General features: G+C 56.5%; 2 protein-coding genes across 2 annotated transcripts; one reads left to right on the top strand and one right to left on the bottom strand.

Moving 5' to 3' along the window:
• Positions 1–7,956: 7,956 nt before the first annotated feature.
• MPRIP (myosin phosphatase Rho interacting protein) lies at positions 7,957–89,036 on the bottom strand. The gene is given in 24 exon segments (XM_059826526.1): positions 7,957–9,107; positions 13,140–13,225; positions 13,668–13,830; positions 14,500–14,586; positions 15,332–15,451; positions 15,591–15,750; positions 16,497–16,614; positions 17,220–17,367; positions 20,303–24,172; positions 27,208–27,324; positions 28,247–28,832; positions 33,264–33,373; positions 33,832–33,921; positions 34,149–34,217; positions 35,628–35,684; positions 38,310–38,426; positions 38,960–39,101; positions 44,811–45,327; positions 46,346–46,556; positions 51,123–51,207; positions 54,005–54,156; positions 76,211–76,276; positions 77,783–77,860; positions 88,917–89,036. Coding segments are annotated over 24 exon segments (7,341 nt in total). The 3' UTR covers positions 7,957–9,035.
• A 13,871-nt stretch (positions 89,037–102,907) lies between these two features.
• TNFRSF13B (TNF receptor superfamily member 13B) lies at positions 102,908–106,882 on the top strand. Its single transcript, XM_059826669.1, has 4 exons — positions 102,908–103,046; positions 104,144–104,260; positions 104,909–105,151; positions 106,608–106,882. Exons 1-4 carry the CDS (start codon positions 102,908–102,910, stop codon positions 106,880–106,882), a joined length of 774 nt encoding a protein of 257 aa, XP_059682652.1.
• The last annotated feature ends 1,129 nt before the right edge of the window (positions 106,883–108,011 follow it).

The raw sequence follows: 108,011 nt of genomic DNA on the forward strand, positions 1-108,011 counted from the left end.
GTTTGGTCACCGGCTTCAGAGTGGAGCGGTGGAAGGAAACCCCAGTTCACTCAGGTGGGGACACCATGTCCTGGTCTACTTCGGTGACTGTGGCCACCGGTGTTGGCAGCAGCAAGGTGGGAACAGCGAGTGAATAGCAAGAGGGAGGTAAAGGATCTCTGTCCCTACAGTTCAGGATGGAACAAGGTTGGGTCTAAACTTCAGAATTTCAAAACTCTAAATAGCATCTGTGTAAGAATTACTTTATCCTGAATATAAAGTGCCTCAGAATCTCTCGAAAGAAAGGTCGTAACAGTTTGTTACCAGTTTCGCTTGATACAGTAGTGCTGTGATTGGTACTATGAAATAAACCATTCTCACAGAAAAGCTCAACATCTGGTTTTTGCACTCCAGGTAGCCCTCATGGGTTGGTTGTTCCAAAGATCCAGATCATTAAAAATTCCTGTTGATCCTTAGGTGTTACTTAGGATACAGGGAATATCATCAACAGATTGCAGATTTGCTCTACTCTGAGAAAGTTTTGGCATGGGTCTGGGGGAAGAAATCTGCATCGCTGTTACCTGTGGTGTGGCAACTATGGAAGAAGCTGAGGAAGGTTATTCTCTAGTAAATCCTGTTCAGTAGCATTAGATTTACACTACTTTAAACATTAAAGCTACTATTAAAATGCTACCTGCTGCATTTTCTTTGTGAAGTGTGACTATAAAAGCAAACGGCTCGCTCGGTGTCAGGCTCTGGCCTCTGCTCCGTTCTTTCGGCAGTAGTGTCCCTGTTGAAAGAAACACTTCTACACAGCATGCAAAGGGTGGTGCAAAAATAGTTTATTATGATATAGTTAATGTAAAGTTAGGTAATTATATTTACAAAATAAAAATGATCAGCTACATCCATGGGAACCTAGCATGTCACACGAGATTTTGTAAGGAATAAATACTGTGTGAAAAAGTGACGCTTCTATTACAGTGTGCAGTTGACCGGGAACAGTGGCTCTTAAAAAAGCACTGAGATAAACTGGAGTGGAAGGGAGAAGGGAAGGAGAGAGGAACTCACGCATGCTGAGAAACAGGAGCCTCCAACACCCATTCCCCTTGGCAGAGGGAAAAAAACACGTGTGAGACATTATTTCCCGAACGAATCTGTGTGGCAAATGCCCCTTAAAAGATGCCGTTCTGCCCTATGGATGGGCAGGGCTTGAGGACAACTGTGCCTCCTCTCCCCACCGCCCCACTGTGAGTGTTCCTGGGTGTGAGCCGCAGGGATTTCCAGCAGCCATGAGGCTGCAGCGTCCCGGCGCTGCCCAGGTCTCGCCAACCCTGCTCCCCGCTGCCGCTTTGCTGCTCAGCCACATCACAGGTCGGAGGCGGAGGTCTGGCCACCGCGTCGCATCCTCACAGAAACTGGGAAATTACTCTTGCGTCCTCATTACTCACTATTCCTTTGGGTTGTTTCCAGAGTACAAGTGGTAGAGCGTGGTGTGTGCGTGGTTTTAATCCAGAACGAGTCCCCTTCGGTTACGGGTCAGTGGTCGGTTAAAGCTGTGCTCAGCCAGAACTAAGGCAAGCCTTCTGTTCTTGTTAGGACAACGGCGGAGGAAGACTGACCATTAGTACCTGAACGGCCAGTGCCACTTCAGATAGGTACCACCCACAGACTTGCAGAGCTTCCTTCTCTCTCCCCAAAGCTTCATCCTTTCATATAAATGATTCTTTAAAATCTCAAGTCACCCAGAACTCCAGGTCCCAGGAGGGTGGACACGGGTCAAAGACTGCGCATTCGTATCTGCCTCCTACTTACCGTAGTCTTTAGTATTTTACGACATACTTTGCTGTCTCTGGTTTAGAGCAACGAGTGAGTGTTCTTGCCAGTCCTACACACAGGCAGTGTGAAGACAGCACGAAGAAAGTGGTAATTGCACTCATTATTTGCAAAATCACGGCCAGCTGGCTTAGTTCAGTCGGTACCAACTTGTCTGCCTAGGTTTCTGCTAGTAAATCCCATACCCTCGGTTTCTTTTAGTAGTCTCAAACTGAGGCAGGGCGAACTGCCGGGGCTGACACCGGTGGTGTTTCCAGCCCGGTGCTCCCGGCTCCTGCAGCAGTATGTTGGATCCTCTTGTAAGAAGTGGTTTGTACTACAGGATCACCTAAGTTCAGCTCAGTAGTAACTACGTTGTACTGAAAGTTATGTTTAAAGTTACGTACTGTAAGTTACAGCGCACGTCCATGCCGCTGTAGGATGTGTGTCTGTACAGCGGGGTCTGTCGTTCTCTTGTAAAGTCCAAGAGCATCTTGAACGCGCTGCCCAGGCGAGTTACAGCATCACGCCGGTGCCTCCCAGACCCCGGGGCTCGCTGCGCTCACTGCAACAGCCCCACGCTGCTGCGCCAGGACAGCTGTGCGTGCTGTCACCGAGTAGTTGCCGCTGCTCTGTGTAACGACAGAGAACAGTTTGCACGTGCACGGTGTTAATGCCACTATTGAACACAAGATTACTGAGTTCTCCGAATGGAAAAAAACAAACCACCCAAGTTTATAGCACAGGAAGGTTACAGTTCTCAGACTGTACACAATCTTTGGACAGGTATCTTCGAAACTAAAGGTATAGGTCAGCAGAAAAGATTTGAAAAGATATTTATAACAGTCACGAAAACCAAACAAAACAGTTTATCAGGGCAGATGGGTGGGTTGGGCACGCTACACTCGGCGCTTCTCTCCCAACCTGCGCGTGGGACGTCTGTGTTAGCACAAGATTTAGAAATCAAAACCACATCTTAGTCACAAAAGAGAACCCTGCACTAATTTCTGAGTAATAAATATTTACATTGCGTGCTTTGAATACTATACAGGTTTTAAATTACTTTTTTAAAAGAGAATAACAAAGCTTTTTTCTAAAAAAAATGGATAAAATTACAGAGGAAAGGCAAGTTACACCGAGCGTGCATGTGCTTAAGTGTTCACAACAAACTCAGTACTGTATCCAAACTATGAAAAAAATGCAAAGGTCTAGTGGAAGTGCAATCACGTATAGAGCTGTACAAAAGTGACAGATTTTACAATGCTGGGGGCAGCGCTACCGATGCAGTCCAGTCCACCGCTGTTACAGGGAAAAAAAAGAGACTTTTCTGGTTTGCAAGTCCTCACACAATTCTAGTTTTGAAGCAGATGAACACAATTTGCTGCTTTTTTTATATGCCGGCGAAGAAAAGGTCACATTTAAAGAAGGATTCAGTCTGTTTCAGGAGAGACGGTGCAAATGGTAGGAAAATTTTACACAGGGAAAAAAGAAATTACTTGTAGCCAAACAGAAGGCGCCTGTGTCTGCAGCTTCGTTGACTTCCAGACCTCACATTTCAGTACCATCAATACCGTGGAATGGTGAGAAACGCGGCAGCTTGCGTTTCGCGTGTTAGGCAGTGTATCTACGGTGCCCCGGAGAGCGTCGGCAGCAGGACGCCTGCGAGGCCTCGCCCCGTTGCGCACAGCAGATGCCCAGACCACGCCAAAAGGCGAAGCCCACGGCCGGCGCCGTGCCGCGGTGCCGCGCTGGGCAGCGGGACGATGCGGGCGGGCTTTGAAAGCCGCCAGTGCAGGCGGGGAGCTCGCCCTCACCTCCCTGTACTTTTCCCCCCCTCTCCACAAACTTTCTAATTGAAATAGCCACTGATTTATCTTGAAAGATGGATGCAGCCTGGAGCAGGAACGTGCAATAGGATAGCTAAGGTCCATTGCTATCAGTAAAATCTTTCCAGCTGGCTTTTTTTTTTTTCCTGCCTTATTTTAAAGCACTGCTCTCTGCAGAAATATTTCAGTTTTCATCTGCTTATTGGTGCTGCGGGTTCTCTCTCTTTCTTTAATGTAAAGGCAGGTAATGTACTGCCTCTTGCTTTGGAGAGATGCTCAGACAGTTGCTAGACTGTGAGCAGAGCCGAGCGCGAAGCCTGGAGCACAGCCTGCCACAGCAGTTCAGAACAGCTATCTGCACACCACAGCATCTTCCCTCCTCTTCCTCCTCCTCCTTTTCTTTGCGACCCCCCCCGAACCCATCACTACTGCCATACGACATCGTATACAGCGTTCCCACCCGCTGAGGTGCTGCCCCAAAGGCTGCAGTTGATCCTGACGATGCCAAGAGGCCACTGCTCAGCCCTGAAGCACCTTCGCTTACAGCAGAGCCAGGTTCTCTTTTAATTTTCAAAGGAGCATAACCCCCGTGGAAGACGGCTGCTCCTACAAGCTACAGCATATGAGATCACCGCTATGTTCATGAAAGATCCCTTTGCTTATATATATATTTTTTTTTGCTTATATTTTAAACCCACGAAGTTCAGCAATAAGATTAATTGATTTGGCTTATTAAACATTGCTAAGAACATGACAATGGCAGCCAGGGCCACCCATCCCTCCGCACGCCGTGTTCCCTGCGGCTGGTCTCCTGCCATCCAACACTTTTTATTTCAGCTATACCTGTAGTTAGTACCAGGCTTGGGGTTTTTTGTTTGGTTTTTTTTCTTGTTTTGCTTTTCTCAGCTATTTGAAGGACCAGAGAAGTTGGCCAATATGTATTAAATAAAACTTCCCTGATAGCGAACCTCTGAGCAGCTGATCCCCCGGGTCTTATCCTGTTAGCAAACTTCAACGCCAATCCTTTCACTGCTGTTTCAGGGAGCCCGCAATGGGGGGGGGTGATGCGAGGACTGACATTTTCTGCACAATAAGGTAAAAAAAAACTAGAGGAAAGCGAGGAGAAGAAAATCCAGCTTCATTCCTGCTTGTGCTGGGTGCCCTGGCAGTGCCTCACCGGAGAGATGCAAAACACCCTGTGTGTTGCCTCGGGTGTAGAATTGACACAAGTGGTCCAGAAGTTATATATGATCCCTTGCTTAGTGTATGGGCACGGCTACAGGAAAGGAGCCAGAGCTGTGCAAGCGTTCCTGGGTGGCTTTTCCCTCCCCCCACTAAACATCAGTATATTTTTATATGTGTATAAATACGAATACTCCCCCCAGCCTCTCTTCACAGGGCAATTTAGGGCCAGAGCACAAGCAGAAAGCGCATCTCTGGACCTCCCCCGTCGTCAGTACCTGCGTGCTTTGCACAGCTCCCTGTGCCACTGTGTTTTTATCACACCTTCTTCTGCCTTCCTGCACTATTCACCACCAAAGTGCTGCCACCTTTGCCTTTCTGCCCATCCCCAACCCTTTTAAAAAAAATATCATATTAATGTATTTATTTACACATGCTGAGTCAAAAGCTGGGGATGATCCCCACCTGATTGCTCCACGTGTGCCTTCCACTTACCCAGCCATTCTCTACGTTAAGAAATAAGGCTCGAAGCAGGAGCACTGGCAAAGAAATCAAGTGCTCTTACTCACTAGACTCAATACGCAGTCCCAGGCAGGGCGCTAAGCTGCAAGAGAGGACTTCCTGGTGTGAGCAAGCATACAGCAGAAAACATCCCTCTGTGGAGAGCCTCAAGATGCTTACTGGAATGATCCTGTATCAGAAAGGGTCCGTCTTGTGTCCTCCACACCACCGATGTGCCAATGCAAATAGCAAGGTACGTAATTTCTAGTCCTCACGCTTAAAGTAAGTGCTCCTGAGCAAATGAAGTATGCAAAGAAAAAGCAGGAAAAGCAGGATGTGCTAGGGGACGTAAGAAAGGGCAGGGTCCACATGGCAAGAAGGAGACCAGCACATGTTCTGCTCAGTTGGCTAAAAAGGACAAAATCCCACCATATGTCTTGAGAGAAGAGGAGGAGGAGGAGGGCATCCTCCTGGAGCTAGTGACGTCTTGTAAGGGAAGAGCAATGACAATGACAAGACCAATGTACCGTCCTAATGCTGCATCCCAAGGCTTGTGCCAGGAGATCACAGCTGCCGGAGAGCAGAGCTCACCACGCACAGACCTAGAGCAGCCAGGGATGAAGTGTAAAGGTTATCCCTGCTGAGAGCTGAACAGATGACACTGGATGGGACGAAGCCAGGCACCTAGGCCAGGTGACCATCTCCTGACACGGTCAGAAAGGTGTATACAATACACAAAACACAGTGGATGGAGTCACCTTCCCACCCAAGTAACAGCCTGAATTTAGATGAACCTGGGCCACAGCACCGACATCTCTGCTGGTCCTGCAATCTGCTCCGCTTGGCAGGTGTTGGTGTCCCGGCTTTAGCTCAAAGACTGCCTTTAACTGCTCGGAGATGCCACTGAAGTGTCACGTTCCCAGCTGCTGTGAGCATGGGGACCTGAACACGCACCCTTCACCCAACTGTGAGGTTATACCAGAGACCCAGACCTCTCACTTCAGGCAAGTGCAAGATGCTAGCAGGGGGAGAGAGAGAAACCCCGCACACGACTAGTGACAAAGGACCCTCTTCTTCCCGAAGTGGACTTCCAAGCACAACACATGCGCACTTAACCTGGAGAAGGCTGAATTTGGGAAGAACTACAACCAGAGAGCTGCATCTGGATCTCCTCAGCTGGAAGGGAAGCAGGACCCCATGCCATGGCTATAAAAAGCCACTGCTAAGCATTACCAACATACATGGGTTTATCAACAACAGTCTGCGCTTTAGATGGCCATTAGCTAGCTCAGTGCGGTGAGAGCGGTTATTTCCACAGCCCCAGGACGGTGCTAAGGTGACCATTTCCACTTTGGAGCTCCCCAGTTTGGACTCCCATCATGCAAGCGAGAAGCTGATGGTGAGCAGCTTTGGGTGCTCAGGCCACGTCCCTCCACAGTGGGATGGGAGGAGGACTGAAGTGGCTGCTGACTGATGGGTGAAAGCGAACACCACGCAAGGAGCAGCACTGAGACTCCTGGGAGTGGCTGATGGCTGATCAGAGCGGTGGTCCAGGTTGGTCATGGCTGAGAAGGTTCCCAGGTCCTCCAATGCTCAGATTACGGAAAGCGCTACGGTGAGCTCAGATTAGGGCAAGTGGCTGCACATCAAAACATCTTAGAGGGCATGTGCCTGCTGATGAAGGAAAAGCCTTTGTATCCAAGTAGTTGAGCATCTTTCCTACCCTGCTTCTATCTCCAGGACTTCCATGTACGCCCGGGCAGAGATTACAGAGCACTGCATTGGGAGAGCATCCCTGTATGTGCTCTGCCCGCTGCACGGTGCTGGCATCTTGGCCGGGGACAAGTGGGGCACCTACGGGCAGGACCGGATGGCTGCCATGCGCTGCTGCAAGTGCACCGGGAAGTGTCAAGCCAAGCGCATGGCCATGGCAAGGCCACATAAGCTGGACGAGAACCTGATACATGCCGCGGTTAGATGACGCCATCTCCTGCTGAGGGTCTGGGGGCTGAAACAGAGACTTGCTGCTCCGAGTGGGAGGATGAGGAACTCTCCGGCACCCGCCGTGGTCCAACCTGGCAGGATTGGAGGTGGCTGTCACCAGCCCCGCAGTGCTCACCACTCCAGAGCTTCAGCGAGAGTTTTCTCCGAGGGCTGCGCTTGTACTGCCTGCCTAACAGACCCAAAATCAGCCATAAAAGCACAGAGCTGCCTGCTTCAACCATGTGTTAAGCACCCAAAAGACAAGAAGAAGCTCTGCTCCACGTGAAGGCTTTAACAGCCCAGCCCACTGTGCTGCGGGTTGCTCGGTGGCTAAATGGGGCTGGGAAGCCAATGTGCCAGAGCACTGCTTCAGCCCCGGTCCCGGCCAGGGCTATCGGTGAGGCAGGACCTGGGGTCTTTGCAAGTGGCTTCTTGAAATGCTCTCGTTAGCCCGGGATGAAGCCACCATGCCGGGGCAGCCCTGACGCTGCAAAGCAGCGTAGGCTTCTTCTAGGAAGACAGCCTCTGCTCGGCTGGTCGTGTGCTGCCTCTGGTGCTACCAGCTCCCTCGCCTCACTTTTAGTTTGCATCTGTTTATCGGCCTCACGGTGCTGAATTGTATGCTTTAAATACAAAAGCTATTAGGACTGAGAAGGTCTGAAGCACATACTGGTTTTGAGATTTTTATTTCAGGAAAAGATTAAAGAATTAAAATAGGAGCTGCCCTGCTGACAAGAAGAGTTGAATTCAAGAAGCTGATAAAAAAGGAGCATTATATGCATTGAGCACTGTGCATTTTCAGTCAATATTTGCTCTACTTTCTACTCTACTTTCCTTTGACTAGGAAAAGGGAGTTTCACATGCGCACAGACCCTGGGATACACGGGACTCAATGAGAGGAAGGGAGTAACAGCAAAAAAAGAGTGCTGGGCTTGATCTAACAAAGGCAAGAAAGTGATCTTACAGCTCGGCCCCCGAAACACCGACTCCGACCACCAGCGAGACGGGAGGCAAAGACACGCCGATGGGGCGGACTCGACGGTGCACGTGAGTATCTGCAGCTCCCTATCCATAACCACCTGGGCAGCCACCAAAGCTCGCCGGGCTTTGGTATCGCCTACATTCAGGATACGGCACAGTCACGGGGCAGGAGAATCATTTCTTGCATCCTTCTCCAGCGAGATGTCAGTGTTGTACCTCCAGGCTGCGTATGCCGGCACGGACTTGCGCTCCCCGACAGCTTCCCCCAGGCTTCCCCCCCTTGTAGGTGCAAGTAACGCAATCGAGATCAATGGTTAGATTAGGCTCCTGGCGTGCTCTGAGCACTGGGTCTCTTGACAGCAGTAAGAGCTAGGTATGGCTGATACCACCCAGGCCCTGCTTGCATACCAAAACGGTTGGTACGACAGAGCTAGCTTATTAACAGGCTACTGAGCCTTAATACTGACACTTAGTGTAATGGTTTACAGTAAAGGAAGGATTCTCCTACAAAGCGCCGAAAAGAGGGGAAAAAACCCCACCCCGATCCCTTCCTCTCCCTCTCAGAGTCTCTGGAGCGTCTCACAAGCAGGGAAAGGAGCTGGGGAGGCGAGGGGGCGGCGGGGGCCACCGCCACCGCGGCGCCGGGTCCCGTCGGGGGCATCAAGACGAACGACAGCAAGGACAGTCGTAAGGAACGAGAGACAAACGGTGCTGGTGCTGTGCTGCCTCAAGCTGGGAGGTGCGCGTGGTCAAGCGGAGCGGGGAGAACTAGTCTTTCTTCAAGTCCCTGGATTCAAAAAGCTTCAGGCGTTCTTGCACAGTCAGGCCTTCCTTCAGACTCTGGGAGAGACAAAAGACAGACAGCGTCGGACACGGGCGGGCGGGAGGCGGCGGCGGGCATCTGGCACACAGAAAGGGTGCGATGCTCAGGCAAAGGAGACGTGGGCAGCAGGAGAATGGCCTCCTTGGCGGAGAGATTAGTGGGACATGCTAAGAGAAAACACAGGGTTATGGAAGGCGGTTACTGGTGAATGGTGCCTAGAGAGAGGGTGAGATTGCAAATGAACCAGGCGACATACCAGAAGCAAATGAGAGGCACACCATGCTGCAAGCAGGATTAGCTCAACTTGGAAAATGACCCCCGGAGCCTGCGGTGCAGCAGTGGCTGGACAATTTCAGCGGAGCTCCGGCACTGTGGGAGCCCTGGGCAGGCCAGCTCGGATCTGCTAAGCTAAAGCACCGCGCTGCTGAGCAGGACCTGCATGCCGGTCCTCCCTGCCTGCCTGCGCCACTGCGGCACCGACTGAACGTCTGTCCGTCTGGGACCATCCTGGCTCCGGTCAATGCACAGGCTTTGCTCAAGCAGCCCTGGAAACTGCGTTTTTGTTGCCAGTGACAATCCCACCCTTTCTCTAACCCCAGTCTGGGGCTCTCCCAAGCCAAAGCTGCCTCTACTGCACAGGGTTAGACAGAGGACTCGCTAAATGCTTGCTTCAGGTCTAGCAGGATCTGATGGCTGATCCAATTCAGATGCAGCATCCAGATTTCAAGGCACGACACTCAGCTAGCCAACAGAAAAGCCCACCCTGCTAGCCCTTGGCATTTGGATTTGTGGTATCTCTCGCCTACACATGGGGACCCAGGAAAACAGCAATGTGAGGGGTAGAAACCCAGAAGCAAATTGCTTGCCCCTTGTACAGCAACTTTAACCTGAAACTAGCCCAACGAGATGCACAAACCTAAAGCCAGCCTTCCCTCCTTCCTGCAGCCCCAAAGCTGTGGCAGAAAAGCTTCAGGGGCGCAGAGCACCAGGGAGTTTCTCCCTGCCTGCTGCTGCTGAGGAGGCACAGACATCTCCCAGGCTCGCAGAGCAATGGCTCTGCCCCTCCGTGCTGTGAAGGCTCTCACTGCCGGGCTGCGCCTGCTCTGGGACGGGCAGCCCGCTGCCTGCGCGCACCCCGCAGGTAACCGCTGCCTGCAAGCCGATTCCTTGCAAGGAATTCACTCTGCAGCTGGAACATTATTTTACAGACCATGACGTGGCAGCTTCAAAAGGCACAGACCTGTACGCAAAGCCCTTTTATTAACAGGCAGCCATCTCCCCTTTTGCTTTTACTTCCCCGACCATGGTGCCAGAGCATAGCAGCAGGTTAGACTTTTGGGCTGGGTTTTCTTTAACGTGTGTTTATCAAGGCAGGACTCCATGATAAACTTGCCCTGAGGCTGTGCAGATTCCCATGGTTACTGTATTTTTTTAAATGTTTCTCCTCCCACAGGCCCACAAATACAGAACGGCTTTGGGAAGCAGCACGGAAATGAAAGCACTAAAACGGATTGGTTTGAGTTTACAAGTGCTGTATGCTTTCTTTTCAACAGGCAGCAGAGTCTCTTGGGATGCGAGTCTCTGAGCACACACCTCCTAAAGGAAGTTTACTTTGGACCTCTTTAAATAGGCAGCAACCCCTGCATTCCAGTTTGTACATCCGAGTTCTCATTAGATGGAAGGAGACAACAGAAACCATTAGACTGTTCTGCCTGATGGTACAAATTCCAGCCAATTCACCCCTTAGGCGGTCTCACAACCCATCTGAGTTGCTGATTAGGGCAGCCTGATGAAGGGAGACTAATGCAGGATGAAATCTGTGATAAAGGGATCCTCCAACAGACTTCCCGGGGCTCTCCAGCCACCCCTCTGCCACCGTGCTGGGGAGCTCCCCTCTTTTCTCTAATCTCCCTCTGCAGCTGCTCTAACCTCAGTCTTTACCACGGGCCAGTAAATTAACTATTGCTCCAGTTCCTCGAGATACTTGGGTCGTTAGGATGAGCCTCGTTTCTCATCAGCTCCCTCCTTTTGCTGGATGAGCTCGGAAGCCTCAGGCCAGCGTGTGGGATGGAGGCACAGTGCCAAGGGAGGGAGCAGCAGGGTGGACACCGGGGAGCTGAAGGAAGCCTGAAGAGCAGGAGGAGGAGGTTACTGGGCAAGGAGGACTCTTTTGCTCAGGCACAGAACAACCTAAAGAAGCAGCTATTAAGGGTAAAGGAAATTTAGGGCAGCCCAGGACATCCCCTCTGCAGCTGAGACAGCGGCCACCATTTTACATGCTACAGGACTTTGTGGGAAATGCATTTATAGGCATCACTGACCCACTCCTCTCTCTGGCTAACAGCAAAACGGCTATTTTTCCTACAAGACCTGGATATTGCTGAAGTTTAGTCTGAGGCATGCAGAGTCATTCAACCATGCACACTCAGTGTCCCACGCTCCCAACACAGCAAACAGGAAAACGTGCCCCACCATGTCCAAATCCTCTCCGTGATGGTTAGCTGTGTTGGCAAGGGTAGGAGGAGCAGAAAGATGAGAAAGCCATATTCCCCAGGGAAGAGCCAGAGAGACTGCATTTCACAGGGATCTTGGGTGCGCTGACTTCTCCCCTCCCATTCCCCCTCCCCCAGTAAAATAATTAGCCGTAAATAGACCAGTCAGTCATTAAGAGAAGAAGGGCTCTCGTTTGCCATGGAGGTGTGAGCAGTGCATGCAAAAGTGGGCTGCTCCAGTGGGCAGCTGCGTCGCTTGGTGGGTGCCGGTTTGTTTACCTACGTGGCAGGGAACCTGGACTCGGGTTCATTTCAGTTATCCCATGAGACCTGCTCAATAACGGACTGTTGAAGGAAAAAAGCAAAATAAAGAAAAAAAAAAAAACAAAACAAAAGAAGAAGCTCATAAATCCTAAATGCATTGGCATTCGCGCAGCCCCAGCCCCCCCGCCCCGGCAGCGGTGCGAGCAGGCAGCGCACCCAGGCAGAGCCCATGCTTGCTCTCCTCTCCTCCTTCCCCCACCAAGCAACACACATCGGGGACCACGAGATAAATGGTCTGAGTTGAAGTGGTGAAGGGAAACCCAACATCAGACCTGGCCCAGCAGGTCTGGGCTGCCCCTGAAATATGCAGAGATGCTCTCTGTATTTACTCGGTGCAGCACCCCAAGCTGATGACCTGCCGCTCACAGAGCTCGGGTGGTGACGTTTCCCCAGCACGAGCACCGGGCTAGAAGCCTTTTGCCTGCTCGGCTTCTCGCTGTGCCCAAGGTCCCAACCACTTCAAACATCAGCATGAGACACCAGGTATCCAGTGGTGAGAAGCAAAGCAGGTTTTGCCCGTGCTGATCTTCCTTCCAACTGACCTATGTTTAACGATGACTTCTGAGCGGCTTTATTTGCCCTTTTTATCCCTGTGGTCCCGCAGGAGCAGCCAGTGTGTAACGTGATGTAACTCTGGCTGTCCGCAGGCCAAGCAGGCGAGCTTGGCACAGCATCCCTGGGCTTTGGGACCAACAGCAAGTACAAAACAGCCAGAAAAACACAGGGCCATCTGCACCATGTTAACACGCAAGCAAAGCGTGTGTTAAATATGCCCAGGACCAAGGCATCGTTGTTCCATATAAAGACCAAAAATCATGCAGTGATGAACACTGTAAAACCTAAAATGATGTGCACATTTCCACCTATTGACACCACCTAAATTTCAACTGAAAATGGGGAGCAAATACTGGGAGAGTCCTCCTGTGAAAGACCAAAGAACAGGGTGAACGTCATCCTTTTTTTCAAGCGGGGAGCAGCTTCACACCTCGATCTCAGCAGGGGCAGGAGCGTGGCTGCCCTGTGAGCATGGCGGGAGGAGCGGACCCTGCCTGGCTGCACAGCCGGCCCTTTCGCAGTTGAAAGCTCGCTTTTCTCCCCAGTGCCATCCAGGCTAGAGCTAGTGACAGGGAAGTTCTCAGTTTTCTTCCCCTACCAGTTTCTTCCCACCTGGGACCCCCACCGGAGAGTAACACTGGGCATTTTCATCATATGGGAAGGGAGATCTGAGCTCACCTTTGACCTGATATTCCTTAGTTGCCGGCTAACACTGGATCTGTCTTTCTTCAAGAAATCAGGGTTGCTTTTTGATTTCATAATATCTGGGGAGAAGTAAAAGAAACAGTGTTAGCGTGGTGCCCGTGGGCTTCCTGCAAGGAGCAGGGCTGGGGCTCTTCTGCCCTCCCAGCCCAGGCAAGTGCCCCAATGAGCCCGACTCAAGCAGCGCTGCCGGAAGGGCAGAGGGGACTCTCGGGGGTCTCCGCTCCCCTGCACCACGTGTAGCATGAGCTTTCCCAATGCAAAATGCCAGAAGGCTTTCAAAGCCCATCTGTTTCCCATCCGTGGGGCTGGAAGGAGGAACTACCACAGGAGGGTCCCTGTCATCTCCAGTGAGACTGTCTGCAAGGTGCAGAGGTGGAAAGCAGCACAAAACGGCAAAAAAGCACCATTCAGACCCCTTATTGCACAAAGGCTCGTATGCCAGGATGCACGTGTTAGCTCGGGAAACCCACGACCGCTTAGAGCTGCTGGAGGAGGACTGACCATATCCCGATACAGTGGTGTTCACAGGGGATTTCTCTCCCTGAGCTTCTGTGGCTGCTTTCAGCTGCTCTTTCAACCTGCTGATATCACAGTCTGCCTTCGCCTTCACGATGCTCAGCTCCGTGTAGATGTCTTTGTACTTGTCACTGGCATATTTCTTATCCTGGCAAAGGAACAAGAACAACCCAATGGAGCCAAGGGGGTTGTGAATGCGCTGAAGAGGAGCTTGGCAAAGGCCAACAGAAGAAGAGCTGGCAGCGGGGAGAAATCCTTGGCCAGGGCAACGCACGCATTTCACACACAGTCTCAAAGCCGCGTCTAACAGCAGTATGGTACTTGAGATGGGCAGAAAGCTGTGAGCCCAGCAGCGAGCATACAGCGCTGCCCGTACACGCAGCCCCTTCCTTACAGGATTACTTGTTTGTGGGTTTTAATTTTAGCAAAGACATGGAATTCAAGCAGAATTCCCAGAAATGGCCTTGGCAAAGAGGCTGTCCGGAGCAAACCAGATCCGATGCTGGGAGGTTGGGCAGATGTCTTAATACTGATTACTTTTACTATTTCAAATCTGATTTGATGTGACAGGAAATAGGGAAAAACACTGAAGGGGATGTTTTCCGACAAGAAGGGAGAAGGGGTAAGTCCTGAGTTGATACAGTCATGGAGTGCTTTACTAATGACACCAAAATGGGTATTCACTTCCATTCAGGGGAAAAATTAAATGTTGTTTCAAATGTGGGGATAAGTGAGCTGAAATCTAAGCACACACACACGCACACAGGAGCAGAGCACAGCCCGTAAGAGGATTTGCAGAAATGTCCCTGGGCATTACCCTCAGTGCTGTCTGCAGCTCGTCTTTGAGGGAGCTGATCTCCTGCTTCAGGTACTGGATTTCTGATTCTTTGACCCGCAGCAGGACCTGTGGGAACAAAACCAGCGTGTGTTTGCACCCGAGCAGATGCAGCGCAATCCCCAGATGCTCGCCGGCTGTGCCCCATGACAACCGAGCCAGGGCTGGAGGCTCAGCCCTGTGCCAGCTCCACGCCAGCACTGCAAAGCTGCTGGTTCACCCGTCATCTGGTTCACGCAAGAAAGCTACTCCTGGCTCTAGTGGGATCTTGCCCAAACTTGCATTGCTGATGTGCTCCCTGCACACCCCTTGGTTTCTGTTAGTTCCCACTGCTTTGTGCAGCCTGGATCCCAAGGGACAATCAGGGGATGGAGAGGGAAGAACTGGTGTCTGGCTCGACGTGGTGAGAAGGGAAGATTAGGACTCCAAAAGCTCCTGGCCCCATTGCACCCCACAATGCACAGTGCTGACCAGCCGTGCAGACCCAATGCGTGGAAGGATGGATGGCTGTGGCACGCTCCCAGAATCACAGAATCACTAAGGTTGGAAAAGACCTGTAAGATCATCAAGTCCAACCATCAACCCAACCCCACCATGCCCATTAAACCATGTCCCGCAGTGCCACATCCACACATTCCTTGAACACCTCCAGTGATGGTGATTCCACCACCTCCCTGGGCAGCCTCTGCCAGTGCTTCACCACTCTCTCAGGAAATAATTTTTTCCTAATACCCAGCCTAAACCTCCCGGGGGGGTCCACAGGCACTTATGCCCACCAGTGCTGCTGCTTTGGCGCAGCAGCGGCAGAGCTCACCTCCAGCTCGTAGGCGTCCTTGCCCTGCGTGAGAGGCGATCCAGCAGCCTCTCCCCCACCCTCCCCGGTCAGCAGGGTCCGCAATCGCGTGATCTCCGCAGCCAGGCGGTTATTCAGCTCCTGGGAAGAGGAGGAGAGCCGTTGTGGGAAGGGGAGCATGGCCACGGCTCAGCACAGAGTCCACTGTGCTGCTCGTCGGGCCATTGGCCCATCACTCCCTGTCCGCACCGGCTGCCCCGGGCACGGCAGGGATCCTCACCTGGTTGTGGGCGTTGAGCTCCTGGTTCTCCCGCTGGCACTGGCGGAGGGCCTGCCTCTCAGCCTCCAGCGCCTGCGCCAGGTGGGCGTTCTCCAAACATTTCTGCGAATACTGCTCCGAAAGCACCTCCAGCTCCCGCTGCACCGACTGCAGCTCCTCCCTGGCAAAACACACGCTGGGTAGTGCCCTCCCCACACACACCCACACACCCACCCGTGCCCACTCTTCCTCCAGCGCCCTGGGACAACCCAACAGGGACCTAAGCACGGACGAGGAGGACTTGCATAATTCCTTTGGGAAAAAACTCAAGCCCAGAGTGAGCCAGCCCTTCCCTCTCCTGGCACAGCGGTGCTTGGGCACCAAAGGGAATGGGAGGGCTTTCCCTAGGAGGTTAAATAGAATGACTTCCTCAGGTTTCCAAAAACTGAGCTGAGATCTATCAAGTTTGCTCTGGGCACTCAGGACTGGGTGTATTTGCACACCTACAGATCTTACATAGATGCATTAAGGTTAATAAAGCTGCTTGGCTGTTTTGCTCAGCTCCCACGTGAGGACAGCCTTGCCACGAAAAGCTAAGTGCTTTCTCCTCGCCTGCTTAGATTTCGTTGAGCAACCCTCCCGCTGCAGCTGTGTGAAAAGCAGCACCACATCTGCACATCTGTTACTTCTGGTGACCACAAAGCAGCTGAATTTGGGTAGTGAGGGGATATTGACCTGGAGCCCAAAAGATTACGGGCAACCGGGTGCCTCCGATGGGCGCAGCTGCGTCGGGACCGAGGGAAGATGTCCCCGTGACGACAGGTCTGCCCCTAACTCATTGCTGAAATCAAAGGGAGAAACAGGTCTCCCACACGGGTGATCTCCCTGCGAGACACAGCGACAGGCAGAGGACAATGACGGTCTTACAGGTATTGCCTTCGGAGGGCCTCGATGTCGGCATTGACGCTGCTGATCTGGGAGCGCTGGGACTTCTCCAGCTCTCGCTCCAGCTCCTCCCGGTGCGCGTTCTTCATGGCTTCAATGGCTGCGTGGGACAGCACAGCGTTAGCACCCAGCACCACTCCACCCAAGGGCGGGTTTTTTTGAGTTTTTGTTTGTTTTTTAAAGGAACAAAAACTGAGTCATCCCAGTGAACCTCCCACTGCTTCGTGGCCCCTTCAGTCTGTGCCCCTGGCTGCAAAGCAGCAAAGGTGCTTCTGCAGATCCCACTTTTTAATAAAGTCCAAATGGATGTCCAATTCACATGTTGTTTCCTGGATTGTGGGACTCCTAATGCAGAGATCCTGGGCTTCGGCACTTTAGAACTCCCTGGGCCACTGAAGAATTAATTCAGTGTGGAACCGGCAATAAATTAACCACAGGAATGACTAACGCCTTTCTGAGATGGAACTGAAAATCGATCAGACCATGTTACAGCCGAGGAGAGGGGCACCAAGCCTAGAGAAGGACCGGGAGATCCAGGTCCTCCATCCAAAATGTATGTCCCACCAGCTTCTCCCCATCTCCCTGTGATCCCCACTCAGCCCTCATCCCACCCCACGCTCTGCTCCTCCACACCAGAGCCATCCCCATGTCCCCATCAACACGGAGCTGCCCCACCACGGGGGACCCCCTGACGTGTCCCCATACCTGAAATGGTGGCAGCCGTTTCTTCTGCCAGCAGGCGATCTTTCTCCTCCCGCAGCTTCTCCAGCTCCCGCTGGTGCTGCCGCTGCAGGTCCTCGATCTTCTTCTGGTGTGTCTCCTCCATGGCTGCAAAGCCCCTTTCACATGTTGCCTGCAGAAGGGACGAGGGGAAGGGGTTGGCCCGGGACCGTGGGGCTGGTGTCACAGCGGTGGTGAGCCCGCCAGGAGCCGCACACCAGAGGGTAGGTCGGCACCGAAGTTCCATCATGGGGATCTTCTCCCTCCCCAACCATGGAGGAGCCGGCCAAGGATGGACCTTGCGAGGTCAGAGCTTGTCCTGTCAGCTCGACCCCTGACAGCTCCGGTGAAAGGGAAGGGCAGGGTAGGTCTGGGGTCAGACCCGACTGGGGAATGCAAATACATGTAATAAATTAACAGAGCCCCTTCTGCTCTGTTTTGCAATGCTTGATTTTATGCGGCCACCTCTGGGGCAGAAAGCAGATGACTCTTGACAGCAACAGGACCTGAATTCCCAACCGAGTATCGCTTCATATGCTGCACGGGCAATTATTTGCTAATTGAATTACTAGGAGTGAACTTAGGCCAGGACATGGGAGCAGCACTCTGGGGATTCAGGAGTCACCGCCCGTGAGATCCTGAATCCCAGCCCGGTCCTGCCCCGAGCACAGACCCCGCTCCTGCCTCTGCAGCAGGACAAGTGCAAAAGCCTGTTTCCAGTTCAGCCACCAGCCCGGCCGCCCCACCAAGCGCATCACGATCCCGGATGGACACACGGCTGCAGGACAGAGGCAGGACAGCAAAGCCACAGGCAGGCTCAAGGCACGAGCCGGGAAGGGGCACGTGCCGGGGATGCGGTGCACGAGTCCCGTCAGACATCTGGGGGCAACCCTGATGCCAAGCACTGCATTGGGCTCTTCTCTTAATGTTACAGACTGGCTTTGTTTCCTGATTTCAACGGATTTCCTCTTGATTCACACTCACGGTTTCCATGGGAAGCGAGAACCATCACCTAGGGAGCCACTGGGACTCCATGGGAGATTTGAGGGGGACAAATTCACTCCCCCAGTGACAAAAGTGCCCATGACAGTCTAACACCCGCTGACCTACACTAACGTACACTCCTCAGCATCACTTTGTTGTCTAATGCTCTGTAACCTGTGCCACTCTCATTCCCAGTTTTCACCTCTGGTGCTTTTATTCCTCCCCTTTAAGTTTGAATCCTGAGGCATTCTTCATTTCCTCAGCCTTTTGGTTTTTTTGAAACTCGTAACTTGATGCCAGAACCTGTCTGGACTTGGCTGACTACGGAGAGGCACGAAGCAGCCTTGCAGGATTCTTCATTGTACCTCTAACGCTGGAGGAAAACGGGGAATGCTCCTCCAGAGGTCTGGCTGTAGAATCAGTATTTAATGTATTGTAAATGCATTGCTATAAATCCAGGACATTTGAACATGTACAAACCAGTATCTCGTGTTACTGATGGTACATTCTCCATCAGCTTCAGAAGAGAAAAATCGAGCACATTTTAACCTGGAAATCGGACAGGTTTGCAATCGCCTGGTTAGCTTTCTAACCCAAGGAAGTTTCTATTGTGCTGTCTGTCCCTCTGCTTCCTATCGAGGTGCAGAGACAGGCCGCTTCGCCCTGCTCTCCCCTCGGACCCCTCTGCCCCAGAAGATGCTGCTTGCCTTCCCGCCAGGCAAACTGCGAGTCTGGCAAAGAAAAGCTGAAAACAGAGGCGGGAGGTCAAGTTCATTGCTTGCTGTTATTTTTCAGCCTTGGCTTTGGTTCTGGCCTTTTTGCTTCTTCCAAAGCAAGAACATCCCTATTTGGTACCTGGCTCGCAGGACAAGGCGTTACCCGTGTGTCCCGCTGACCCCAGCTGGGGGTTCAAGAAGGGTTTTTCCTTCCTAAGGGTTAAGGTGGAGGAGATAGCATTCAGCGAACACCATCGCATCACTCCCATCTCCCCAGCAGCTCTCCCTCCCCTAGACACCCGATTCACCCATGATGGGATGCAGCAAAACTACTGCTCTCCCCAGGCTAAAACCAGCTTTTGGCTAGAGTTGAGCCATGCTTTACCCCCAGCCCAACTGTGCGCTGAAGATCTTGTGGCTGGAAGCAAGCTCTTCCACATTTTTGCTGACTCTGAAGAACGACTGCTCCGTGAAAGCCTCGCCGGCATGGCCTCTGCGTGCAGACTGCATCGCTGCCCTTTCGGCTGCCCGTTCAACCTGGAAGCCTCCCTGGATGCTGCCAGGAGTCCTCTGCTACCCTAAACCCACTTCCTAACTGGAAATGCTCTCCGATCAAAAGCAAAACACCAAACCCAAGTGTTTTTTTTAGACGCTGTACCATCTCAGGCTCATTTTTACAGCCAGTCCTGACTGGTGGAGCAATCTGAACACAGGCACTTCATTGCCACCGGGTTTTTCTGCGCCTAGCCCGGGCTTCCCGTAACTGTGCACTGTTTGTTGCTTAAAGAACGCTGGTGTGCAACACCAGGGTGGTTCTCCTTGCAGCCTCGTGCAGAGGAGCTTTGCTTTGCTATAGAATCTGGCATCTGTTTGCAGCTACTTTCCCCAGGAACATACATTTTGAGAGCATTAAGTTTCCATTTCATCTTACATTTTTGAGGGCAGCAGAGACAGACTGGAGATTTGATCAGACTGGGAAAGACAGAGTTGAGAAACGCTTTTAAAGGGAAGTCACGAACAAAACGTACGCCTCAGGTACGAGGAGAAACACTACGGTCTTCGTATTGAAGGACAATGTGAAGTTATCAAGCTACTTCAAAACCCTCCCTCCCTCTACACGCAGAGACCGCCTCCAATAAGCAACCGTCCCACTGAGACCAAGCCCTCAGCAATGCCTTTAGAATACCCCAGCATGGAGAAGAGGGAAATGCCATGCTTTACAGAGGCCTTTCTAACACTTTGGGGCTTGCTTTGGCCTGCTGACTCTTTCGGGGGACACCCCTCGGTTTGGCAAGCGAACCCTGGGACCGAACGCACCCTCCCGTGCACTCAGCAGCGGAAAGCGTAAAGCGTGAAACGTATAAAGACCTTTAAGTTTTCAAAGTCTTTCTGGTATTTTTCCCTCAAGGTGGAAGCGTTCCCCTCCAGATGCTTGTTCTCCAGCTCGTCCCTCATGATGTTCATCTGGGCCTCCAGCTCCTGGATGCGCTCCCTCAGGCCGTGCATGGAGTCCAGGTCGCTGCCAGGGCCCTGCCCGGTGCCACCCGCCTCACCGGCCGCCCAGGCGTCCCCACCGCCCGGGCCTGCCGCGGGGGACGCCTCCGGGTGCTGCCTCTGGTACTCGTCCAGGGTCTCCTGCAGGCGCTGCAGGTTCTGGCTGTAGTGCTCCTGCAACGCCTGCAGCTCCTCGCCGTGGATGACCTGCAGCTCCTTGATCTTGGCCTGGAACTTGTCCTCCAGCATTTGCATCTGCTCCAGGTGATACCGCTCCATGTTCTGCTTGTCACGGACGATGGCATCCAGCTGGTTGAGGCCCTCTGTCCTCTCGGCCTTCAGAGCATCCTCTGTCCTGTTTAATTGCTCTATCACGTTTCGAATCTCCTCCTCATAGCGTCCCTGTAATTCGCTCAAGCTCTTGCTGTGTTTAAGCTCTTCTTCCTCCAAAAGCCTTCGCTGACTGTCAAGCTGGGACACCTTTGCTTTGAGATCAGCGTTCTCCCGTTCAAGCATGGCGATCACCTCGCCGTACTCACCCTGCTGCTTTCTAAGCAAGTCTTCGTACTCGTCCCGAAGGAGAGAGACCGTCTTCACGCGCTCCTGGCAGAGCGCGTCCATGCTCTGCAAGGACTCCTTGTAGGACTTCAGCTCTCTCTCGTACTCCAGTCGGACTTTGCAAGCGGCGTAACAAACCTGAGCCTGAACAATTGCATCTTGGACTAACAAAGAGGAGTATCGTTCAAGGTCTCCCATGCACGAATGGTATGAAAGACTCTGAGATATCTTCAGGAGCTTCTGACAGTCTCTCATTGCCTCCTCAGGAGGCAGAGAGAGTAAGGCAACAGATATTTCCTTCAGAACATTTGATTTGTCCTTTAGTTGTTGGGCAAGATCTTCCTGAATGGAAACAAGAGCTTCATGACTACGGTCCGGCAGGCTGCCAATCTCCTCCGCCTTGGCTAATTCCTGACACAGCACCATTTGGAGACGGCTCCCATCCCAGGAGATTTGGGTTCTTTCTGAAGCATCTTTTTGAATTTCAAGTGCTTCAGAAATCTGGTGCATAACTCTGTCAAAATCAGGAGTTCTGTACGCTTTGATGATCTCCTCTAACATGCATTTATGCTGCTGGAGAGCTGTTTTGGTATTATGGAGATCTTCTTCGATTGTTTTTAATCTCTGATGAAAAGATTCTCTCATTTTCTGTGCGACAAACCCAAGTTCTGCCTTGATCAACGCAGCATCTGCTACAGCACTGAGAAAACATGGAGAAAAGCCCAAACCTGTTGTTTCTGTTTTGCCCTCGGCTTCTCCTTCTCTGGTGCTCAAGTGCACTCTCAGCTCCTCCACCTGGCTCCAGAACTCCCCTTCCAGCAGCAGCTTCTTAGATAGGACACTGGCCAAGTCGACTGCCGTATGAGAAACATTTGCCGGCTCCAACAAAACCACCTCAGCCGTTCCCTGGATCTCTCTCAGAAGCTGAGATATCTCAGAGCTTGCATTTTTCAAAGACTCCGCTATTTGGTTGATGAGAGAGGCCTCAAATGCCACTCTCTCAGAAAGCCATCTCAACTGGCCGGCGTCAAACATTTCCACTTGCTGCTCCTTGGAGACGTGCTCCTCTTCTCCCAAAAAAACTCCTTCTGGAGCGGGGCTTTCCGCGATAAGGCTTTCACTCTGCTGATACTCCAACGGGACTGGCGCCCCTCTCAAGGCTTGGATTGCGTTTGCTAAGGTCATTTCCATGTTGGAGAGAGTAACAAGGAACAGATCACCCTCTTTTTCCTTGCCTGATTTGGGCAGAGATCTTAGTTGCTCCCTGCACTTCTCTAAGCAAGTCAGCGCTTGATTGTTTTTCATTTGGAAACCTCCCAGCTCGCTAACGTGATTTTCTATCAGCTTGAACTTTTCCTGCCTCTCACTCTCCAGCTGTGAGATCAAAGCACTGACTTGGGATAAGCTGGTCTGAAGTTGTTCCCGCAGCTGAGACTCAGTGCTGGCCCACTGATGGTGGAGGGCGATGAGCGTCTCCTGATTATGGCCGTGCTGGCTTTCAAGCTTCATCGTTACATCTTTGAGTTTTTCCTCTGTAATATAAAGTTTGGTTTCCAGGGAATGGATGATCGAGAGATAGGTCTCAGAGTCGCTTGTCCCTGATGATGGGTAACCAAGAGCTGGCTCTGATGACATGCTTTCTTCAGACAGCGATCTGTCTTGGCTCGTGTCTGAAGAGGTACTGCTTGTCCAGTTTTTCTCCGATCCGTCTGGATGGATGTATTTTTGGCACTGGATGCTCGAGAAACGGATTCTTTGCCTCTTGGCCCCCATGATTCCTACATCAGGCTTTGCTAAGGCTTTCTGAACTAACTCTTGGTCCTGGAGCTCTACAGCTTTGGACGGGGAGCCGAATTCCTCTGCTTGCCTCTGGCTGGTCTCAAGAACCTCATCCTCCTCCCCCTCCTTCAGTGCGTAAGTCAGGGCTGGGAGGACATCCTGAGTTTGCAGAGGCTGCCCCAGTTGGGATGGATGACTTTCGTCAGCCTCGAGACTGGGGCCAAGGTCTTCCGCCTCCTCAGCACAGGGACCTGTGCCTACACTAGCTAATTTCTTCAAAGCCTCCTCCTTGGCCTTTAGCTTTACTTTAGTCTCCTCTAAAGTGCTATCTAAAGCAACCATTTTAACCAAAGCCTCACTGAGATCTTGGTCTTTCTTCTCCACAATCCTCAAGTGCATTTCCTTAACGTGTCTCAGCTCTTCTTCTTTTTCTTTCAGCACCTTCTGCACACCCTGGAACTGATCCGACACCTCCTCGAATGATTGCTCCAGATTGTGGTAGTTGGTCTCTTCCATTTTCAACTTCGCTTGCAGCTTTGCAACTTCATTATCTGACTCGGCGACCTGATTCAGGAGCTCGTGGAACCGACATTTGATCTGATCTCTCTCTTTTTCGAGCTCCTTGATGTGCTCGGCGAGTTTCTGGATGCTGGCCTCCTTCATCACCAGCTGCTCCTCCAGCTGGTGGACAAGCTCGCTGCCTTCAAACTTTGCACTCAGCTTCTCCTTCTGCAGAATCTCCATTTGCTGCTCGTTATTTTGCAGCTGGTTCTCATACTCGTTGGCCTTATCCTCCACCTCCTTCAGACTCCGTATTAAAACCTGCTTTTCCCTCTCGCAGCTCTCCAGCAAAGCCTCGTAATTCTTCTGCAGCTTCTCCTCCATCAGGATCCGCGCTTGCTCGCTAGCGTTCAGCTGCCTGCTCAGGTCCGCGATCCTGTCTTGGAGCCGTAGCACCTCCTTCTGATGGTCCCTCTGCAAAGCCTGCTGCATCTCCAGGTCCCGCAGCTCCTGGGTCTTCTCCAGGAGCAGAGCCTCCGCGCTCTTCAGCTTCTGCTCACTGGCCTTCAGCTGGGAGCTGAGCGCAGCCTCGCCGTGCTGCCACTCCTCCAGCTGCTCTTTGGCTTTCTCTTTTTCGCTCCTCAGGTCGCTCTTGAGCTTGGCCAGGGTCTGCTCCTTGATGGAGAGCTCGGCCGCCGCGTTACTGAGCCTCGCCTGCAGGCTCTGAATCTCGGCTTCGTGGTGCCGGATCACATCCTTGGCCTCGGCATAGCTGCGCTTCAGCGACTGAATCTGCTGATTGATCAGCTCTTGACGTTGGCATTGGGCTTCCAGCTCGCTTTGGAGGTCTTGGTTGACTTTGTGGAGCCTCTGCCAGGCACCTGATGGCGAGGCGGCCACCTCGGTCTTAAAAAAATTGATTAAATACTAGGTTAGTAACACTCTTGGCTCTCCCTTCTGAGTGTCACACCTCTGGCCAGGCAGGCCATGGAAAAGCTCCTCGCAGCGATTTGGCTGCTACCCACATGCTCCAATTGGGATGATTTGTTCTTGGCACAATTTTTTTTGTTTGTTTTAACCAACTTTTTTTTTTTTTTTTTTTTGAATGAGCAATAACTGCTTTCCAGTAACAGAAAACACGGACCACAACATCAAAACAGCTGTACAGTAACAGGCTAAAAGGAAAAAAAACAAAACCAAAATCAAATAGAACCAAAAAACAATGAAAAAGAAACACCAGCAGTAAAACAGAGACGGACAGACGAGAGAAAAACGGGAAGGGTGAGAAGGAGGAGGGGATGGGAACAGGTTGAGAAGAAAGGAACTGCTTTTTTTAGCATGTTTGTTCGTTTTGTTGTGAAACAAAAAGTGCACAGTTCAGGTAACACAGTCCTACCGACCAAAAGCAACAACAGAAAGTGAGGTGACAGCAAATGACATCACATCCCACCCAAACGCAGGGAGACAGGACAGCCGGCGTGGCGATGTCATTTCTGTGACTGCCAAACAGGACTTAGTGGCTGCTCATCGCATTAAAGAGATGATGTAATGCTAAAGTTTAAGACTAGGGAGGATCTAATTTCTCTACCTGCAAAAAAAAAACAACAGAGGACAAAATAAAAAGCCCGACAAGTGAAGGGAGGGAAAAAGTGCGATGAGAATGTAAAATAAAAGAAACCAACCTTTGTGAGATTCAAACCAAAGCAATGTAGCATGCAAAGAGAAAACTCACAGAGAGAGTCATGCAAAAGGCGACAGAAATTATGTATCTTTTAAAAAAAATACACAGACAGGAAGAGGCGAGAGAAGCACAGCGTTAAGCCTAGGAATTTGGCCTGCCTTGCTGTACTCTGGTTGCTGATAAGGAAAGCCCACAGATGTGACACTCAGTTATGTTAAGTTAAATTTCATGCTTTACACCAAAAACATGCAAGAACATCCGCCCGGGACAGGTTAGTACGTGACCCCTCCCGCCCGCCGTGACCGGAGCCGGGGGATGTCTCCAGTCTATTTGCGAGGAGCAGGAGCCCTCGCCGTTTCTCCCGGTAGGGTTCAAAGTTGGGGTGCCCGTCACGAGGAAGCTCAGAGCGAGAGAGGGGTTACACAAAGCCGGAGAGGCTTCAATGCACGGCACATGCATGGGGGTGGGTATCTCAGCAGCTGCCTTACGAAACGTGCAGCGTCTTTTATGTCGCGGCAGTGCTTGGGGGTCCATACGGGGCTGGTCATGCTGCCAAGGAGGGGTTGGTGCCCCCCCAGGCAGCTCAGAAGGGATGGGCTGGCAGCAGTCAGGCTCCTCCATCGTCCCTCCCCACAGACAATGCAGGAACCTCTCCGAAATTAGGTATGATGGAGTTGGGGGACATATGAAATTCAGAGGGTCCATCCAAAAAAATGCTGTGATGTCTGCCCGCAGTCTGGGGCTGTAGAAACCCCCCGAGCGATCCCACTCCCTCCACCCCAGCAGGATTTGGTGGGGTTACTCCTGTCTGCAACAGAACTTTAATCCTTCTGCTCCCGTGGAAATATAAGGGAAATCCCCAGAACTATTAGACTGGAGCAAGCAAAAGCCTCCAACCCTTCCAAAAACCCTCTCCAACTTCTAGGTCAAAGTTTGGGTCACTTCTCACTGCGATGATTTGCTCAGCACTTCTGCAGACTTCCCCCCTTGTCCACCCTCCTCGTATCAAGGCGCTATGGCCAACTTCAACATGGCCCATCTGACGGTGGATTCAGCGTCCAGCTTTTAGCCCCACTGCCTGATTTTTCCGGGCCCCAGGCAAAGGGAGGTCAGATGTCTTTGCTCCAGGGAAGCGGGAGTTAGTTACTCTTCCAACACTGCCAAGTGAAAATGGAACTCCTCCAAGCAAGCACTGTCAGCTCGGAGACTCCAGAAATAAATGCATTAATAACTCCCCCAAGGAGATCACCGGCAAGGAAGGCAAGATGCCCCCCTACCTGGGCTGGCTCTGCTGCCTGTGCAACTTTATCGGGGGAAATTTCTCCCATGAGAAATAAGGATGCAAGGTTCAGCGTTGACACTGGATTTGCCGCCACGGGAGCGCAGCGTGCGGCCATGCACGGCCACTTCGATCCACAGCCAGTGTGGCCAAGTAGATTTGAGCAGGTCAAAATGCTGCCCCTGCACAAAACAGGACTACGGACCCATGAGAGCAGCCAGAAGCTGCCCTGCAGGCGTCACGGCTCCTCCGGGCATGGATGCTCCCAGAGGAAAGGGCTGGAAAAAGTCTGCTTTGTTTGGAGGAGGGAAGGAAAGGCTTCCCAAAAGACTCTCCTGTCTCTTTTGCCAGAATCTCCAAAACACACTTCTAGGCTTTGCTGAGGAAAGGCACAAGAACCCACCAAAATGATCCAAGACACCGAGTCGTCCCGGTGCAAATCCCGTTCTGGCTGCGGGGAAGGGGCCTGGGAGATACCCCTGCGTGTGCTGTGTTTGCCCGTGTAACCACCATACAAACTCCCCAGCCAGGAGCAACTGCTGGGCTACAAGATTCTTAGAAAACCTTATGCGCACCCCACTGCCGGAGGGAAGTACCTGGGGCACAGAAAGGGGGAAACTGCTGTTGCACGGAAACAGCTGTTGCACGAGCAAACACAGTATAGGATGGATCAGAGGTGGACTTCGCTGAGGTCCCATCTATCTACCATGGCTATGTTTTGTTTTCCCTCGGGGATGCCAGCAGGTAATGCTATCTTCTGTCTACTGCACCCCAGATCAGAGGTTTTATTAAGCAGACGATCCTGGTAAGGGTACAGAATTAGCAATATTTGCAAGAAGGTCAAATCTCTTGGAGCCCACTCAGCGGTGCGCATCTCTGCGTCAACCAGGATGCCCCCACGAACACCCTGGACTGAAGCCCACCAGGGTCCCCCTCGGGCACAGAGGAAGACGGATTTCTCTCTCCTCCCCGCTCTCCTACCTGCAACACGTAGCCCTCCCGGGCGCTCTGCTCCCGGCCCAGTGCCACTTTCAGCTGGTCCTGCAGGTGCCGGTTCTGCTCCAGGAGCTCCAGGGCCTCCTTCTGCTTCTGCTCCAGCTGGAGGGACATGAACAGAGACAGCGGCCAGGGAGTGGGCAGGGGGTCGACCACAAGGAGCAAGCAGCTCAGAGGGGATGCAGAGCAGAATGAACGGGGCTTCTGATTGCACCACCGCTTTGCTCTGTTCTGGGATCTGGATTTCATTTTGCCACTCAAAATCCCTCCCCCCCTGAAAGAACTAAGTTATGCATTAGTTTAATTCGTAAAGCTCACTGCAGCAAAGGATGAACGGCACCAGCTCGTGCCAGGCATGACCCAGGCAAATCCCAGCCCGGTTCAGATTGGCGATACTCCTGGTTACTCCACGCCTGCACCCGTTTCATTCTTGCTAATAGACCTTAATCCCAACTAACAACAACCTTTGTTATCCCAGGCGTGGACCTCTTCCAAGTGAGCTGAGCCTCCACCTTTCTTTTCCTAAAATCGTTAAGATTGCTTGATGCAGGCTCCACAAAAAGGGAACCTTTGTGGTGTGTGCTATAATTCAAAACAGTTTATAGTTTTGTAGACATAATTGCAGACACAAATCTCTATAGTTGCAGAGGCACACAGAACTATGAGCTTGAATTTAGAGCCTGGTGAACGCACATCAATTGTACTCATCTCATCAGAGATGGCTGAAAACCAACAAAAGTGTAGGCTGCGTTAAATGGGAGGGGGTAATGAAATACCACCCTTGCAAGAACAGCCCTTTCTGCAGCCGTGGGAACATGAAAGCTGCCAACAGAGCTGTATGGGAATGGACATGGATGTGTGCCCTGCCAGCTCTCCAGGGGACCCTACAGCATCCCCACTCGTTGCTATTACAAAGTAGGAATAAATGCAGCTTTTTTAAGCCTTGCTCAGGCTTCCTACAGTTCCTGCAGCAGCCTGAAGGCCATTTCAACAGGCAGCCCACACCCCGTGCACCCCGCTTTACCTCCTTCTCCAGCAGCGTGGTCAAGTGCTGCTTCGTCAGCCCCTCGTCCCGGTCCTCGGCGTGGGTGAGGTGCAGGGGTGCAATGGGGATCTGCTTCTCCTCCCGCAGCGGGGTGGTCTCCACCTGGTGCCAGCGCTGCTCGATCTCCACGTGGACATTCTGCGGTTTGACGTCCGCCGGGACAGGCAGGATCCGGTCCACCTCCATCCTTAGTGCCTCTTCCGACCCCGCCCCGTCCACAGCATCGATCATCTCGAAGCGCTTGCGCCGCTCCTCCCGCCGCCGGGCCCGCTCCCGTTCCAGCTCTCCCGGGTCGGCGTCGGTGGCACTGGCGTCCCTGGGGAAGGCGGCAGAGCCGCTCTTGGAGGAGTCTGCAGCATTTGCACGCTCCTGCGCCAGGGCTTGCTGGATGGGGCGAAATTCGGCCCAGTCAAAGGTCTTGGACCGTCCTTCTCGCCGGCGCTCCCGGGCACGGCTCCGCTTCTGCTCCGTGTCCAGCTCAGCTTGCTCCGCATCCGGCTTCTCGCTCGGCTTTGGACTGGTCTCGAAGGAAGAGCTTGTTTTGCTTTTCTCTTCCGGCAAGGAGCTGAGAGGACAGAGAGAGGGTGAAGGAAAGCATCAGTGGGTGCTCGAGATGGCCAGGCGCTCCCACGCATGCCTCGAAGAGCTGGGTGGAAAGGGGCTGCTGGAAGCCCAAGCCAATGCCATGTGGGTGCCCCCCTGCCCCTCCGTCTCCCGTCACCTCTTGGGTGCAGGAGCTGCCGCTGCCCTTCCCCAGGGTCGTGCTGGTGTGCAAAGCCTTGGTACAAGCAGCTCCGGCTGCTCCTGGGCACCCCCCGGCCCCCAGAGAGCGGCCGATCCCGACCTCGTTCCTCCTCAGCAGCCATCCCAGGGCTGGCGACCATGACCCAGAAGCAGCCTGCAGCCGAGGCAGCGACCCCGAACCATCCTGCCAGGCGGGGAAGAGGCTTCGAAAGCTCCTCCGGTGCCCGCCGGCTGGCTCGCCGCCCGCCTCCCTGGCTGTGGGGCTCCATGCACACACGCCAGTCGACGCGGCCATAGTCACGTGCTTGTGGGGAGGGTGCCACCAGTCCCACCAAAGTCAGTCTGGCTTCAGAGCTGCGGGATGGAGAAGCACAGAGCAGCTCCCAGAGGTCTTGGGTAACAGGGGGAAGGTTTTCCTTGAGCTTGGCAAAATCAGGGTATTAATGGGTCGAAAACTTCTCCGTGCCACTATATGCACTGAAGGCACAGATCTCCCCTGGGGAAACCAGCCTTGCGGGCAGCCGCCCCGGCACGAGGGCTGCACACCGTCTGTGCAGTTGTCGGTGCAGCAAGGAGAACAAGAGTTATTCAACACACCGCGGAAGTCACTGAAAATGCCGATTTCTCAAGCAAGGAATGATTTTTAGTGCTGAGTTAGAGGGTGGTGGGTTGAGAGGGGAGACATACTCGTCAAGCAGGGAAAGTTAATAGGGAAAGGCAATACGGTTTCCAACCTACGGATAATCCATAATGCAGTATTAGCTTATTAAACGTAGACATGCCAGCCTTGTAACATGCAGATCAAAATTAAAAAAGAAAATAGCAGTATGCTAAGTTTGCAGAAGAAGCCTGTCCCGAGGGAGTGGCAGGCATTTGCCAAACCCTCTTTGCTATCAGAAGCCCGCGAGACGCTTCCCGAGGCGCAGCCCTGCTGCTCAGGCTGAGTCCTGGCTCTCCCCCCTTCCAGTACAACCACAGCATCCCCCCGGGCTCCAGCCTCCAGCGCAGCCTCGACGAGCTTTCTAGAAGGGCGCAGTGGGAAGAGCTGGAAAGCAGCTCCCTGGGCCCTTCGCTGCAGGCAAACCACCACTAACGGGGCTCTGACCCATGGGACCGCATGCACTGAGACTGCCGTGACCGGGAGGGAGCAGCAGCAGCACGGCTTCTCCTCCCACCTTTGTAACACGCCCAGCTCCCGTAGCCAACAACCTCATGTATGTGCATGTGCCCAAAACAAAGAATGGAGCAGAAGAGATGACTCTGCGTAGGTCCAGGGCTAGTATCTTCCGATGCGCTTTCATCCACGATCAAACCACAGGCTCAGTAGAGCTGGGTTTCAAGAAACTCTGGCAGTTACAGGCTAAAACCAGCTCGGAGATAATTCCTTCTTCAGCTCTGTCACTTGCAGCTAACAAAATAAACCCAAAAGGCACCACGATGAAACCTCCTCGGTCATTAGAAGATATTGCATGACTCCAAAGCCAGGCCCTCAATCTGGAGTCAGTTAGTGATTACAGCTGCATTTTAAAGAAGTAAAGCAGGGATGAGATGGAGTCTTAAAATGGAGAAGAGCGCTAGCAAAAAAGGGGGTGCTGGGACCCCTTGGACATTGTTGAGAGACAGAAATTATGCTGCTCTAAAAACCACATGGAAGAATCTCAGCATTTCTAGAGGTGACATGTCTTGCGAGCTCATTTCTCCTCTGCTGCTTTCCAAAGGGCATGGGATGTATGTCAGGGAGCGGAGGGACGGCCACTGGGAACTGAGTTAAGAGACTCAGAAGACTGACACGAAGCTTCTCATTCCATCTCCCACAATTGCCCCACGGCTATTAATTCTGCACAAGCATTGCACATCTCCTCCATCCCAGTTAAATTAATTCACATCACATGGGAGGGGGAGGTCTTTGCCTTGCAATGGCTTTTATAGGTCAAAACCAAAAGTTGGGGTTTTTTTTAATACGAGTGGCGGTGGGAGCAGTGCAAGATGTGAGCCGAGCATGCTGCCGCAGCGTGCAAGAAGCACGTGAAGGCTGCAAGGAATTGGGGGGGCACTGGGGAAATCAGCCTCACTGGGGCTGGGGGCTGAATGAGGACCCAGCACTGAAGCAGCCACCTTCTTTCTTGTGGGTATTTTATATCTGCATGGTCATCATTAGCAGAGTGTAATTAGTGCCTCTGCAGATTGCAGGGCACGGCTCAGGGCAGGAGGCAGTGCAGAACCCGCCCCCCCTGATGGGTGCCGACACACGCAGCAATATAAACAGTAATTAGGACTTGAGTAACTGAGAAAACGTGTGTTTGGCTCGGTGGAGACATAGCATCGGGTTAACGAGATGCGGCAGAGGGCTGCAGAAACGTGCGGAATCGGACCAGCCCCGGGGTCAGGGTGAACACTGCTGCCCTCCCGGCACAGCCGAGCATCCAGACTAACGTCCCTCTTGCACCCTGGCCGGACTGGGCAGATGTTTGCCACCTCTCCATCACGAGCCTTTGGCAGTCTGTCCTTTGGCTTTCCAGCAGCCCCGTCCACAAGCCGCTCCCCAGGTGTGGATGTTAATGACGTGCCCGAAGCCAGGCGGGACAGGCTGGGATACCCCGCGCACCCACGCGCCATGGCAAAGGGCTTGCGAGCAGGCAGCGGGTGAACACAGCCCGCTTCACGCACGGCACAGCCCTTCAGCTCACAGCGACAACTTCTCAGCAACGTGACTAACCCACGCCAGACTCTACCCCATCTGAAATCAGCTTGGTGCAAAACAACACAAGTGCACCTATAAATCCCTTTTCCCCGGCTCAAGATTGAGATTCCCAGTCTATTTATGCAGCATAACAAGTTACTGCCCAACTGGTACCTGCGCCCAGACCCTCTCGCTGGGGTAAGCCAAGTCAAACCACTTTGTGTGGGCTCAGAGCAGATGCAGAGCACAGGACTATCATGCTGCAGTAACCTGTTAGGCTATAAATATATCTGGCTCTTTAAAGGCAGAGAGGTCCCCTCAAATTTCCTTGGTCTTCATCTTCATATCTAGTCACATCGGAAGATACCAGTGTGGGGAAATCAAGTGTCAAGACCAGGTTGCTTCTTCCCTTCTCTCTGGCTTTTATTTAAAGAAAAAAAAAAGGGGAAAAGAAAAGAAAAGAAAGAAAAATAAATGGAAACTGCAGGACTTCCCATCCGAGGTGCAGAAAAGGAGAAGCATGCAGTGAATCACGAGATATACAAACCACAAAACGTTAATACAGGAGAGAACACAGTTTTCCAACCTGGGCTTCAGCACGGATAGTTTCAAAGAGAAGTTTTTCCTGGGATTGCATGGAAATCAAACATACACAGGAGTGAGGAAAGAAGCGGCTTCCCCGAGACCCCGCGAGATCCACCAGAGCTCGGGCAGGGCTGGGAAACGGTGGCCGAGTGCCAAGCGGGATGGGGAAGGAGAGGCTGGAGCATCTCCAAGTCAACAGCACCGGGTGAGAAGAGCCATTCCATCAATGCAGGGACAAACCTGGCAAAAACCTGCTCGTTGCAACTATGGTAAGGACAGGAGAAGGAGTTAATGGTGCAGCCGTGTCCACGAAGCCTGTAAGAGGTGGCTTGTACGAGTGTGGCTGGCACGGTTAGCTGTGAGGAGGTCAAACACCCTTTACCCGCAGCCGCAAGTGCTCACAGAAGGTAGTCTGTGAAGCAGGGGGTCCCTTCCTCTGGCACTGACGGCAGGAGGAGACGCGAGCATTACTAACGCGTAAGGGGAAGGAGCTGCGGCAACTATCTGGAGGATCAAAAGAGGAGGGAAGACGATTCACTGGCTGGAGTTTAAAATACATCAGAGCCAAACAGCTTCTAAATTGAACCCTGGGCTCGTGCTGCCATGACCCGTGGAGGGGACGGGCAGCTCATGCTGAACAGTAGCCAGAGGAAAGGGGGAACCCAGCACAACTGAATCCAAGTGGTTTCACAATACCTGGTAGGAATCCAGAGGAGCCTTGATATAGGAACAGTATTTCATATTCCTATGCACAAATTAAAGCCACATTTTCAACCCTCTTTGAAACCTGCACGCATAAGAGTAACTCAGCGTATCAGCGTCCCCACAAAGCGTATCCGATTAAGCCCAGAGAGAGGGATGTGAGAAAGAGCCGCAGCTTCCACGAACGGACAGGCTCAGAAAGAGGAAAGAAAGGGGATAAGGGAAGAGTTACGCCTGCGCAGCAAACCAGACAACTGCAGGGGCTGCTAAACTCCCCGTCTTTACCTTGTTACATCGGGAGCAGTGGTGGGGCGAACGTGCTTCATGATGGTCTGGATCCAGTTGCGACGAATGCCCGACGTCATGGCGGAGAGGGTGAACTCCCCTTCCTTCGTCTAGGGAGAGAGGAGGACCAGCTCAGAGCAGCTGATTGCACCCACCAGCACCTTCCAACCCTGCCCAATACCACCCTGCACCCAGCCCTGACGCCCCAGCGCTGGGGCACTGCTCGCCGGCCGCGCAGAAGTCGCACCCGGCCCCTCCATCCCCCAGCACGCTCACGGTGGGAATTAGCATTTCTCAGCAGTCAGGCTCGTTTTGCCGTAGGTGAGACCCTAAAGCTGAGACAAAACTTTCCCTTTCCCCCTCCATTTTTTGTGAACCAGAAAACTGGCTCTCAAACCCAAGGCCATAGCTCTCTGGAGCACTGTGGGGATGCCTGGTGGCCTCTCCTAGGTGTTTGGGGAGATGTTTCCCTTGTCACAGATCACCATCCTCAAGCAGCGGCACAGCATGAGCAGCCCCGTCGGCCATCCTGCAGCCGGACTCTTCCTCCTCCCCACATTTTCCTTACGTGGATCTGGAAGCCGTAGTTTCGCTGAACCGGGTACTCAGTAACATCGTAGCACGTGGATAAATCGATTTCTCCATCCAGGTCGGCTGCCTGGAGAGGGAAGAGGTAAAATAAGCCGTAACGCTTTGCAACCCCAAAGCACGGTGCGCTCGCAGGAAGGCATGCAGCAGATCCTCGAGAAGCACAAAGCCTTGAGGAGTGATGCTCCAGGACCTCGGCATCTGGGAAGACAACCTGCCTGGGGTCAGTTTGGGAGAACCTGGGGGTCCCCTGGGTGCAGGGTGATGGGTTGAATGCTTGACGTGGAAGACACTTACCTCCTCCGCCACCGAATCCCGGTAGTATCTCAGGCTCTGGTCGGTCAGCACAAACCAGTGCTTCTTCCACTAGGAAACAACCAAGACGGGGCAGTTACCGTCCTGCCCCTTCCCCACCAGCGGAGCAAAGGCAGCTCGTCACAGGTCACCCGGCAGAGACACCCCGCAGGGAGGCAGCTTGCAGCCTCTCCCCTCCCAGCTCTGCACCCGGCTTCACCGACAGGCCCTCCCAGGGGGAAGGGGAGACCCAAACAGGCAGCAGTGCAAGGGACACTGCGATGCTTTGTACTGCCAGGACCCCGATTCCCCCAGCGCTGCCGCACCGGCAGAGCGCTGGACCCTCAGCAGCACCAACCCCACGTGTGATGGTGAAACACCGCAAGAGCCACGGGGACAGTGGGAGCCTTCCCATTAGCTCCACTGGCAAGACAATGCTTTTAGTGGCTGCGCTTAAAGCCTTGGAGGGACCTTTTTTTTATAAAAAAAAGAAGCAGTAAAACATTCATGTTTTATGTGTAGTACCTACAAATTGAGTTGGAACCTATTCTTGGCCCTTGCTCTATATAAATACGCCTTCTGCATGCTCCCAGTGAGGCACAGGTTTACCCGAGGCAGCTTTCAGTTAACAAAGCACTCGCTCCAGCAGCTGATTCCCCATCTGGCTACCCACAGACGTGCCCTTGGCCCCAGGGCCCAAAGCACCACTGGGCACCCACAGCGGAGCCCAGGCCACGGTGCTCACAGCTGCAGGCGAGTCGCCCTCATTTTCCTTCGACGGGCTGAGCGGGAGGGAAGGAAATCCAGAGGAGGAGCGGTCTGCACAGAGCCAGGGCAACCATGCTGTCTCGGCATCACTGCCCATCTCTAAGGCTCCAACAGAGCAGCACATCCCACATCCCTCCGGGAATGGACAGCAGGAAAGCAGCAGCGGCTGCTTCCCTCAGTGCCAACTCAGAGGCGTTTATTTATTCCTTGGCCTTGCCCTTTCCCCGGTGCTCAAGAGACCTTATCTGAGCCTCATTACTGACGCCAAAGAGGTTGCTGGGTCGCAAGGGAGATGAGACTAATAGAGAACGGGAACACGAAACCAGCGCTGCTATCCAAGCTGCCCCGGCTCCCTAGAAACCCATGACACGATATCCAGCTGTGGGGCTTTGAAACCTCCCCAGGACAGAGCACCTGCTCCAAGAGAAACACCGTTTGCATTGGCCTCACATACAACCACTGCTGCCTGGCTCCAGAGCTGTATAAATTCCCTGTCGCTGCTCTGCCCAAGCGCCTACATCTGGTTTCTCCCATCTGGAGCACAGCTCAATACTGATCTACCCTGCAAGGATATTGGGGCTTCGGCAGCGCCGAGAGCAGCCCCGGGTGCAGCTTGCACAGCCAGGACGTCGGAGCGAGTGTCAGCTGCCAGAAACCGGGACCAACCGTGGCACTGAAGACCGACGCGAAGGGCAGAGCTTCCCCCAGACTCACCTGCCCGTCCTCGTACTGCTTTGTCAACCAGCCCTTCTTGAAGTTCAGCAGGTCGGGCTGCAAGAAAGGAGAAAGGCAATCAGAGGGGAGGGAAGAAGCGTCCGTGCCCAGAAGACAACAGCAGCGGCCTGATAAAACCCAGCGCAGCAATAAAAGAGACCAGCAACAGTTAAATTCAAAGAATCATAGAATAGTTTGGGTTGGAAGGGACCTTTAAAGGTCATCTAGTCCAAATTGGATCATTATACTGTGTGGTGGCTAAACATTCGCTCCCAGGAGGAACAGAGACCTGCTGTGCGGTTTATTCAGGCTGTTCCCTTCCTAGCACTTCTCTTGCAATTTCCTACTGCTACACCAGCACTAGAGGAAGGAGAAGCAAGGAATTAACAAGACTGCAGGTAGTTTTGTCCCTCTATTATATATTACGAAGGACAAACTATGTGCTATTGATGCGCAGCTGCAGGGTTCAAATCAAGACTGAGTTCCCAAGGCTGGAAATACAGGGAACCCCAGCACTGCACCACCCAAATGACACCTGCTTTTTCCTCCAAAGTGGGTGCATCAGGATGTTGAAGATCTGAGAAAAGCAACCAAGACAGCGTGGGATAACTCCCGCCAGTCCTTCCTCCCAGCCCTGCCCGTGCGCAGGGAAGGATGTGGTGGAAATGCTTTCGCTCCCTCGAGGCTGAGCTCCTCCAGCTGCTCCACGTGCTGCAGACTGGAGGAGGAAAGGACAGCCGTGTGTGAAATGCAGCTGTAGCATCCGAAACGGGCTATAGCAAGGGGAGCAACGGAAAAGTGGAGTCTGGAAGCCTATTCAATCAAACCTATGCTGTGGGGCGGCACATTCCACATTCGAGTGCTCCCATGGTGGTGGGAACCCAGCCCCATTCCACAAAAACACAGGGAAAAGTAAATGCCACCTTGCCCTTCCCATATCCCTAGAGAATCGGAGGAGGGAGCAGACAGACGCCAGCCTGAGCAGCCCTGGCTGTGATGTGGCTGCAGGCAATAAACCCGCCGAGCCCCACCAGGACCTGCTGACGAGGCAGCAATAAGCCACGAACAAACTATAGAGAAAATTGCATTTGCAATGACTCCATCCATCTCTGAAGTAGGCTGCGAGAGCTGGGCATCCTAATCTCAGCCCTAATTTACCCTGAGAGAGCAATACCACCACCTGCCTGCTTCTCCTCTGCCGGAGTGCAGGCGAGATCATGCTTCCAGGATCTGGGTCCTGTTTAAGATCTTTCTTGTATAACAGGAGAGTGTCAAGCAAAGGATCTACATTTTGCATCAAAAATAACCGGCTCCTAACCATGCACTTTGCAGAGAAGGAAAACAAAAGGACTGCAAGTGTTACAGTTGCTCATGGGCTTGTTATTTATCAACTGGGAAGAAGCACCGGGCAAGAATCTTCTGCAAAAGCAGATAAATCCCTCCTTAGCAGCATCCATACTACTTTATGACACTTCTCGGTTTCCTTAAAATTTAAACAAAGATGTAGAAGCAGCCAGAGAGAAAAGATGCTGCTAAACAGTAATATGCATGTGTGTCAGCCTGGGCTGCAGCGAGACACTACAGAAGCACCCGGAGCGGGAAGGTTTCTCCTGCAGGTCCCGCTCCTCCACGGAAACCCCTCTGCTTTCCTCCTAGTGCTTGGGCAGGCAGGAGAGCACAGGCTTCGCCCGAAGCTGTTGAAGCACAAAAAGTTTGGGACCAGCTGCCACTGAAGGGTGTAGACATCAGAAACCAAAAAGAGATGAAGCATTTGATGGAAGAGACACCCATGCAGCGCAAGCCACAGCTCTGCTGTAACCCACCGAGCCTAAGACGGGATGATCTCTCCCTTGGCTTTTATTCTGATGGATAACCAATCTGATCTGACACAGAGAACCCGATGGGCAGGGGAGAGTCTTGCAATCACAGCTAGCAGGCATGCAGGTTTTTCTTATGTTGCTACGTTTATAGCAGGAATGGCACAATAAAGGTGTATGCAAGGCAAAGGTTTTCTTCCCACTGGCTGCGTAATTTTCTTGTGTTCACTAGATGATGTGCATTGCCACTTAATGTGCACTTCTTGCACTTTCTTATTACCACCAAGAATTTAAAAATCACTCTTGTGGCTGTACAAGTCTACGTGAAAAGCTACTACAGAAACACTAAGCTACGGCATTTTTCTGAGAAGTCCTTCAACATCCTGACCATCCACGAAAAATGTAGCTTCTATTTACAATGGCTGTGTAATCTTTTTGAGAGATTAGCAAGTGTATTTATTTTGTTCCTACAGAAGGGTGGTGAGTGAGAGGAGAGCATTTGGTGTTTGTTCTGTACTGTTTGCCTCCGGGTCTGGTGAGTATTTGAAATACGCAAAGGGAGGAAAGCTCAGGAGGGCAGGTTCAGCCCTTCCTCGCAGCCTTCGTCCCACTCACACTCACTGACAACTGCATAAACATCAAGGAAGCAGCATTAGAAAACTAGGCCATGTGTTAGCTCTCCTCAACACGCCAAGTGTGAAGGGTGAAGCCAAGTCACTGAAACCGGCTCCGAATCTGAGCACATCCTATGTCTTACGTGCTGGCTACAGGGAAAGCAGCAGACAGTCCAGTTTTCACTGGACCTCCCTGGGAAGGGCCTCTCACGTCCTCCCCCAAGGCAGAGGACATGGCCCCAGTGACTCACCGTCATAGAAGACTCCGTCGACCTTCTGTCCAGCGACTTTGCCCGGCGATGCGGGGACAGAGGAGACGCAGACACATCCAGGATGGAGCCCACAGCTGCACCTTCGCAGGTGAAGTCCTGTGTAAACAGCATCAGCCCAGATCAGCGCAGGAACTAGGACAGCGATCCCCACTCTCTTGGCTCACAGCATAAAAATCCGTGTCTTTAAGGGGCATCTCAGGCTCGGAACAAGTGTCATTTCATTGGCAATACATTTTTTTTGTCCTCTCAGGCATTAATTTGTTCCCAATATATCTAACCGTATCTGGGACTCTCAAGATTGCCTGTTTCTTTTGTTACTTCACCCCATCCTGATGTGTCCTGCCATGCCAGATCTGAAGTTTCCCTCTTTCTATTTTGGAGGAAGGAGAAAAGACAGCCTGATTTTCCACTCCGATCTGCAGCTGGGCCAAGGGAGCAGAGCAGCGAGCAGCAAACCTGCACAGACTGAGCACACACAGCGGTTTGGCTCCTGCATGAGCCTGCCTGCAGCTCCAGATCCCCTGCTCCACCCAGGGACAAACCCTATAGCTAAACCCTCTATCCTGGGCTGCCGGATCCCAGGTGCCATCCTCCAAACCCCACGATGAGACCTCGGCTGAGCAGCTTACCCGTTTCCGTGGGAAAACCCTCTTCTCGCTCCTGCCCTGCCGCGTCTCACTGGAAAGGGCAGCACCAGCCGACACGTTCGTTTCCATGTGCTCCGCGTTCTCAATATCTAATGCCTCAAATTTTTCAATTACCTGGGATCGCCTGGAAAACAGAGAGAAAGGGGAAACCAGAGCCGGTTTAAACATAAGAGCAGCAAGTGCGCTGAGCTGTACAATCCCACAAATTTAAGGCTGCAGAATTGCTCAACCCAGTCTTCATGCACAGCTGGCTTTTGGTCCATGTTTCTCTGCAAGCTCTAGCGTGTGCAAATCCAGGGCAAAATGCCCCGATCTGACATACACCATTTTACCTGCAGCCAAAGTGGGGAAAAACCTCACGCTGCTCAGCTCCACAAATAGTATTTTCTTAAATATCTAGAAAAACCCTTGCAAAACCAGCAATAACTTTTTACTTGCAAATTTTACAGCGCCAGCCGAAGAGGCATGAGGAGATGAGGAACACCCTGCACAGGCACAGTGGGGCATCCCCTGCAAAACTCTGGGGCTCCACCCTCCTCTCAAACCAGTCTGCAAATCCGGTATGGACAGCAGGGAGCAAAATTTGGGCTCTCGGACACCGCCTCGGTGGCCCGTCACACCGTGGCACACATGTCGCTGAGGACGGAGGAGGACTATGAAGAAATGTGGATGGAGCAGGAGCCGACCCCGACCAAACCCAAACGGGATGCTCCCAAGAATGAGCAAACAACAGGCCTTTGCAGGTGGAATTAAAAGCGCCGTTTCAGCATGAAAAGCTGCTCACTGACCCACAGGAGAGGAAATACTGGAATTTTCAAAGGATGTGCTGCTGTCTAAGTTTGCACGCCCGGGGGGTTTGGGCAAGTATCAACCTCAGGTCTTTAATCACAACCTGGGAATGTGAAGCAATAACCCACCACCAACACACGCGCCAGCTGAGCTCCAAGCTGTGCTGTTTAAAGCTCAATTTCGAACCCCCCGAAAAAGCTCAATCTGGGTGGGTTCTTGACACAAAATTTGGACCCACGCATGCCGCATCTAAACTCGGGGCTGCTTGCTCTGTGTGAACCCCTAACGTGCATGAAAATCACAATGGCAACCACATGAGGGGAAACAGGTTATCCAAAAAAACATTTTTAACACTTCCCACAAAAAGGAACAGCAGGTTAAGGACTCAAAACCCATGAGACGTTCAGTTTTCAACCAACATTTGCACCAAATTCCATAAATGAGACGAACAGTCTGAGCACACCACATCCCCCGGCGGGCTGGGGGCCCCCCACTGCCGCTCAGAGCCAGGCTGCCAGGACCGGGCGCCGAAGCCCGCAACCAAAGAGGAAGGGACAAAATCGGTGGGGAAGGCTTTGCTTTGTAAATTCAGACGTCTCTGATGTTTTTAGGGGACATCTGTTCATCCCCTGCTGCCTCCCAGTTTGCAGACTGGGAGCGGGCAGATCCTGGGCTCGCGCAGAGCTCCCGATCCGCCCTGGGATGTTCTGCTCACGAGATGTCCGTTCCCAAAAGCCAGCCTGTGGAGCACAAATCCACGTCCTCCATTCACCGACAGACGGGCAACTGTTTTGGAGTCACAATTTTTTAACCCTTTTGTACACTGGCCAAGCCTTCTCTGAGTCTCAGTTGAGGAGGGAGTAAGAGGTGCATGAATTAACATTGTCTGTGCCCTATTAGGTGAAGGCCTGAAGAAAAACAAATCAGGAGGAAAAAAAAAAACCCAACCAAAAACATAAAATCAAAAGCAGGTTGATTTCTCATGAAAGGGGCTGCACCACCAGGTTGTTCTACGGCTTGAAATTGAGATGAGATGGTAGCGAAGCAGGCGAAGTAAAGGCGGACACGTCACACAGCAACACAGCAGGAGAAGGTGGAGAGCAACAAGACCTGGAAGAAAACAAGGCTGGAAAATGAATGAACAGAAGAGGAAATTATATATCTGCATCTACATACAAAATAAAATCAAAATCATTCCAGTAATTCGTCATTGAAAAAGGGAGGAGAAAAATAAATCACTGCAACCAAATCACAGCCCCAAGGGTTAATATCATCGGGATTACAGGAAAGAATCAGTTTTTTCCCATTAGCTCAACATTTCAGAGAGGTTACTGCTAGAGATCCTGGGGGGACAGGAAGGGCTCTCCTCTCCTCTCCACCGCGCTGAGGAGAGAGCTACTCCCTCTGAACAGCAGCTCCGTGTTGACAAAACAAGCCTGTGGACAGGTACGAAGAAGCATTTTAAAAGTGCTTTTTCAACTACAAAGCTCATCCCAAGGAGTTCCTCGGCCATGCAGGCTGTTAAGCTTCTCCAGGCCACTAAACCCAAGCTGCAGAGCTCGGCTGTTAGGTGGAGGGGTGTGTGCGGTGGGAAGGAAAGCTATAAAGAGCAGCACGAGCTATTGTTAAAGTGATTTTCTTTGATTGGAAGAAAGGGCTTGTTTTTATTGGATTCATTCATTATTTAGCAGCAAGAAAGACAGCGAGTGTCAGGAAAAAGAAGAGGAATTTCCCCAAAAGGGCCACAAAAATGAAGAGGATAGTTTTACAAGAAGAAAAAAAACTATACTTGGGAGAGCAGGCACTCCTCTCTATGGGTAGAAGCAGCATTCAGAGCAGAGCCTTACATCTCAAGAAGCTTCAGAGAAGGAATTTGAGGAAGAAAAGTCTTCTAAGCAATTTCAGGCAGCTCTGCTATTTATCGAGGCCAGAAATACTCCTCAGCCCCCTGACCACGCTCCTACAGCAGATCCGGCAGACGCCACAGCAGACTCTTGCCAGCGTAAGCAGAACGTGGAGTCAAGCGGGAAAGCTGCGGTTTTAGAGGCTGCATCCCTGGAAGTGCGCAAGAAAAGCCAAGTTTGCCAACTAGAAATCCCAATGCTCGCCGGGGAGCTGCAGGAGAGGGGTAAGCCTGCAGCCGCACACCCCGAGGAAGGGGCTCCGGGTCCTTGCACCCCAAGGACTCCCCACCCCATGGTGGTCTCCTTCGCAAAGCTGCTGATACTTTCCTGAGACGTGCCAGGATTTACTCCCGGAGCTGCAGAGCTCCGCTGGGATATGGGGACCAGCATCCAAGGCTGTCCCTGCAGCCCTCTCCGCTGTGATTTTGTGTGCAAAACAGGCTTCAAGATTTATCCACAGGGTTTCCGAAGAGCTGCCCCTGCTCTTTCACCCTAGGGATGGGTCTGAGGCAGGAGACCGGAGGTACGGCTCGACCTCTCCGGACACAGACCCTCTCCCGCAGCCCACTCGGGCCCCGCTGCGCGGTGCCGGCAGCACGGTGCCGGCAGCCCCGTCCTGCTGCGTGCCAGCAGAGGGAACTCGCACTCTGCTGCTCCGCCAAAATCATGGAGATTATCTCCTGTTTTCTGATTCATGTTTCTGAGCGGCTGTGAGCTCAGACGCCTGCACGGGGCGTGGAGTCAGCGTCAGGTATAAGTGGTCAATACGGAAAATTTCCAGCACAGTCCTGGACATAAGTCATGTAATCTCTCTTACTATAAAGGAACAGGACAAGAAGCCTGAAAAACAGCTTTATTCGGAGCTAAGCCTACACGTGTATCGCTCAGGATGCAGCCCTGCGTATCTAAAATAATCCTTTTCCACCCATAGCTCTGACGCTCACACTGACCTACGGTGGGTAAACGGAAAACAGGAGGAAGAACCGAAAATACCAACAGAATCAGAGCAAGTTCATCTGGCTGCACGGAGAGATGAAAGGCCAATGTGAACGATGCCCAGCTGGCACCTACGGGGTTGGCATGTAGGCAAGCGATTTCAGGCAAGCATTCCCGGACGTGTTAGCGCAAAGTTACTGAGAAGGATTATTAGAAATGGTGTTAAACCCAGGGGAAAAAGCTGACCCTACAGCATAGAAGCGAGACATTGTATTTGTTCAACCTCAAACAACACAGCCTGAGCTCGGAGGATAAAAATGAGAGGGATATGTGGACTAAGTAAACTCAAATTTAAAAAGCAGCCAAGCCAAGCTGAGCAGGGTGCTGGCAAATGTTAATTCTCTGGTGCGACACTGGACCGCCTCCCCGTGCCCTGCCGAGTCCACCCGAGCTCCGGGACACACAGCTTCTCCAGCCCCGCCACCTGCAAGGGCCAATGCCCAGGTTACCAGAGGAGTAAGCAAACGTGCCCGTCCCTAAACACTGCCTGCTGAGCCATCCCTGCTCGTGGCACGCTCCTCCGGCACTGCGGGCTGCGATCCCTGGCCAAACCCTTTGGCAGGTGTGGAGCCCTTGCCCTTGCTCTCTGCCATCACCCTCCTCCCAAACGCTGGACTGGGCTCAGCCCCACGGGCAGCAAGACCTCTGTGCCTGATGCAGCACCCACTCCTCTCCCTATACCCGTCCTGCTCTGATAAGGGCTCTGAGCTGACACAGGGGAATTTTTGCCAATACTGATAAAGCAATAAAAATCTGTTAACAGCCCCAGGAGCCCAGCTGGGCTGGGAAAAACAGACTTTCCCTGGGAAAAGGCACCCGTCAGCAGGCAATGAGTGGGGCTGACATTAAAAAGGAACAGTCTCTGGCAGCAGCATCCTCTCCCAGGCCCCGTTATCTGCCTGTAAATCTGCTCCTCCCTGTCCTCGGCTGGCACATCCCAGCTCGGTGCTGGATCCCAGTGCTGCATGATACCCCTGAGGCCAGAGCAAGGGACTGTGGCACCGGAGGGACTGTGGCACCGTCCTCTCACACTGGGGCAGGCGCTGGCCAGGGCGTCCCATCCACGCAAACCCAGCAGGGACACGATCTTGCCCACACCTTGGCCAACACGCTGCACCAGTTCAGCCTGCAAACCAGCAGTCACCAGCCTTTTCTCAGCCTCGTCCCCAGCCAGGGGACCTGCGTGGCATCCTTCTCCTCCCGCCCAGTTCCCAAGGCAGAGAAAGCCAAACCCACGCTCTTCTTTATCCCCAGCCTGGCACTCGCTGTGCAGGCTGCCGACGCCAGGCTGGGTTTGGCATCCTCCTGCCAACCGGTGGCATCGGCACAAAGCTACGCCGCCCTTCCCAGACCCGCTCCCAGCTCTCGGCGTGAGGAAGCTAGGCTGGAAAACAGTCCTTTAGGGGCTGGGAAGAAACAGAGGAGAAGCGTCTGCTGAAACCATGCGAGAGAGAACATGCCCGGAGGAAAACCAGGGCAAGAAAATCAGACTGGCAGGCGGCCCTCTCGCCCCGGGGCCTGTCTCCCAGTTTGTTCTGCTGCCCTCACAGCACAAATACGTCTCTCCCAGGGCAAGTCGAGCCCGTCCTTTGCCTCGCCCGGAGAGCACCAAGCTTGCCGGTGTGCGGTGCAGGCGTGTGTGCGGACGCCCTCCCCATCCTCCTCCGCACTAAGCTGTTTTGCAGCCCGCTGTGCCCTGCCTCGGCACTGCACCCGCCTCTCCTCTCCCAGATTAATGCCGTGACATTTTGAAACCTCTCTCAGCTCATTAGGCAGTTGCGTAACGCAGCCAGCACTAACACCATTTAGAAAGCTAACCTAATTAATGGTGCCAGCTGCCAGCATGTGCCACGCCGGGGAGGGGACAGGGAGGGTGGGCTTGCTTGCAAATACGGCCACCAAACGTCACCCACCTCAGCCAGCTGTCCCGAAACAGCCAGGCAGGGTGACAACTGCCCGCTGGCACTACTAAGGACGGCCCACCGCCCGGTTGGTGTGGATGGGCATCCTTAAATCCAGGAGCACTGTAATACAAAGGGGCTTCACCCAGCAAATACCGCCTGCTCCATCCAGGGCTGCAGCGGGGACGCAGCCTTGATGCCGTTGCAAGCATGCAAGGAGGAGATGAGCCACTCATCCCTTACCTTCTCTCATTGCCAAAGAGCCGGGCCACTTCTTCTCTCCCAGGGCTACGGGCCCGGGTTCTCCGCTCTAGCCGCTTCCTCTCCACCTGGAAGGCCTCACGATTACTGATCCTAATGGCCTTGGGAACGTCGGCCAGGGTGGTGTACTGCCGGCTGGCTTTAAAAGAAAGGGGACGCCCCGATTTTTCAGCTCCCCTTCCTACATCTCTGTTGCTGGAGTCCTTGTGCATGGGGCAACTGCTCTTCGAGTCCAACGAGTTCAGAGAGAAGCTGTGAATCATTCGGTCGCCTGATCGGGTACCTGGGGAAGGAAAGGGCTGGGCATGCTCCTGTGAGGGCGATTTGGGATAACTGTACCTGTTGTTCGGGGTGCTGGGGCTGGGTGGGCTCGGTGGGGGCGGCAGCTGCTGCTCTTCCAGCTTCGAGTCTTGTTTGGTCTTCTCCAAGGAAAAGTATCCGCTCTCGACACGCGTCTTCCGCCCACAGTCTATCCGGTCTCCGTTCATGGAGCTCTCGTCTAAGGGAGAGAGAAGTCACCATGCTTGGTTTCAAGTCCGAGTTCTGCTTTTAACAAAAAACACCCAGATTCCACCAGGCCAGGGGCAGGAAACAAGAGCAGAGACAGTCTGGGCCCCAGCCCCACGCTGTGCCACCTCTTGCCCCTGCGGCTTTTCTACCCTGACCACCCTTCCTGCCCCTGGAGATGGTGGGACGATCTGCAGGGAACTGGGGATGCTGGTCCAACCCTTGGGTCAGGCTCGCACAGATGAAAGACCTAAACCTTCAAACCAAGAAATGGATGGCTGTAGTCACCGCTCTGCACCCATTTCCATCCCTGTCCTTCCCAGCCTGGCATCGACCACAGCTCCGTGGGCACAAGGCGATGGACACCTCGTTCCTGGCAGCCGGGAGTGGGCGGAAAGCGTCCCCCATCGAGCGGGCAGATAAAGGAAATGTGGGACCTGTCCACGGCTCCGGCAGGAAGAGTTCCCAGCCCCTATTGTTCCAGGGAGAACAATGCCGCGGCCCCAGCGCCTTCCATGGACTCATCAGGGAGACCAAATGTAAACAGGACCCTGACGCAGGGGCTGGAGGAGGAAGTGGCGCTCGCTCGGGGCTTGGCAGCCCTGACAGCCGGGCTGAGCGCAGCGTGGCCCCAAGGCCTCGGGGTGCCCCAGGTGGGGGTGCGGAGGGGCTAGAAAAGGCATTTTCCCCCTCGTTTTGCCCCCAGTGAGAGGGCAATGTCACCTGCGAGGGCAGGCAGCCCTGTCTCCCTTCTGGGACAGGATTGGGCCCCACGCTGTGATTCTTCCAGCGCATGATGCAAATTTTTTCCTTCCTGAGCTCCCGCCTGTAAAGCCTTGCTCCGGTCCCCGCACAGCAGGGATGACGTCTGCCTCCCCCTCCTTGCTGGCATGCTCTGCAGGATCCGAACCTGCAGAAAACTTTTCCCTCTACGGTGGTTTTCTGCCAGCTCAGCTGCCCGAACCGGGTCACCGCAGCGTCACACCAGTGCTGGCACCCCTGTCCCTCACCTTCCTTGCTGTCCAGCACGGGATCCTTCAGGGAGCTGGCAGCCCCGGCCTGGCCTTGCACCGGGCTCTGTGCTGGGCTGATGCTGCTGCCCCCCGTCCACTTGGTCTTTGCCCCTCATTTCTTCCTGCAAAGCGTGGACTTGGTGGCAGGGACCTTCTCTGCACTGGGGATGTTGCTGCTGGTGACGGCCATCTTAGCAGGGCCAGGCTCCTAAAGAGAACAGGGGAGACAGTGAGGTTAGAGGGGTTTGTCCCAGCCCTGCACCCAGGGTCCCCATCGGGCTGTCCCCAGAGGTGTGGGTCCCACACGGCTTGGGTGCCGCCCACAATGCGTGCCATGATGGGACAGGGACGGGGCTGCTCAGCATGCGCCACCCTGCCACATTCCCAAGGGACAAGTTGGCCCAAGGGACAAGCGAACTTGGCCGCAGGTGGAAACCCTGCCCCAGGGCAGCATGGCCAGGGCAACGGGTCAGGACTTCCTCGGCCAAAGGGACCATCGCCACTCTCGCAGCGAGAGAGGAAACGTCCCTTGCCATCGCTCCCCGGGGAGGGCTCACAAAACTGGCTGCATCTCCCCCTGCATCCAGCTGGGAAAAGATGAGGAGCAAAGGCGAGCCAACAAATGAAGGAGACTTTCAGCCAGGTGCTGCGGCAGCGGAGGGGCTCACTAGCTTTGTTTTCGGATAGGAACTGCCCTCCAGGCGCGGTGTGCAGGACGCTGTGGCCACCGACATGTAACTCCTTGGGAAAAGCTCATCTCGTGCTCGCACAGCTCAGTCCCGAGCGGAGCAAAGCCCCAGCCCTTCCCCGGCATTCAGGGTCCTGGGCAGCTCCGCTTACGCTCCAGCATAGCATCTCTTCCCAAAAGCCGCCGGGTGCATGTGTGGGGCTCTGCACCCTAATTCATATGCAACGCCGCAGACCCACAGAGAAACCCGTCGGGTCCTGACTCATGGGGACCCTGGAAATGCTCCCCTCACCTCTGCCAAAACCCAGTTTGGGGTGACAGTGCATCCCCCATTTCCCTCTGCATGTCCCCAGTCCTTCTCCACGTCCCCAGTCCTTCTCGCGCATCCCCGGTCCCTCTGCGGGCTGGCTCGCGGGCAGCCGCTGCCTTTCACAAATACAGACCAACACCAGGCTTCTTTCCTGGGTCCCGTTTGCCAGGACTGAATTTTCTCAGTGTTATAATGAACATATAAAAAAAAAAAAGTCAAGCTAAAGGACACGGGATGGAGGAGAAAATTAATTCCCTGCCACCAGCAGCTGTCTTGTTTGCTTGTCACAGCTGGTTTGTTATGGGCCACTGATAAACAGAATAAAACCCAGCCAGCGCTGTACTCCTCCCGGGTGCTTCGGCTACCTAACAGGAAACTTGTTTTAAAAAGGAAATACAACATAACATTGAGCTTTATGCTATTTTAAAACAATAGTCATCATTTTAAATGCTTCTCTAGCTCATGAGGGGCTCTGGAGCCCATCAGATGACGATGCCATTTTGGTGGCCGCAGCCCGGGCAGCCCAGGTTCGGCGCACGCCCCAGAAGAGGCAGCAGCTCTCACAACTCGTTTAGGGTTTGGCTTTGTCCGCTAGCAGATGTTTTGCTGTTGTCATATTAAGCTTCTGCATGAACAGATTATTTTCCTTAAAGCCACCAATAAATCAATGACAATTAACCCCACTCCAAAGTCTCCGGATTGTGGGAAGTTTCCTGGCTGCTTGTTCCCTTCCCAGGGAGCAGGGGGAATCCGGGACCGCCTGAGCCACGGGCTGGGGACACGGGCTGCAAAGAGCATCCCTTCCATCCCCTCTCCCACGTCAGCAGAGCCACCGGTGGGTTTTAGCCCTGCACCTCCACATCGGCATTGGCAGGGTTGCACCAGAGCTGCCGGGGGATCTCCCAGAGAGCGGGTCCTGGCTCTCTGCACAGCCACAACAAGCAGCAAATGACCACAAGTTTTAAAAAAAACCCCCTTGGAAATTTCACTCTAAAGGAATGCAGTGTTGGAGGTAAACGATCCAGAGTTCAAGGGCATCCTGCTCGAGGGGATGCTGCTTGAGCAGAGGGTCAGACCAGACGGTCCCCAAGGGCCCTTCCAACCTCAACCACTCTCTCATTCATTGATCCAAAAGCCCAAAGCTCATTGCCAGCTCAGGATATGTATTTTTATATATTCCTTACACCCCCCCATATTATTTTTTGTAGATATGTATTTAAATAGACAGAGATATGATGGCAAAAAGCAGTCCATAAGCAATCAGAGAAATTAACTCTTGGCTGCTCAGCGGTACGAACAGCTCCAAAAAGGAACATGCTCCAAAAAGGAACGTGCTCCAAAATTGGCAAAACGGGCCTCCACTTGCATTAAGTGTGTCTGGGCACGCTCTTCTTATCCGAGCCTGCCGCACCCCTGGGCGAACCCGTCCTGCAACAGTGGGCAGTGCCTGAAATCCCAGGTTTCAGCCCCAAATCCTGTCTCACTTTCCCAGGGACAGCAGGCAGGCAAAGGCAGCAAGCCCAGTCTCCCGCTGCCGCTCCGCTGGAGCACGGCGAAAGCTGCAAGAGAAATCTGCCGTTTTTCCCCTAAGACCACAACCTGTTTGCAAAGCAAAGGTGAAAACACCTCTAGGACTGCACCTAACAGCTCCCGTCCAAAAATCTGCAGCTGGAGCGATATTCCCAGCTTCGCCTGCATTGCTCCCACCCCAGTGATTTTGCAGGGGGAAGATGCAAAATGATGGGGGGAGCTGAAAATGGCCCTGATGCCCCAGGAGCACCTGGCTGCAGCCAAGCTCTGCTGTAGCACAGACAAGGACAAACTACGTGGGAGTGAGAAAAAGCAGAAATATCCATTGTTTTAATTTTTTTTTTTTTTAAATCACTAAGGTGTCCATCCCTCCCTGAGCGGCTCTCAGACCTGATCCACTGCCGGATTAGTGGGCGGCTGTCTTTAGAAAGAAATCAGGCTTTCTCCGCTGGCACGCAGAGGGCGAGCTGAACGGCAGCCAACTTCAGGAGAAGCCATTTCACAGAGGGGGATTTGGTGCTGGTTTTCTACCCAGCATCCTCTCTCCTTCCCCGGACCGGCCGCCTACACCGGCACAATTTGGAAGACACCGGAAAGATGCTTCTTGCATTTTTCCCTCTGCCTTTGCAGGTCGCTCGTGAGCGCCCGACATCGCAGCATCCGTCTGGTGGTGGGTCCCATGCAGAGGTTGGTTTTACAAAAGTGAATCTGAGTCTTTTTCCGGCACCACGGGGCCAGGAGCGATGGGATGGAGAGGGTGGAAGGAGGGAAGCAAGCGGGATGGGCTTGGGGCGGGGAAAAGTGCCACCAAGCTCCATGCTCACCCCATCCCCAAGCACCTGGGGAGCCCATCCGCCCGCGGGGAGCCAGCATCCTTCCCGCAGCCACTTCCCTTATTTGGTGCTCAGGAGCTCGGATCCTGTACGGTTTCCAAGAAGTTGCCATGGTGATGAAATGTAACCCAGAATGATGTTTTTCTGGCTCTGCGCCCCTTCTCCTCTCCGCCCTGTCCCCCTCCTGAACCCAGCCTGGGTTTAGTGTCGCGCCAGGGATGGGGTGAGCATCCCTGCCCTGCTGCATCAGTTCGCTGGGGTGCCCTGAATGCAGCAGCCCCCTCACTGGGGCTTGAGGACGGGCAGCTCGTAACATGTCAGCTCTTGGCCATGGAAGGTGGAGGCATCTTCCCCAGAGCATCACAGGAGTCAGCGATTGAGGGGCTGTGATAACCCCGGCCCTTGGCAGGGGGTGGCTCAGACTTTCAGCCTGGTGTGCAAAAAAGGATCATCTTCCCCCAGTTTCTTTCCCATTGCCCAGAACCTCTTTATCCGGTGGAGTGGTGGAAACTTGATTCAAACAAACGCCATACAAAACCCACCCATGGCCCGTTTTGCACCAGGACCATCCTGGGGACTTTATCAAAGGGGACCTGAAAATCGGGGCTCAGGGGAGCCTCGACGCTGTTTTCAGTCCCCCAGTGCCACAGCCTGGCTCGGCCGGAGGAGCCCTCCCAGCCGGTCCCCCACGGCGGTGGGACGCACGCCCGGAGGTCAGGCAGCCTCAGGGACACGGCTGTTCTCAGCCCCGGCAAGGGACGAGGGTGGCCTCGGGGTCACGTTCCCCATCTGTGGGATTCTCCCCCACTCTGGCCACGTGGGAGCCCGGCAGGAACGAGTGAGTCACGGCCGGCCCCGTTTTTTACCATTTATAGTCAAAGTGAGCACGAAGCCACCGCCGGGTCCCTGGAGAGCCCGGCTCCGGCCCCCGGAGCTCCCAGCCTGGCCCTGGCCTTTAGTATTTTCCTTTCATTCCCATTATCTTTGGGGTCATCTCAAAGGGGGTAACCGGAGCCCAATGGAATTTCATCCTGTTTCTGCTGAAATGGCCCGTGAACGGCCAGCACCTCTCCCTGGTCCCCGCCGGGGACCATGCGGCTTTGCAGCCGCTCCCGGGACAGCGTGTGCAGGGCCAGTGCCACGAGACAGCACGTGGGGGGTGAAACGTGGCTCCAAAGCAGCCAGAAAAGCAGCAGCAGCCGCGTGTGACCCTGAGAAGTGATGAGCAGGAATTAATTCACGCCGTCCTGCTGCCCTGGCTCACCCCGGCTCTCGCCCTCTGCCCAGGCAGCATCAGAGGGCCGGCAGTCCGCTGGTCTGGCTGGTTTGGGGGGGATCTTCCCCAGGAGGAGAGCAATGGCCCTGTGAGGGAGGCAAGGGAGTGGGTGACAGTGTGTCCCCCCCTGGGGTTACCTGAGGAGTTGGGGGCTCTACCTTCCTCTTCTTCTTCTGATTCTGCTTGTTTGTCCTCGGATAGACTATCAGCATCTCCAGCCACCTGCGGGCAGACAAAGCAAAAGGTGAGGTCTGTGCCGAAGGGCAGCGCGCAGGGATGGGAGCGATGCTTACACCCCAACCATGGGATGTAACGCAGCTTCCCACAGGCTGCGGACCCCAAAGCTGTTCCTCTCCATGGGTGGCTCTGACCACACCACCCGGGGAGACGCTGCCCCATCCCACCTCCGAGGCAGGCTGCCTGCAAGCTCCAAAGACAGAGCATCCGCATTTCACCCCTAACCCCAGCCTTCCGGGGATTGTAACTTGGCCATAAGCAAAACCCCGAGCTGGAGGTGTGCACATGGAGGAGCTCAGCTTCTCCAACCTGGTCAAGGTCAACATGGTAAATAGTACCCAGATATCATCCCAACCAGCTCCTGGGGGAAAAATGAGACAGGACAGGAGGGGAGGAGGGATGACCCCAGGGTGCTTTGGCTCAAACCCCACTCACTGCAAGAGCGAGGCCACGGCCAAGGCTGATATGGGACAGGGACTCGAGGATCCTGAAAGACAGCCGAGAGGGACAGAGCCTCTGGCAGGACCTTTCCCCTTCAGTGATGCCAATGCCTGAACACTGCACACAAAGCTCTTTTGTCCAAGAAAGAGCAGCGTGAACTTGGCATTGAGAAGTCCATCCCCTGCACAAGTCACTTGTTCGGGGGACCCTCCTGTGCCCTTCCACCGTGACCCAACAATGTGCCCCTGCATCTCTGTGAACCACACAGGGATCTGTGGACCCCTGGGAAACATTCCTGCTTCAGATGTCCCTGCTTCCCTCTCCTGTTCCCCCCACTTCGCACGCTGCTGCTGTAAAGCGTTTTGAGATGACCACATCAAGTGGGTTTTGGTTAAGCAATAAATGCCAGAAGCATGCAACGAACGTAAAACAAATTCTCCCCCGACCGGGGAAATCTTCCTGTCGTGCTGCAACTGCAAACGAAACCCGCCTGGCTCAGTCCCAGAGTGGGACTGTTTTGGGATGATTAATGCTTGCAGTCAGGAGCAAACGCGCTGCTTCAAAATCCAGTGCTGGGCCAATGAACAATAAATCAGCCCCACCTTGCTCTGCAACGCCTCTCCCTCCCGCATGGCAGGCAGGACCGGCAACAAAAGGCTGTGCTGTGAACCGGAGTGTGGGGAGAGGGAGAAGAGAGCAGGGTACGGGGGTTGGCCATGTTTTTGGGCATAACCATTGCCTTGGCTGGAGGAGAGGAGCTGGCTCTACTGTGCCACAATTCCCCTGTGCCTCCACACCATGGCTCCGCAGCCGCTGCAAGCCCACCACTGCAAACGGGGTCAGCGGGGTGGCCGTACCACCGGACGACAGGTCTGCTGGCCCAAGGCGATGCACGGAGGGGGAATCATCCATGCTCCAGACATCCCACATGGGAACGCTCGCAGTCTGCCAGCGCACGCCGCTGGCTCGGCTCTCCTGCGGCTCTGCGCCCTCACCAGCACCGGCACCGGCTTCAACCCAAGCCGGCACGTGAGCAATGGACGAGGATGTTTCTAGGTCACCATCCAACACCTGGAGTTGGGAAATCTACCGTGATTTGCTCATTTTAGTGGCCTCATCTTCAGCGTTGCTGAGCAACTGCAGCCCAGCGGCAAGCATGCCTACAAGCGATGATATTTTAATCGTCCTCGGAGGTCAGATGCTCCACTGGGACCAGGAGGGGTGGGCTGCATCCGCCCCATCCGCCAGCCTGTCCACCGGGAGCGAGCAGGATGAGGCGGCTGCTGTGAAGGCGAGTCCGAATGGAGACAAGGTAAATGCAGAGCGGGCTGCCCCAGGAGGCCACATCTGCCCAGGGATGGATGAGGACCAGAGGGCGTATGGCGCTCGGGGTCGGACACGCTAGCCCTGGGACTACAGGACCTGCCGCTGGTGTGGGGACAGGATCTGCGCCAGTGGGCTGAGTGCCTGATCGGATGCTGTCCTAAAAGCACCGTGGGGTCACCCCAGCACCCATCAGCTCCAGCCCCATCCTGGTGTTCACCCTGCAGCCAAGTTTCTTCCCCTGGCCAGTAAACAGCTGCTTTCTGCTGGGGCTGAAGCTGCCACAGCCAGCCCAGGAGCGCCTTGGCATCAGACGCATCCTCTGAGCATCCCATAAATGCTCCGGTGTAGCTCAGCTTGCTCCCGGGGGTAAACGCCACTGGGAGTGTTGTTCTGCAGCGGGGAGCAGGGTATTGCCCATCGGCAGACAACAAAACTGACCTGAAAATGGTGGCCTTCATAAGTAATGAGTGACTGAGGAGCCTCCCAGCTCCAGGGCCTGGCCAAGGCTCCCGGCAGAGGCTGAGCTTCCTTCAGCACCGGTTCTGAAAGGTGTCCGGCATGTTGGGAAGCCTCAGGCTCCAGCCCGGACAGCCAAGCTCGCGCACTAGGCGTGGAGGAAGGACTTAAATCATCCACCGCCGCACAGGTCTCAGCTGAAGTCAGTGCTCACACTCACACCATAAATATGGTAGCTCGAGGGGTGCTCAAGCCCCCGCTCAGGCAATGGCAGGGGTCCACCAGGCAGGGGAGAGGGGAAGGGGAAAGAAACCCTGTCCTTGCCAAAAAGGCGGAGAAGACTGGAGCTGACCACGAGGCAGCAGCTACACCCGGCCACCAGGACTGTCCCTGCAGCAGGCTGCGATTGTCACTCGGGGATCAGCTGGGGTACACGCTGCCACAGCACCCGGCCTTGGGCAAGGTTCCACCCGCCCTTGGACAAGGTCCCACCCGCCCTCCTCTTCCTTCCAGCTAAGGGAAGAGCCCCACGGCAGCTCAGCCCCGGAGCTGCACTCACCCGCTGATGATCTCCTTGTTCTCGGCCCGGATGAAGTGCTCCTTCTCCGGCGTCAGGATGCACAAGGAGAATTTCTGCCCTGTCCGACTCTCCCCGTCCACCACATCCGTGCACTGGTTCATGTTGATGGTGCCCTGCGGGAGGGTTGTCGGCTGCGAGGGGAAGGAGAAAGGAGTAATGTTTAAGGAGAGAAGAGCAGATGAGTGCAGAGTTGAGCCCTAAAACCTCTCCTGGTGGACACGAGGATCCTACACACCAAGATGCTCTGCCCACGAGTACCCAGACCCATCCATGCGCCGTGCCGGCACACAGCAAAGCCCTGTGCTGCACGTCTGGGGACCCAGAGCAGCAGGCACAACTCCTGCCAGCCCAGTCCAACCCAGCCCAGTCCGCTGCTGCCAGCAAGATGTTTCTCCTATGCCGAACACCCAGGGAAGGATGGCTGCCCTGCTACAGCACAGGGACACCCAGGCAAGGCCGAGTGGCCAGCTTTGGGTTTGCAGCTGCAAACCATCTGGGGTGGTGGGGTGGCACCTGGGGACAGGGGGTGGCAAAGCAGCAAGGCCCCGCTGCCCTCAGCGCAGGATGGCTCAGGTACTACAGACAGACAGACACGCGTGCCAGGTTTTCCCCACTACAGTTAACAAAACATGGAGTTTGCCAGGGAGGGACCGCAGCGTGGAAAGGACCTTGTTTGTCTGACGGGCTCTGCAAACACAGTGTCACCCCCCGGCCCCCTTGCTCCAAGCAGACACAGAGGAGTGGTGGTGGCGGTGGCCCTCCTGGCCTGAGGGGACACGGAGGGACCCAGAGGGGTGTCAGCACTGACGACAGCTGACAGGTCCATCTGGAGCAGCGATGGCTCATCCGATTACAGCACGGCCACCCGCTCCTGGTGCGTGGCGCCCGCTGCAGCCCTCCCTCCCTGAGCAGTGATGCCATGTCTCCCCCATCCCCCGTGTGTCTGTGCCCCACCAGGCTCGGTGCCACTGCGGTCCCCCCCACATCCTGGCACGAACCTGTATCTGGGGCATAAATGACCGGGAGAAGGGACCCCTCTGAGCTGCCAGCGACACTGAAGGAGCACCCAAAGCCACCTCCTCACCCTGCCAAAGCCTCCTTGTGCCCTCCAGATGGCCGGGCCGACGGGGAGACGGATTTTTGGCAGATGCTGTGAAGGTTTTTACCATGGAAACTGGCTCCCCTGCCAGTAAAACACCTCCAAAAGCAGCCTATACCATTAAAAGAAAGGGCGACTGGGGAGAGCTTGATGGCCCCAGCCTACAACCCCAGGAAATTCAGATCAGCCCCCTGAGACCCCCGGCTTACCCATCTGCGGGCCATGGGAAATAGCCCCCTTCCCCAGGAAAAGGCCTTTCCCTGCAGCTGTGTCCCTGGGCGGGAGCATCCTACGACAACCCAGCAGTGGCATGGAGCCATCACGGGTGCTGCACACAAACGGGACCCGGTCATACATCAGGACACCAAAACCTCCTCTTTTCCTTCACGGAAACTAAGATCAGCACCCACAGACCCCACGGGATAGAGGGAGGCAGGGAAAGCAAAGCCGAGCCCAGACCCCCGGCACGGCGCATGCACAGCCCCCCGCCCTGCACCACCGCGGGTAGTCAGCTCCTAAGAGGATTTTTTTTGTCTTAGACAACAAAAATAAAACCCCGCTTTCCGGGAGCTATAAAAACCCAGCGGAAAAACTTTCTCCTGCTCCAAGTGGAGTCTTAGAAATGTTTTTGTCTCGCTGGCCTTCAGCACAGCCAAGGCCCCCAGGACTGTAAGGTCTGGGTCCGACCCCCTGCCCCACCCAGAGCATTTTTGCACTAGGGAACGCAACCAGGACTGGGGAAAAAGGGGATGAGGGCGGCTCCAGGAGGGAGCCCCAATCCCTCACAGGGACCCTGGGCCACTTGCTCCCTCTTGCCACAGGCACCCCTCGACTCCCTGGGGGGCCCTGCAGGGATTTGGCAGGGAGCTGGCACAGGGGGAGAGGAGGAGACGGCTCCCTGCGAAACCCGCCTGCTCTCCTCCCTCTTTAACCCCACGGCAGCGTTCAGGGCGGCTTCCCCCAGTGCTCACACCCAGCCCTGACCCAAGCACGCCCGGAGCGGAGGAGCCGGTTTGGGGCCCCCACACTGCCAGGCCAGCCCTGTGAAGTGGTTTTGCTGCGCACCCCTCCTTACGAGGGTGAACGTTGGCATCTCGCGCAGCCCGACGCGTGGGTCCCCGTCCACCACCGCGCCCCCGAGCCGGGACGCCAGGAGAGGGGCTGCGAGCAAAGCTGGGACTGCCCTCCTTGCGCCTGCGGCCAGGGGCAGGACAGGCACCGGGGTGAACCCTCCACCCCACGGCAGCCCCCCTGCACCTCCCCACCTCTCGGTAGCAGATGAAACCTGACGGACCAGCGGCCTCGCTTGCTCAGGATGTAAATTCCTTTACACCATTTATTTCCTTCCTTGGAGGCAGCGCAGGCACTTTGAAGCAAAGCGAAATGCAAATGGTGCCAGGTGGAAACGCGCACACGCAAACTCCGCCGAGGAAAAGGACGGGACTCAGGCAGCACCGCACCCTGGGAGCACCTCAAAAAGCACCGGGGATCCCCTGCAGAGGAGCTGGCAATGGTGCACGGCTGCTCTCCCCGAGGAACCAGGAGAACAGGGTCAGCCCTCACATGCCGAAGCTGCGGGGCGGCGGTGTGGGAGCAGGAGAGATGGGAGAGGCTCTGCAGCAGGGGACAAGGACACGTGGACCCACTCCTTGCCTCTGAGCACCCATTTCTGCGCTGAGGGGTTTCTCAGGGCTGGGGATCCCCAGAAAAGGACAAGCAGAGCTGGTCCCCGGGCTGGTCCCAGGCCAGGTGAGGGCTGCATGGCTCCGGCAATTGGAAGGGAATAAATAAATGCAAAAGCAGGGAGGTGCTACACAGCAGAGACACCAAAACAACAACAAGGCTGGGACTTCAACCAGCCCTTTGAAGAGCAGATGCTTTGATACAAGGTTGAACCCAGCGTCGGACCCCGGGGCCATGGGGAGGCTTTGCATCCGGGTGAGGCAGGAGAGGATGCTCAGGCTCAGCTCCAGCTCCAGCTGCTGCCTTCTGCTGGTCCCTGCCTTGGGGACAGCCCCGTCCCCAGGCGCTGGCCCTGCCTTTGCCATTTCCCATGTTGCTGCCAATGGGATGGAGCACACAGCTACCCGGCGACTGGATCTGCTGCCTGGGTGTGTCTTTTAACTAGGGGGAAGAGTGGAAGCACAGCAGGGTGCACCAGCAGAGGACACCATTATGGGCACCACCATGAGCAGCAGCTCTCCTCGGTGCCACCGGCCACCTCTGGCCCGGCAAGCAGAGCAGCCCGCCGGCACGAGGAAGGCAGCACCTGCACCATATGAGCAGCTACAGCTCTCCACGCTGCCAGTATCAGCAGAGGAACCGGAGCCAAGGAACAATCGCGTTGCTGTTTCCCTCTGGTATGACAGATCCGTATTTACACACGCACATGCTTGCAGCATCACCTCCGCACTACACAAAGACTATAGTACACTCTCCTCCTCCTCCTCTCCCTTGCCGGGTGCCCAGGACACAAGTCACACCGTGCTTTCCACGTCCACAACCCCAGCAGCCTCTGGACAAGATGCAGGCACCTTCGGATGGATGATCTTAAGATGCAGAGCCCAGCAACTGCAGCATCCCCCACCTTGGGCAGTGGAAAGGAGGGAAAGAATGGGGACCTCTTACAAGGCTGAAGGAAGAAATCCCAAGCGGGGCATTACTAGGGAGACCTAGGTGCTGTGGCAGGAGGATGCACAGTGGGTGATGAACTCCCAGGCACAGGGGCTGATGCTGTAAGTCAACAAGGTTTATCTGCAAGAGTCCCTCATTTCCATAAGATTTTGCAGGGCTGAGGTAGAAATACAGGATTATTTAGATGCAAAAATTTCCGTATTTTCTCCAAGTACCTTCCCCATCATTTCTAACACATGTGCATTGCAGGAGCTCAATCCAAAACACAATGGAGCTTTTCTCAGCAACTGTACACAAGATGTTTTCTGAGCAGGTAACCCCACAGTCAAGCTCCCGAGGAGCGGCTCGGACACGGCCTCGGTGGGACACGGCCAATGCCCACGCCATTCTCCAGGGCTATTACACAACGTGGGTTGATGAAATCTGGAACACAACCATTAAAGAAAGGCGATGGGGCAGGGGGAGGAGGAAACCAAACAAAAGGGACATTTTACTTTCTGCCAAGAACCAGGAGGGGAAGAAAAAAAAAACCCCACAACCATTTGTCTATCTCGCATGGCGGGCTGGTTGCCTTGGCACCGGGGCCCGGCCGTCCCGGGGGGGAGATCGCGGCTCTGCCATCCCGCTCGGCTGCGACGCTGCACGGGAAGGGCTCGGGCTCCGGCTGGCTCCCAGCACCGCCCCAGAGCAGCAACGAGCCTGCAGCGCCTGGGGAAGAGACATCCACGCTGCCTCCATAAATGCTTCTTGACAAATGTTAATTCTCCAAGCTAAAATATTCATGAGTGTGGCTGCCGACGAGCACGTTGCTCATTCGCAGCACTCTTGAGTACTCTGCAAAGGCAGCTGCTGTGTTTGCTAAAAGCTTCACCCATCCCCAGTCCCTGGGCTCGGCTGATCGCAGTGCTCGAGGCGCGATGCAAGCGGGATCTTGGCTGCGCTGCGGTGCGGGAGGGAGCAAGACTCTGCTGCCCCATCGCCACGGGCGCGTCAGAGCAACACGGAGACAACCGTGCCTTGGGCAAGGGCAGCAATGCAGCTTGGCCAGGCAGCTCCCGGCACCAGCGCGGCACAGAGAGCCCACACCAGCACCACCTCCACCATTCCCACCTGGAGGCCACCAGCAAGAAAGCACCGACTCCTTGAAAAGTCACAGGGAGCTCCATTTTCAGCCGTGTGAGGCTATGCACGGCCTCCCTAAATCCCAGCTGGGGATGCACCATGCATGCACTGGGGCTGGCCCCGCCGGTGGGCTCAGCCGGGCGCTGCTGCTGGGGCGCTCAGTCTGCCGGTGCCGGCAGGGCGGCCACGGTGTGCCCCGAGATGCCGAGGTGCCGGGTGAGCGGGGCTGGCACAGCAGCAGGGCTTTACTTTAATGAGCATTTTAGGCTTCCTGCCTCTAGCCACGAGGCTATGGATATGGCCACAACGCAACCGGAGCTCTGCGGCGGGCAGATTTTATTACACTTACAGATTGTCTAACAGGCTGAGCATTCTGGATTTATTAAATTAGACAAAGGCTCTTGAAAACGACCTCCGTGGGCTCCGCAAAAGGATGGACTGGAGCAGTCACCCATCAAAGGGGAGCAGAAGGTTGTGCTCCTCCATTCCACACCTCCCTGCAAGCAGGAGCGCTCCTCCATCCCTCCATCCCCACGGCAGCTCTCTGCTCTCCCTGTGCCATCCAAGCAGGAAGCAGGTATCTTTTGGCCACCTGAGCACACCGTTCCCGTATCAGCAGCTATTGCTCAGTGAAGCCACCAAGAAACCTCCGGCTTGCTCAGGTCCTGCACCAGGCAATAGAAAAGCACGTTTTTACCGTGGACAAGGGAATGCAACGGAGTTATCAAGCAACACGCGTCCCCCTGCACCTCTGCACGCACACCTCGTGCCCCTGTGCAAGAAACAGGGGAAGATGCCCCCAAATCTCACTGCCGCCTGGACTTTGCAGCCAGCCAGAAGCCATCGCCCCCTTTCACAGACGGAGGCACAAGTGATGCTCTGCAGATGCAGCCTTGGCACGTGCTGGTGCGGCTCTGCACCGGCAGCAAACCTGACTCGCGGTGCCGCCAGCAGCCGCCCTGCACCAGGGCGAGAAGGGGACAGGGCACCTGCCCCGGTGTGCAGCCAGCGATGCAGAAACACCCTCCCAGTTGGATAAATGCCGTAACACTTCCCCTGCCCCATCACACATGTCCCCACTGTTGGCCCCTGCTTGTTCACCACGGGCACTGACAGCTGGCTCCTGAAATTTCCAAGGGGAAGGAATTTTCTTCTCTGGGAGCAGTTTGGGGAGGGGGCAAAGCAGGCCTTGGGCAGGAGAGTTCAGCCAGGGGCCGCTTTTAAGCGGAGTCGGTGTTTATGTCCACAGACGTCGAGTCTAAACACCGAGCGAGGCCGCGAGCTGGCCACGAGCCGCTGGCGAACTGGCCGCGAGCACCCTCGGGCTCCTCTCCCACCCAGTGCCGCCACAGCGAGGCATGGGCAGCACCCAGCCCGGGGCTGCCCAGGCAGCAAGTCTGGGGCCACACATGCCATCCGCAGCCCCATCCCCACGGGCACCCATCCGGGGAGCGCGCGCTGGAGCGGAGCGAGCCAGAGCGGGGCTGCGCAGGAGGCTAGAGCCGACTTGTCTTAGCCTTATATGGCGATTTTCGCACCGCTCTTGCAGCTCCCAGCTGCTCCCCACCCCAAAGCGGGGTCGGGAGCTGGCAGCCAACGCGTAGCCTGCCTCCTTCCTGTTAACCTCTTTCCTGCTGAACAGCCTCCGAGGGGTCCGTGCTCGAAGGGGACGGCCGTATCCTGTCCTGACACAACCGCCCGCACTGGGCACGGAGGGTGAGCAAACCCACTGGTGGTCACCAAGTGGGTGCAACCTCCCTCGGCGCTGGGGTCCGACCCTCTGGGTCCTCAGCAGCATCCCCAAATCCAGGGAGCCCTTCGGGGGAGCTTGCACCCGTGCATGCGCATGGTCCACATCCAACGCTGCTGGAGGGGAAGAGGGACGGAAGACGCAGAGAACATTGGCACCATGACGGGAACAAGAGCAAGGTCCCACCGGGATGGGGGTCGAGGGGCTACTCCAAGCCGCCATCCCAGCTCTTTGGGGACCAAAGCAAAAGCCCAGCATTGCAGAAAGAGCTTGGAGCAGCCGCTCAACCCACACCCCGGCTCTTTGGGGATGAAAGGAAAAGCCCAGCATTGCATGGGCACTTGTCAGCCCCGCCATGCTGAAGGCACCATCTCACAGCCCTGCAAACCCAAGAGTTATTCTCCCCTCTTGCTCTCCGGAATGTAAACGCATTTAAAATGCAAAATGTCCTCCTCCCCTCCTAGGAGGGGGGTGGGAGGAATACAGGATAACAGATCCGACCCCATCTGCTCGCAGCTGCCAGCGTGGCATCTTCCCCGCTCCCTGATGTGCAGGCACAACAGCTACCCAGCCAAAGGGGAAGCAAATATCTGCAGCATTCAAGCGAGCTGTCATGGTAATCAGCCTGATGGCAAAAGCCCGGCGAGACCACGTGCCGGGACGGTACACGCAGTGAGGGACCAGAGCTTGGTGCAGGGACCACGGCAGGTGAATTGCCTGGAGAGGGAAATGCAGTCATCTGGGGGTGGGAAGGAAAGGTGGGCTTCATTTGCATCTTGATATTTGAATTTTAAATTGCACTGTTCCAAATTGGCCTTGTCAACTTTATTCTCCACCCCCTCGGTGTAGGAGACAAGTCCCAGGTGGTCCCTGCACCGCGCGCTGCCAGGCACACATGTGCAGGCACTCACCACCACCTCTGTGCACGCCGGCTCGCATGTCCGTCTCCAGGAGCAAAGGGCTTCACCAAAACATCGGAAACCACGACCCCACAGCAGGACTCGTAAGGTCACCCGCACACAGAGATGGTCATAGACAGGGTGATGCCAATTTTGGAGACAGCTCAGGAGGTGGAAAGCTTGGATGGAGGCAGGATGATCTCCACCCATGTTGGCCAGCCACCCAAGCCCTGTTCAACCGCAGCTGGACCTGGATTTCTGCTTCATGGGGGTGTGGGAAACAGCTCGAGCATCCGCATGGGCATCAACTGTGCTGGACAGCTGAGGTCAAACCGGGGCAGGCTCTGCCCAACGGTCCAGGCTGGCTCCGCTAACCAGTCACACCAGGGCTGAGGCTGCTGCGCTGACTCTCCAGAGACCTTTCGCTTTTGAGCCTAGCGTTGTGTAGAAAAACTGGCGAGAGGGGCAATGCCCTTGCTCAGGATCCTTATGGCAGCTACGAAAAGGTGTGAAAGATATTTAAGTGAAAGGGCTTTGCACCTTGGGAAAAACCTTAGGAAATGAACTGGGGGCAAAGCTCCCTTGCTGCTCGATTTTGGAGCCAGTCTTCATGCAAAGTGGGAAAATAACTGCAGTTGATATGGGCTTCAACGTTATTCACAGCACCAAGTGCTGCTGGAATGACTCCCAAGGTCCTCTATTCAGCACTGCTCCGACCTAGGGGCAACTCCCACCATGGCCAAGGGCCACACGAGGTGCCACCACCCTTGCAGCATGGAGGTGTGCTGCAGAGTGCACAGAAACCGGGCGCTGGCTGAGACGTATGAGGCCGCACCGCTGCATGTGGTACCCAAAATCGGACCGCGTGGAGAGACTCGGGAAGATCCAGACTAGAAATCTGGGAGGAGAGAAGGGGCTGTGGAGGGAGCTGCTGCTTCTGTCTTCTCTGAACCATCAAGGATGGGCATGACCAAGGTAAGAGCTATCCAAGGAAAGCAACAAATTAATTCAATCAAAGTCCTGTACCTCCCTAAGTGAATCCATCTCCCCTCCAGCCTAGAGGGGAAGGAGGGATGGGTCTCCTGGTCTCCAGCCATCCCACAACCTCTCCTGCAAATGCCCCCGAGCAGACGAATCAGAGCAAACACGCAGCAACAGACCGAGCTATCAGCCTATCAGCACCGTCATAGCCATGCGAAGCCACCTCTGACAGCCGTTGTCTTGAGCTCTGGCTAATTTAAAGCCCTGCATTACACCGGCTCAGGAAGCACAGCGAACTGCATACAGAGCAAGGTGAAAAATGGACAGTGCTTCCCGCAATAAAAGAGTAAATAAAATGGCAAGACATTTCCTGGTATCTCAGGAGAAGAAAAAGGAAAGAAAAAACTTTCAGTTCCATAGGCACTAGAAATTCTCATTTTTTCACTGAAACATAAAAATAAAAGAAGGAAAGCACTACCTTGCAATGGACAAAGTCAGCAGAAGCCTCTCAGCAAAGAGCTCTGCTCAACACTCTCACAAGACATAGGGTTAGACCCACTCAAGCCAACTCCATCCAACCAGTTGACCCAATGCTGTACCGCAGGGCTGCGGTTTCTCCCCAGTCTGGCTTCTTTTGGACTTAGCTGAACTGAAAATTTGCTCAGCCGATTTTGCTTTACAGTGAGTAAAGGCAATTAATTTGTGCTCAACACTCTTCCCACCCCACTGTGCGTACACAGGTCACCCCATGCCTGCCTGCTCTCCCTTCTGCGGGGAAATAGCGGGCTCCGGTCCAGCTGCAGCAAAGCAGACACCGGTTATGTCCCACGCTGCTTATCTCCTGTGGGTGCCATGCACTATGGTGCTGCTGCCATGGTGGGGTTTCCCCCAAGCCCCCACCTTCACCCCCAAGGACTATCAATACAGCATCTTGCACCAGTGCTCAACAACTGCAAACAAGGTGAGGACAGCCCTGGGGATCGGCAGCACCAGATCCGCTGGAGGCTCGGGCAGCTCCCACGGGTGCGCTTCAGTGGAAGTTCTTGAATCCGGCCGAATTAGCCTGGAAATCTCATTACTCCCCAGCGCTGCTCTTACGAGCTTTGCAGAACTTCCTGCTGGGCTGGGAATACCACGCAGCCGGGCTCCCAGGGCACTCGGGGGTCTGCAGCTGGAGGTGTGAGGGCCAACCCAAGAAGAAGAGGTTGGGTTGGGTTGGCCAACCAAGCAGCAGCCACAAGCTGCACCCCACGCCTCACCATTATAGAAAACCCCATACCTGCTCTGCTCGGCATTGCTCCCAGCAGCTTCCAGACAAGCTTGGACTCTGCAGACCCTCCCAAAAGCCGAGGCAGCGGCCGGGGAGCTTCTTCCAACCTTTGACCATTGGCCATCCCACCAAATGGCAGACAATAGGAGGCTTTTTGGCCAAGAAAGGCAGTTCCAAGGAGGAAAGCTCCCAACAGGCACACACAGCTGTTGCGGGGCAAGAAGACCGCCCAGCAACAACTCGAGCTGGGCTTTGCTGCCACATACAAGGTGTGGTGGAGGCACCCATACAGACAGCAAAGAGCCATCCTGGCCAGGCAGGCACCGCCAGGTTCAAAGGCAAGCGGCACCCGGGGTGGAAAAGCACTTTAAGCACCTGCCATGGCCAGGGACAAAGGCAGGGAATAACACACCAGACTGCTGGAGCCGTCCCTGCGTCCTGGGGGAGCAGCATTTTCTCCCTAAACCTGCTGCTCCCATCTGGCTCCTGCACTCGCAGAGGAGTTCAGGGAGAGGAGCGAGTTCATGACCGTGAGACGCTCCCAGGAGCACTCCCCGCAACCTCTCCTTTGGGAGCAGCCATTCAGCCCCAGCGGAGAGGAGTGATCTGGGGCCGGTGCATCCAAGGGGGATGAGCCCGAGGAGGTTTCTCCATCCCCCATGCCTGGGATGACACTTCACCTCCCAGTGCTGGCCTGTGCATGGCATTAACTGCCCATGCAAGCCAAACATCCCCTTCCTCCACACATCTGCTCCATCCATAATCCTCGCTGGCCCTCCCCTAATGGGAAAGCAGCCAGAAAAGCGAACCAAAACCCTAATTATATGCCAGTAGCTCCCCAGCGTCCCAGTGATCTGCTATGACTTTATCAATGCAGTTGCAGCAGGGCTGATGAAATGGGGAGGAAAGGGCCAAGGCTGGGCGTGCTCCAGAAACCCGCCCTTTCTCCCCAGCCACAGCATCGCAATGGGTGGAAATCCCGTGCAAGCTCAGGGTGCTGCTGGGACATGTCTAAAACCAACCTGTGCTCCCGTCCCCTCCGCCTCCTCTCCCCAGGGACCCTGTCACCCACGCAAAGGAAACACTGCAAGCATCACGGTACGGGGACCGAGAAGAGAGCGGTGACAACTGTGGGCTGCAGCGAGAGAGCAGCTCACAGCCTCGCTGTGAGTCCCCAGGGCGCTGTTTGGCCATAAAATCATGGAGAGCCACAGCTACGGCACCTGGAGCCACAGCACTCGCAATACCAGCCGTGCAAGAACGGGGACCCCCGGGATCGCAGACCCACAGCAAGGGGTACAACGGCAGCGGATATGTGGGATGGCCCTGGGGTGCATGCCAGGAAAACATGGGAAAAAAAAAAACCTTCCCTGGTAGGTGGGAGTCTCTCCCAGCTCTCCCCGGCCCCGGGAGCAGCCCAAGCCCCACACGCAGCACCTCTGCCCCCGGGACCTGCTCTCCCCCTTAAAAGCAAGAGAGGTGGCAGAGGAGCGGTGCTGCCCGCGGCGGGTGGCAGGGTGCAAGCCATGTTACCATGCACAGACAAATCGGCTCCTGGATCCTGCGGGAAGGAGGTGAAGGGTAACATTAAGCTGCCGTGCACGTGATTTACCTATGGTGATTTTAACTTTCAGCAAGACTGACTGGCTGTTTTATCTTGTTGCCTACTTGCAGTCAGACTTCAGTGACTGCAGGGAAAAGTCTCTTCTGCAGCTTTGAAGGGACAGGGCAAAATAAAAAGGTCTTTAAAAATACCCATTAACAAAAGCACATTCACGCGCTGTTGCCTGGTCCGGCATGAGGGACAAGCAGTATTTTGCTGACAGTTTTTTTTCTACCTTATATACCTTGCAGCCCGTGATAACTCAATGAGCAAGACCAATAATAAAACCTGCCTGGGAATTCTCATTTTTCACCAGAAACGCCTCAAAACAGCACAGACAAAAGGTGGAAGACTTCCGTGAAAACCCTGCATTCAGTAACCCTGAGAAAAGCAGTTTACAAACCTCACTGAAGACCTCGGCTTGTCTCCACGCAAGTTTTAACCTGACAATGTCCCTTTTACAGACTCCAAACCTGATGAATAATGCATGTCCGGGATAAACCAGAAATATAATATTCACTGATGCTTACCGTAACAGAGAAACAACGACTGCAAATGAGTAATTTATTAACCCCGAACCGTGTCGCTGCTTGAACAGAGTGCACACCTCAGCTTTCGGCCCCAAAAACACCGGCGGAAAGTTTGCTCTTGAGCTGTGGCAAGAGCATGCCAAGGGCTGGCTGAGACCCCCCGCTCTCATCACACCTCCAGCACAAACATGCCTTGTCCTGGACTCTGCAAGATACCGATGGGGGGGGAACCCCCCTGAGAGCAAGGCTGGGAGCTGCCACCCTCCTTCTTCTTCCTCCTCCTCCTCCTCCTCCTCGGGGGCCACAGCTGCCCCTTCTCTGCCGGGAGGAGAGCGGCGGTGGGAAGCCCACAACCCTGCGCTCGCCCGCGGCTCCAGCCGCTTTCTCAGGCATTCCAAAATTTGGCCAGAGCCTCTTTTTGCAGCACCACCCCCCCATGGCTGGATGCCTGCCTAATTGCGTATTTATTTATTTCTGCATTTTCCCAGCTCCCCGCACACACTGGCGCAGGGCGGGGGGAAGCCAAGGCCGGCTCCCAAGGCAGACCCAAAAAAACCTGAGGGGTGCAGCTCCCCCCATTCCCCGGAGGCTGGGAGGAAGCCGGGAAGCGCGGGGCTGGCTGGGAAGGGGGTGGGAGCGGGGGGCAGGAAGGGGGGCCGCCAGCGGCATCATCCACCCCCTTTGCTTTGTGCGCACGCTTGGGGAAATTAAAAATAGCTGCGTCCAAAGAGTGGCTGCAAGCGCCACAAAGAGCGTGTTGAGCGGAGGCAGCTGCAAGCTATTTGCTGCCCCCGGTAATCAGCATCTCGGCTTGCAGAGCCCCCCCGGCCCCCCCAGCCCTTCCTCCCCTGCCAGAAGCCGCCGCTGCCTTTCTCCAACCCACATATGTCATGTCAACAATCAATGAATATGGGATCTCTGCCGGGGAAAAAAGGGGGAATGCACTTTGATTTTTGGAGCAGCTTTGTTGCCTTGTTTGATTCAGGTCCTCGTCCTCCTCTCCAAGCTGTCACCGAGGGTTTTGCAGCACCGAATCCCACCAGGGGAGACCAGGCTACCCCATGCCACGCGGCAGAGATGGGACCCTTGGCAGGAACAGGGATGTGCCAGCCACCGGGATGCAGCTTCTTCTAGGGATTCCTTTACACAACAGGAAAAAGGGTGCTACTGCCCAGTGTTGCCCAACCCATAGCCCACAGCCCACTGGTGGTCCTCGCCGACCTCAGCCGGCAGCCCGCGACAGGGCTGGAAAGAATTAAAACCAACCCCGTCCCCACCGCCACACGGTGCAGCTGGCAGGTACGGGGCCGTGCCGCAGGCAGCTCGTTTGACACCCCCTCCCCTGCACCAAGCAACAGTGGGGCAAAAAAATTGTGGTTTTATTGGTTCCTTGGGTGGGGAGGTCAGTCATGTCTCTGCGGACAGGCACGGCCACCCAGGGACTGGGGGATGCTTGGGAGCCCAGCGCTGCCCTGGCTGGCGGAGAGCTGGGATCAGACAGCCACCGCTGCAGCCCCTTCCTCAGCTGCCTGCGGGGACTACAGCAAAGCTCTCACTGCCTTTATTTCAACCACTCCATCAGAAAAAAAAAAAAAAGGAAAAAAAAGGAAAAAGCAACTGAAGCAACTGCCCATAGTCAATACCAGTGCTACCATCTGTCACTCACCGCTGCGGTATTCGGGGCCGTTGCTGGAGTGCTGTGTTTTGTTAGACATGTACAGTGCGGTGGGACGCAGTGGAAAGGCAGGTCCGAGGCCACCACACGAGGCAGAGGGTGGGAATGCCAGCCGGGGCCCAAAGGGCTCGTGCGAGGGTAATCGTGCGCTCGGCAATTAGCTGTGTCATCTCACTACCAGCTCTGACATCTTCACCGCTAAATGCTGTTAGAGGCGGGTTTGATTTCTGCATTAACGTTTTACAGCGGACCATGATTTTTTTTTCACTGAGAGCCTGCAGCCAGGCTGGAGGCCATGGGTACGGAGCCCAGAAGTCGCAAAGAAGAAACTCCAGCTGCTGCAAGAGCGTGTATCACTCTGCCTCCCATAATCTAGATAAACGCAACTTAAAACCCAGCTCATTTCCCTCAATGTTCTTGCACACGTATTCTACACAAATATCCCTGCTAGGTCTCAAGAGATGGAGGAGGAGGGAAAAAGCAGAAAGGACAGAGCCACTTGAACCTGTTCTCGTTGCTCAGCCTAAGAGCAATTCCAGCTTTGCAGCTCGCCCTGCAGAAGACAATAGGGTCTGTGTTGTGTTCAGGAAGGAAGCACCTGGGCCAGGTCATCAAAGCTGCTCGTTCATTAGGAGGTCGCTGGCTGGACTGAGCTCTCCCAACTCCGCTTTCATCCTCTCGCCTTCTGTTAACTCCCAAACCTCCCACCACGGACTGTTCCACACCGGGGCCTCTCCCGAGTGGGTCCTGCAGGCACCAGACGCCCTTCTCGGGAGGCGTGGATGCGGACATCAGCGTCCTCCATCCTCGCTGGAGAAGACACAAACAGAAACAGCCAGCTTGATCCACCTAAGCTCACAGTAAACCCCGGCACGTTTGGGGCCCCAGCAATGGTCCCTGGCCACAGACCCAGGCGTCAGGTCCGGCATCCCTGGAGGAGCCTTTCCCTGTTCCCTGCTTTCCCAGCCCCCACGAGCCGCCCTTCTGCAGCTCAGCAGTTTTACTTCCTCAAACACTGCACTAAACCAAACGACACGAGGTAAAATAGAAGAGGGGAGGGTAGGGAACCATTCATGGAGGTGCCCACAGATGTCCTGACAGCAGGACCCACTTCCAGCAGCAGCTGGGGCCAGACACTTCGAGCAGACAGAAGAGGGAAGACCTGAACCCCCCTGAAGCCACCGTTACAGGATCCCCACACCCAAACCCAGTAAACAAAATGACACTGGATCAGCATTAAGCAAGACATCGCTTAAAAAAGACCACGAATGAAGATCTGCGTACCCTCCCAACCCCTTCAAGGCTCTTGGTCCCGGCTTCAGCAATGTCCTGGGGAACAAGTTCCCAGAGCTCCCTGTATGTTCATGGAGGTTTTTTTTCCCCAAAAGCAGTACTGAAAATTAAACACAACAAACCCAACAAAGCTCTCCGAGCTCTGTCGGGAACCACCAGCACTTGTGCTGTCTCTACATCTCCTGTAGAGCAATCACAAGGATGTGCTTTGCCCCCTCTCCCTTGCACCCTGACTTTCCTCTCCTGCCCAGCTCTCCTGGAGGAGAAAGAATCACTGCTCCCCAATTATTCCCAACATTTCCTTATTTCTACTGCATCATCTTTGAGATATGCACTAAACAACCCAGGTGAAACCACCCCACAGATCATCTTCCACCCTGTGCCCCACCAAACCAGTTATTTCCCTGGCTCTGCCCATCAGTCCCATCCCAGCCGGTTCACATCCTGCGTGATTTCCCATCCGCACGACAACCATGAATCCAGGAGCTCCTGGATGGAGCTATTTCACACCCGCCCCCGTTGCATAAAGTGGTGGCACTGGCAGGGTACTACCAGCAGCATCCACAGAGGTGACAAACCACCTCTGGACCGTCGCAGGATATGACTGTGCAAGGGATCGTATTCCCTCGCCTTTGGGGTCTAACCAAAAACCGGAGGAGCCGGGAAGAAAGTCTTCCCACTGCAAGACCAAGTCAGACCCACGCCCTGGAAAAAATCTGGGGTGGGGGGGTCCCTGCTGCTGCCCGAGCCTCACACAGCTGCTCCCCTCCAGCCCTTCTGTTTCAGCTTGCTTTAAATTTAAAACACGCTTTGATTCAAGCCAAAAGCTTTCTATGCTAAACAGAAACTGAAAGTCTTGAAGATCTGGCAAACACAGGCACTGGCAAAATTGTGTCCGTGGGGGGAAATGTCGGGGACAGGGGAACAGGGTCTATAAAGCCTGGTATTCCCGTGGAGGATGGAGCAGGGAAAGCTTGGAAACACTTAAATGGCAAAACGTGTGGAAAAAGTAAGGACGGAGAGGCCAGGATGTTTAAGGTTCATTTTTAATCCCTGCCAATGAATTTCCATTCCATGCCAAGACTGAAGTAAACCGCTTTGATCTGAAAAGGAGGAAAAAAACACATGCACAGATTCTTGGCTTCTTAAAACAATATAGATGACAAAGGAGGGAACTACGATGAAAATTAACGCAGCGCAGCTCTGCTGACAGTGACATTTTAAAATGCCCATTTCTTCCAAATAAAGAGAAATTTGGAGGGGGGTCGATTAGGAAATAATAATGACACGCATCTGCACATCACAGCACTGGGGGGCACGCATCCCTCCCTCCCTCTGATCCCCTACCAGCAGCTACCAACGCTTACACCCGTTCTCCTTTTTTACCCATTGATCAATTCCTTCGGTTTCCACGGCCGGGAGCGGGGCCTGGGGCCGTGCGGGGCTCCAGATGTGACCCGGTAGCCCCCTGTGCGGTGCCAGACCTCCCACCTCCGAGCTGGCCTCTTCTCCTATTTATACACCCGGCCCAGGGGTCCCGGTGCTCCCCTAACCATTGCCAGATGCCAGGCTGACCTCGCTCTCCATCCCGCCCCAGTCCCATCAGCTCCTGGCTCCCTCCTGACCACCCCCCGCTGCCATCGCGGGCTGGAGCGGGGATGTCCGCTCCATCGCGCTGAGGTTAACGCTATCACGATCCGCCTGAGTTCCTGACTTAGGAGCAGGACCACCACGCTGCGAGCCCAGGAAGGGTCTGCAATGCCGCTGCAGAGGATGCAATCACCCAACCCCATACGCATGAGCAAACTCTGGCACGGAGACGGCTGACTACTGGTTTAAGCATCCTCTTAGACCCCCCCCAAAAGGCAGTCTTAATGTGCGCTCCCCCCCTCCCCAAATTTTAGGAAGCAACTTGAATCCAGCAAATAAGGGGTAGGGTAGAGGCAGGGCTCGCAGCCCATCCTCACGCTTCACCCTGCCACACTGGAAAGTGCCAGACATGGAGCGAGGCCAGTTTGTTGGGAGAAGGATATGCCGTGTCCAGGGATGCTCCTCCTGATCCCCTGCGGGGAAGCTGGGAAAGCCCATCCAGAAGACGCTCTCACCTTGGTGTTAGTTATCCATAACACCAGCAAGTTTAAGATGCTCCCAGGTGAGCCTGAATTTTGTCCTACTTTCAAACCAGCATATCCACAAAGAAAAAAAACAAACCAAGAAAAATCCCAATTAATGGTCTCAGGCAGCCACCGAAAGGAGGCCTGGTGTGATGGGAGAATACCCACTGGGAGGATGCAGCTCTTGCTGGGGGCAAAGCACTGGCATAAATGCCAACCTAGTATAAATCCCAGCCCAAGAGAAGTGGCGGAGGGGTAAACTGAGGCACAGAGATTAGGCCTGGCCCATGGACACGTAATGAGTAATTAAAAAACTGGGCTGGAGATCCGGACCCTCTTCTCTGACCTGCTCTAGCCACGGGGTTGGATCCGTCCCCTTCTGTGCACCCACTGCCTCTCCACTACTTTCCCACACAGCAGGGCGCTATTTATAGAGACCTCGGCCGCTAATTATAGATCGCAGCAATCAAAACAAAAGGAGGCAAATGCTCTGCACTTGCCACTCTCTGGCTCCATCCCCTTACCCCGGCACTATTTTTGTGGCAGCTCCTACACCTCAACCGAAACCTCCCAAACTGCGCCTACACCATGGTGCCGGGCTCCTCACCCGCTGCAGCAGTGGTGGCTTCGCTGGGGACCACAGGGTGTTTTAGCAGGAGGGCTGAGACCTTGCACAGTGCAGGAGAAGATTGGAGGGTGCAGTTGCCAGCACCAGTTTGGGCATCTCCCCCTGGGAAAGCGTGCTGGGATGCAACCTCAGGGCAGGCAGCAGCCAGGGGAGGTTTTGCTCACCGTCCTGGCATGGGTCCCTCCTTGTCCCCTCGAGTAACTGAGCACGATCCCTCCCAGCCGGGCAGGGCTGTTTTCCTACAGGCTAAGGACTTTATCCTCTCTAGTTTCAAATATCCTAAAGTACCAAAGGTCTGAGCTCTTTGGGCGACTCTTCCACCTCCAAAACAAAGTCTCTGGACACATTTGCCTTGGCTTAGGTTTTTTGGCAGGCTTTAGCCTTATACTAACATGCTATGCAATGGGGAATCAGGGAACGCATCTCTCTGGAAAACCAAGGAAGCGCCACGGGACTGAGGAGCACAGAGGAGCAAACATCCCCGGACACCCACAACACAGCAGCCCATCCCCAAACCTGTCCCCAACTGCAGCTCACCCTCTTTCCTGCCTTCCCTCAACTCAATGTAAGAGCAGTTTTGCCATCCTCCAACTGCTGCGGAGAAACGTCAGCCCCTGTACGTAATCCAGCCCAGCACGGAGGTTTATCAAATGGCAGGAGCAAGCCAGCACCGAGGGGTAATCGCGGTGGTTCAGCATGGGAAGGCAACCCCGAGCTATCATACAACCTCCACATCCACCCGTGGCTGGGAGGGAGGAATTTCTGCACGTCTGAGCAGGCTCAGCTTAGCCAGGGCTCGGCAGAGCCGGGAACGGCCGTTGGCACGCTCCCCGCGGAGGGGAAGGGGGTGCACTCCGCTTGGCGTTCCCAGTGGCCGGGCAGGCTCTGGGTGCCGGCACGAGGCTGGGGCTGCTGGCAGGAATGGCACCCAGTGCGGAAGGAGACCCCAGGGAGCGAGTCTGGCGGCTCAGCCTGGGTCTGAGAGGATGGAGGCCTGTGCGTGTCCTCCCCATTGCAGCCATCGTGCAGAACTGGTTTGGGTTTTCAGAGTGAAACTATGGCAGAGAAAGGACAGACAGATGGAAGGATGGACATACAGAAAGAAGGCAGCAGAGCAGGAGCACAGACTCGGGATCAGCTCGAGGACACCCGTGGGCACGTCTCAGGAGGGAGCTGGATGCCAGCGGGGCAGCTGGTGCCTGCTTGTCCCACCTTCTGCTAAGGTATTTCCGTGCCCAAAATGCTCCGATCCGACACCAAACTCGACCCACCCCACAGCAAAAGGCTCTTGTGCCCAAGGCTGACCCGTCCCATGGCCTCTGTGTACTGCAGCACCAACATCCTTGGGGACCCACTGAGGTCTCCCCAGCTCATGGCTGGGCTTCAAGCCACCCCTCCACACCCTGCTGCTCTCCAGCCCTCCGGGAGCGAGATGCAGGGTCTCCCTGGCCAGGCACTGGAGCATCTCTGCCACCACTGCCAGCCCAGGGCTCCCCTCCCGCTTTTAATAAGCGCAGAAATTGCCAAACCCACAAAATTAATGTCTAACAGGTTCACGGCAGAGCAATTCAATCCCCGCCTGCAACTGCCTGGGAGGTCTCCGGCCAGCTGCCGGCCGGCTCCCGGCACGCTGTGCCGGCTGCCCCCATGCCGAGGCCCCCATGGAACCCTCACCCGTCTCCCAGGGGGGACGACTCAGGGTAGATCATCCCTGCATGGGCTGCAAAGTGGATCCCCCATGCAAAAAACAGTGTCCCCGCTTTGCGTGGGAGAGGCAGCTCCTGGGCAAAGCCCCGGCCCTGTTACTCCTCCCTGGCCCGGGGAGGTGGTGGGGACACGGCGAGGAGCTGGCACAGCCAGCGGGGTGGAGAGCTGCAGGCAGGGAGCAGGCGAGCACCTCGGTGGAGAAACCAGTGTCCCCCAGCAACCCCAGCCAGCAATGTCCAAGGTGTGGTGGGCACAGGGCCGGGTCCCCACATCCCCCACGGGGCCATGCCTGCTGAGAGCCTGACCTGAGTGCCACCAGTCCCCTCCAGTGACTCCCAACACTCAGCCGTCACAGCCTGAGGCTGTGGGACAGTGACAGCGGGTCCCAAACCCACCGGAGCCATGGCACCTTCTGAGCCATGCTCTGGCCCTGTCCAGGCAGGAAAGCTGCACTGCAGCTGAGCCCCGATGTGCTCAATACACTGCACCAAGCTGCTCCCCACAGGTCCCCCCCCCATCGTGCAGACCAGCCGAGGGATAACACCTGCGCGGGCACTTGGTTCCGACATAAGGGTGCTTGCTGTGAGCTTGGTGGCACTGGGACCAGGGTCCTGCTGGAGCAGAAACTTGCACTGCAATGGGCACAGGTCACCCCTGGGGACCAGCAGAAAAGCTTTGCAGGAGTTACCTGACCCCCTGTAAACACAGCCTCCTGGCACACGGGGAGCGAGGCCGGCTCTGCCGCCGGGAACAGGGCGAGCGCACGGCAGGATGCTGGAGGGGGGCCCCGGTCCCACCAGCAGAGCTGTGCCGGCGCCCAATGCAGAGGGGTCAGGGACTAGAGATTTGGAAGAAAAACAACTTCCCCCAAGGTCAAGTGGAGGACATGCCACAGGACACGTTCCCACATCTAGAAGATGGTCCCTGTCTGTCCTTCCTCAGCCCCCCAGCCCTGCTCCTCTGGGTGCTGAGCAGCAACAAAAAACCCCCGTTTCCTCCTGCTCGGGGGCTTTTCGTCCTGCCCCAGCATGGCCAGCGTGGCAGCGGATGCTCGGTGCTGCGGGCTGGAAGGGGCTGGGGGAGGCTGTGCCCAACTACGGCCGGGCGACACCTTTAGCAGAGCCAGTGCAAACAGCAGCACGGATCCCACACAGTGCTGTGCTCTGCAGAAAGGTCGGGAGGGTATTTTTACACCATGTGTCAGACCCCAATGAGGAAGAGGGAGCTGCGACCATCTCCTTCACCTATGGCCATGGTGAGGCCAGACCGAGCCCTCCTGTGGGACCCACTGCACCATGAAGGGCCATGGTGGCAGTGAGTCCCAGTGTCCCATCCCGGCGGTGCTTTGCTGGGTCAGAGCCATCCCAGAGGGCACGCAGGGCTGGAGGGGTGCAGGGACAGGGCAGCGGCTGAGGAGGGGTCCAGCCTGGGACCACCGTGGGTCAACCCATGCTGCACATGTGCATGCTCCCTTTGGTTTTTTTCCCCACTTTTACCCTTCTGAAGGGGAAAAAGCCCAAGAGGTGCCTGGAGAACTGCAGGATGCTTCTCCCATCCTTCACGTGCTCTCTGGCAACAGTCCCCCGCAGCGCAGGGCTGCCGGGGGGATGAGGAGCGGTGCCACGAGATCTGGAGAGCAGGGCAGGGCGCTGGGGCACTGCCCATCTGCTCCGGCCCAGAGGCAGCAGTGCCTAGGGCAGGTCAACCCCTCCGAGATGCAAAGCCAGAAAAATAAATAAATAAAATTACAAATCATGTTTCCCAATATCCTTCTACCTCTCCTCAGATCAGGGCATCTCCCCACCCCAGCCAGCCGCACACTGCTCTCCTGTCACTGTAGGACATGAAACACCAGCCCAGTGCAGAGCCAGGTTGCCGAGACACTAAAAATGTATTGAAAGTCTCCACTGCTCCTACCCGAGACATTTAAATTATTTAAGGCACTTGGATCAACCCCAAGAAAAAATACAAACAAACAAGGCATGAAACTCGAGCAATGCTCGCTGTGCTGCCTTGCCTTCCCCATCCTACAGTGCCCTCGCAGGAGGCATCGGCGGGGCACCAACACATCCCACCCTCGCAGGGAGCCTCCCTGCCATAGACGCAGGTCCCCGCGTGTCCCCACATGTCCCAGCCCCACATGTGTGCACATATGCTGCCCCGCATCACGGTGCGCCCCGGTTCATGAGCCTCCCGCTGAGGCAGATCCCAGCGTGCGGGTGCCTGCCATGCCGTGCCAGCACGCTCAGCCTTGGGCACCCTCCCATGGGCTTTCTGTAGCCAGGAGGATAAACTGGCAGCCCCAGGCAGTCACGGCAGGGCTGACCCCGCTGGGTTTATCAGTCCTACTTTGCAACTCACAGCAGACGGGTCTCCCTTCTTCTCGTCTCCCCACTCTGTTTTCCCGAGGGGAGCAGTGCTGGCAGCGTGCCGCAGCTCTGGGGTGGGCAAGCAGTAGGAAGGTGTTCCAGCTGACCTACTTTCCACAGGCACCACTAGGCAGAGCCTCCTCCCCAGGCACTGCCGAGGTGATTCACTGCCACCAAACCCCGGCTGGAACAGGGCAGGGCAGAAAGGATTGGGGGGAACCCTGGGGACCCCACCAGCACATGATCTGTCAGCAACAGATCAGCGCCAAGCTGGGTGGGACCCACACGCCTTCTAAACACCCATCATCCTCCATTGACCGTCCACCAAGCTCCCACGCAAACCCAGCCTGGCAGTAAGTCAAACCCAGAGAGCAAAACTCTTCACCGGGCGGAGAATTCCCCACAGCATACCAGGAGCATTGCCAGAGGCTCCTCTGAGGGCAGCAGAGGTGGCCCTGGCCGATGCCCACAGCCTGAACATGGCCACGCGACTCTGCTGGGCAGCACTTACCATCTCGTCGAGGGCGTAGCGCAGCAGCCCGTGCTCGTAGAGGATGAAGAACCGACGCTGCCATTTCTGCAAGAGAAGGGTGACAGGGCGTCACGCTAGATATCCCCCAGCAGTGCATCAGCTGGATTTGGACGGTGGCTGCACCTCCAGGAGCGGCACTGCCTAGGCGGTCCTGCCTCCCCCGGGGCACCACGCTGGCACTGCTGCTTCTGCAGCCACACAGCAAACCAGATTGGAGAACTGATCTGACTGGAAAACTGCCCTGTTTTTTTGTGTGCCATGTTGTTTTCAGCCAAGAGCAAAAACTGGTTGAGCAGGCTGAAATAAAAAAGGTCCTAGATTCATAGCCCCAGTGCAGCAATTCTTATCTCACTTTTCTCAGCCCTTCGGGCAAAGTCCAAGGTGCTCAGGGACAAGCAAAACTACAGAGGACCCTGTGGACCTCCGTATGCCTCAGCTTAGCAGGCAGCCTCCACTCAAGGGGGTACCCAAGTCCCATGTCCCCGCAACGTTGGGCCAGCAAGCCTGCAACGAGCTGTGATTCCAAATGATGACCCATATACCCCAGGCTGAACTCAGAACCCAATTCTTGTTCACTTGGGAGAGATTTTTTTCTTACTAGCAGCTCTGAGAGCATTTTGGCTGCATGACAGAGGGTTCATGGACCATTGCCATTCCTCCCACACACAAGACAGCCCTGTCCTGGCGGCCTCAGCAGCAAGCTCCCTGGAAGAACAGCACGGGGACAGACTGGGAGTCCTCATCACAAAGCCAGCGGCGAAAGGACATCAGCCTGGCCACATCCTTCTGGGCCTTACACCCCCCAGGAAAGTGGGGGATGCTCTGACCCAACATGATGCGGCTGTTTCTGCAAGGCACGAGCAAACCCCTTTGGGCAGAAGCTGAGTGTGCCCCGCTCTGTCTGCGGGTCTCTGCTGCCAACGCACTCGGCTTCAGAACTCCGCAGGTTTATAGCAAACAGGAATCACCTCTCAGCCCCTTCCTTGCTGCAGGACCTGCCCGACACAGGGGTATCTGCATTAGGGGATGGGATGCAGCCTTCCTCCAGGGCTCTGGGCATGCCCATGATAAGCTGCAGAAAATAAAGTAGTTGTTTCCAAGCACCAAAGGGAAACTAGGTGCATTGCTGATGGTCCCAGCATGGCTCAGAGCCGCACAGCCCACACCCTGCCAGCCTGAGAGCCTTCCCGTCCGTGTGGCATGTATCAGGCCAACCAGACCCCAACCAGCGCAGCATCGAGGCATCAAAAAGCAACAAGCAGTTGTTGCTTTACTGGCAAGCAGTAAAACTGCACAGACTGAGCCTGACCAGCACCTGCAGTGCCCCAGCCTGCTGCCCAGCACAGGAGACCTCGCATCCTGGAGAAGGCATTCGAGCCCTGCTGCAGGGAACATCTCCCGGCTTCCTGGTCTGCACAAGGGGATGGGTGCATGGAGGTGCCTGCACACTCCTGGGGCCGCAGCCACCTCTGCGGGAACAGACAGGCCCTCGCCGCTCCTCCTGCCACCCCCACCCGCGGCACAGGGAGAGGGCATCTCGGCTTCGCTTACCCGGGAGCGATGGACGGGGTTGTCAAAGTCCGTTCCTTCTGGGGCCAGCAGCAGCCAGCCACCATAAATGGGTTTGGCCTGCAAAGAAACAGCAGAGAAACACATCAGGCACAGAGGAAACCACCTCACCATGGACCAGCACCGTGGGGGATCAAGGGTTGGGAACCGCGGGAAACTGCACCAGCTCCCGGCACGAAGACAGCTGCATGAGTTCAGGCTCCTGCACGCAGGCAAACTCAGCCCTGTCAGCATGGGGAACGTGATGCTTGATGGCAGCCCGTGGTGTTATATACCCTGTGTGCAAACAGGACTGAGACGAAGACTTGAGAAGAGGTAAAACCCCAGCCACAAACACCAAACTCAGCTGCTTCTGCATGGCATCATGCCGAGAGCACCAAGGTCCCCGGTACTGCCGAGCTGCAGAGCTCATCCTCACTGACAGCTCTTCCCCCCACCACCGGCAGCATGCCTCTACTCCAAAGCAAAAACATACTCCAAAGGAGAGCTCGATGTTTTCCTTTTGTTAATTAAGAGAGGAAAAACTACCCAGCGCTGGCACTTCTCCAGCTCACAGCCGCTTCCCGTGCCGTGAACATCCAAGACCCGTTTCCCCGCAGGGGCGGCCCCTGCCAGCCCGCTCCTCCCTGCCAGCGGCTTCCAGCAGCCCACGGCCGAGCACGCAGGAAGGTCAGAGCCAGGTGGAGGGCAAACAGCTCATTCAGGCAGCCGGGAAGAGAAAGGGAAAGAATACCCGGAAAGAAATGCCTTACAGCACTGCCGTTTATCAGTGGAAAAAAAAATATCCAGGCTCTTTCCACCGGTGGTTTGGGCGCAGAAGTGGCCGCACGAAGCAGACACACGCCACAGTGAGTGCTGGGATGGGGATGGGCGCTGGGCACGTCCTCCCCTGCAAAGTCCTATGGGCACCTCTCCTGCTGCCTGTCAAGCTGCAAACTATTAGCCAACCCCATTCCTGGCAAGGGCTGGGGCCAAATCCTGGTGCAAGAGTGGTGAGGCATTGCCACACCAGTGAGGCGGCTCCGCGGAGGTGCTGGGACAGGCCAGGAGGGAGGAAGCCCAGGGCAGATCCAGCTTCAGGAGCCCCTCGGTCTCGGGACGCTGCGCTGTGCATGCCCAGCCCCAGCCCAGCCTGGGCACACAGCGACAAGGACACACGTTCCCAGCCCCTCTCGAAATTATTTCATGAATCTTGTTGCTTTCATTCTTTTAACTTTTTTTTTTTTATTTCCTTAAAACTTAAAACTGTTTCCAATTCGGTACCTCCCCTAGATTCCTCCTGCCAGTTTCTGTGGTTTTGTAATGTTAAAAAAAAAGTTTCCCCTCTGGAAAAATCCCTGCAAACAATAGAAGAAACTGCCTATGCACCAAAAACTGTCAAATGCATGAAGCACTGAGTAAGCAAACTGGAAACAAGCCGGAGGAGCCCTTTTACTGTTTATAAAGTGAAAAGAAATAACAAAATCTCTTATCCCCCCCCCCCCCAACATGACATATTAGCTCTAGGTGTTGCTCTCCCAGCAGCTGGGAAAACATGATTCGAGAAGACCTTCCTTCCTTCCCCCTCTTTTTAAAGGGGATTAAAACCAATGAAAATGGAGCGCTGGGAGTGGGATCCAATCTTGGAGTTGCTTCCCTCCTTCCCAGGGACCCGGGGCACCCCTGCACCCGCCTGTTCCCACAACCAGCACGAGCCTCACCCACAGCGGGGGCCTCGCTGGCGCAGAAGGGCACCCCGCAGGCACCACAGCCCTCCCCGGGTTCGGTGAGGAGCCCCTTGGCCCCCGCCACCCCAGCCCACTCACCTGGGTGCTGGCACCCTGCTCGCCCGTGGCCCCCATGCCGCCCCCCAGCCGACACGGCACCCGCTCCGCACCCGGCCCTGTGCCGCCCACGCTGCCAGCGCCCGGCAGGATGAGCCGCGCTCCGCCACTCCCCCGGCGCGCCCCGCCGGCAGCCCGCCCCGCGCCCCCACCCAAAGGCACCTGTGACACATCCGTGCCCACGCGAGGGGAGGACTTTGGAGCGGGGGCTCCGGCGCTCCCCGCCATGCTGGGATGTGGCCGCAGCCACCCGCGTGGCCTGAGCAGGGCCGCTTGCAACGGCCTTTCCCAAATTTCTCTGCAGTTTTACAGGGGGAAAAGGAAAATTGCAAATAACTAACTAAAGACGACCCACCAGAGAGCTGGGAAGTGCCTTCGACAGGTCACTGTGGCAGGGAAGGGGGGTCCCCAAACTCCCACGAGAGGCACTCGCGGTGAGCCCTGAGGAACCGGCTCCGGTGCTTGAGAAGATACCGCGAGTCGCCTCCACCGCCCAGGAACAAGGAAGAGGATGACAGCGAAGGCAGGATGCGGCGACCCCAACGCTTGGCAGCGCCACGCCAAGCCAGCACCCCGAGGAGCCCTTACAGGCCATGCTATGGGCAGCCGAGCTGCTTGCAGGGCTCAGCCCTCCTCTGTCCCCCAATTTCTCCCCCCGTGCCCTAGCACAGCCCCTGGGCACAGCCAAGCGCTCAACCCAGCAAAGCCCCACGAGCAAAATCTCTCCCCGACACAAGGCACAGCACTGCAGCCCTCCTGGCACGACCGTCCCATGGCACCCCAAGCACCCCACTGCCCCCCAGCCGTGTCCAGCCCCACATAGCCCCCAGTGTGGCAGGCAGCAGGCAAGTCCGAGTGCCATACCAGGGATGAAGTAACCGTGAAACCCAAACAGGGGACACCATCACCAGGGTCGGCAGCGAGCAGCCTGAACCCAGTATTACAGGCGCAAAGCCCTGCCCTACCTCAGCTTGGCTCACACCCCTCAGCTGACATTATTTTGCCCCCAACCACTCCAATTTTGGCTCAACTGACCATATATAAAACACCAAGCACCTGAAATACATACCCTTAACATAGAGCACACTCATTTCTTTACCGGCGTCACAAAAACACACCAGTGGGCTATACTTATTTCGGCAGAAGCATCCGATTTCAGATATTGAAACCAAAATAGCTGAAAGGTATGAATTAGAGCCAGCCGGCGTGGGCAGCCTGGTTCCACCCGCCAACAGATGAACATGCAGCAGTGCTTTTTAAAGCCAAACCAAAACAAGCGATTGCTAAAACCAAGCAAATGCCCAGAGAGGTACAAGCCTAAATAAAACGGATATGAACTAGCGCACGAAGTGTCTGAAATAAACCTATCACACCTGCATTGCAATGGCCCTGCTGAAGCGAGGTTTAAAATAAACTTGCTCGACGCTGCTGCGGGAGGCAGGTCCAGGGGAGTGTTACCGCACCAGGATGGAGCTGGAGCTGCACGTCGCTTCACACCAGCTCTGCTTCCTCCGGAGAGCTCAGTAAGAGGAGGAAAATGCAACGCCCAGCACTGAGCAAGAGCTCAGAACAAAAACTTTCCCCGTCCAAGCAGATCTGTCCAACCTCACGTTAAGGGACGGTGTCAGAGCAACCCCAGGGTTCCCAGGATGCCACACAGAGCCCCGTCCGCCTCCCGCGAGCTCCGGTGATGTCCGAAGGGCAGCTCTGGGTGGTTTCCCCGCAGGTAGCAGCCACACGGGATGCTCGGGTGCTGGGCAGCTTTTCTTTTATCCAGACGGTACCTGGCTGAAGGGTGAGCCACAAAACGACGTGGAAAGCAGAGTGGAGGGCAGCTGCTGGCAGTGCGGTGCATCCACATCTGGGGTGGGGTGGGGTGACGCTCGCAGGGCGGGCAGGAAGAGGAAAGCCGGTTCCTCCGGCATGGCTCGTGGTGACGAAGCCAACCACCCGCCACGACCTCGGCCGGGAGGTGCCAAAGCCACCGCCTCACCACTCTGGGAGAGATCTGCAGGCACCTCGCCACCCAAAAAAAGTGATATAGCCACAGTGCCTTCCAGGGACACCACCGCAAGGGAGGTGCGGCCGGGTTGGAGCCCCACAGTGCTCGGTTCCGTTCTGCCCCGTGGGACCAGCGGAGGCTGACTCAGGCAGAAACAGCCCTGCGTCACCACTCCGCTTCCTGTCGCACCTCTGGGAACGCCCAGGTATCCCATCCCGCCTTTGATCCCGCCCGGCCCTGCTTAGCTTGACGGCCAGCCACAGGAGCTGTGCTGCGGGTGCTCCGCAGCCCCTCACCTGCCTCTCGGGTCGCTGCCCCGGCCACTGCATCCATCCCCTCGGCCTGCAGGTCTGCACTGCATCAAGGGGGAGGATGCTGCCTCCAGCCCAGCGTGGCGCTGGCAGCACGGCGGGTGGGAGGAAGCGGAGAAGGAAGCGGCCCCAGCTTGGTTTACACGAAGCTGTCAAGCTGCCGCGCTGATGCTGCCCAGGCACAGACAAACCACCCCACCCCAACCAGCTCCACCAGCACCAGGAACGAGATTCCCAGCAGCTGGGAAGACTGGGCTCGAAGGTCGTGCAGAGCCACTCAGCACTTTCCAAAGCACAGGGTGATGCAGGAACCCCTGCACATCCCCAGGGCTGCAGGGCAGAGAGGGCACAGCCACCTGCTTGCAGCAGGCAGGACGGGTCACAGGAGCCTGACAGCCCACGGAGCACCACATCACAGGGCCAAAGGTGGGCTGTGACACCAGCCAGCATGCCCGATGGACAGGCTTTCACGCCAGCAGTGTTTGTCAGCGGTACCTTCCCCTCTTTCTGCCCCCATGCAAACCAGCCAGCCAAGCAGGATGCTCAGCAGCACCGAGCAGAGCCACACCGTGCCGGCAGGAGCTCATTGCACAAGGCGGAACAGGAGCGCTTTGCTGACATCCACATCTCCTCTTAGGGTCCAGACTCAGCCCCGTGGCAGAGCAACCACATCCCCACTGGAGTGCTGGGATGCCCAAGCAGGCTGAGGATGCAACCACATCCCCATTGGGGTGCTGGGATGCCCAGGCAGGCTGGGGATGCCCCCACAGCCAGTCCCCACCCACCCCAACGTGCTCCGAGGGAAGTCCGAATCCATCGCCGGGAGAGACTCCTGGCTCCGAGCGCGTGGCGGGAGGGATAATCTGTTTAGGCTGCCGGCAGACGTAATCAGCCTGTCTCGGGTGGAGGCAGGGCTTGTTTTGTTCAGGCTTGGCAACTGAGCGGGAAGGGGAAGAAAAAATGGACCATTGCAGCGGAGCTTTAACCTCTGCCTCCAACGCTGAATGCGGAGAGCCCTGTGCACTGGGGAAGCTCTGCCGGGGCTTCCAGCAGCCGTGCTAGAAAACAACAGCCCCAGCCTGACCCAGGCTGCGGGTGAACCCACGGTAACTCCCATCCCACCACGTTTATGGGTTTAGTCCCAATAATCACCAAAGAAGCCTCTCTGAAAGCAGCGCCTGCCACTCCCTGCATGCATCTCTGGGTACTCAGCAAGAGGGTCACAGCTCTCAGCTGGACCCACAGGAGACCACGGTCCCAGAGCAGAGACAGCAAGGTCACGGTCCCCTGTGTGCCAACTCCCAAACTGCTCAGGGCTCCCTGGAGGCAGGGACCAGTTTCTGGCACAGCGCAAGGGGAAAGTCACCACAAACACTATGGTTGCAACCTCAAAAGAGGAAATCTAGGTGGTTTCAGCTTCGCTCTGCTCTCGGTTTTGCACACCTTGGAGCCTGAGAGAACATCGCTGATGGGTGAGTCGGAGCAGCCGTCACCTGGGAGGAACGGGGAAGGTGACACAGTGTTTGAGGCGGGAATGGGATGCGATACCCAAGCAGGCTTTCCTGCCCACAGCATGGCTTCTAGGAACTGAGAGACAGGCATCGCTTAACATGTGGCACGGTCCCAGCAGGATGCCACATGGACCGCTGGAGCCCCGCGACCCCGGCCGGCGGGAGGCTCTGCAAACACTGCTGTGCAAACCCGCGCTCCAGCAGCAATCCCAAGGGCCGGAGACATAGCCCAGCCTCGGCGGTTAAGCCGCTTACATCTCTGCTTCCCTGCCCGTACAGTATTTCCCCTCTGCTGTATGTCACTTGGCGACGGGCAGCGGAGCGGGGCCAAACCCCAGCGCGGGAGGCTGCTGTGCTGCCAGTGCACCAGTCCGCAACCGCTCCCGGTGTGAAAGCATTCTCCATCCCCCAGCTCTGCATCCAGGCAGCCACTCGCTGCCCCCGGGTTGGGTCCAAGCTCAGTTTTCTCCAGCCCGAGACCCCGGCAGCTCCTGGGGGCAGCCCTGGACGCGTGGGGACAGCCCCCTCTCCATCCACCTCCCAGTCTCCCGCAAAAACACCTTTGCGCAGCACTGGTGTGGGTATGAGCCGGCTGCTGCCGAAGCTGCAAATCGCCCAGGCCAGGTTTTCACCACCAACACATCTCACCGTGCAGGAAGAAGCCACACCAGACCAGACCGACCGGACCTGGGGCGTGAGGAGCACGAGGCGCCGCTGCCGCGGGGCGGCTGGCAGGCACCTCGCGTGGCACACCGGCAGCCCCGACCCAGCCACGGGCAAACCCAAAAAAAAAAGAGCTGCCCGGGCAGTTTGCCGCGTGGGCAGCGGGAATGACCGGCCGACCGGAGGAACAGGAAGGGGAAAGGTTGAATTCACTCTTCGTGCAAACAGCCGGTCTCCTTCTGCAAACACCCTGGCCCTGGCCCCAGGGCTGCGCTCGGGTCCCAGGGCTTGGGCAGCCGGAGCAAGAGCTGGAAAAGGCCGGCTGCAGCGTGCATGGGCAATTTGTCAAGTGGCAGCAAAATGGAAGTGGGAAGGAACGGGCTTTGCGATCCCAGCTCCCCCTCCTCGAGCAGCCCCGAAGCCCGGCGTGCCCCACAGCGAGCAGGCGTATCTAACCACCTCCCACGACGGGGCTTCCTCAGTGCCTGGGAGAAGCTGCAACTTCTCTCCAGAGTGCTGGAGAGGGGATTTATCACTTCCTCGGGTGCCAGAGCAGATAAGGTGCGGCGCCATGCAAAAAAACAGCAGCAAATAAGTGTGCAAAGGGGACAGCACCCAAAGGCACCGCCGTACCCCTTCCCTTGGGCCACGCAGAGGATTAAATGCACCCAAAGGCAACCCTGGCACCCAACCTGACATCCCCCCCCGAACACCCGCTGCCTGCACGCCACTCCCCAAGGGTGGGATGCTGCCTGTGGGGGACAGCGACCACAACCCTGCCCGCCCCAGCTCCTCCGGCCGTGCCCCCCAAGTCCCTGCCTGCTGCAGCCGCTGACGGAGGCAGGTTTGACATTTGCAGAGAATCTCCCCCTGTTCAGTCCTAATAATTAGTCGAGTACAGGCAGATTTTTGCAGCATGATACAAGCAGCTGGGAGCAGAGAATGCAAACACAGGGCTGCTTTCCAGGAAAAGAGGGGGCTTTTCCTCCCCCCCCAGGGAGCAAGGGGTGGAAGCAAACGCATGCCCGGGACATGATCCCATCCCTCACCCTGCCGCCCTTTGGACAATGCACAGAGCCAGGAAAAAGACCCTGGCCCAGGTCATCGCAACAAGACCCTGGCCCAGAGCAAAACCAAGCCTGTGACCCAACGCTGACATTCTCCGGCCTCGGGGCTGCTGGTGGCTGGCTGTTCGGCATCCAGAACAGTAGGAAAGTGATAACGTCCAAAGGAGGAGAGATGGAAATAACCCCCCCGCCACCACTGGGCAGGGGTGTCACGGGCTGGGGCGGGAGGAGTCAGTGGGAAAAGTTTGCAAGTTCTATTTTCTAACTGGGTGGTCCCTCTGGGCATCCATGCCACAGTCTCAAAAAAAAAGAAAAAAAAAAGAAAAAAGGCACTGGTAGCTGGAAAGACGTCCTCAAATTCCTCTATCTGTGCCAGTCCCCATGCCCTGAGAGCGCACACGCATGGAGAAAATTAAAAGCAACTGCTTTACACTCTGCTCTTCTTCCAATTCAGGCCAAGCGTAATTTTGAGGTTAATTCCCAGCCTGTTCCCGTTGGGGCGGGGGGTGGTGTTCATCTTCCTTACCAACCAAAGGCATGTGCGTGCAGGCACGGCTCGGTCCGGGGCAGTCAGCATGGACAGCAGGAACCCCACGGGGACACCCACACGGCTCTGCAGAGCCCTGGGTGGCCTTCTTGGGAAGAGGGTCCCACCAGCCAGGCCGGCTTTGTCCTGGAGATGGAAGAGGGTCCCCGGGAACTCTCCATCCTCCTGGGGCAGGCTCTGGGAAGCTGACCTCCGCACAAGGTTTGCAGGAGTTTAAAGGGGACCGTGCGGTGCCGGTGCAAGCACGCCTTGCCAGGAAAGAGGGAATTCCCACGAAAAGGGAATTTCTCCCTTGCTGGGAACAGGGCAGGACCAGGGGAGCTGGAGATGGGTAGGTGGAGCAGCCAGGACAGAGCCATCAACAGCACCATGTCTGCCAGGGACTGCGGGCCTGATCCTGGCACTGCACAGGATCACAGGGCTCTGAGAACCCACGTCAGGGCTCAGGTTCATTGGGGCAGACCCACAGCAACTGATTTTCCCAAGGGAGGAGCAGATGCAGTGACTGACCCAGTTTTTTCCATGCCATGCGGGTATACCAGAAGGTCAAACACAGGTTGGAGGGGGGTCAAGGACACGTCACCTCCCACCTGCAGCCCTGGTCAGGGGGGATGGCCAAGGCTCCAAGGGGTGGTGGGACCACACGTAGCCACCCCAGATCACACCAACCCCCGGCCGGCAGCACAGCGGCGGACAAAAACAACTCGTGAACGCAGCGCTCCCGGGATTAGGGACTTAGCATCCACGCAGCCCTTTGAAGTTGGAAGCGCTAAGTCTGATTATTATTAGAGAGCTCCAGCTCATTAATCCTGATGTTTGGGGCTGGATTCCCCCCCTTCCCAGCCCCATTCCTAATTCAGTTCCCAAGTACAACGGGAATCCACTACTACCGCTAAATATTTGTGACGCTTTGCAAACGCTTGCCGGTCTCTGCCCCAAGCAGCTCCAGCGCCCCGGAGCACCCCGGGAAGCAGGAGGGGCAGCTCCTAACACCCACACAGGTATTTTTATATAATAAAAATCCAAAAGAGACACGAGTGCGTAAGTGTGAAGTACCTTCACCTTTTCTGCAAGCCAAGTAGAAAGGTCAGATGACTCCAAAGGACTTTTCTAGCCTGACTCTAGGTAATCACCAACATGGTCCCTGTCCATGGGGTGAGCGGGACACGCTGAGCACAGAGCCCCCACGCTGCAATCTGGGATCCCCCCTACCCAAACCAAGCTTAAAAAAAAAAAAATAGATTAAAAAGGCAAAAAAATTCAGAGCTGTTAAATGAACCGTTATTCCTGGGTGTGCTTCGGAGCGTGCACACCCCCACATCCAGCCGGGCTCCTCGCTGCAGCACGGAGCCTCCTCCTCCGACAAGGGGCACGAGTTCGGAGGGGAGGTGGGCAGGGTGGCGGGGAAGCGCTGCGCCGGCCGCGGCCGGGGGCTCCTCGGCACGGGGGGCTGCGCGGTGAGGCGGGAGGGTGCGTGCGTGCATCACACGCTACCAGAGCCACCATCTTATCTGGGAAGCAGGATTACTTCACCCCAGCTGCAAGGGAGAAGCTGAGCAGGATTGCGCCGTTTTCCCAACCGGAGCCCCTGCGTGGGGCCTGGATCCGGCCACGGGGCCGACCCCATCCCCACGGGAGCCGGCCGCGGTGGCAGCCCCCCTGGGCCACCCCGACGGGAACAAAGCAAACGAGGGGCTGCCCGAAACACGGCTCTGGGCCCTGGGTCCCCAGGGAGGGTGGCGGGCCCCCCGCGGCAGGGGCAGGCAGGCACTCTGGGGGACAGCATGCAATGCTCTGAACCCCCCCCAATAAAAATAAAAAAGCATTGCACCCAGGAGGCAGCAAAACCCCAGGGGGGGCAGCGGGAAGCGGCCGGCCGCGAGTGGGGGGCTCTTCCCGAGCCCCCTCCGGGATGGCTCCTTTGTCTGGGCACAGCCGCGACGCTCCCCGCCGCCCGCCCCTTCCCGCACACACCACGGCATTTTTTCCAGTTACATTTTTTCCATATTAGCCCTCAGATTTCATTATACCCCCCCCGCCCGCCCCCCCAGCGAGCGCAGCAATATGTCTGATCTCATTGCCATAATAGGATCGGGAGCGGGGATGTCAGCCCCGGCCCAGAAAGGTGCGGGAGGAGGGAGAGCGGCCCTGCTCCCCCCACCCCAACACCGCGGAAGGGCCCCCACACCCCCAAATCCCCCTGCCACGGGTGCGCAGGCCTCCGGGCCTGCGTCAGGCCCGGGAGGAAGAGGAGGAGGAGGAAGACCTAGCCCTGGCAGCCCCCCAGCCTGCCAGCGCTGGGCCCTCGCCGGGAAGGGGCAGGGGTCGGCTTCCCGTCCCCCCGGGAAAAGCCGGGGGCTGTAGGGTTGGGGAGCCACGTCCGGCGTGTCCAGGAGGGAATGTTTTGTTTGCAGCTGAGTTCTTCCCAGGACTTTCGGGATCTTCCAACGGAGCCCATGGGATCCCCCCCACCTGCTGCCATGCACCCCAAGAGGGTCTGGGGTGACCCCAAGCGCAGGTGCTGGTCCCCAAACGGCCTCAGGAAAGGGGTGAGGCCCCAGGGGAGGGGGCTCTGGGGTGGGCCATGGCCTAAGGGACCAGCGGGCACTGTGGGGATGCTGGGTGCCCTGTGGGACACCTGGGTGTCTGTGGGGTCAGCAGGCACCCCATGGGATTGCTGGATACCCCACAGGACCAGAGAGCACCCATGGGGGTCCTGAACATCCCATGGGATTCACGGACACCTGTGCTATCCGTGGGGTCAGCAGGCACCCCATGGGACCACGCACCACCCACGGGACCACGCACCACCCACGGGACCCTATGATACCTATGTGACCAACAGGCACCCCATGGGACCCGCGGAGATCCCACGGGAACCCGTGCGAACCAAGGGGACAGCGGGCACCTACGGGACCTTGTGCTATCCATGGGACCCTAGGACATCCATGGGACCCTACGCTATCCATGGGATCCTGAGCTATCCATGGGGCCACCTAAGCCACCCAGTGCACCCCAAGGTACCCGTGGGGCCATCAGGCACCCATGGGGCTCTACACCGTCCAAAGGACCCCGGGCTACCCAGGGGGCCAGCAGACACCCCACGGGGACCCAGGGCGCCCTGAGGCCGGACGCGGGGGGGGCGGGGCGGATTCTGGGGGGAAAACGGTGGGTTTTGGGGGAAGGTCCCACCTGATTGAGGTCCTCGTCGTTGAGCAGGTGGGACTCGCGGGGCTTGAAGCAGTTCTGGCACTTGCTCTTGTTGAAGATGTTGGCCTGGAACTTCCTGCAGGGGTTGTCCTTGGCGGCCATGGCGCGCCCCGCGCCCGCTGCGCGCCCGCTCAGCGCCCCGCGGAGCGCCCGCCCGCCGCCGCGCCCATCGCCGCCCCGCGCCCGCCCTCACCGCGGCCCGCGGCCTCCGCCTGGCGCCTGCGGAGCGCGGGGGGGAGCGTCAAAATAAAAATACACCAACCAACCCAAAACCCCCCAAAATGAGATGAAATTAAAACCGGGGACGGGAGCAAACTGCAAGGCGGCCGCCTCCGCTGCGGCTCAGCGGGCGCGCATGGCCGGGCGGCGCGGAGGGGCGCGCAAGGGCCGCGGTGCCCCCGCCCTGCGGGGCTGGGCTGGGCTGGGCGGTGCCCGGCGGCGCGGCGCGGTGCGGTGCGGTGCGGTGCGGGGCCCCGCTGGCTCCCGTGCGGCGGCGGGTGCTCGGCGCTGCGGGCGCCGCTGCCGACTGCGCTGCCCGCAAAGTTTCCAGCGTCGCGGAGCCAGGCGGAAAAAGGGGGCGGGGCCGCAGCGCGAACGGACGTCCCCGCCTGCCAATGGAGGCAGGCGTCCGCCGCTAACAAAAGGCCTCCCTGGCCAATGGGATGCAAGGAGAGGGGAGGGCTCGGCGGGGCCGCCTCGGCCGTGGGGGAGGGGCGCGCTGACAGCTGGGGGCGGGGTCGCCTCGGCTCGCTCGGCTCGGCACGGCCCCCGCGGGAGGAGTTGCGTGGGGCCCCCCGCACTCTGCCTTCGGCGCGGCGCTCTGCTGCACCGCCCCGCCACGCACGGACCCCCCCCACCGTGCACAGACCCCCCCACCGTGTATTGACCCCCCCCCACCGTGCACAGACCCCCCCCACCGTGCACAGACCCCCCCACCGTGTATTGTCCCCCCCCCACCGTGCACAGACCCCCCCCACCGTGTATTGATCCCCCCCCCCCCCCCCGTGCACAGACCCCCCCCGGCCGTGCACAGACCCCCCCACCGTGTATTGACCCCCCCCACCGTGCACAGACCCCCCCCACCGTGTATTGACACCCCCCCACCGTGCACAGACCCCCCCCACCGTGTATTGACCCCCCCCACCGTGCACAGACCCCCCCCACCGTGTATTGACCCCCCCCGACCGTGCACAGACCCCCCCCCTCACCGTGCACAGACCCCCCCACCGTGTATTGGCCCCCCCCTCACCGTGCACAGACCCCCCCCTCACCGTGCACAGACCCCCCCACCGTGTATTGACACCCCACCCCACCGTGCATAGACCCCTCCACCGTGTATTGTCACCCCCCCCGTGTACTGACCCCCCCTCACCGTGCACGGCCCCCCCCCACGCACGGCCCCTCCCACGTTGTGCACCACACCCCTTGTCTCGCACAGGCCCCTTCATGCACTGACCCAGGTGTGGGGACCCCTGTGCCATGCACCGACACCCCCCCCATGCATGAACCCCCCCACCCCAGTGCGCAGACCCCCTGCACCACACGCGGAGCCCCGCGTTGTGCACAGCCCCCCATGCCCAGCTCCCCCACATAGCGCAGTCACCCCCCACCGCACAGTCCCTCCTGGCCGCCGAGCAGTGGGGACGCTCGGTGCGACGTGGGGGGTTTGCACCCCCACAGCCCGCCCCATGCAGAGGGGTGTCCCGGGGTGCAGCCCCCCCCGGGGGCCAGCCCACACCGCTGCCGCCGTGCTCGGGCAGTGCATGGTGCCATGGCCCCACGGGTGGCACAGCCCCGGGGTGCCAAACCCCCGCAGCAGAGTCACTGCCCCCATTAACCCCAACCCCGTCCCCAACCTCGGGCACAATCCCGGTCCTGGCACGCGCGGGCACATGGCGGGTTCATCACCCGCTTGGGCACTCAAATTCAGTGGGGTGGCAATGTGGCCTCGTGCCCCAACTCTGTGACATGCAGTGCTGGGGACCCACCGGGGACGAAGCAGGGACAGGGGTGCACGTCCCACCTCAGCCGTGTCCCCCACTGTGCCACCGCCCCGGGGCCGGCGGGGAACTCCTGTTTGTCCAGTGCATTTTTATCTGGTGGAAACCGGCAACACCGGCAGGGAAATACGCCCGACCAGGCGATAAGGACCCGGCGCGAGGGCGCGGGTTTGGCCTCTGCACCTGGGGGTGGCCGAGGGACCGACCCGCGGGCACACGCCGGGTCTGGTTTTGCTCTCCCAGCCCCAATTCTGCACATCAGCCAGACAAGAGCCAGAGCAGGGACCTCGGCACCTGCGGAGCATCGCCGGAGCAAGGGAGAGGTGGGAACGCCAGCCCTGGAGGAGCGGGAGTGTAAGCGTGCCAAGTGACACCTCCAAAACGCACCCCAGCCCGGCACATCCCGCCACGCTCGGATGCCGCAGTGGCACACAGTGTCCCCCACTCACCCCAATATCCCCCGCCGGCATGGGACGGGGCCCTGCTATTAGGAACCAACACGCAGACCTTCCCGGGTTTGTCGGGACCAGGAAAAACCCGTCGGAGAAGAGGCGGCAGCGTGGTCCCCTCGCGCCCGGCGCTGCCCCGCCGTTTGATGTGGGTCCCGGCCTCGGCGGCCTCGCCGCGCCGGCTCCGCGCCGTCATCCTGGAGTAAATAAAGACCAGCACAATTGCCTTCTTCTTTATTAATTTTCGCTTCATCAAAGGCTGCTTTAATCATCTCTCTCCCTCCTGCCATCACCACTCGCAGCACGCACAGTGCCGGTGTGCCACGGATTAGGACGGGGCAGTGGAGCTGCGGGGCTGATCCCGCTCCCGCACTGGTGGCACCGCTGCATCCTCGCCCGGCCCCACGCCGGCTGCTGGGCAGCACAAGCCCACACGATGCTCCTGGGAGGTACGTGCAGGCTGAGGGGTGGCCACCGGCCCCCTCGCCATCACTGCTTTGGGTGGATTTTCTCGCCCTTCCCTTGATCCTAATGTTGTAAGAGCAGCATGGCCTTCCCCAGGGAGGGAGGATTTTCCCCTCTGGGATTTACAGACCCTGACGCCCTCACCGTGGGTCCAGGGTTCACCAGGCACATGACTCCAGAACTCCTGCTCTTCGGAGAAGGGCAGACAGTTTTCCCAACCAGTTCGTATCCTGCCCTGATTCCCCTTTCCTCTCTCCCTCCATCCCTGATATTGTGGGATTATTCCCCACCCCATCCCTTGCTGAGGACCTGGCGCGCCCTGCATCCCACAGGTCCCAAAGATGCCCAGCAATTTATTTTTTTTTCCATCAAAAAGCCCCTCTGCAGCTCCTTGAGCACCTCTGCGTGCTGTCCTTGTGGTCCCCAGCTCTCCGCCACCTCCTCGGGGCTCCCTGCGAGCCCACAGCGGCACAGCACCCGTGGCCGACATGAGATTCCTTGCACACAGCACCCGCCCATGCCCCCCGAGCGCGGCGGGTCAAGCAGGGTGACATGCCTCCAAAAGGGCTTTGGGTGGGGAGCTGGGGGAGAAGGGGATGGGGGTGACGGGTGCGTGTCCCCCCACTGATGTGCACAGGGATGGGGCAGGGACCCCACTTGGCTGGGGGGGACCCTCCAGGAGTGAAGGGGCATCTCTTTCCTCAGCACCACGGGGCACTGTCCCCCAAAAGAGGACACAGCGATGGCACAGATCATGGAAGAGGGAGTGGCGTCTCCCGTGCCACGGGCTGTGCCTGTCCCGAGACGTGGCCGAGCTGCACCGTGGCTCAGGGCCACGACCTGGCGCCACGCACGGCGCTGCCGGAGCCGGCAGCACCTTGCGGGAAGCGGCTGGTGCTGGGGCTGGCTCCAGCCTCTCCAAAAATCCGGCCGAACAGGACGGGCCTCTCCCCAAACCTGTCGGGCCACATTCAGCCGCGCCGGAGCCGGCGTCCGTGTGCCACCGGCCGCCCGTGTGCCGCGTTCGACGTGTGCATCCAGCGGGGCCGCTGAAAACTCGCTGCCGATGACTGTCCCTGCATGCCCCAGGCCCCGGCATGGCCGTGGCATGGAGGTCCCCCACGTGTGCCACGGAAGCAAGTGTCCCACCCCGCCGTCCCCCCACCGCCCCCACCGCGGGGACGCCTGGTTGGAGCAGCCGCGCGTAACAGGTCTCTTCAGCTCAGCGCCAGTCCGGAGCAGTTTTCTCAAACGAGGGCAATTAAAATAATGGGAAAATGGAAAGTATTCGTCAGGGAGCTGCAGTGGCAGAGGGGGAAGGCGCTGTGGTGAGTCAGCGATCCAAACCGAAGCCCCAGCGCCAGGTAAACAAGTGGCAAACCAGGAGGTGTTAGTCACCGGCTCTGGCTGTGCTGGCCCCAGCCTGGGAAGGGCATCGGCAAAACCCTCCTGCTCCGGGACAGGGTTCGGCGGCAGCCAACGCCACTGCCAGAGGAGAGCAGCACCCACCCCCGTCCTGGCGTGGAGGTCCCGCCGGGACCATCCGTGGCCTCCGCCTGCGAGGACGTCACCGGGATGGAGACGTGGTACGTGTGGCCGTGCCTTATTTTGCAGGCGAAGCTGCGATGCGGCACTTTTTCCCGCGGGGCTGGGCGCTGCTGGGGCAGGAGCAGGATGGCTGGGTGCTCCTCCTGGGTGGCCATCGCTCCCCACGGGACCTTGGGCAAGTCATTTAATCTCTCTGCGTCGCCACCTCGCCGTCATTACGGTGGAGCCAGACGGATGGATGCCCAGGGGAGAGGGCAGGATTCGTGGTTTAAAGCCAGCAAGCCCTGGATTCCCCCTGGATCCAGGCTGGGACCAAGCGGCGCCTGTCAGGGCTCCCCTCCTCCTGCCCTGCACCGAGTGGAGCCCCAGCTGTGGGGGGCTGGATGCGGCCCCTGGAGCCAGCCAGGCTGGCTGTGTGCGGGTCCAGAGCCCCCAGCCCAGCCCTGCCTGGGGAATACGTGGCAGGGGAGCCACTGGCCAGGGGAGGCTTGGATGCCCCTCAAGCCACCCTGCGTCTAATAGGGGCGAACCCCCCAGGTTAGAAATCTGTATGGGGGTGAAAAACACCCTCACGGATGGAGGGAAAGTCCCCCGGGCTGCCCCAGGTACTGTCTCTCTGCCCAGTTTTCCCATTGGGAAAAATTAAAGGACACAAATCATCCACTGGAGGAAATCCACAGTGCTCGACTGCAGCTGATGCAGCCCAGAGAGGAGGATGCAGCTTCCACAGGGCTGGAAAAGACCATGAGGATGGTCCAGCGCAGCCCTCTGCTTTGCTGGATGCACACACAGACGCACACAGAGGCTTGAGCTTGGCCCAGAAGCCGCATTAAATCATGTCCCACCAAGCAGAGATTTCCCCTTGTCCAGAGACGCCAAAGGCTTGCGAGTTCATACCCTTCTCCTAAAATTGGGTCAATGGTTAATTACGGTCCCGGTCGGGTTATCGGTGACCAGGTCCCATGGCTGCTTCCTGCCATTGGACCTCGCTGTGCTTTAGCAGGGAAAATCCAGCTCTTTTGTTCCCGTACGTGCCCCCCCGCCTTTCGGCTGGGCCCTGCCTGTTGGGCCAGGCAGAGCGGATCCCCCTGCGAGGGGAACGGCTGCCTGCCCTGCCGACTCCCCTCTCACCGTGAGCCTCAGCATCCCTGCTAAAAATACTGTCCCGTGCAAAACCGGGTCCCTCCAGCTTCTTCCATCGCTAGCCCCCTTGGCCACCGCCCCTGAGCTGCCAGCCGCAGCCGTCGGATGTCTGCTCTGCTGACTCCATATAATGCAAGTTTTACAAATGAAAATGTCACATGGCCATAAATTAAATACTTTGGGGAAACCCATTATAATGCAGCAACACAATTAGCTTTATCAGCCAGCCCAGAGTCATGCCAAAAACCAAAGCCGACTCACTTGACAGGAGCTGCCATCCATGAAACCAAGCTAACGACCTTAATTATATTTTTAGCTTCTAATTTTTGGCTGACAGTATCCCCAATTACCCAGTCCATAATTTGCCCAGGGACTGCGATCAGCCTACCTGGTCTGTAATTCCCGGGTCAGTCCTTTTATCCCTTTTAAATATTAGACTCCCCCTGGCCACCCTCCAGCCCTCTGGAATTTCCCCAGGGTTTTTAGTGTTAAAAATTAACAGCAGAGCTCCTCGGCAGCCTGCAAGCCCCTTCCTGCGAGGGTCCTGCCAGAAACACCTCTCGTCCTGAGACGCTCCAGCCGTGTCGGAGGTGGGGACGGGGAGTTGTTCCTGCCGGGTTAAAAACGCCGCGTTACCCGATTAGCTGCTCTGGCCAAAGATTGTTCTTTGACTCATCTCCTTTATCTGCCACCCACGCTTTACACCTCAGCACACAACTCGGGTGCTGAAGCCTCCTTTCCCTGCCCCTTCGCTATGCATGTATAGAGTTTTATCCTCTCTTCCGTGCCAGCCCTCAGCCAAGCCGGGTATTGTCCCGTCCGGCTGTCCTCGCTCTCCAGCTGGCTCCCGGCTTTGGGGAGCTGGCCCTGAATCCAGCCTGGTTGCCACCAACGCTTCCCTCTCCTCATCTGCGCCGGGTTTTGGCAAGGTGCCTTTTGCAGCATCACCCCCGATGATGCACATGGGCACCTCTGGAGCCTGGCTTGCCCCGGGGCTCACCCGCAGCACGGCTGCCGCAAGACACCGCAACACGGAGGCTGCAGCAGCGCCCGGACACCAGCGGGTGCTGAGCATCCTTGGGATGATGCCCCGCTGCAGCACCGTGGGGTGGTGGCAGGATGAGGCTGCGGTGCAAAGGGAGGAATGGAGCAGCGTGGGGTGTATGGGGGGATCTGAACCACACCTTGCACGAGGGGCTGGTGCAAACGGAGGACCCGAGGAATGGCCAGCGCCGGGCAGCAGGCAGGAGCCAGCCTGGCTGCTGCAGGGTGGCATCCTCCTTGGCACAGAGGCCCTGGCCTGGCTGGGCGAAGGCAGGGCTGGAGTGGCCGGTTGGAGGATGTCTGGGCTGCAAAGGCAGCCAGAGCACCCAGCACCCAGCGGGGAGCCAGGCTGGGCTAGCCAAGGGTGCCATCTCCTGGGGAGAGACCCAAACAGCCGGGAGCACGGCCAGGCCCAGCATCGCACCCAGGCACAGGACGGGCACCCCTGGGCTGCAGAAGTGGGGAGCTGGAGCTGCACCCCGGGGCTCTCTGGCCCCTCAGACTGAGCCGTCACTGACCTCGGCTCCCGGCTGCGCTGCGGTGTTGCAGGCAGGGCGGGCAGCCAGGGCTGCTCGAGACGCGGCCGCAAGCGCGGCGTGGCGGTTCTTCACGAACAGGATGGCCTCGGCACGGCCGTGGCTCTGCAGCTGCACGTGGGTGCAGGTCCTGCGCAGACACCCGGCGTGCCACCGCAGACCCGGCCATGCACCTGCCCGCACCGAAAAACCAGGCAGCGGCGGTGGCTGGTGTGCACCGGCCACCCCGGGGCTTGGGTCACGCAGCAGCTCTGCGCTTTGCCACGAGGAATCGGTGGCAGGACGCGGAGGACAGCCAGGCAGTGCACAGGGGACGGGCACATCCTGACCCCAGCGCATTCGAGAGCACCCGTCTGCAGATAATTAGGGTGAAAGAAATGAGTCCTCAGCAGCCGCGCTCAGAGCCATCTGTGCTCAGCCCGGCCTTGCAGTTGCCGGTTTCGACGCAAAATGACTCCTCTTCCCCTTTCCCCTCACATGGCCCCTTTTTTCAGGTCCCAAAGGGAGCACATGCAAGCAAATGCCTTGGCTAAGGCCCATCCCTGCCCAGCGCAGGGACTGCAAAAGGCAGATGGGCTGAGGAGAGGCTGGGGGGAAAATACCCCAGCGAAGCTGCTCACCGCGCAGCAAAGGGAGGGCGAGGCATTCCCCCAAAATTTTGGGAGCCAAACATCATCTCCCCTGTCTGCCTGTTAACCTGCAGCTCTACTTGCAGCAATGCCACTGGGGCAAGAGCCCAGAGGAAAAAAACATTTTATTGTCAGGACAAAACTGGGCTTTATGGCCCCAAATAGACCATGGCACCTCTGGAGCCATGTGCAGATGGGTACTGAAGGATGCAAAACGATGCGGGGGAACGCAGAAGGGATGCTGCGGGATGCAAAGCCATGCAGAGGGATGCACCATGCTGGGAAGCTGCACAGGGAACGATCGATGCTTTCCCACCAGTGGCACACAGCAAAGGAAGGGTTTAACCCAGGAACCCAGAACAGGGTGCTGGCGGCTGCTGCCCGATCCCTGCCTGTGTCCCAGAGCACAGGGACAACCCCAGGCAGGGCAGGCCGGCAGCCACCGCCTTGTTTGTGAGACGGCAGCTCACGGGGGACCGTGATCGGAGGTGCTTAAGAGCCCTGTGCCGTCCTCTGAGGCTGTGGGAGGGGGTGATGCCGCTCAGGGCACAGAGGGACAGGCTGCTGGGGCGCATGGCTGAGGAGATGGGGCTCCGGCTGCAGCATAGACGGAGAATTTTAAAGCCAAAATCACACTGCCCGACCTCTGCTCAGCGAGGAGGGACAAACCGCCCCCAAGTGCTTCTCACTTCCCTCTTGAGGGCACACCAGGGTGGAAACTGCAAGTCTCCCGCTGCTATTTACAGAGGCAGGTTTCCCCTGCAAAACCCCGAGAGCTGGAGGGCAGGGCTGGGGCCATCGCTCCAGGGCCACGCTCTGCCATGCTCAAGCAGCGCAGGAGATGCAGAAATCACGATTTCCTTTGCCAGCGGCTTTAGCTCTGCAGGTGAACGGGCCGCAGGCTGTGCCGTCTGCCCAGGGCACAGCGCTAGCGGGACGAGTCTGTGCGTGGACGGCCACCAGCTACGTGCAAAGGTTCATTTTTTCCCCCCAAGCCCTTGCACAATGCAACCCCCCCTCCCAGCCATGCCTCTGCCTTCCTGCTCCCTCCCAGGAGCCTCCACAGGTCTTCCCAGTGGGAGACTCAAGCCCAGCAATGACCCCATCCTTTGCATCAGATGCACGTGCAGAGCCACGCCACGCGGCACAGCGTTGGTGCTGCAGTGTCCCTGTGGCCATGGTGTACCTCCTCTCCCACTCCCCGCTCCAAGCCCTGCGGTCCATCGGATGGTGCCGATGCCGGTTCCCTCCCTCCCGCAGGAGCCGGGACGTGATGGGCCACATCCAGCTGCTGCAGGGCTGAGCAGCCGTGAGGTGCTGGCTTTCTCTGCTTTGGGCTTTATTCCCTGTGAGCAGGTTCAGCCTCCAATGTCCCTGCAATGGACACAGAGCGTTGCACTCCGCAGGCGGCCCTTTGGTCTCTCTCAGTCGCAGATCACCGTGGCAAGCACAAAGTAGGAGTTTTTGAACCGAACAGAAAAAACCTTGATGCTGCCCTGCTGATGGGTATAGAAAGTAACAGGTACTGCTTCGTCCTTCCCCCCTCAGCTGCTGCTGCAGAAAGGTCCCACCGGGCCGAGCTGAGTCACCATCCTGCTGCGTTCCCAGCGCCCCTCGCCCCTTCCCGCCGGCACGGCCACGGCTGCGGCACAGCCCTGCCCAGCACCTCTGCAGGAAAGGGGCGAAACCTCCAGAAATTAATACACTGCCAGTGGAAAAGGGGGAAACCAGTAACCGCAGTGTCTCTTTGCTTTCGCTAGATATTCCCTATGGAGCGTCGTGCCACTGGCCAGATCTACCCAAGGTATTTTCCTGGTCGGAGGCACCGGCGCAGCCGCGGCAGCGATCACAGTCCGCTCCTTCCTGCGCCGGCTGAGCGAGGGCAGATGCTCCCAGCACCACGGTGCGGTCTGAATCCCACCTCTGACGCAGTGCCGCCCGGCTGCTCCTTCGTGGGTTTGCTGATCAAGCCCGTTACACTGGCAGGGTGAGGTGAGCTCTAAAAATAAATATACAGCTATACTCTTGGAGGCTGCCAGCAGCGCAGAGGTAGCTCTTTCCCTCTGTGAAAACCAAGCCGTGTTATTAATACTTCACGCACCCCCAGAGGCAGCAGCGCCGAGCCCAGCCAGGACCTCAGCTGCCCATGCAAGGCAGCACAGGACGGCGCAGCCCTCCCGCAGCCCTCCGAGGGACGGATGCACTAGAGAAAAGCTGTGTTTAAAGCATCTTACTGGGGCCCACGAGATGCTCTATGTACTGTGAGCAGGAGACACGCCAGTGGCGTGGGCTGATGGTCCTGCGGAGAGGGAAGGGGTGGGTGCACGGAGTGATGCTCGATCCCGGCTGGAGGCAGGGTAAGCCGCAGCTGCTCCGGCCGGGGAGGGTGGCCGGTGCTCAGTGCCGTGCAGCATCAGAGGGACGTTAGCCACCGGGCTCTGTGGCTGTGACCCAGAGCCCCAGCGAGGGGGACTTGCTCCTCTCCACCTTGCAGCCCCACGCAGCGGCATCCGCTGTGGCTGCACGGCCTCTTGCTCTGACATAGCTGCTCCTTCTCGGCAAAGCCCAGGAAAGCAATAACCCACACGGTTGCCCGCCGGCTCTCCTGACCCAGGGTAACTGTCTCCTCTACAGGGCAAAACATCCTCCTCTGCAGAAGGAAACATCCCATTGCAGCCAGGCAGGACAAGGGCAGCTGCTGCAGAGCCCCCACCCCTGCAAGCCCCTCTGCAATGTGGCCGCCTGGCCCAGGACACCCATCCCTGTACCCGCTGACACATGGCCCCGCAGAGTGCCTCCCTCCCCGGCCCCCGAGCCCCGAGCCAATGCAATGCGCTGTGCGTGCGGCCGATTTGCATCAAAGGGATAAGGGGAAACCCCAGGAAACGCAGGGCCCAGGCATTAATCAAATCTATCTAATAATAAACCTCCTGAGCAATGCACGGGCTCAGGGCTGGAGCTAGCGGTGCAATGGCAGGAGCCAAGGGGGACTAGACGCCATGGGAGAGTCAAACGTGAGTTACCCCATGGAGGGGCTGTGCGGGGAGATGGGGGTGAGGGGCTTGTCCATGCCAGGGCTGGGGGCCACGGTGACGTTTCCAGAGTGCTGGCAGGGAGCGGAGGGTCTCCCTGGGCCCACAAAGGGCTTCCCCCCTGCCGAAGGCAGTCAGTGCCACGGGGCTGGAGATGAAATGGTCGCTTAATGCTTTGGACAAGGGGTCCCTGGGGGCGTTTGGGGTGCTGGTCCCTGGTGGGTGCAGAGGCAGAGGGGGAGACGAAGCCGGCTCTGCTGGAAAACGTGTGGCTGCAAAGCCTGGCTGCACCGTGCCGGGAGCACCACGTGTACCTTGAGGCTCGCTGGGGAGGGGAGCTCAGCCATCGGGCAGGATTTTTCCTAGATGGGGCCAAACACCCGGCTTGGACTTGTCCCCGCAGCAGAGCACCAGCGGGGAAGGAGCTGCCCAGCCTGCAGCCCCCCGGCTTAGACACAGCCCCAAATCTCCATTTCCCATGCAGTTATCCCATGTGAAACCCCAGCGTAGCTCACGGGTGGCCAGGCTCACCGCCACCCGCAGGGCTCGCCACCGTCCGCAGGGCTCGCTGCCATCCGTGGGGGTCTTCCCACTCTTCTCTTTGGGTACAAAATATCGTCAAAGAGCATCTGAGGAGAGCGCCAGCCTGACCCTCGCTCTGCCCTGGGGAATGTCTTCAGTCAGCTCAATAGACAGTAATTATTTAATTTTATAGCAATGTTAATTGAACGACTGGGACTATAAGGCCAGCATCCCTGTGCAGAGTGGATTTATCCCTGAGAATGGGAGGTTTTTACATGTGCTGCCCCAGGTAGGAGCCAGTTCACAGCAGGCAGTGGAGGAAGCCCATCCTCAGCCCCTCTGCAGGGAAGGTGCTGTGCGGGCAACGGCAGGACAGACGGACATGCAAAGTGCCCAACTGCTGCACACTCCGAAGTACTAGAGAGAGAGGAGAGATCCCCAACAGAGTGCAGGGGCTTTTCTATCTAAAAATCAAAGTTTGGCTTTGCAAAGGCAGCGGTGCAGCCTTTGGGCACGCGGACGCCAGCGCTGTGCTGCGGCATCAGGGAGTTTTAAACCTTTCGGGCCTCGGCAGCACCAGCATCGTCCACCCGCGCAGGAAACAGCTGTGGCTCCCCAGTGCGGCTCCGCAGAGGGATGTGGTCGCCCGCGAGCCCTCTTGGTCACCAAATGGCACATTTCTACTGCGGCAGCCCTCGTGCTGGGTTAGTGCTTCCTGCAGTTGCTCGGTCATGCTTGCCGCAGACCCCACGTGCGGCACGGCACGGCATGGCACGGCACGGCATGACACGGCACGGCACGGCATGACACGGCACAGCACACCGGCGGGTACTGCTGAGCAGTGGGGGATCAGCAGGGGCACAGCCAGGGACTAAGACCATCACTTGGGTTGCCTCCGAGGCCAAACCCTGCGGTGGCACAGGTGAGGCCGTAGACAGAGATATGCAGCACCCAAAGGTGGGGACATGCATAAATATTTCAGGTGCTAATAAGGAAATGCTCATCAGCAAGCTAATTCTTAAAATTGTAAGTTGTTGGATAGATTTTTGCGCTGCTGAGGGCTGCTGCCGATGCCTCGCTCCTGTGCCTCTGGCATCACATCCAGCCCATGTGGGCACAGGGCACACCGTGGCAGAGGCGGATGGGGCGGACGGCTCCTCCCGGGGACAAGAGCACGTCCACCTCCAGGCATCCCAGCTGGCGCTGAGTAAACCAGTGCTTAGAGCCCGCCCAGAGAGACGTCCCTCCTGCTGCTGCTTAGGGGAGTTTTACACATCAAAATCGGGTTTCATTATGATGCCAGAACACCAAAGGGAGATGTCAGAAATTACGCACAGGATGGCATGAACCGCCCCAATGCCACAGAGGAATTCAGAAGTTTCCAGAATTAAAAATTGTTTCAGAAGATGTTGCCAGTGGTCATTCTGGTCATATTTCTGTTATTTTCAGAAAAGCATATAAAGACGGGAGCGCTTCCCACTGCTTTTACTCCACAGGCTGTTGTGTGCATCCCCAGCCCCTCAGGGTGCAGCACAGGGTGGTCTCCCTGCATGTCCCCAGGGACCGGCACAGGACATGCTAACGTAGGGTTATGACTTGAAGAGCTTGCTAAGCCTGAAGCAGATTTTGCTGTATGCTCTGTCAAAGCCTGGGACCAGAGAGGGCTGGGGCACAGCCTGGCAGCGAGGGTTGGAAGGCTCTGCAGAGGGATCTGGACAGGCTGGATCGATGGGCTGAGGCCAATTGGATGAGGTTCAACAAGGCCAAGTGCCGGGTCCTGCACTTGGGTCACAACAACCCCATGCAACGCTACAGCCTTGGGGACGAGTGGCTGGAAAGCTGCCCGGTGGAAAAGGTCCTGGGGGTGCTGGTCGACAGCCGGCTGAAGATGAGCCAACAGTGTGCCCAGGTGGCCAAGAAGGCCAACGGCATCCTGGCCTGTATCAGAAATGGTGTGGCAGCAGGAGCAGGGAGGTGATCATGCCTCTGTACTCGGCTCTGGTGAGGCCGCACCTCGAATCCTGTGTTCAGTTTTGGGCCCCTCACTACAAGAAGGACATTGAGGTGCTGGAGCGTGTCCAGAGAAGGGCGACGGAGCTGGTGAGGGGTCTGGAGCACAAGTCTGATGAGGAGCGGCTGAGGGAGCTGGGGGTGTTCAGTCTGGAGAAGAGGGGGCTGAGGGGAGACCTCATCGCTCTCTATAACTCCCTGAAAGGGGGTTGTGGGGAGGTGGGTGTTGGTCTCTTCTCCCAAGTGACAAGCAACAGAACCAGAGGAAATGGCCTCAAGTTGTGCCGGGGAGGTTTAGGCTGGATATTTGGAAAAATTTCTTTGCAGAGAAAGTGGTGAAGCACTGGCAGAGGCTGCCCAGGGAGGTGGTGGAGTCACCATCACTGGAGGTGTTCAAGGAACGTGTGGACGTGGCACTGCGGGACATGGTTTAGTGGGCATGGGGGGGTTGGGGTGATGGTTGGACTTGATGATCTTACAGGTCTTCTCCAACCTTAGTGATTCTGTGATCCCCCCGCAAGGGGTGTCAGCCCTAGCAAAGGGATGAGGTGACTGCAGGGCCACCCCATACCTACTTGCATCCTGTTCTGCAGCCATGGATGGGACGCACGTTGGGTGGGATACCATGAACAACTGCACCGATCAGCAGTACTGGGACACCCTCGTCTGCCAGTGCATCCCCTGCAGCCTCGTATGCGGCCAGCCCACAGTGAGGAGGTGTGCTGCCCTGTGCGGTGAGTACCAGCCGGTCGGTCGTGGGCACCATGGGGCCGTAGCCTGTGGGGCTGTCCTTGGATCGAGCAGGCAGCGATGGGGCAAAGCGGGGAAGGGACATCAGGCGCTGGGATGAACCACAGGGCAGGCTCTGAGCCAGCTCAGCTTAACACAGCTTCAAGCCAAAAACGCTGGGGAACGTGACAGCTTCCCAGCGATGGGCTGGGTCTGGCAAGAGCTCAGCACAGACCAGGATCAAGTTGTCCACGTCTCTGTACCTCTTCTTTCAGGGGTCACAGGGAGCCTTCCCAGAGCTCAGCACTCATATCCCTCATCGGTGACACCCCACCCTCTAAAGGCAGGGCCCTGAGACACGTCAGGTTCGGCTGATATGTGTAATGATAAACTCAAGCTGTACGTTTGCAAGGCTGTACTGCGAGCCCTGTGCTGGGGCAGGCACCGAGGTGCAGTGATAACGGGTGGAGAGGAGGAAAAGAGACAAATGCACTTTGCACCTAAACCCTGTGCATAACCCTGTGCATGGCCCCTTCCCTCCCCGGCGAGCCGCCGTCTAGGACTGCAGCACCCTGTCCCAGGGTCCAGGGGACCCAGCCCTGCGGCAGGGCTGCGTGCAGCAAAAACTCAGACGTCCCCATTGAGGATAGGAGATGCCATTCCCCAGGGTCCAGAGCCAGCGCTCGGGCAGGTTTTGGTGTGTGCCAAAAAGCTGTGCAAGCCCCAGGGCAGCAGCTGCTGTAAGAGCAGCAACCAGGAGCTCGCTGCCGCAGGTGGGCACACGTCTGGCTGCGTACCCTCCCCTCCCTGCGCAGCTGCCAGCAGATGCCTTTCCCCAGTATTCATTACACGGCCAAACACCACTGCAGATCCCATGGATCTGTCACCCTGCCAGCTCTGGAGAGGCTGTCAACGCTTACGGCAGCGTGCCCGCCTCGCCCTGCACCCGTCGGAGCTGTGAGCTTGTTCAGAGCGGCCGCGGGCTCGTCCTTGCACGAGCCCGGGGGTGGTGCGAGGGCAGGGGTTTGGGAGCCTCGTGCTCAAATGACAGGGGAGGAGGACGTGCTCAGGACACCGTGTTCATCTCCCTCCCCTCCCACAGAGTCCATGGACTGCAACAGGAGAGCTGGCTTCTACTACGACGAGCTCCTGAAAAAATGCATCAACTGCACCATGGTCTGCGGGCAGCACCCGAAGCAATGCGCCTCGTCCTGCGAAAGTAAGGCTGCGCGGGAGGGCAGGCAGAGAGGGGATGGGGGGCAGGACCCCCCCAGGGCTGGGCTGGATAGGAGCCAGGTTCGGGGACCGAAGCTAGGGAAGGGGCAGCAAAGCCCTCTCTCTTCATCTTGGGGGGGGCGTTGTGTCCTTGGGAGCTGTCGTTTCACTGGGATGGGGGAAAAGAAAGGCAGGGCATCTGCCTCTCTCTTGTTTTCTCCAACACACAAGTCCACCATACCGTGCGCGTTCCCTTTTGCGTGTCGGTGTTTTACAGACCCAGCCTTTGGCTCTGCCAGCCAGGGGCAGGATCAGCAGCTGCATTTCCCACCTTGCTGAGGTGCCTCCAGCCCTGGAGCAGGGGGAGTGGGAGGAGATGGGTTATTTTCCCTGAGATCTCCAATTCCCCCATTGGGGTTGAGCCATGATCAGTGGAGAAGGGGGAAGGTGGGAATGGGGGACAGGCAGAGATCTCCTCTACCTCTCCATGGAAGAGAAATGCAAGCAGAGGCGGTGCATAGCTGCTTTCGAATTCTTTCCAAGCAGAGTGCACAGATGCCATTAGCAACACCCTTTCCCTATCGAAAAGTCAATAGCGTGAAGCATGTACCCGAGGGGTTTCTAAGCACAACTACCCATGCTTGGCCCACAGCGGGTGCCACCCCCCCTCCGCCGGCCGCCCTGGTCACGGCCTCGCCGCCCGCGGCTGTGCTGGAGCAGAAGGCGTGTGTGGAGCAGGAGCCGTGGCTGGTGGTGTACCTGCTGCTGGGGCTCTGCCTCTGCGTCCTCATCTGCTCCCTGCTCCTGGGCTGGACCCACCTGCGGAGGAAGGGAGAGGCGGTCTCCTGCCAAGCCAGCGCTGGGACCTGCCACCGCAGGGAGGATTCCTCCAAAGGTGAGTGCTGGCTTCACTGGGGTGACTGGGAGAGGAGGGGGAGCTGGTGGTGGACAGGCTCCCCGGTACGGCTGGGAGGGACAGAAAGCAGAGCCAGTTCGTGAGAGGGGTAGGGAGGGAAAGCAAACGACAGGCAATGGGGTTCACTCTGAGCCTGGAAGAGGAGCAGGACTGAATCCCCATGCCCAGATTCTCCGTCATAACTCCCTTCTCAGTCACAGGCACAGCTTCCCACTGCCAGGCAGGGGCTGGGCTGAGGGCTGGAGCTGCACCATCAACCAGCACCTCTCCACTCTCTATCCAGAGGCTGAGCCGTGGGGAAGAGGCGTTGCAGAAAGCTGACACTCTTCCAAAACGAACCGCCTGCCCAAGGAAGACCCAGGGCTTTTGTGGCAATTGCAGCTCTGGGTTCCTTCACTCAGGGCTGTGCTGGGGCTGCTTTAGGGTGAACTGCTGCCAGGCAAGAGCCGTGGTAACACGGGCTACTTGCTCCTTCAAACAGGCTAGTGATACAGTCGGTCTGCTGAATTACCTTGCAGCATCAAACCCTGATATTTTAGCCCTGGAACGAGAAGGGCTTCACAAGTCTTTGCTTTAAGGAGAAAAGATAGGGAAAGACTAACAAGCAGTAGGTCAACATAGAGAAGATGTTTTTATTCTCCTTCCTCCTCTCCTCCCCTGTCTTTAAAAATAAAAAGGTCTGTTTACCTATTTACGTATACACATACATGTTTACTTATGCACACTTCAAAGCCAGTCATGCTGGATGTCAAAAATCACAGAGAAAAAGCCCACGAGCCGGTGTGTGGCTCAGAGTCACTCTCCATCCGAACTGTAATTTAAGCCATTCCTATCAGCTTTGGTCGAAGGACACGACGGCATTGAACGTTTAGCTTTAAGGGAGGTCGCCAGGTTCAAGGAGAGATTTACTGTGTGCTTTTTAATAGCCCCTAGTCTAACTTGGCTTCTCAGATGAGGGAGCAGGGCCCTTCGACAGCTAGCGTCCAGCCCGCAGAGCGTCGTGGGTCCCTTGAACCGACGTGGGCAGCCAGTCTGCCACGCTGCACTTGCTGGAGCTCTGGTCCCTTGCACAGTGCTACACCGCTGCATTTGCATATGCTACAAAAGCAGCATTTAATGAAAAGACAATTTACATGTAACGTTATAAATATTGCAATTGCTTTAGCGCTAAACCTCCAGCCTTCCTGTTCAAGGCACGTTCCAATTTCCCCCTCCGATCTCACCTCCTAGGGTGACAGGACCAGGCGTGAGCATGTAGGTGATGCGTTACATACAACACACAGTGCCGTGGGCTTTATCAAAGTGGTGGGAGGTGGATGTCCTCTCCAGTTCCAGGACTGGCTCTTTATAGGTTCTAATGCAGCGCTGCAAAGCATTTCTTGGGTAAAAGGTGCTCCTAAAAACCCTTAAGCTAATACATATAGTTTATTTGCAGATCGTCTGGTGGAAGCGGGCAGCGTTGGTGATGGATCCACCGGCAGCAGGGTCCCAGAGCCAGTGGAAACCTGTGGCTTCTGCTTCCCTGGACATGGCTCTGCTGTACAAGAGACCAAATCATGCCCCAGAACCTCCTATCATATAGGGGAAAGAGCTGCTCCCTCTCACAGCGGGATATGCAGCACGGGAAGCGCTGGGGCCATTCCCAGCCCTGATGATGGCCACTTCAAGATCATATGTTCTCCTTCACAAGAAAAGACGCCCATGGCATGACCGTAGTGAATGTTCCTGCACAGGATCAGAAAGGAGGGATGCTCCCTCTGCCCTCAACACACAGCTGCTTCACCCTCCGTTTCCAGTGACTGTAACTGCTTCTACCAGGACCAGCGGACCTGGCGCAGTCTTTGTCCGAGGGCTGTAGGCTACAGACAGTGCTGGAGGTTACAGACAGCGCTGTTTTCTTCCACTCAGGAAATGAAATTCTCATTTAGTCTTGTGCACTCCCAGTGATAGAAGTCGCTTCCCATTTAGCAGTGTCTTCATCCTCTGACTTGACCTCTGCAGACTACTCCGTGCATCCCAGTCATTGGGAGTGATGTCTCATTGGGGCTTTTCATCCTGGTTCCACCATCAGCGTCACTTTGTCTCTGCAAAGGGCGTTGATGCAGAGCCAGGATCAGACTGTGGTGCCCACCCGTCCCCACAGAGAGCACACCTTTCCCTGCTTGAAAACTCTACTGTGTAACACAAGCAGAGCTGTAAGCATCTCAGCCATGGGCTCAGACCCAAGAAGTTACTCATGGAAGTTATAATGTCCACTGAATGCCACTGCCATGCTCTCAAGAGTGGTGTGTTTTCTGACTTTAACAGAAGTTTCTTTACAGGAAAGAATATTTGGTAAGACACAATGTGGAAAGCTCCAGTGCCAGCTTTCAACACTGCTTGGGAGGGGAGGACAGGTCATGGGCGATGGCGAGGCTTTGCCTTGTGACAGGACACAATGCTGCACGGGAGGAGCTGCGACAGGCACCAAAATCCCCAATGTAACTGGGTTTGAATGTGAAAACTCACCCAAGTCTGAGAACTTCCTAGAAGACTGGGTTTATGCACATCTGGTCTGGGTTACTCAAAATAGCTGGTAAAAGTGACAGACCAGCTAGAGATACAGCTGCTTTGAGGGAAGATTTTTATCTGACCTGGCTTTGAAAGCTACTATGGAAAAAATATGGGTTTCAACACATAACTTGAAGTTCTCATATTCACTAAAGGAGAGTGTAGGAATTTTTTGCTTGGTGAGAAATCACTCCTGGTAGAAGCTCATCCCCTCCACTTTCTCAAACCAGAGCTTCAAATTTGGACGAATAAATATGAGTCAATACGTGCACAAATTGGTGCTGGGAGA

Source organism: Gavia stellata, chromosome 18 (genome assembly GCF_030936135.1).
Source record: "Gavia stellata isolate bGavSte3 chromosome 18, bGavSte3.hap2, whole genome shotgun sequence".
Classification (NCBI taxonomy): domain Eukaryota; kingdom Metazoa; phylum Chordata; class Aves; order Gaviiformes; family Gaviidae; genus Gavia; species Gavia stellata.

What these genes read in the sequence shown, in the direction of transcription:
- TNFRSF13B (XM_059826669.1), top strand. Translation starts at nt 102,908, where the DNA reads ATGGATGGGACGCACGTTGGGTGGGATACCATGAACAACTGCACCGAT. An exon ending in GAGGTGTGCTGCCCTGTGCG is followed by an intron (nt 103,047 to 104,143) that starts GTGAGTACCAGC and finishes CCCCTCCCACAG; the next exon opens with AGTCCATGGACTGCAACAGG. An exon ending in ATGCGCCTCGTCCTGCGAAA is followed by an intron (nt 104,261 to 104,908) that starts GTAAGGCTGCGC and finishes CTTGGCCCACAG; the next exon opens with CGGGTGCCACCCCCCCTCCG.